Consider the following 144179-nt stretch of genomic DNA (forward strand, 5'->3'; position numbering starts at 1 on the left):
TCTCAGGCTCAGGGACTTCTAGGCACTACTCTAACGAACATAATTAACAATAAGAGTCATATGAAACCTGACAGAATTAGTCTCTCACACTCTGAAAAAAACTAGTTCATTAATCTCACTGTAACAGATATGTTTTCCCTCCTGTTTTTAGGCTTAGGATATGAAGTCTTACTCAGTAGGATTTGAAAATACAAAGAATCCTTAAGGTATGCAGCAAACTTAGGGAATTCTTGGCACCTGCCCCGCTAAGCATTCCCCCTCTCTGTAAGAGAATATTACTAACTGGAAAAGATCCTTTCATTCAGCTTTGCATTTCCTTGAAATATTTAGAATTTTAATTGACTTAGGCCATACTGGAATAATTCAAGAGACTAAGGAACTGAGCATGTAGCTGATTTAATTAAAACACACAAATTATACAGCATCGCAATCAGGTGAATACAAAGCGTGCTGTATAATTTGCGATTTACACATACGCATATGTCAAATCAAACACACCTCAATGGGAGAAAACAAAAGCAGAGCACGCTGTGGACTTATTCCCATTCAAATATTAGCTTACAACCACCAACTATTTTAGTATTAGAGCTACTAAAATATACAACATAGGAAAAAATTCTCCACTCCCACTGAAAATGTTTAAATAGTATTTCCTAAAACCTGCAAAGAAACACCTCCTCTCCCAAATCTCATGATGAAACTAAACAGAAAATCTTAACTGAAAGTTTAAAAACACGAGGACCTAAAATTAGAGGATCTTTACGCAACCCAGTCACACAATCTTAAGTATAAAAATCCGAACTATATCCCACTGCACTGCAGAAAACATGCAACAGTGTCACTTACAGTTGTTACACAGTTCTTGATTTGTTTCTGCTTAACAGCAGAAGAATAAACTAAAGAAGGCCAGAAAACAAGGCACAAAATGAGGTGACCAGGGATTTTTTTTTTCATTTAGAAATATACACCATTACTCTGGATTTCTCTTTATTTAAATACTCCTTTTGTATACTAGAGAAAGGTCAGGTTGTCCTTTGTTTACTTTTTGATACAGAGTATATGGTAACTTGCCTTTTCCATCAGAATTGTCAGCCTATATGAAAACAGCAGAGTAAGAATCTTAGCAGGGGGGTGCCTCACCAAATCCCCTTTCTGCAGCCAGGTGTAAGTGAGACTACACAGCTGCTTCAAGTTTAAAACAGATCCTGTCATTCTGCACGGAATTTCCCAGCCGTTTCCACGGCCTTATCAGTCCTCATCCGTGGAGCTGAGCCATTCAGCCAGGGGATGACAGGTTCTGAAAACAGAGAGACGATACTGTCATACCAATAATGACCCCATGAACAAAGTGCAAAATGGCTCTGGGTTGCAGTTTGAAGGGTGAGTGGGAACTGCTCAGTGCAATTTTATTCCTGGGCGGGGGGTGGGGGGGGGGGGGGGTTGCTTCTGCTTTTTTTTTCCTTTTTATGTTTTTTTTTTAACCAAGCTTAGCCATCACGTGATTGGCAAGACTAAACACGCTGCACGAGGGCTGCAGTATCACTGTGTTCTCTGGGCCGTCCTTCTCTAACCACCCTACTAATCAACACATTGGCATCAGATAAGGTTTTACTCAATGCGAGTACCAGTGGCAGATTTTCACTATGCAGTCAGATAACAGATGGGAAAAAGCAGCAGATGTGGAGCATGAATTGTTGCCACAGGAACACCTCTGCTGGGAGTTCTTTTTAACAACTGAGAGCCAAATTTAATATACTGGTATGAGCAAAGTCTCACTATATTTTTTCAGTGCAAGGTTACAGATAGCTTGCCAGTGCGTCATGGAACTTTATGAACTTAGATGGAAACAGAATGTCGTCATTGACTATCTTGCTTCTTCCTAATACAGACCTGATTCTGCCAAATGCTTGAAACCACATACAAAATTTGCCAGTGAATTTTTTGAGATCAGTCACATGATCACATGGAGTACTTTTTGCAAAATCATTTATCAGTTATTTTAGCTATATAGTGTATATATATACATATACACTGTATTATCCTTTTTCCATCTATAATCTCAAATATTTTCTTTAATTCAGAAAGGATGCCATTGATTAACTAAGACAGGAAATGTCAAACTGCTGCAAAAAGACCTGGGCCTCATTCTGCAGTAGATGAAAGCCGTTCTGATCAATAACAGGCTCCTGGGCTGTGCATCTGGAGAGCGCTCTGGCCATTAGAATTCTTGCTTATTACCAGGAAAAATGACAGGTCAGAAAAAAAACAAGTACACTAGTCGAGACTAAAAGTGACTTCACAAATTACAATGAAATAATGCTTGCAAGATTATTTTCTAACAGCCCCTAAAACAAACTGTAGATATTTAAGCCTCTAAATCCCCTTCCCTGCTTTCTTTTGGGGGGCCATTGTATTCTGTGAAGAGACATTTGAATGTTCAATTCAATAAAAAAACATACAGTGAAAACAGGAATAACGGCCACTGGTAAAGCCCCGCTTTTAACTACATTTCACTAAGATTACTTCATATTTCAAAGCCTGGACAAGGTTTTTGGTTTTTTGGTTTTTTGGGTTTTTTTTTTTTTAAGATTCTCTTCCTCATTATAATATATTTCAACGAGAAAATGTTTCTACTGTAACAGTTTGATCTCAAGCTCCTCTAATTTTAATGGGTTTGGATTCAGACCTGCAGGAACTGTATTCCAAAAGTCAACGTTTATGCTATGTAAACAAAAGTTTTTACATTAGTCATTTAAAGATTCATAAATTTACCATAATCAATCTGTTTATAAAGTATCAATAAAAGGATACTTTAAATATTTTTTCTTGTGAATGGATATTTTGGACACTATTTAACCATATCATAATCAATGTGATGACCAGGAAATTATGTTCCTTTTTATATAAATGTACTTTATGTAACAATAAAATTTAATTTCAAGGACAAACAAATTATGTTTCTTTAGGGAAAGAAACAGGCACTGAGACATAGCTAAATGTGGCAGAAGAGATGAAGTCTCTACGTAGACTTTTTCAAGAGAGCATTACACTTACTGAGTAATGGCAGATCTCTAATAACCAGGATATATGCAAATCAATAATTAAATGTTTTCATATGATTATCTGAAATCAATCTAATACAAATATTCAGAGCAAACCATTTTGCTGACACAGATGCAGAAAATATTCAAGAAACTTAAAGTCTGTTACACTTACTGCATACTAAGCAAAGAAGTTACCAAATTCCATCTCTGTATTAGAGATTCATAATTTTTGCCATCAAGTTTCCATTGTCCAAGTGTCTTTCTTTTCCATATATACCAAGAACAGCCATTTTAAAACCATATAAATTTCTTTCTCAGGCTAGTTACTTTGAATGTGAAATTTCTAATTGAAGAGGTGAAAGGCATCCAAGGTCAGCAGTTTAATTTATCAGATTGTAGTTTATAACTCTGCATAAATATGTTTGTCAGTTGACGGTATGTAAAAGTTACATTACTTATTATCCATTTCAATATTGCAAGCCATCTCCTGTGAAATGAGTTATTTTCTCATAGGTAGTTGCAGCTTGCACACAGACATTTTGATCAAGGGCACAGATCTGAATGGTATTGACTCCATAGAGCAGCAGGAGACAGACCCGGTTCTTCTTGCTGCCAGTGCTGTACTTCCAGGATGTCTGAAACAGGCATCAACTGTCACACTTTCTTGTGACATGCAATACTATCCACCTGCTAGTTTTATGTTGTGTCAGGTTCAGGTAAAATGACTTCAATCTATTTCTACCATCCAATGAAAAAAAAAAAGATTGTGAGCACTGTTACTAGGAGGCTGAAAATCTGCGTATTTACAAATAAAGGATTGATGCCAAAAATAAAAGCCTCTGTTTACTTATCACAAGCTTCTTTCTGGGCCTGAAATAGCTAAAGCTAGAAAATATCGGAATGAACATCTCAACAAACAAGAGAACATACCATTGAGGGTGATGTTAATACTTGAGGCCATTGAAAGGGTGGACAGCTATCAAAACAGTATATATATTTATATACCTATTCAAAGTTCAGTTTATTGTAGACAAACAGTACTGTACAAATCATGTTATCTCACTTGGGGGAGCTGACCCTCTGTCCCACTCACCAACAGTCCTTACGGGACCTTCTCACATGCGGAAACAGTCCATATAACTGAAATGGAGCCACAGCTCACCTGTTCAGCCCCTAGAAATGGTATAATCATAGCAATAAAGCAAAAATGCAATACAACAACAAGCCCTCTAACTCTACTGAAACTCATTACCATTTTTTTGCTCCTAAACATGCATCTAACTATAGCAAGCAAATTATAAGACTCCAAAGAACATCTTTACACAGAATTAAAGACATCTATAATATTTCTACATCGACCTGACTTCTGCATTTCAAGCATTAACATGCTGTTTTAATCTAAAACATATTGCTTAGACCACTGAAGACAAGGAAGATAAAAGGCCAATGAAGAAATAATAATAGAGGAGCACCTGACACAGAAGTGTCCTGGCTGATTAGAGCTAAGGGGAAAATACTGAAGGAGGTATTATCATTTACATAAATTAATGTCTATATAGATTATGTTCACATAAAATCAAAGATTTTTTTAATATATGATAGTTTAAGGAAATAGAAGTGATTCCATTTATTATGCTTTATAGGAAAAACTTAAAGGTCACTTAAAATGTATTTTCAGTAGCAACAGAATTTTAACAAGCTTGGTACGAAACTGGTTTATATACTAATATTCTGAGGGAAGTATTCAAGAGTCAGTTGTTTATTGACACTATACACTCCGCTTCATTCAGTACCTCAAAATATTGTATATTTTTCTTTGAAAACTTCAGTGCAGTTAGACTAATATAAACTGATCAATTAACCACCCAACATACTTTAATAATTCAAGGCTGGAGTTTATGGCCGCTTCTGTCATTCTGAAAACACACTGTAAATGCAATCTGTCAGTAGAGAAGAAGGAAAAAAGGAGTAGAGAAAGGGTAGGGTGATTCAGCAGGTCAGGCAAGGTGTTCTCCCCTTCAGCGTGCCTGAGGAACAGAAATTATGCATTGGCTGTGGAAGTCATATAAGAACTGGGAAGGTAGTAATTCATTCTGTAAGTCAACAGTATTCTTACATGCTTGCAAGCCAACAATCTATATGCCTGTAAAGCCATCCAATATGCATTTAATGCTGTATGAATAATCACAGCAATAATATTAATGGACAGCTTAAGGGGTACTACAGATTACGCTGAATATTCCGGTTCTCAGTACTTGACACTTTTTCCTAATTTTGCATCCTGTTTACTGATACATAAAATAAAATGACTTCAGTCTGGGATGTCAGTAAGTGCTAATCATGCTCCTCATCTCCTCATTTAAGCTGTGTCATTTCCAGTTAGGCACACTGTTTCAGTTGTATTTACTTACTAAAGACTGCAGCTTTTATTGTAGCAAAAAACTGTGATATTATGCATGAAATTGACTTTCAGCTTGAACAGAAAATTTCAGGCTGTAGTCACAGAACTGTGAGTTTGGTGTTTCTTTTTACACATAGTAATCACATCTTTGGCTGCCCATCTTCTTCTACGGGCAAGTGCCTAGTTCAAGTTCCTCTGCTAGCTAACAAAAGATACATTACAAAATATTATAACTACCAGTGCAATCTATAGACACATCATCAATGTACTCCTGAGAAACACAAAACTGTTCTAACTTGAAATTAATTTTATTGTAAACTTCAGGGTTTTGTTAAACCGTTGCCTGTACAAAAGGTTACTGAGTAGAATTGAATGACAAATTCAGTCACTTAAAAAAAAAAAAAAAAAAAAAAAAAAAAAAAAAAAGGCGGTGCAAGCTTTCTCATCGATATATGCATAGATAACATTTAACAGCATGACTTGAGCTGGTCTAATTCAGACCTAGAAAGAAAAAAAAAAAGCTGTCTGCTAAAAAGGCATCAATACGTGTCATTTCTGATGGAGAAATAATTATTAAGCCACTTAACTCATCAATATGCATGACAAGAGATTAGTATAGAACAGGGTCACTGTAGACATGCTGTGACATTTTGTATAATTTTTCTGGTTTCAAAATTCACAGCTATTTTCTACAAAGGGAGTAAATACTTGCAAAGCTTATTTAGAAGCCTTCAACCTTCTACTGTTTCCCATAAGCCTTCTCTGACATTTGACCTACCTCTCACAGGTCAGGACATTTTATCTGAGTTGGGCATAATTACAACTGACAGCAGCTCAAAGCTTTTTTTCCTTAGTTTTAGTTACAGAGAAAGAAGAACAGAGACAGCAGATTAGAGGATTGCTCAGCAATCCAATTTGTGGCCTATTAGAGTCTTGAGCAATATTTTACTTTTGCTGGACAGCCTCATTTGTAAGTTTATCTCATGGAAACTTTGGTCACAGGGAAAATCATGTGATAAGAAACTTCATAAACAGTTCTCAGAGAGTTACAGTCAGAAGTCACTTCCATGGAACCTGATTCATTACCAGGGAATTCAGTATCAAGGAACAATGCTGGTACTTTTTGCAAGTAGCCATTTTCTAATTTAATTCTAATAGCAAACCATGACACTTCTGAAGATTTTCATTACACCTTCTTGCTTCATAAGAGTTTCATCTCGCCTTCAGACAGGCTACTAGATACGGAGCCTGTAACTTAAAACTTAAAAAAGGATAATATAAATACAAATTCTCTGGCTTTATAGTCCAATTATCTCTTATGGCCAAAGCTTAGCCTTAGGATTAAGTATGGTCCAAATCAAAATAAATTCGTAAGACTCATAATGCACTAAACTAGCAGCATGGGCTGTAACATAGGCCCTGGCAGTTTCTTATCCCAGGATACATTTCTGCTTTTCTGAACAAATAAATTCCTTTTAGATAATTTTTTTTTTTTTAGGTATTTTCATTCCTCCTTATCAAAGTAGCTCAGTAACTTCTAATCCTTAATGTTTTTGTTCTTACAGACCCCTGCAAGATAGGAAAGTATTAGACTGAGATGTCTGAATAACAGCATAATCCACCTCTCAACAGCTATCCTGCATAAATTCCAAATACACGGTTTTCATGAAGAGGAAGCACTCACAAGCTGATTAGAGAAGATTCTGTTTAAACGGTACAGATGCGTAACCGCACCAAGGCTGCTCCAGCAGCATGGTCGAGGCTCGCACCGAGCTTGTGCAATCACAGCCGGGCAGCCACCCCACGTTTCCCTCCCCACTCTGTTGTAGTAACATAACTATCCTGCTTAGTGAACAGAAAAAGGAGATCCCAGCGTTTCGTAAGCCTTTCTCCACCCAGAGAACTCCCGTTATCTGCCAAGCCTGCCACCACTTCTGTCCTGCAAGTTAAAATCTCAGGAGGAATGAAAAACATCAAACAATCTCTTTTCTTAAGAAGGTCATATTGCATGAATAACTACCTAAGTGGTGCACAGAGGTCAAATATTTATTCCTACAGGTAACGGCATGCAAACGTTTGGCCATCAGTATACTCAAGCAGTGCTCCCGAATGCCATTACCAATCCCAGTCACTAGAGTGCAGAACACCGGCAGCACAAACTGGGAGTACAGCCCTGAAAGCCACAACAAACTTACAAATTGTGAGTGTCTGTGTCTTCAGCATTAGTCTACACTATGTGAAGTCTAACCTTCAGTTAATGTAGACTTCACACCTAAGTTGAGTTCAGAAAGGAGTGGGTTTTTTGTTTTGTTTTTAGTTTTGACTCTTTTTGGCTAAAATTCAGATAAAGCCCCAGGTTATCTGTGCAAGTAGCTTATAGCTTCTCTTTAAATGTTATGCTTATTCATTTCACCCACAAAGAACAATTAAAATTAGCCTGTTTATTAGTCACAGCAGGTTTTTTTTAGCTAAAAAACCTCTCCAATAAGCCACACAATTATTGACTAATGGCATAGTGAAACTAGAGTAAGACTACTTTGTAATGTTGTTATTCGTAGGAGGAAATGATACAGCTATAGTGTGAATTCAACAAAAGCAGATCACATTGCATCAGGCAGTAGAAGTAATTCAGCATTTTCAGTTACTCTTACACAGTTGTTCCAATTTTGGAAATTGCAGAGTTGTTCCTAATCCCAGTTTTCACAGGTACACTGTTTTAGTCTGAAGTGTGTAGAATGAAATATTATCATACCCAACTCTAGCATTGTAAAGCAGGTCTAAATAAAAAAGAATGAAGGAATTTCAGTTTGATATTAAAATATTTTTGTGTCCTAAAATAAAAAATATATTTAACACTGACTAATAAATGTATAGTACACTAATTTTAATATTAAAACTATAATTTTACTGGTATGTGCAGTTTTATGTTGCTTAATTCATTTACCATATAATTTCACCAAAGCCTTGATTAAAGTTGCTTGATAAGAAATATTGTCAATTAAGAAAAGAGGAAATGTTCACTGATAGCAGCGAAATAACTGTGACTGCAGTTGCAATGAAGAACTTCAAAAAAAAAAAAAAAAAAGCATCTCAAAAAAACAGAACAACTCATGATTTTGTAGTGGATGTCCCATTTACTGGATTATGATTATTCATATTATTACGTGCATCCAAAAACCACTATGTTCCTTTTCTGTGTATTCTATTTATGGGGGAGCCGAGGGAGTCAATATCACTATTAGCACTCTAGGATGTGAACGACTTACTAATTTTAAAAGAAACTCCTATTTTCCTTCCATCTCTCACCAGGAGGGAAATTACTTGCAGGTTTTTGTACCTATTGCATTACTGTAATAGATTTGCTGAGGAGTACGGCAGCTTGTTGCCATTCTGTTGAAGCACAGAGATGGAGTCCATAGCAAATTGACACCAAAATCCATCTCCACCTCCATCTCCAGGGCTGCACCCGCTGGGGCTAGTAATTCCCCTTCTCCAGGGGATGATAGGTGCTGATGATGATCATAGCCAAGACAGGTGTGCTAGCTAAGGTAGCTTAAGCTGTTTCCATGGAGATCTTCGAAAATCACAGTTAAAGCCTTAAGCATGGGCATATTACACACAGCAAAAATCAAAGGAGCCACCTAAGCTGGGAGGTAGGAAGAGCTAAGGATACTTGAGCAAGTGCTTAGACCCTGCTCTCCTAGCAGAGTTAAATTCCTGGCAACCAGCAGACAGAGCATTTACAGCACATGTGAGCCATGGCTTCTCCTCTACCACATACAGAACACAAATTTACAGCATAAGTCACCCCTCCCTAAGAAACTGCCTTAATACCTTCAGTTATTTGTAGGTTCCTCTTGTGAACCTGTTCTTACTTATAGAAACAAATACTCATTGAAGAAGAGCTTAGTACTGAGGTCTCCCAGAGGACTATCTACAACACCACAGCAGATTTCCTTTCCATACCCAAACTCACAGAAACAGGACTGGAGAAAATATTTGGCTCCCTGACTCCAGTTCCCTGCTAGTTCATCCACCGTATCTTAAAAAACTGGCCAATTTCCTTCTTAGCAGTGACTAGGATTTTACCCCCTCCTACAGAGAGGCAATACTTTGCCACTCTAACGGGTTAGAAACCCTCAGATTTCCAGCCTGTATTTATTCCTGTTATTTACACTCAGTTGTTCACTTGCCGACAACGTCTTTCAGCTTAAGCACTCCTTTTCCCTCTCTAGTATTCACTGCCCAACATATTTGTAGTCAGCAACCCAATGCCTTTTGTTAGATTAAACAAAGCAGTCTTTTAGGTGACAACAGGTGGGGTTAAAATAAGTTGGAATTGTTCCTCTTCCTCTTTTATTAAAAGCAAAGTAACAATTCCTGTTCTTTTTCCTGTTCCCACAGCTCCCCCTCCTGTTTGCATATACTCAGGCCACTGGGAAAAGACAACAGCACCTGAAGCAAATTCCCTTTCCATACCACAGTATGGAAGTCAGTGTGAAGCGCAGTCTGCCAATAGATGGTGAGTTTAATTACGCTGATATTCAATTAGGCTCATATACAAATGTGGAGTAAAGATATCGCACAAAATTCAGTCCTTTTTTTTCACCTGTGAAAGTGCAAGGCCAAATTCTGTTTTCACACCTGTGTAAATCCACTGTAATTTTACTGAGGGCCCAGTGATGTGGGTGAAAGTTTGCATAGGTATGAGAGCAGAATTCACCCCCTGACCCAGCTATGTAGGCTTTCACACCTCTCACAATTATCTCACATCTGTTCAAAAGAGAACTGACCTGTATGTGGGCGAAGGTCTCTGCAAGCTGACGTATTCCCCCAGGAGAATGTCATGTCATGCTGGCGTGAGACACAGAGATGCAGGGATGCTTTTACTGTGAGATCTGATGAAAACTGCTTTCTTTAAATTTAGCCTTTACTGTAAAAGCTAAATTTTCCAAGAACTTGCAAAACGTTTTAATGGTTTCAGTGTTTAGTGCTACAATTTCCAAAGTCACTTCTGCAGTTTGAATGACCATTTTCAAGTAAAATTAGTGAGAACTAGAAATTCCAAACAAATTGGTTAGAAAAATCTCAAGCTAATGTATTTGCTTAAATGTATGTTTTCAGTGCTGTAAATGTATGCTTTTAACCTGGTTGATATAAAGAGTTTCATTTTCAGTATCTGCCTCCAAAGCTTACAACAAATTTCTGGACCTGCAAGTAAATATGGAGTTACTTCATAGACTGTGATTTCATACTATTTAGATGCACCTGTAGATCACATAGTTACCCCCCGACAGAAAAATGCTCTACAAATAATCCCTATATGTACATACAAGCAGCTCTAGGGATGCAACAGCCTTTCCAAGCAATGGCTGTTCTGCAAATCAGGATCTAAATTTTTACGAACTTGAACATTCAAACCTAATATATTAATGAACAAATTATTTTGGGATCTTGATGTGCTAGAGAAAAAAAGAGAGAAAAAGGAACCAAACACGTAAGAGGGGAGTCTAACTTAGCTGCAGATCTCCTTAGTTTTACATACCTATGTCAGTCTCCATTTCTAAAATGCAGACAGGACTTCCTGCTCCAGTATTTCTGGAGCCAGCCTGGTTTCTGACAACTCATAGAGGATGCCAGCATCCAATTCAATAATATACATAGTAGAACATACGAGATTTTCCTTTGTGGAAATATCAGCAGTCCAAGACATCAGTAAAATGATACACACTGTATCCACATCACTGTACCTTTTATGTGCTGTGGGCCTACCTGTTAAAAACAAAATGGCACTGTTCTGTGCAAAATTATTCAAATCTATAAACACATGCCTGTTAATTTTTAGAAAAAACAGTGATCAGGAATATGACTACCGATGTCCTCCACTCCTATGGTTCCCCTCCCTCATCCACTGCCCACAGCTGCATTCAGCATCCTACTTACCAACGGCCACACATCCCCATCACAATCCCATCTTCATCCATCACAGTGTCTACAGCAAACTACCCTGCACTCTGACTGCCCCACATCTGCCTTTATCATGCACTAGGTCCTCACACATCTCCTTAAGTCTCAACACACTTCCCCTAATTCCACCTACTGCACCAAATGCACTTTTTCTCAGGAGACACTGCTACCCAACACACTGCTTGTCAGCAGAGAATTATGTAGTTTGTAAATCTTTTTAAACAGATGCTTTTCTCCCTGCACTGCTCTGTGGGATTTTTGCAGCCTTTTCATACATTACATGCATCTGCCAGTTCCCCTAATGAAACAGTGGCAGCCTTAGCAGTAAGGAGTAAAACCTAGCAAATAACGTCAGACAGGTTCGTGAAGTTGTATACATTACTGCACTACATGGTCCATGGCTTGCCACTGCTGGTTTGGGATCACAGCAACGTGTAGAAAACATGAGGTGCGGTCCAGAAAAAGCATCTCTCATGAGACAGTTCAGAAGGATGCCACAGAAAGGCAGGGTAGGAAGACCCTGTGAGGAAACTGGATAGCAGAAGAGCTTGGGTAGCTAAAAAGTAGAAAAGGTAGGCCCAAAGAAGTCCTGTATTTAGTAGTCTAAAGCAATCATACAGCTTCACATATATTACTCTCAGTACCTAGAAGATTCTCAGATTCTTCACATTCACCGCATTTGCAGATAGTACCTGTCATGTTTAGCTACGCAGCATAAAAGTATGTATGCACTAGTAGTCCCATTTAGCTTAGACAGATGTCTAATTGCTTAGACAGGAAGGGTTTGGGTCCCCTGTTGTTAGGGGACAACTATAGGATACGAGGACTAGTGGGACAACTGGGGGACAACTAGGACACAACAGATCCTACCTCAAGGCACAAAGTTCCTAATGGCATTGTGAGTCCAGGTATAACTCCTAAAGAAATCAGTGGGAACCAGGCACCTCAGCAACTGTAGACCTCAAACACTACATGTACATTTAGCTAAAATAAAGCAGAAATAAAAGTGATAAACTTATAAAACCAAATATTGGGATAGACAGCTCCAGGAATACTGTATTATTTCAAATACGAAATCCTTGTTTTACTTGTAATGCATCCAATTGAGAGGCAGAATACACAGAAATTAGGCCTCTGCAGTCTCACGTTAGTCTTCTATTTGGCAATAACCAAGTACAGAAATGTAAAAGCCGCTAAATATATTGTGCAGAAATACAGACTTCGTATTTATCTTTTTTTTTTATCTGAGCCATTTAATATACATTTATACTTAATCTAGTTGATATAAACACAAGAAATTCAAATGTTGCCAACCTCCCAGACTTTCTCGGCTTCCTTTGTGGGATATGCCATTTGCTAAAATAGACTTCTTGCTCAGGAAAAACCTTTGGCCTACTTACTTGATAATTCATCACTAGTTGAAAGATATCCTCCCCGGTTAATGGATACTAAGTACAAATGAATAAATTAATCTTTTTCATAAATAAATAGAGCATGCAAGCAGCAGTCATAGATCTAAATGTTAAAATATGGAAAGCTTTTTGTGGCCACAGTGCAATGCTTCTAGGTTAAGACTTGACTTCTTAAATCACCAAAGTTTACTATTTCAGACACAAAATCTGCTGATAAAGAGCAAATAAATAATATTTTACTTACCCAGGTTAAGTAAAGTTTGTGAAGCTGAAATAATACTAATTGCTTGTTCTCTCAAAAATAGGCTTTTGCAAAGACAAGGAAAGAAAAGGAATATAAAGTGGATGGAAGAGAATTTGTGATAATTACCAGTCACTAGTTACACATCCAGTCTCTAAAATATAATAGGTTAATGATGGTAACCTATATGAACATGATGCTGAAAATTTTTTCCTACACACATGTACACACTAAGAAACAATTTAACTCCTGCTTCCACATCAAGGTGGCACCACATTCTATTGCCTTGAAGATGCCCAGGGAACACTTGTGAGGCAGTGGAAGAAACAGTTCTCAACCTGGTAAAAGCTGTTTTACTTGATGTCATTCCAAGCAAAATTTGGACAGCCAGAAGGAAAGATTTGTTTCAGAGAGCCAAGAAAGCAGACCATCCCATCAGGGGAGCAGCATTTAAATGCTGCTGGCAGCTGTATGATCTCAGATTACTTGCACTGCCAGACTAAGGAGCTGCTGGATTTAAAACTATCATCTCCGTTGTCTCTATCCAACTTAGGAAGGGTTTGGCGGCATCGAGGGTTCAGTGGTTGCCAGTGGACCAGTGGCATGCATAATGCACACCAATCCAGCAGCGTGGAGGAGTAGGAAATAATCATTCTACCACCGAGAAATAAAAATTTATGGGTAGAGAAAAGTGAGGAAAAAATAAGTATTTTTATTTTCGCTGTTGTAGAGTGCCCAAGTAGGGAGTGGCAACTGGAAATCAGGAGAGAGAAATCACTGGCAACTTCTCTGACAGTGACATATGGACAGTTCAGCAATCTGCTGCTCGCAGAGACAGACACAGAATTGATGCGTGACTGGCATGAATGCTGCTGAGCTAACTGCGGCAGAGTAGCATAACATGCAGCAAGGGAAGAGTTATTGCAGGGTACTATTAACAAACTAGGAATCCAATATGGAAAAAACGCATTTAGTAACCTTTTCCTAACAGTGTAGAGGATGTAATCTGAGCCCATGTCAGCCATTTTAATAGCTTCCAGCATGGGCAACACTCACAGATCGTAGACTTAGAGACTCTAAGACCCGTTCTGATCATCTAATCTGCCTGCCTGCTAACACAAGCTATAGAATTCAACCTAACTAATGCCTTGTGGAACGGGAACATATGTAACCACATTAGCTCTTATTTCATAGGTGACTTGACATGCTGTAGGTGTTTGGGAAGCAAGGGGCAATAAGACAAACAGGAAGTGAAAACACAGTCATCACCGAACTCTTCAGTAATCACAGTGCCAGGACTTCCACAAAACATGGACAGTTTCATTGCTGACTACTATATGATTTCGAAGCATATGGTAAAAGTCATGGAAAACGATGCTCAAGTGCTTACAGTACACCTCATGGAGTCTCAGCAACAAAATACAAGGCCTCATCTGAAACCTACTAAAGCCAACGGGACACTTGGACTTCACAGGGATTTCTATTACATATATATAAAGCTGCACATAGGCATGGATACAAGAGATCGACTGTTTCCATGGAGAAATTATTTGGAAAGTGTTACTCTGGTGTAATGTCTGCAGGAGCTAGAATTTCTTATGTGAACAGAAGAGATACTTCAGAATCTATCAACTGAAGGGGCATAAAGATTAATTTTCCATAATGATGACTAGATAAAATACAGGCACTGGCTGAAAATCAAATGCCTTTCTTTACAGCAAGTAACTATTTACAACTTCAGAGTAACACCATTCACATGCAAAACTTCAGTATGAGTTACTATACATCACTGAGTAAAAGCCTTCACATCATTCATCCAGGAAATACAACACTTGAAGTCAATAGTAATAGTGAGTATTCTGTCACCACAACCTCTTCAAAAATACCAGCTCCAATGAATAACAATGTAAGGGGCTTCACAGAAATCCCACGCTGCAGGTGGTTTTTCTCCCCTTTTATTTTTCATTGTCTTTTCCTACTTTAAACAAACAATGAATTTGCACATGTTAATGCATCTGAATAGATAGATGTTTAAGATCTAAAAGCACAGATGGTACTGGAGGTAAGCCAACTTTAAGGCTTATTTCGTAGCTTGAAGACTTTTGTACAGCTGAGCTGCATTCAGAAGCCACCACTGGTCCCAGACAGCAAAAGATCCAGGATATTCACAAAGTTGGGAGAGATTTCTGTCTCTGGGTAGGCTGACTTAAGATCTATGCTGTAGTTTTGCCAGGTTTCCAGCATGTGGCTGGTATGCAGTGACACACCTGCTCTGACTGAACGGAAAGGAGGGTAATAGCATGAAATAGCTACTATTTTTAGTTTCTGCCTCACAATATTCTCTGAACATCATCTGTTTCTGGGGCAGAAACAGAAACTGACTGGAAGGAAAGATATGAAATTTAGAGGAAGGATATCCAAGTTAGTGAAAGTAAAAATAAACATGCAAAATGGCTTTACTATTTGACATTCACTGAACCTGGATATGCCAAATGTGAAATCATCATTAGGGGATGAAATGATTTCTCTCTCAAAAAGACTCTTTTATTCTCTTCATTTCATTTTCTGACACCTTTACAATGAAAGTCCTTAGCCAGCATCCTCAGCACATACCCACTCATCCTTAGAGGATGTGGAGCACAACCATTAAGCTAATGTGCAAAAGAACTAGAAAAGCTCTATTTCTGTTCCACCACCACCACCACCAATTTTCTGTGTAATAGTCTTTCTAGGGTTTCTTTGTCCTTCTGTAAAACGGATACAAACTTCAGTTCATTTTTAGCATCTGGGAGCTCACCTAAGATTCTTCCAGGTAGAGGACAGAAATGCAGAAAGAGATGATCTCTCTTCTAAAAAGAACATAATCTTAACTGATGAAGTATTAAAAAGAGGGGAAAAAAAGAAAAAAAACCTTTCACAGGATGCAGAAAGTTACGTAATTTGGCCAAGGTAACACAAGAAGTCTACGAAAACCTAGGAATCAAATCCAGATTGGTTTTCTGTAGGCCGGCTGGGGGCCTATGCCTTATTCACTAATAATAACACCTGCTTCACATACAGGCATATTGTTATGTTAAATGAATCTAAGTAACTGAGAGAAAAAGAGATGCAGAAATACAAAGCATGTTCAGGTCAGCCGTAAGCAAAGCCCTGGGACCTCTGTGTCACAGAGTCCCCACAGATTCCACGGATACTCAGAAAGCCCGACAGGGACCTCCATGTTCCAACACCACTTTCTGCATGGGACAAACCTGGCACTCCAGCTGCTGCTTCAGGCAACCAGCTTCACTACTGAAAAAGGACACCAATACAAAACAGAAACTTTGGTCTTCACTTCACAGTAATGAAACTGTATATGGGCCCACGAACCAGCCTTTATCTCTGACTTTTGTTTCAATTTCTTCAGTGTTACATGCTTAAATACACAGGATTTGTCCAAAAAAAATCAGGCAATAACAGTTTCCACTCACAACTCACAGGCCTCCATTTTTATAAGGTATTATTATAAAGCTACTATTTTAAATTAAATCAGGTTTTCTGTGATTCACCTCTTTGCTTCTCTCTGCATGGTCTCCACTCTTTTCTAAGCATCTTCTTTCTCTGTTGTCATGCACTAAGCTATTTCCTGCTTTGATCTAAGAAACAGCCAGCTAGTATTTCCCTGCTTCATCAACTCTCTACTGATTCCTAAGTGTCAATTAAATGTATTTTCAGCCTCTCTGTGTTTCTCAGATTGCCTGCCATTGTCATGTTTTGGGTTTTTTAAGTTTATAATCACTTTATTTTGGAAGACATTTTCACATTAAATACTTTCATATAAAATGCAATTCATTGCATTTCAGTGATGTTTAAAAAATCAAGTTTTCATACAGAAAAATGCTAAAAAATACCTGTAGCTAACTAATAGCTTCTTAAGTTAACCATATCTCATATCATTCATTTCTATCTCAAGTTGGTAAATTTGAGATAATCAAGCTGTTGAAATTTATGTTTTTACATCAACTGTACACAAAATAACTTGTAAATCAAAAGTAGAAAGACAATGGAATTCAACAGATGCATTTGCTATGTCACTATGGATCAGTTAAAAATGCAGATGTCTAATTAAGTAATTAGATTTAGCATTCAAATGCCACACAGGATTAACTTAATTACAAAATGGGTTTAAAAATCAATCCTGCAAAAGGTAAAATTTTATTGTGGGCCTGTTCAATATATTTTTCAAATATGGTAAATGAATATATAAATTAATTAAGATACCACTAAATGCAAATTAATGGAAAAATACTTTGTGTGATTTTTTTTTCAGAAACATATCCATACATCAAATTTATAGTCCATTACTTTGTCTAGTAGATAGTAATGAGGCTAATGCAGAATTTTTATTGTATCTGGAATAGGATATGAAGAACAACAAACAATGGTATATTAAATAAATGTAGCCTGCTCTAAAGAAAAGCAAAAATCCCAGCTGGGCAAGAAAATGTGACACATTTTTGTGATAATGACCTAGAGAATATGCACTGCAATGCTGATTAAAACAAGAAAGAGCTATTTCAAGCCATTTAATTCGGTCATAAACTGAAATCATAATTTGTCTCAAACGCAATAATCAGCAAGGAAATGAATGACTGATTTCACACAGGTATTTCAAAATGACTGAGGAAATCTTCAAACTCTGACTAACTGATCAAAAATTCTAACCCAAACTAGTCATTACAAAAACAGGCAGATGAAATCGATAAATTTGATTGAGTCTACGTTTTATTAACAGACACTGAAAAAGAGGTCAAAAACTGTTGAGAAAAAATCTACTTCACTCACTAAGCAATCAAGCGGCTCTCTACATCGTACCCCACCTGATCCAGCCTATCCAAAACCTGCTAGAAGTTAGAGGGAATACTTACACTGATCTCTGTGTGCTTTGGATCAAGCACTATCTGGTCACCTAACAATCATAAAAGAATTGGGTTTTTTTCTGTTTGAGTAAAAAGCACGGGCGTGAAAGATGCATGGATTTTGGTTTATTGTCTTAGGTTGTATCTAGAACAGGGGCTTGCTCAAGACCGTTTGATATGGCTCTGCAGAACTAGCTATTAAAACCACAACTGATTCCTAGACACGTTTTTTAAAATGTTGTCATGCAAGACCTGCTTCCCACCACTGACGCCTCCCAGAAGGAGGAATCCAGAGGCCACAGCACTTGGGACTCGCTCAGCAAGTGACTCTTCCCCCCTTCTCTTTCCCCACTCTCTTAAGCCTACACCTAGAAGTCCTCATCATTCATAAGGTTCATAGCATAAGGTATACAGAAGGAGAAACGTAGGTTTTTTTGATCAATGAATAAAGATCATTGAGACCTGAAGGCCTAATCAAATCATAGTTAAAGATTTTCAGTAACGTCACGGGGCACTAAATCTGACCTGGAAGAAGGAGGCTAAGGCAGGTGGATAGAGCTATGACTTTCCCATATTTGTAATACCACAGTCATCTCAAGGAAATTTAAGAACCCCAGAAATGACGGCTGAAGATCATCTAGTCCATTCCTTTGCTTGAAATGGGATTAATGCCAACTCTTGATCTGGTCAGACATGACTTTATCTAGGTGAGATCTCTAGGAAGGAGATTCCCAATCGCTTGGGCTACCTGTTCTAGCGCTGTCCTGGTAAAAATGTTTTTTCGAATGCCCAGCCTGAACCTTCCAAGCTGCAGCTGCTGTGCCTGGTTGTATCATCTGTCACTACCCAAAAGACTGTTGTGGACTGCTAGTAAGTCCCCTCTTAGCTTTCACTTTGACAAATTAAACAAGCTCAACTCCCTCAAACTCTCCTCACAGATCATGTGCTCAAGTCCCCTGGCCACTGCAGCCCCCCTCCACTAAACCCTCTCCAGTTTCACAGTATTCTTCTTAAATGGAGGAGACCAAAACTGGACATAATATTCCAGGTGCAGCCTAACCAGGGCACAGTAAAGGGGAATCATAGCTCCCTCCATCTGCTAGCCACACTTCTCCTAATGTAGCCCAGTATGTGGTTTGCCTTAGTCATAATGAAAGTATGCTGTTGTCCCATACTCAATGCAGTGTTTACTGTATGTAAACCCAACATCCTCATAGCCCCAAATAATCTCATTCCTCTAACCCTGACTAAACTTACCCAGGATAAATATTATTGGATGGTCCCTTAGAAGAGAATTGTATTTGAGGTATGTTTCTGGACAACATTCCTTCTTCCTTACCAGCTTTTCTATGTGTGGCATAAACAACTGTTAATAATCTTTAGCAGAACCAGATTTCTAAACTATTTGTACCAATACCAAAGATATTCAGACAGATAATAATTGTTGCTAACTCAAAATCTCTCAGCAGTACAATCAAAACATCAGTTCATGGAATTTTACTTGAATTTTATTTTTTGAGACAACATGCTGTTGGAAGAATTTTCAGAAAAAAAACTGAAACAGATTATGACTGTCATCCATTTCTGAGGATACTAAAGTAGTTCACTTCCATCTTTATGTTAACCTTTCATTATATACCTTATAGTTATTATTACTGTAGAAAGTCAAAATGAATCAAAATGATACATTTGAAACATCTTTCAACTAAATAATTCAAAAGGTATCGCAGTTGAAGAACATGTTGTGAGCTCACCAAGATAAGAGAGGAGTGGGAAGTTCTGCTTCCCTTTGATTCATAATGCAATTAATTTTCAGAATGTCACAAATTCTCTCCAAACAGAATGCCAGGTCCTGACCAGCTGGGCTGATTAGGACCACAGTATTTATTTCTGTAGCTTACTGTGTGATTTTACTATCGTTTGAGTGTCAGAGTGAAGCATCAGAAAAAACGATCAGTAAAGGTCATTCAAAACAAGTTAAATTAAAAAAAAAAAAAAACTGCACATTTCCAGCTGAGAATGTGCTTCTTCTATAGTCACATCAGCTGGATGTTTACCCTGAGTTCTGCTCGTAAACACACACGCACACACTCTCCTACCAACACAGAGCTTGCCACCTGCCAACACAAGAAATGCATATGACCACGAAAGGATCTGTTACTGTTAGGTACCTGATAAGTACTGCCAGACAAATACTGTAAATTTAGTTCATCGCATAGCTTTGCCAAATTTAAGATTTGCAAGAACCATTTACTGCTGAATTTAACAGCTAAAATGCTGATGGCCAGAACTAACGCCATAGTGTGTTAGGCCATTTTAATTTACCACCCAGGCACAGTCTGAGTGGCAGCAAATGCCAACACAGTTAAGATGCTAAAAGAAAACCTGTGCTGCTTATAACCAGCAAACACATGGCCCCCATGGGACACACACCCTGTGCCTGCAGCTAAGGCACTGGCACTTTCAGCATGAGGACACTTAGGCATCTTACCCACTGCTGTGAGGAGATGAGCTGGGGCTGAGACCTGCCCAGCTGCCCCTGCACCACCATTTAAGCAGCAAGATTAAACCCAGCTGTGAGATGCTTCATGCTGTTCTTTGTGGAGCACCACAGTGGGACTGGCCAGGCACAACCAGTCCCCACTGCTGCAGGAAACTGGGTCTGTGGAATAGTTCCTGACAAGGATTTGAGAGGAGGCCGAGCTGACCAATTTAAGCAATTTTTTCAGCACGAAATTAGATTAGCATAGAAAATGAATGCATATTATGTGGATTGCTGTTTAATGAGCCAACTTGAGCTGATGGGTGCCATTCATTTTAGACTTATGTGAACACTGGCTCCACACTGCTGCTTACCAGTACTTCTCCCTCCTGACTAATAACTATGATCTTGCTCTGATCAGCCCCACTGAACAAAATTTTATTATTCCTAGCAACAAACAGGATCTTTAAATTCCCCCAAACTGTAAATCTCCTTGAGTTTGTCAGGATTGCCTTGCCACCTAGCAAACTACATCAGCATCTTAAGCTGAAACCAGTATGTTGGGAAGCAAATAACAAATTCCTGCCTCTTGTTCCTCTTTCACCATTCCCTTCCCACTCATTCTTGTGCCCAGATTGTTCCAGTCCTCCAGCACTCATCAATTTTATTTGGTTCCTGCTGTAGAAATGCTACTCTAGGGAGACCCTAAGATGTAGGCTGTACATTCAGCTAACCTGAGCGGCTGCCACCCACTTTTAGAAGCACAGTCAGAGAGCAGAAACTGAGCAGCTCTTGGAGTAGCTGATACAAAACAGAGTAGCTGCATACTGTGAATTCTTTATCATAGATAATCCTACCATAGTAGACGATGGACTAAACACTCTACCTGTTTATATAGACTCACTGGATATGTTGCAATATATAGATCCAGATCATCTAAACTACTACCCTTTGTAGGGAACCGGTACTAAATGCAGTTTTGTCTCGACATTGCTGCTGCTGCTGCAGAGCCGCCACTGCCAAGGCGCGTCGGGCAATGCCGCACCGGCGCCCCCGGTAGCCGTCCGCGAGGTAAACAACCTCGTGCACCTGCACGGGGGAAAAAGGGCGCGAAAAGGGCAGAAGGCCGCCTCTAGGGGAACAGCACGCCTGGCACGAACCGCACGTACTCATTTGCCATCTGCGCATGAGCAGGAGACCCCCAGATGCCCCAGCCCGTTTCTGGAAGGTTCCGAGAGGGCGGACTGCGCATGACAGCTAATCTGCATGGGAAGTGAGGAAGCACCTCCCAGAGGCGGGGCAAGAACCTATAAAAACTGCAGACTGTGTGAATAGGGGGGTCTTGTTTGCGATGACTGAAGATCTCGAGCGGAGTCAGCGGAACATCATCAGACTCAGAGTGGCAGGTGAAGAAGACCCACCTACCACCAGACGGGAGCCCCCCCCACTGCTGAGACTCCCAAAGGAAGAGGACCAATGGGACACCGCTGGATCCACGGGTGGTGATATCTTTCTCTCTCTCTTTTCCCCTTTTTCTCTCTTTTTTTCCCTCTCTTTTGTTGAATCTGTTTGAAACATGTGATACAGGACTTGTCTATCTAGTTGATCCTGTTTGACCACATGCCTTATCTTTGTGTTAATAAATCTTAAAACTGGTTGGCTGGTGTCGTTTCACCTTAATTCAGTCCAAGGGCATCACAAACTTTGTAGTTGGTCCCAAGGGGAGGGAGGTCGTCCTGAACGACTCCTTTCGGGCCGCGACACCCTTGGCCTCCGCAATGGTCAATGGAAAAGAGATTAGAAGCATGGAAGAGCCACCAAAAAACCTACAATACTAAGCAGACAGCTATTTACCACTGTCACTGGAAAAAAATCAGCCTTAATGTTATTTCCAAGTACCTGTCTCTCTCTGGAGCTCTCCCAACTCAGTCATGTGAAGTCTAGCATCTTCTGAGGGTCAGCACTTCACTGAGCCATGGTCATGGTCACACATTTTTAATGGGGATGGCAAATGGCATGTGCTGTCTGTATGAAAGACAAATGGTAAGAGCATTTCCCTGAGGAGATAAATACAGTCCTCCTCAGCCTGGAATGGTTTAAAACTCATCCTCCCAATCTCATACTCTCACGCTCAAGGAAATTTCCCTGAACTCCAGGCTCTAAGTTATCCTGAATAAAAATACTTTCCACCTCTCCCACTGAAACAAGTTCAATTTGCAGTGAAGAACGTAAGAAATATCAAACAGAGAGGACCTAAGCACATGGTATGTGTATAGCATAACAGAGAGGGAATCTGAGTTCTGGTCCTTAAGTTCAAAAGCATACAAATGCCTAAGGGAGCTGGGAGCCAAACCTAGTTCTTCCTGCTCTGGCCCCAGTGTTTAATCCACTGGTTTATGCTTGCTTGTTCTTTTGACCCTGCAATTATTTCACTACTGGCTGCCTAACTTCAACAGGAGAACTGGAGTGTTCCTCTTCCCAGATGATCGTTAGTAGTTAGGGCTTTCTAACAGGAAACAGGACAACTGAGCTCAAATCTCTTCTGGCTAGGGTACGCTTAGAGACCAACCTTCCCTTTTCCTGGGTAAATGCTGTGATTACTAGGCTATTTTGCAAATGGCAGGCACCACGCTTTCCTCTAGCTGTATTTCTGAATTAACTCAGATCTGTCAGCACCTGTCTCACAACCTCAGCTAACAGTCACCAGATCAAACTCTTGGGGAGACTTGGACAAACAGGCATCCCGCCATGAAGAGGGGTGCCTCACTCTCCAGTCCAGGATGCATCTGAATATGGAGAGGAGCCTAAATATATGCTCATAGGGAGGTCTTATGCTGGCTGGCAAAGCACTTTCTATGTGTACTAATAATTAAGAGACAGGAAGACCACAGTGACTACTCTTCTTTGTGAGGACTACAGAAGACGACATGTGAGAGGTTGCAGCCAAATATCATTGGTTGGCCTGTCCTCTGAGCCAGTGGACACAATCCAGTTGTGCCCCAAAGACAGGACAGTTGCTTTTCTATGGTACTGAGCCCCGTCCAACACAACTGCACCTCAGTAGAGCTCAGCACTGTGTTTCTGCAGTCGTATCACTTCCATTTTAGTCCTGGCTTGCATCCCAAGAACCTGGGGCAGAGTTTGCTCACACCTGTCTGCAATGTACCTGATTTACTAACTAGCTGTTTAACAGTATACAATAATTTAGAACCGGAGGTGAAAGAAAGTCCGTTCCAGGGCCTAAAGAGACTACTTCACAGCTATTTTCCTTGCTTATGTGTAAATCACCTGGATACAGAAATAGGAGCATATTCTCTGTTTCCAAGAAGTCCTGAGCTTTAATCTATCCAAGGACAACATTAACTTTTGCACTGTTATTTACATGAATTTGCAGTCTATTAATTACTGCTGGGTCATCCGTAGAAAAAGCTGCCCTCTTCTTTTTAAGTAATGAGTGAGTACAGGAATTACTCGTGGGTTACTGAACACATCTCTAGTCATTAGTTCCCCATTCATTTCAACAGAAGTTGATTACATTAACAATCCAGCCATCACAAGACATTTGGAGATTTACTGGTCTTTTTTTTTCTATGAAAACATTTGCATCACAAAATAATGCAAGTATAATAATATGTATTCCGTTCCTGTAAAAGAAGACCTACTCCCAGAAGGTTATCTGAAGTGATGAAGAAAAAAGTTTTAATACCAACCTGTGAAAAGTGCAGAGAATTTTATGTACGTCTATATGCAATCTCCAAAAATAAAAAATGAAAGGAAAATTATAGTGATCTTAGTGCAAATGAACATATTAAGCAGAAATCAGTATCGGTTGACTGATTTGTTTCAGATACACCATAAGTTTTCACCTTTTTTGTATCTTCTTTCATCAAAAGATGGAAATGTAAATGTGTTTGTAGCATTTCACAAGTTCTGCTTTACTATATACTTTATTTACCAACTGTATCCACTTAAAGCTCATTTATTGATTTCTTATAGCAAGGCATAGATTATACCAACAAGTCTGTTTTGTGAATCTCTCAAGATAAGCTCGTACTCCTATACACTGTTCCATTCAAGAGCTTCTCCTCTATCATACTGGGGTTAACACAAGAGGTAATTTTCAGGACTGTGTATCACTAACTTCATTCTGCTGTCTTGATGTTGAAATAAATGAAGAACAAGCCCTGTGAAAGCATTAACCGGTTGGTAAAATAACTGATAAACTGCAGAAATCTGTTCTGTTCTTAGACCAGCTTCCCCATTCTCCGTAGTTTCTTCTCAGCTTGAATTGGACCACTTGCAGCACATACAGATTTTATTTTCCCAGAGCTCGCAGCATAAGTATTACCTTTTCAACACATCATATAAACAGTCATTAGAGCTAATCAAGCTACTTGTTGCAAACAACGTACCATCTGAATTTGGCACTTTCTCCCTGTTAATGCCTTGCCCAGGAATCAAAAGTGATCTTTATGGATTTACTCACTAATTATGATTTCTGTGCTAAAAAAATTGGAAAACATATGACTGACTTACTTTTTTTCTTTATGTCATCAGGGTTGTTGCAGCATTAGTACCCTTACCGTAAGATCACACTTTTTCTAAAGGTTAAATCATGACAAATTGAATTACTGCCTTTAGCGAAAATTTCCTACAAACACTGCATAAACTGAGTTTCCCTGATGCTTAATGTTTTAGATCTCTAAAAAATTGAAAGCAAGGCATGTAAAGGATGAACAAGCTCACTGCATATATTACAGGAAGCTGTAATAGTTGTAATCTAAAAATATATGATTTAATGAAAAGATGGAGTTTCTTAAGTGCCCTTAGCCATCACAGTTAAATTCTCTTAGAAGATCACTCAAGACTTGCACAGAAAGAACTGCAAATAGAATCTGACCCTTTGGTATGAAATCCAAATGCTGTATGCCACGGATATGAAGAACTTGTTAATATTTTGTGTTATGCTGTGGAATGAAAGCCGCAACACAGCTGCCTTTTCAGAAGCCGGGGGAGGGTAGGGAAGGGCTGTCCTGCTGTAGAGGGAGAAGTGCCGCAAGGCAGGCGAAAGGGTAATCATAGGCCATTCCTTTCTCCTCCAACTTATATGTGATATGCCATTAAGAGGTACAGTTATTTGTTAGATTGAATATTTTGTTAGCATGACCATCAATGGAATATTTAAAAGGATGATGCATAATGACTCACTACACTAAGATAGTTAAACACTTACCCAACATTTAACCTGTAGCCACACAGAAGCAAGCATTTGTCAAACCCGCTTTCCCACCAAAGTATCTTCAATTGTCCACAGTGATATAGCAGTCAGCTGTACACTGAAGATTTTGTATTTAAAAGTGGAGTAAAATCATGAGAATTTAACAGAGACACAAGAAATATTACTGTGAATGTATTACTCATTCACAAATTGTAATCAGTAATTAATCAGAAAATTAATTAATCAGTTAAAGCCTTCATGCTGAATTGACTACAGAGTGCCCTGGAACTTAGTTTGGCTCTCTGCGGGCCCTATCACTAACTCAAAAATACAAACATCCACAGAGGTTAGCGTTGTGCTAGTCACAGAACATACACATTGCATATGCATTTCACTACCACATTAACCTTGTTGTGACTGTGAGAGAGAATATCACTATGTCATGAATAAGAAATCGGATCAAAATATACAGCCATTTCTGTATAGCGTATTCCTGGGAAGTGCAGTTTGGAGTTGACATTACTTTAGCTTGCACACACCAAGGTGCAGAGGGTTTTTTTTTTTTTTTGTATTGTACAAGCTAGACTGATTTTATTCAACTCTCGGTGGCTATTCTTGGATTTGAAGAGAATATTTTAGCAGACTTACTTCCAAGTTGCATTCATATTTGCCCTACATAATTGCTATAGATTTTGTTGTTGTTGTTGTTGTTGCTGTTGCCGTTATTGCTGTGGCCAAGGTGAGGTTACAGAATCAGCGGCCCCTGAACACGACTTTTTCCAAAAGAATGCACTCAGTATGGCCATTAGGAAGATTTTTATCCACAGCTTCACTGCGCCCAACCTGTCTTTGAGAAAAATGAACTATAGGTTTAAATTCTTGGCCCCTAGGCAGCAGCAGCATCTGAATCTTGACAGTGCTGAATGAGAAACAAGAGGTCATACAACTTAGGAAGCCTATAAATACAAAGCTCCAGTTAAGAAAACACTTACCACGAAAGAGACTGTTTCAAACCAAAGAGAAGTAAACACAATTTAACATCAAGAGCACTATGAAGCTCAGCAGGGAAAATGATCAGAAAGACTTACTTTTCAGAAACCCTAGTATATAAGGGAGAACTTCTTGAGATACCTGAGTGGAGAAGCACACTGCAAAGCAGCATTTTAACACTTCATGAAACAAAAAAGAAAGGTGAGAATATAAGCAGATAATAGAAGGTAATCCTTACCAAATCTGTTAGTGTGAGGTGAACTGTCTCTACAAATAATACCCTGCCAAGTAAGGCTGAATAGTGTCTCTTTTCCATGATGTGTGGATGTGCATATATAGGACTTAAAACTCGGTTTTAAAAAATTAAGGTTGCTAAATGATAACATACTTTAGCAGCTCATTCACCATTTGTAAAGACTCATACTGAAGAAAATGGATAACTAGGGGTATCTTTCTAGTTTCTTACATTGGTGCTGCTGTTGATTTCTGAGCAGACAAAACTTATTCTTCCTACATATGAAAAGTTTTGCTTAATTTTAAAACAAACTCATGTCTGTGTTTACTTGCTGACAGAAGTGTCATTGTTCATTTCCATGCTGTAAAATATATGAATTTGACAGGTAAATACATTGTTAGAAGAGTCTCTCAGCAATGAGTTAGGTTTCTCTGGATATTTTAAAAAACATATTTCACCTCTTCATTTTTTGTTAACTGTCACAACTGTGGCAGAACATCTCTAGCTATAACAGGGACTGCTGTGCTGGGGTACCAACAGTATAGGCCAGCGTGGTTTTAAAATGCAGGTACCTGGATATTTTCAACAGTTTTCATTTAGGTAAAAATTTCACTAAAAGCTCAAGAGCATTATTCCATGAACTTCCATCTTGTAAGAGGCGTGAGTTTACAGTTCACAATACAGGAACATGTCATAGCTGAAATCTTCATACGTGTTCCTAAACTCAAGCATGATTTCTTGAATTAGCTAAAGAAACAATTATTTATCATTTATTTTTTTTTTAACGAAGATAAAATTTAGAAGCCCCATATGCATTTCTTTGCCTCAGTTTCCTCTCTCTTGTAAGCACACCTTAAACAAAGTTCAGAGTCCTATAGTAAAGTCCAGCCTACAATTGCTGCTCTGAATCATGTTTCTCTCCCTTCTCTCAATAGCCAGGGTCATTTTTCCTTAAGTTCTAAAACTTCTGTCCTTCCTGATACGAATATATTCCCTTCTTTCTGGTTTAAGCCTTAAATATCTGAGACTTCTTCCTCAGTTTCTCCCACCTTACATTTTCAAAGAGCAATACAGATGCTTAGATTTGTCTGTGCTGCCTCTGGGAAATTTTACTACTCTAGATACCAACACAATCACTGAAGTTGGAGAAAACTTATTTCCCTGGGCTTTATCCATGCCAAGAGGCTTACGATAAATAGGCTCTTCTGGATTTCATAATTAACCATTGTTCCTGCCCTGGGAATTTCATCAACATACATACACATTTATCTCTATCCCATACTTTCAGAAAACATATCTGGAATGAAGCTAGCCTCTTAAAGCTAGATTGCAAGTAGCACAAGACTAAACAAGTATGCTAAGTCATTATTTCATTAAAATAATACTGAAACCTCCTACGTTCATCTCTCAGACAAAAAGAAGACTTCAGGACGGACCCTAAAGTCTTGCACATTAAGAGTCCTGCTGCTGTAACCCACAGAACTACTTTGATTTATACCAGCTGAAGATCTTGCCCATAGTTTAACAGTTTAACAAATGAGGTAGAACAGGTCACCATATTGTTAAATTAAAGAAATGAGCAGAGCTGACCCAGCTAATGACAGGAAACTGAAATCCATATTCTCCTAGTAGCTTTGAAACAGCAGCAGAAAAAAAACTGTCAGTGGAAGTGTACTGCCTAGTAGCAATAGATCACCCCAACATGTTAGGCCAGCTTGCAGAAGGCGCTCATCAAAGAAAGCCCATTGGCTACCTGTGATACATCACCTCTGTATCCTTCCTATTGCAAATGTTCCTGACAACAACAGCAGATATTCAGTGTGGGATTTTTTTCTTTCTTCAATCAACTTCCATAACAAAAAAATTAATGTAATTTTCAAATAGCAATAATTTCTTAAATATTTACTACTCCTGCTTGGAAGACTAACTGTTTTTAGGCACAGCATCTGCATGTGAATTGTCTCATAATACAGATAATGGAAAGTGACTACTATATATATATATATACACACTACAAAAAGCTTGAAGAAATAATGAAAAAACATTTTCTTGAGAGGGAGGGTAATGTTAAACAAAAAGCTCATGATCTGTAATTCAAAAATAGTATGTTGTCTTTGCAAATTTGCCCTGCATTCCCTGCAGCCTTCAGGACAAGACTGGCAGCTTCCAGAACATCTGAACTGTGTAAGATAGAAAAATAGGGCTTGTTGTTCATAGGGAATAGCTGATTCCAGGCTAGTGGTTCTTCATTTTAACCCATTTATAGAGACATAGATTTGCAAAGGACAACAACAAAAGTTTTTTTGCCTCAAAGAGGAAATGCAGAGTTCTTATCAGTGCCGAATTGCACAGTCTTGTCTTAAACGACTTTGTCCCTGTCTTTACAGAAGAGGCTGGCAATCAACCCAGTCAGGAATCAATATCCCTAGAGACATTAGAGCAGAAGTATACATGGGAAAGAGTGGGCTACAAAAGTATTAGATTATCTACTTAAAGCAGATAAAGCTTCAGGACCAGATAATACCCATCAATAAACATTATCAGAAGTTTGCTAGGAAACTGGTGAACCTTTAATCTACAAAAGTTCAGTAGCTTGAAGAGAGATTGAAGAAGAACACAACTTCCTTGTTCTTAAACAGTGAAGAGACAACATACACAAGTAAGTAAGGCAGTTACGGAGATGAGATAATCTTGGGAAATATCTCAAAGGATAAGGTGCCATCTCAAAAAGCACAAGGCAACGGTTTAAGACAATCAAGAAAGGGGGATTCATGATTAACTCACGTTTGCAGGCTGGCGTTTTCCTTTTTTTTTTTTTTTTGTCATGATACACGGAGGAAAAAAAATAGACCTGCATTTTCAATAAACATGAAAATGTTTCAGTGCTAGAGAGATTAATTGCTGTGATAAAAAGTGATGCAGCAGCAGTCAGAGATAGGTAAACAGCCATTATTTGGATTAAGTTTGTAATCAAGGACAGTGGGATGAGATCTTTATGATCTATATCACTCTGAGCCATGCTAGTCTCAGAATACTGAAGAGGAACTGCAAGAGGTCTTGGGTTTCCACTGTCTGCACACAAGCTCTAGAGTTGCTGGGTTTATTTCTGAGAAAAAAAGCAAAACAAGATAGTTCTGATCTGGGGGCCATATTTTGGGGCTCAAAGCAAGGAATTCAGACTGCAAGTCCTTCTTTCACTAGCAAATGAGAAACAAAAGAAGGAAGCATGATGAATTTCCTTCTTCCCAAACCCATTTGGGCTCTTAGGGTGCTATAGGAAGAGACCTACCTCCCATGGTAGACAACGAAAGAGAGACTTGTTTATTTTTCCAGTTTAATCTGGTGTCAAAACTGATGGGATTCTGACAGACAGAATGTATAGTCCCCAAAGGCCTAATTTGCAGAAAGAAAGCAGTGATGAGCTGAGAACATGTTCTTTATTTGGATCTTACCTCCGTGTGTTTCTTTTGGAAGGTAAACCCAGGCAATCCACCTTGGCCTTGTCAAGGAAAAGCATAACTAGGTGAAATGAGATTTAGCTCTTTTGTAGGACAGAGTCAGTTTCTGGAAGACTGAGCTGGGAGGAGAGGAAGAAGGGAGAATGAAAAATGTGATGATCAAAACAAATGGAGAGGACTACAACCTAAACACAGTTTTTTGCATGTGATAGAGCAGATAGAGCAGAGACCAATGACACTGATGACTAGTGTTTTGGCAAAGGAGACAATTAAGCATGTCAAACTTTAAGCCTAATTTGTTTCAGATATTAATGCAAAGCACAGCATTAACTCATAATAGTAGAGTGGCTTGTGCTCAGGAGAGAAAACGTAAGCAAAAGTTTGAGATCAAAACTATTGCCAGTAAATTCAAAGTTATAGAGTGTTAGTAAGACCTGTTCCTTTCTGTCTTACCTTCAACATACTATTTGGGAAAAAGAAATTAGAGCAAAATGGAAAAACAGGTGCATCATGATTGAAATTGAACTCCAGAGTCTTGGCAATAGCTTAAAAATTTTAGCATGGATACTTGAAAAATTCATTCTAATTAAAAGGTCTCTAATATCAATAATAAACCACGTTTTGCTTCACAGATTAATCAGGAGAGACGCTCATTTCCAGATACTTTTTCTCAACATATTCTTTCCTGTATTATAGAACAGTAGACTCTACAACCTTTTCTGAGTACAGGTATTTTATTATCTCACTATTACATACATATAGTGAGAGAAAAAGATTAAGTGAAAGTAATGTATTTCTTTCAGTATTTCACATGATATTAAGCTCACTATTTAGAGTATATGGTCCCTATGCCTACTCCAAATGTAAATACCTTATTTCTATATGGAGCATACAACAGTATAGGAAATGTTATCACTTCAGAATGCATAATTGATCCATCTCCTGCACAATGAAATGGTAACTACGGTTTTCTACATTTTGCATTATTTAAATAATTATCATCTCACCAGCAGTATCAAAGGTCAAATACAAACATTTTTGTTCATTTTTAATGTTTTCTTGGGCAAATTCTAGTGATATCAGGACACATCACAGTAAATGGAAAAATTAACAAAAACATTACTAATACATTAGGTTTTAATACATACACAACTTTTGTTTTTGTAAAATTAGTATGTTTCACATTTCCAAGGTTGTAAGAGCTATAGCTTCACTGAACACTTCTTTTTGCTCTTTGATGTTGCAGAATCGCCAACTTTTTCTTTGAAATGCAGCCGCAGCGGATCCAAGTCACTCTCAATCGACATTAGTGATAACCCATTCAATCTCCTGTCCCACGGTTGACCTCAGTCTGGTTTTGATCAGAACTAATTTGGGTAAAAGACCATTCACCTTCACAGGCTGACAGGGAGTCAGGTAAATTGAAAGCTATTTATGTCAGCATTTCAATATTGTATGGATATTAGAAATGTCTACAAAGTAGATTGTATGCTATGTGATCTTTCAGTCCATGTGAAGTTGATTAGAGACTAATATTTAGACATAAAGCTAAACAAATTCATCAGCGTACAGGGACTCAAATTTTCTGAATATTCAGAGCTGTAAATTGACAGCAGCAGCAGCTTTCATCCAATGGTATCAAATATGTGCCCAATGCCTGTGAGAAATTCAAAGTGACTTTAGATAGCAATGTCCCACACTGCTTAACTCTGCTGTTAGGTGGCTGCGTATCTGGATGTGCATTTTAACCTGACCTTTCAAAACCACATTACACTTTCACAATTTAATCTGTAAAAATGGTCTTCACCTTTCCAGCGCTTGCTCAGTAGTATGAAGTAACTAAGTCTTGGATTTGACATTATCCAAATTTACCACCATTTCTCAGGTGCTAAATGTCTTTGTTGGGATAAAAGTCTGACAATATATGTCAATATATGACAAAAGAAACAATTTTGTTGCAAACAATTTTGTTCAGGAAAAGCTTAAGAACCCTAGTTCCACAAGATTGATATGGAAAACAGTAGTATACTGTGTAAAGTTGGGGGCATTCTATCCAGGCTGCAAATATTTGTTTCTCTAAAATGTTGACATAAATAGTTTTCAATTTACCTGACTGTTCGGAACAATATATTCCAGTATCAAAGGTCTAAAACTTAGCACATGAAAACAATGTGTTTTCAAAAGCACATCATGTAAAGTATTCAGTTTTCAATAAATCAGTTTTGTCATATAGGATATGGCGTTATACTAGTACTAAAATTTTTCCCCTCTGTATCATCCACCCATCTGATAGGAACTAGTTTTCAAAGACAAACAGAGCAAACCTCAGCCATCATTTATGGCCACATATCCCTACTGCCTTTAAATGGAGCTGCACAGCTGTAATGAATGGCAGAATTTTGCTAATTTAGGCTATACTGGCTTAGTGATTACAGGAAATTTTTTGCAATTGCAATTTTCAATATACATAATATACTTGGACTCTGTCATAGTCAATTCTGACTGATGAATGCAATATACATTGGGTTGCATATGTATACTGTAAGCAGGAACAATAGGCAGAAAAAAAACCCGAAAAATTCAGAAATGGAAACATCAGAAATGAGGTCTGGAAGAGACCTCAAAAGGTCATTTAATGACTATGCCAAGACAGAATCAACTACTCCTGTCTCATACTTGGGAGATTTATCTAGCCTTTTCTTAAAGATCTCCAACAGTGAAGACTTCATAGCTTCCCCAAGCAATATATTTCAGCACTTACTTCATCCTACTGTTAAGAGAGTATTCCTAATGTCTTATTTAAGTCATCCTTGTTTCAATTTAAGTCCTCTACTTCTCATCCCTCTCATTTCCAGTGACCAAATGGAGTGCTCTTGACTGACAATGCTGGTGACATCGGCAGGTAAGAAGCGGGCCCAGGAAGCGATACTGGTTTGGAACCAGACTGACTGTAAGACCTGTAGGCAGGAACATTCCATCTGTGAGGCAGGAGGCTGTTCTGTCAGTTCTCCTACAGGAAACAGAGCCTTGGGGTATGTAATTTGTTTACTGTGAGCACAGTTAGAGGGTGGAGTTGGTGCACTCACAGTAATACATTTGCAAGTTTGTGCTCTTCTGCCACCAAGAATCTTGAGAAGATATTTGTATGTTCATTTCTATCCCAATATTGTTAAAAATAAAAGAAGCGATATAAGTGCAAATGAAGTGATGTTTACACAAAGTTAGGGGATATATGTAAAAGAACATAGCAATTGGATGATATGGCTTTTAAAATTCATGTTTGATTCATGATGCTTCTTAGCTTTCTGACCATCTCTAATATCTATTGGCCACCTTGTTTTGCCAGGCCAAAGAAGTTATTACAGGAATTAAATGGCTAATAAGAACTCTTACTTGATTTTGGCAAAAAATAATGTTAATTCCATCTCTCATTTTTTGCATAGATAAGCTCACAACCTCCTGTAATACCTTCAGTCCTAACTTGATTAGTTAAAAGTCAAGCCTAGATAAGAATTAACACTTGCGAATTTTACTAAGTTTTAACTATTTTGACCTTCAAAACCACAGGTGTAGGGAACAAAGCTTCCTTCCTTTTTGCAGGAGTCTCTTATATGCCTGAATGCTTATCTCAACCCATTTCAATCTTTGAAAAGGTATCTTATCAGTATTCTATCACTTTCTTTAGAAGCTTTTCAGAAGAATCTAAATGCCTTAGATTTGCAAATATGTAATCCTACACATCTACCTTTTCTGTTGTGATGTTTCTTACCCTGTGATGGCCAAGGTCCTTGGCACAGCCACCTTAACTGAGGCTTGAAATGAATGTTTATTTAAGTGGGCCTACAAACAGGAAAGAAGAAAAGCTGAGATCAAACAGCAGGGAAACAGGTATCTTTGAAAGTTCTAGTATATAGAAAAGGTTATGATTCCTCCTCCACAAACTGAGCTAAGAAAGATTTACCAAGCATTATGATGATTACAGGAAACAGAAGGCATTCTGAAAGATAGCAGACAATTTCTTTCCCTTTGATTTTTCTCAGTTCCTAAACCGATTGATGCTGTGGGCCATCAACAAACCCTCAGAGCAAACAGGGCAGTCACCAGTCTTTAGAAGAAAGCTTTCTGGCCACCATATATTCGCCTAAATAAGTAGATCTTCAAAAGTTCTTTTATAATCCAAAATTACCAGAAATTTTATTTCAAAAGACTTACAGGCTCTCCATTTTTTGAGTTCTTAGCTCAATGCTCAGAGAGACTGGGAAAGCCGACTCACATACAAGCAACCTTGATAGACGCAGTGAAATTCAGTGCCTCGGAAAGCAGCAGTTTCCCAGATATCAATGAAAACAATATCCAGGAAATCATTTAAAATTCCTCACCCTTCTCCAAAGTATCAATAAATAAATGAGAGAAGCATTTCATTTCTGCCTGGCTAGAAGTTCTGGATATTCTGAAAGGCTGTTAAGCGGATAGCTCTGACACATGAAAAATGCATGCTAGCTGCTTTGTTCTTATGTCAGTTATTTAACACATATATAAATCAGCTTGCAAGATATAGAGTTTAATCTTTTCTGGTTTTATTGCTTTACCATTTCACTGTATTTATCTTGCATTTTGGGAAGATGAAACTTTGATTTAAAATTTAGCATCTGTGCGCCTGAGCATCGATACCGCATGCACAACTCAGACAATTATTCCAGTGAGGCTCGCATCATTAGACTTTAGAGGTATCATCCCAGCTATGGATCTATTTAACTGGTGATCTCTAGTGAATTCACACTGACTGAGTGTGCATATAGGATAGTAATGTCCTTTGGGCAAGGGCTGCTTCTCACTGTCTCTGCAATATCAAGCACAGTGTAGCCTCTATCCTGTTCAGAGCTTCTAGGTGCTATCACAGAGCACACCATTATTTATGTTCATCTGCTTTCTCTTTCAATAAGAAACAGTAGTTTATTCATCAAAGATACAATTGACTATGTTCTGCCTGCTTTATATTCACTTCTTTTCTTTACATACAAAATTAAAACTTAAAGATGGACAGGCCTTTCTGGGGCATGGAGGCCACTCTCCTCCTATGGCAAGCACCTGAGTCCTAGAGTCCCCTCAGAAAACAAACCAAACAAGAAAACCCTTTATGCTCCATCTTGACAGGAAGCAGGGATTTTTACTCTCACCATGCTGACTTCTCTTCTGGTTTTGTTCTCTCTTCCACGTTCACCCTTTCCTTTTATTACTACATACTGATGTCTCATCTCCTATCCCTCTTACTTACCTTCTTTCTTCTCCTAGCTCTTTCAGAATTTCCTATCTTCTTCTGTCAAACTCTTCAACCTCCACCACATCTCTAATATACAATTTTTTTTTTGTTCAGACACTCCCATACGCAGGATACTGATGCATCTTGTACATGTAAACAAAAACAAATGCTGGTGGAGCCATATATGCATATATTACATACACACAGGGAAGCTTTCTACAGACTCCAGTAAATACTGAATAGGGTTTACACTGCTTATATCCAAACAGAAATATACAAAACCACATTGCTTCTCATGTTTAAATTAGCTTACTCACATTCCCTGGTACATGCACTCTCATATCTCAAACAGCACGCAGACTGGATGGCAAGGACTGGAAGAAGCAGGATTATCAAAGCACAATACAGATAAGAGTAATGGATTAAATTCTGTCTTTACAAAAATGTACATTTTTAGTATTTCATCTGATTCCTTTATAGAGAATCAGTTTCTTTTCTTACAATGATCTGCTGTCAACAGCCTGACATTTTACCTCTGCTTGAAGGAGGTTTTACCAGTTAATGTCCTCCTCCCATCTGCATACTCCTTATTGCCTCCTGCATACAGAATGTGTATGTTCCTGTGCAGGTAAAAGTGCTTCCTCTAGAAATTACAGCTGGCAACTCAGAGCTTAAGTCCAGAAAGGAGCAGTAAGATCATCTGGTCTGGCATCCTGATCAGTTAGTCTGCTCTGCATATATAATGCTTGGGATGCAACAATCTGGTTTGAAAGACTGTATCACATAGGAAAATTTACAATTTTCATTCACAAGTTTCCTGCTATGGAGAATCTCCAAGTGTTAAAGTTTTCAGCCATTCTGTTTTCTGTTTTAATAACCATCAGCTTCTGTATCTCACTACATTTTTATCATACTATGAAACCATTTTGTTCTAACATTAACTTTTGCATTTCCTGACTTGTGAATGTGTAACCTTATACCTTTACTTTTCTCATGGTATTAGTTTTCAGTATTATCAGTCATTATGCATAATTATGTTACCTAGCATATGAAAGGACAATAAAGACTCTGTGTCTGTCTGACTTTGTGTCTGTGAGACACAAAGCACAAAAATGGTCCCTACTTCAAGTATGTATAGTCTCCGCAATCTAGCCTGTTTAAAAAAAGCTGATCTAGCTCTATAAACCCAAACGCCTAACTTCAGTGACTAATTTACAGACTCTGAATCCCAGTTTGGCAGAGATGCTCAACAACCTTGAACTGTAACCTCAATTTCAGACAGATCCTTCTCTCCATCATTTTCACCTAGCTGTCTGAGGCATCCCTTTGCCCAGGGAGTTGGCTACTGTGAATCCTTGTGTCAGATCCAGAATCCTCCCCATTCTCAGTAGAAGGATGCCTAGCATATGCCTAACACTGCCATGAATCCCACTCTTACGTGAATCCCACACCTAACTCTCAGGCATTATGTTGCTGAGCATCACATCTCCCCAGCCCCCTTTACATTTGGCCTTAAGTGGTTTTTCATAGAGATATATTTAGTACAGATGGCAAGTCATAAAACTGTTAGAGAGATTATTTATTTTAAAGTATTTCACCAGGAAAAACTCACTGAGATGACACAGTTCATTTCCAAGGCTATCCCGAGGCAAAATATGTTGGTAGAAAAGTCAACTAAATAACACATCCAAAAACAATTACAGACAGCTATGAGTTCTTTAGAGAAAAAGGCTTTAAAGGCTGTAAAACTAGGAGCTAAAGTCTCTTTGCATTAATAGCTGTTTACATATTCATATCCAGAGTAGCTGTCTAACATGCAGAGCCTATTATTTCATACTCATTAGCTCTATGCATTCAAAGGTATTTTTCAGTCTAATAAGGTACCAGTTACTTATTTTAATCACATTTTTGGATATTAAAAGTACAAGCTCAAATTCTGCTAAAATGAGCTATATTCACCCATAGAAGGGCTGCACTGGCTCCATATGCCAAGTAGAAGATACAATGTAATTCTTGTGTAGATTAGGCTAATAGTTACCAAAGGTCTTTTCCCCTGTCCTTGCAGTTTACATTCTTTGCCTCTTGTACCATGACACCTGAGAACCATTTCATGGTGAAAGCCACCACACATTCCATCTGGAGAAGAGCAGAAGGTGTGGTTCACAGGAGATGGATGAGCTTGAAGTAGCCTGCCCCAATCCTTCTCAGATATATCCTACTCCATCTCCAGCAACTTATCAGTTGTATCCTTGGCTCTGCCCCTAAGGAGTCCCTAGATTCCCTACATAGGGTCTTGCCATTACGTATGCAGGCAAGAGAGAGTTCCTCCCACGGACTCAGCACTACCTTCACTACAACTTCTTCGAGGTGGTTATCTGTACAGAGCGGTACAGGGAATACTTAAGACATCATAGCTTTACCTCTTAAAACCTTTTCCACCCCAGCTAAATCTGAATTTATCACTTCATGAAGAGCCACATGAAGTCTACAGAATAAGACAGCAGAAGCAGCAAGGTTATAAGTCAAGACAAGCATTCAGAAAAACTGGCACCAGGTACAGGCAAAGAGTACCTAATTTGAGGATAAGGACTGCTGTAAGAAAATGGACTTAGGCATACCTGGTTAGAATGAGCAGATCGGCCAAAGTATCAAAGGAAAGAGGAATCACATAATGATGCATATAACATTCATATATGATCATCAAAAATATGGGGGCTGGGGTGGGGAGAGCAGCAGGCAAGCTGATTATTTGCCTCATCCCTTCCAGCATGCTTTTGGACTGTACTCACCGGAGTGCCGGATAAAGACAGGCCACCTCACCCAACTTCCTGAGGCTTGCTCAGAGCCAAGCAACTTCCTTGTCTCCCTTCATGGTCTACTGAAAATAACAAGTACCTTTAAGACATGATTTATCTAGCCTATTTTAGGCATCTATTTCAGGATGACTGAATCACACCCTACAAGTGCTTATTTCTGCATTCTCTATGAGCCAAATATTTACAACAGAAGCATCTGCATTTGGTGAAATGAATTCAAGCCTTACAGTTTAGATAAACAAGACAAAGGATAAAGTGTTTCAGTATCATGAACAAAAACATGGCTTGCATTGGCATCTTACCATATGTGTCTGATTTTTATCTTTGGGGAAAGAGGGCTTATTACCAGAGGGGCTTGGGCTTTTCAACGTGTTATTGGATGACTGTTTGTTAAGTGGAGGTTAAGCAGGAAAAGAAAGGAAAAGAAACAGAAGCGTGGGACTAATGAATATAGGACAAGGACAGCAGTAAAGGAGCATGCTTGATTGACATGAGATGATCAGTGCATGGAGAGCATGGGGGCATGAAAAGTCAAAAACAACAACCAGTGAGTTTACAATAGAAAGCATCCAGCCAGAACTTTAAACAGCAGTCTGGTCACATAATCACTGCTTGATCAGCCGAGATTTGCCAGTCCCTAGCTTTCACAGATCATGGGTCTAAGAACATGATGAAATGGACTTGAAAAGCATTATGTAAATGTTCTGATATTTAACAGCAACATAGTCTGTATTTTGCAAGTCTGACAGCACTTTCTCTTTGTTTTGAGCTTTTCCTCCAAGACCAGGAGGAATTCAACTTACTTTTACTGAAAAAAGGGAGGCTCCCTGGCACCCCTTATGCAGCAGCTGAGCTCCTAACACAGTCATCAAGATCTGCAAAATTTCTGTTAAAGGCTCCAAGAATTAACAAAAGATCAGCTCTTTCTGAACCATCTTCCATGCCTGCCCTTATTTATTCCAGTTTGTAGGCCCTCAAGCTAGGGCCTCTCTGCAACTCTTTTATTATGCACGCCTGTGTGATTTAGGTGATTTGAAACTGTCACATGGGCCCTTCTCCTATGACAACTAGCAATTAATCTTGACATAAATAACTCTAGCTTAGTTCTTCTTAATTATGAATCACTTGAATTTGGTCCTGTCTCTCATCTGAATAGAAAGGAAATAACATTTCCAGTATTCGCTCGTAGTAGCAACAAAGGAAAAGTGCTATCCGAACAGAGACAAGAAAAAGATGACTTGCACACCTACTTCGTTTAGTACAGTCCTTGCCTTTGACTCTTTCCCATGTTGGGACTGCAGGCTATTTCTACACTGCATCTGGGTTATGAGGTCCCATGAGCAACAATGAAGACCCAAGTGCCTCATGTTCACTTTTCCCTTGAAGGCACACCAAGCCTATATACTGAGTCCAGAAACACTACAAATTCCATCTTCTCTTGTGATTAGCAATAAACCACTCCTAGGTCACCTCTGACCACACTCAGTGATCATGCTGCAAGGACAGATGGGATAAATAGACTTCTGGGACAGCTGAAAAATGCCTGCATCAGATAACAGGATGCCCTGAAGCACAGGGAGTAACTGTGTTTTCACAGCAGCAGTACTAGGAAAGCCACCAAGGGTTCTTCAAAAGGAAACAGCAAATAGCAAATCAAGCCTCCAGCAAAGTCTCCTGCCCAGAGCATAGATCTTGTCACCAAGTTCACAGAATGGAACAAGACAAGCTACAGCCACAACTACACACACAATCATTTTGGACTTTGTTAGAAAGATTGAAAAGTGTCTTGTTTTCATATTCAAACCTACAGAGCATGTGGCTCCAAGTCAACTTAAGAGAGACTCTCAAAGATGAGCTGAATGCCTCTCCCACCTGAGTTAAGGAGAACTCCTTGAACAGTCATAGCTTGGAACAAGTAGTCTGAGAATAGAAGAGAACTTCACACTCAGCGCTCAGTTACAACTACCACAACAACTGAGAATGTTTCTTTGATGCAAATATATTGTTTACTTCATTCGGCAATAAAGTTCTACAAAATAAATGAAGTTCTCAGAATCATTAAGTCTTTGTGATTTGGAAATATAATTCTGACTAAAGAAACATATTTAATTTTCATTTTAAAAAATTATGAAGGATTCTGTCAAAAATGATTTAAATTTCTTAGTGAGTTGGCTTTTTCTCCTTCTTTTTTTGTACAAAACACAGATCAAAGCCATTTATGCTCTCTTGGATAACAACACAGTTTTCATATAACCACACATCCTATATATATTCTTTATTTTTCAAATACACTGTGTCAAATCCTAAGAGAGATAAATGCCACAAAGGTAAAGTGATTTACATCAGCTGATATGGCAACTTAAACCATGTGGTGATTTAGCTTGTTTTACTTATTCTGAATTGCTTCAATTCATGCTATATTTTTAAAAAACGCAGGAAATGCCACTTCTCCTGAGAGCCTGTTTTGACTCTTCAGTACTGGTTTACCTATAGTGAAGAAGATTGTATCAGATATGCTACATCTGGATCACTGCAGACAAACTGAAAAATACTTGGACTTTTTATCTCTGTGATGTTTGACTAGGTTCTGTGTCACAACTTATACTTCTGCTATGCCTCCTATAAGAAGGCACAAAGGATAGCACACTGAAATACCAGAGGAACTGAATACAGCAGGTTTTCCCTCAAGAGTTTAAATATTAAAAAGTGGGATGAAATAAGAATATAACGGACGAGTACCTCCATGGTATAGATCAGTTTGCCTCCTTTCATTTTAGTGGTGCCCTTCCAGTCTGTATCAGCAGATGATTTAGCATTAGAGGGTCTGTCATGCTTTGAACTAATTATATTTTGGTATGAAAAGTTACATGGTTGACCATCAGCTACATTGACAGGCTTTCTGTATATCAACTGGAATAAGAAAGGTATTGTTGCCCCTTTGCTGAGACAATAGGAAAGCCTGGCAACTTATTTTCCCATTACGGTGATGCAACAGACTTTGAAAGAGTCTGTTCCAGAACACAAGGCAACCAATCTCGTTTTCATGTATTTCACCTAAATTGTTTCATAGGCATCTGTACCACACCAGCAGCTTAACTCATTCATGAGACAAGAGCAAACCTACTTGCAAAAGCTCTTCAACCACATGTCCTATGTAACACAACACCATTTTGTAACTTCTCCTTAAATCTCCTTAAATCTTCATCTTCCCCTCTATCCCTAACGGTTCAGATCCAAAGACCTCAGAAACTAGTGGCCACTTATTGTCCATTAGTTTCAGAGAGTTTTAAATAAGCCTGAGATCTCTATGAAGTAAGTCTTTTCCAACAGAAATATTTCACTCTATAGTAAAAATGTACAGCGTAAATTGCATCTCAGAAGTGGAAACTTTGCTTAACTTCAGCTTTCACTTCCCTCTCAGAAGGTATAAAAGAAGCAGAATCTTATCCATGATTCGTATTTATTTCCTGAACATTTGGATTTTATCTTTCCCTCTTTCCAAATGTCAAAGAGATGATTTGTATGGCTATTTTTAGCAGAATTACTTCTATGTCACTCCCTTCTTCTCAGACACTGAAGGATGATGCAGACTTAGTATCCTGATCATAGCTATGCATTATCTTCACAATTTGGTTATCAAATTAGGTTGATATATTTTGCTCTGATGAAAAGTTTCCACCATGATCTCAAAGTCATTTCCCAAATAACATGTTCTCCAAAGCAGCACCTCTTTGCAATAACTTTCAGTTTCGACAAATCAGCACTTTCCAATGAACAATCCCACAAAAATTCCTAGAAAGTTTACTGACAACTCAGTCTTCCCTCTCCCTTCCTTCTTCAAATGTAAATGAGCATTTCTGAGAATTTAGTGTAGAGTTTCAAGAAGACGGCTGCACTGGGAAGAATGATCTTTGACACCATCAAAGGCATCAAACTGCGTTACATTTCCCACTTACTCATCTTTGCAATCAAACTCATAATACTCTATGGGAACATCAAATTGTTTTCATCGCCCCACTTCTCTTTGGAATCTTAGCCTATACATTCAGGCAAGATAAAAATACATAGACGGATGAGGACATGTTCATTAGAAAAAAAATTCATGTAACTCCTTTCTTCTCCAGAACATACAATACAGTGTGCTGACTATCTGCAGATACATCCTAAAAGAAATATGAATACAGCACAATAGAGTGAGTTTGTTTTTTCGGTGCCAGTATGAAACTAGTTTACATGATGCAATGTTCCACCGAGAGAAGAACTGTGTCAGGAGGGTGTTAATGCCATTTACGTATCCATTTGGAACCTCTAATGAAAACTGTTTAGGAAACAAATGGCTAATTATGTTCTACATGCAAAATAATTAAACATTCAGAACATGATATTCAGCAAGGCTGGAGATTAGTAATTAAATACAATATTCAATTTTATCTAAAAGGACAGATTAAGCCATTCCACAGGAAAAAAAAAAAAGAAACTGTACATCACCCGTGAGGTAGAAAGTGGCTCAGCAAGGAATTTACCAGCAAAAATATTATGTCTGGAATAGCTCCAGAGATTCACGGTACTTGCACTTGTATTTTCTCATGTATACCACTTGATATTTATCAAGGTTGGATAATAATGCACTAGATGAAATTCACTCACTTAATATTCTGAGTTCCTAATCTTCAGAACCATGATCTACTATTTGACTCTAGCCCACCTGTCCTGAATGAAGCAAAATTATGCCAGAGCAGGGAAAAAAACCTCCTCTGTCTGCATTAGGACACATCTACATTGTGTAATGCAGTGCAACACAAAGATATGCCAACCAGCCGCACTGCATACTGAGAGCAGTGTAGCTGCACTGCAACATTACTCCCACCGAGATGAACTCTGCTAATGCACTGATACTCTTCTGAGGCTGGAGCCTCCTCTTCCAGCCTGCACTCACGTCTCTCCAGAGAGTACAGCGGAACAACCAAGCAGCCTGTACAGAAGCATCTATAACTGGCTGAGTCAGGAGCATCTCTGAATATAAGCAAAATATTGTTCCTGGTACTCAAGAGTCCCTACTTCCTAGTTCCTACAATCCTAAAGTTATTTTTATATAGCCCTGAAACCCTTCACAGGGCTCTCGGAAGTACAGACTAACGTTGGGATCCATTGACACGTCATGTGTAAGTTCTTACTACTTCGATTAGACAATTGACACAGCCAGTAGCCACTGTGGCTCTAAGATTATCAGCTCCTATGTGAAGTGACCTAACCATCACAACTGGGAAAACATGTCACACCAAAAGGGCATGGCTTACACGCTTCATTTAAAAGCTCAAAAAAGAGCCTCAGCATTTTGTACAAATTTCCTATTTCCAAATGCATTAATGAAAACATGTTTGCATACCATGAGGAGGGAGGTTTGTCTTTTTGGCCTGCATTTATACAAGAGACTAAGGCTTCCTCTGTATTTTGATACTGCTTAGCTGTCGCAGTGTGAATAATAATTATTAGAGTATAAATGTTCTCAAAGAAGGATAAGCAAAAGGAAACAGTTGTGGGCAATCTTCATCAGGAAACAATGGCTAGGCCAGCAACACGCTCTGCATTCTGCTGCAGCAGATGGCACAAGGACGCTGTTAATCAGCATTTGTTCTCCTTTGCCACTTCTAGCATTTCTTTGTAGAATAAACAGTGAGGAAGTAAAGTTCAGAATGGTACATAATTGTTTTTATCATTAATGGTGGTTAAATAAATAGCAACCTCTGAGATATGCAGTAGTAATTATTTTCTCTCCTCTCCTTTTCCTGTAAATTCATCTTTCAAATATGTTTATAAATTATGGACTTAGCAGATGGCTTCTTCAATGTGATTTCTGTTTTCTTTTGTAAACTTCTCAGAAGGATGTTTTCTAAACCTTTTGCCTTCCCAGGCTAGCTGGAAGAAACAGGTGTTTTATATTAAATTAAAAATGAAACACAATACAAGTAGTTAAACCATATAATCCTAAATGTTACTACTGGGAAAGGCCTTCGTTAGATCATCTATGCCAATGCTCTGCTGGTGAAGAACAGAATATTAGCACAATTTTTTAATCCAGTAACAAACCCGGAATGTATCCCAAGTAGGCAATGTTGTTACAAGCCCCATCATCTCCATATAAAACCTAGATAAAAGGTTTTTCTGAAGAGTTAAGGGAGAAAAAGCCTCAGGAAAGAGCAACCTGGTGAGGATGTTGTGTTACGCACCACAAAACAGCACAGTTCAGCTGATAGCCTGCGGGCTGGACTCCACAACGGGCAGTTTCCATTTGGTCTCCCAACTTTTCTAAGTGGCCACAACTGTTTAGACCATGAATGTCCAAGCCCAGCAAATCTGAGCCAGTGATATTGCATATTTTTGGGAAGGAGAGATTAGGGTTAGGCCTTTTCCTTAGCAAGCAAGATCCCAACACAGAGTTAAGAACTGTCATCAAACACAGAAGAGAGGTCACAAAGGCTATAATCCAAATCCCCCAGCTCCAGATGTTACGCTGCCTTGATGAGGACAATTCTTGCTGATTACAATCTATTTTCCTATATCTCTGTGATCCTTATATGCCCAGCTGAAAGCCACCAAGAACCTGGTTGTCAGCAGAAAACCTGGAAAGACCTTCCGAATAGCTTTTCTGCTCCCAGTGTCACTCATATGTAACAGAAAAGCAAATTTTCCTCAGTATTTCCTTTCCAGCTCCAGGAAACAGTGTATTAGCTATAAAAATGTGGGAAGTACTCACTGAACTGTTTGCTAGTTTTGGTAGACTGCAAAACAAGACATTGCTGAAAAGGGGAAGATACATCCCTAATCTCATAGTTGTAATGCATTTACACCTAAATTAAGCGTAACTGATCTTTGAGTAAAAATTGCACAAAAACATTTAAAGGGCCACAAGTGGAAATCACATCAAGTAGAGGGTGGGGAAACTATCAGCTGAGCTGTTTAGACCTGAAGTTAAAAGGGAGGGGAGGAGTGTTACAAATCCAGTATGTATACTTTAGTGGTATACCTGAAAGGTCTATTTTCTCCAGTTGATAAGTAATTTAAACACGCTGGTCAAACTTCTTCTTTTGAGAAATGTAAAACATTTCATAATCTTTGCAGTTAATAGAAGTCAGTGATCAGGCAGACAATCTAGGTTCTGTGAAAAGAGATCATGAAGAATGTGGCTTGCAGAAGTGTTGAAGGAAATGGACGTCATTTCTCCAGTATACTCACCGGGGTATGGGGCAGAAGGTAAAATTAAGCAATTTAGTGGAGTATTGTCTATTCTGTGTTTCTCCCAGACAAATGTTTGATAGCCTATGTTCAAGGCTGCACCAGGAAGAACACCAGAAAGACGCTTTGGCACTGCGATGCCATGACTGTTTTGACCAAAGGAACTCCCAATGTGATTTAATTCCTTTAAGCGACTCCCAGCTTTTAGCACCATTTTTAGGATTTGAGAACAGAGGAAGTGAGGGAAAGATAATCTGCCTCCTTAATACTGACTGAAAACCTAGAAACTAGGAAATGAAAACAAACAGTAACTTTCCAGGTTGAATGAAAAGCACACAAACAGTAGAAATGTGGTATTTCTGTACCTGTATTTGCTCTCTGGCCCAGATATCCAGCTTCTAACACTGTCCGTAAGGGGTGGGTATTAACAGAGGTTGTTAACAGAGGTTGTAAAGTCAAGGTCTGAATTAGATATGTCAAGTAATTCTGTTTTCATTTATCAATGTGACTAGTAGCAATCGAGGAATTTTGTTAAAAACTCCAATGATTTTTATCTTGACAGTGCCTCTTTAAAAACTAAATGGAATTCCTATTAATTATTTATCACCTTTAAAGTGCACTGAATAGCTTTGCTGAAAATTACCACGCTTTTATTCATAGAACACTGGCACATGTACAGATAGGCTCAAAATTCATTATTTATATACTGCTGGTTTTATTTATAGTTTATTCATATCAAGTTCAGTAATTAGTATCACGTACAATGATCCACCCATTCAGCTTTAGTGGAGTGAGCACATGGTGAAAAAAAATGCTAAACAGAAAGCTCTAGTAAGTTCAGAAATCAAACAACTCTTCATCCCATCAGTTACCCAAGAAATGGCTCTAGCAGGAACCGCAATGTTGATGGAAATAATACCGGTAGGTCTGCTTTGATCGTTCCTGGATTTTTAGTCAGCGTTTTAGTTCTTTAATCTTTAATTTTGGCATTTTAGTCAGCATTAGTTAGCCAGGCTTACCTACTTCTTTTAAAAGAGGGAGAACAGAGCAGAAAAGAAGCATGTATGAATTAGAATGGACCTAATCCTATACTCAAAATTCCTGACTTCTAAAGGTGCACAAGGATAGCAGCATGGGAACCTATGCATGAAGCTTTTTCTTCTAATCCATTCCAAAAATACAACCCTTCTCCACATCAGTGAAATGAATGGCCTCTCTGTTAAATAAGATTTTTGATGTTGTTAACATTCTGAAAAATTCCAAACAACTGATGCCCTATATTGGCAGGGAATACTGAAATTGGCCTGCAAAATACAAACCTTAAACATTCAGAGGTTTATAGAGAAAAAGCTTAAAGCTATAATCCTGTGGCCTTGTACCTAGCAAGACTCAATGCAGTCCACTTTCATCCCCATCATGTAACTAATGTACCTCGAATATTTCATGCATGTAATCTCGGATGAGTAAATAGCTTTCTGTGCATTGCATAATTTGCTCATAATCTCATTCCTCTTGTTCCATTTAAAGCTAAGTGCCACCATTTTAGAACTGGCCCCATACAAATGATCCAGTATAGTCAAGAAGGATTACATCTTACAATGCCCCCAGCCTCACAATTGCTGCCGCCCATCTTTACTGCCAGGATGAACCATTTATCTCAATGAAAACACCAAAACAAAGCCAGGCAACAGACCCTACTAAACATTTAGCGTTATGTAATTTTTAGTCACTAAGGGAGAGACAAGAGAGCAAGCAAGAAGCTAAGCTGTGACATATGAGGTGTGTTATGTTTTGGGAGGCTAACGAAACCGAGGGCTCAGCCATTAACCTTCAAGGAAGAAAAGCCAGGCCTAGTGCTTTAAAAATTACTGGGACCAATCTTTCACCCTGACAAGCATTAGTAATGAATAATTAAGCATTTAATATAATGTTGCTTTGGTGAAAAATGATAATTTTACAATTGATGGCCCCTAAACCTATTCAGTGTTATTATGGTGCAGTAAAAGCAGGGAGAGAGCCTCGATGAAATGCATGTTTTTCAGTGGCATTTTTTTTTCTTTTTCTTTTTTCCTGATGGCTGGACTGAAGCAGTAATAGTTATTAGGTTCAAAATCTTTTCAGAGCTAACAGTGGCCCTGCTGAGAGAATTTCATGAAAAATTTAAAAAGGAAAATTCAGCCTGGAACAGTCTCACGTCTCATGCTAGGTTGCCTGAGGTCGAACTGTGTTTTTCCCTCTAATATTCAGCTAATGTCAGGGAAATAAATCATTCAGCAGATGCAAATGCTGAAACCCTCCAAAATGAAACTTTTAACAACTTGACTTGGGAACCTATTTTGATTAAGTGATGCAGATATTTAAAACAATTTAACAGATGCTCTCTTGCTTAGCTTCCCATAATGAAATGTTTATTGCAAAAGAAATATTTGAGTAGAAATTTTTTTTTACTGTACTGTAACACATCTCTTTGCAGTTAAGAAAACTGAAGCAAGAACTAAGCTGCAGTGATTCCTCACTGCCATTTCTCTCTTCCCCAAAACCTGCTACTGTTAGCAAGAATTTTAACTACAGATTTTCACAAAAAATAAATCTTGGTGAGTTTCATTAAGAGAGAGTGGGTTTTGTCATCATATATCAGACCATCAGTTCAAATACAACTGCTCTAGAATCCACTATCTAATACCATAAGGAAGGGTTAAATAAATAATACTCACACCTTATACATCATAGATAAGAAGTGAAGAAAAAATGTCTTCAGTCTTTCTCTAGCAACAGTCTTTACACTTAGGTATGGCAGTTGCCAATGACATTCAGTATACATTTGGTTTGACTTGCTCATTAACAGTCATAGCCATTGTGAGTTTTCAATGTATCATGAATTATCCTTCAGAAATAAAAAGCTAAAAATATTATCTAACCATTTGTAACAGGATTTAGTCTGTTTTCCTCTTAAAGGAGCTGATTACTTTCCTAACCTTGGTAAAAATCAAATTACCTCCTATCTATGGTGAATCTTTCTTTCTGATTCTAAAAACTGCTGTGGCAGTAGGGTGTGAGGGCAGGCATGTGTGTTTGTGGAGGTACCAAACCCTTAGAAATAAGTACAAATCAAGAAATCAAGAAAGAATATACAGTTAAAAATATTCTCCAGCTAGAATGTAGGTTATAGCACTTGTGTAGAAATGGCCATTGCTTGGTTATAACAGCTTCTTTCCCCACGGTTTAAAAGCATCAACTACAAGAAAATCTAAGTAGATTACTACTGAAAGTCTGACATTGAATAGTTCATAAATGAATGAACAATCACAGGCTTCTAGAAAGACATGAACTACAGTGTCTTCCAGAAAGGCTTCTAGCTGTTAAGAAAAACAATCAAGTATCCAGAGTTGGAGCATTATGAGCCTCTGAAAGCTAACATTTTTCCTTTCTTTTGATAGTATATTTCTCACATTAGGAAAAAAAAAATGTGCAGGAGTGGGTTGTTCTTCTCCCAAACACTGCATTCTTGAAAAACAGACATAGTAACTCCACAGTGATTTTAAGGAGAATGTAACTACCCCTGTTCCACTTTACAGACTGAGAAACTGAGAGAAAGAGTTTGGGGTTAAGTTATCGACGGAGGCACAAACATGTTACTTCATCTCCCCTTAGTCTCAACTCCCCTGCTATCTGCTTTAAGCCTTCCTTTCTCATCAGACATCAGTTGTGTCATCTCTTACAAGTTTATTGCCATCATGATATCCATGTCACCTACATGCCTTGAAAAGGAGCATCTTAGGATTGATTCTTAGTGCATCGATTCAAAGCCTAATAATTTATGCTCTTAATTTAAGAGAACTAATACAATTTTTAATCTCACTTCAGAGAAGCTGACAAATCATTTCAGTCACTGCTACAAGACAACCAGTCATGACCAAGCTTCTTTCCCCCAAACCAAGAAATCAAACAGAATAGAACAGAGTGGAGCTAATAGCTGGAGTGTATTTTCCTGCGGTCTTCTCTTCAGGTTGGTTTTTGCATAGCTTGATTTTTTTTTTCTAATCATATATAATATCTCCTCTGACAAAATTCCATAACCTCTGATATACTAAAGTGGAAGAAGTTGCCCTTTTCTCTTTAACTGATTACAGTTACCAGATTGAAACCAGCCAATCAGCATATCACCTATTATTTGTAATTTCACTAGTTTAGAAACAATTTTGGTGATATTTGCCACTTCCTTTTATAAAAGATGAAAAAGAGTATTTTTAGAACTATTTACTGGAGCTTATTTCAAGCACCAGTTAAATCTGGGGCCTTGTTTTGGGTTTTTTCTTCTTAACAGGTTAGTTGCTTTGTTGTATTTCTACATTTCTTAATACAATGGATTAAAATATATACCTGCAAACAAACAATTGTGTTGATAAAAATAAAAGGTTATTTCCCAAACACTATTTTATTCCTTGATCCTGATCCCTTCCTTAAACAATCAGGAAATCTTGACCCCACAGTCATCAGTGGATATCTGGGGGTCAGACCTCACAGAGGCCCTTACCTCATCTGAATATATTTAAGGTGTCTATACACGGAAGGTGACAAGCACCTTGAAGCTCATTTTTTCTATTTTATGAGTTGTTCAGGTATGAGCCAGGCCTGTTCAAAAAGCTTTGTAGTCACATTAGCACAGTACTGAATCCAAGTCAATACACACTATTAAGCGACAAGATATATCAGCTTGGACACAGAATCATGATAAGATGTGTATACTGCTTCTGACTGGCTGAGCAAGACTCCCACAAAAGACTAGAGACACAGTGGCAGTAACTTCGGGGTCCTGCATCTCTCCAGATTCAGATACCCTAACACCTACTTTAAAAGTAGATATTCAGGAACACAGGAATAGTGTATTTCGCCAGAAATTGTGCAGTCTTTAGTGGGAATGGTATGCTTTATTTGACTCTCTGCTCTGGATCTCAGTTTAAAATGTCCATTGTGTCTTTCATATGAATTAACTAAGATCTTACATGCTAATTTTAGAATACAGCACATTTCAAGACGAGATTTATTGTGGGAAGTTATCTGTCTTCTGTAAGGGGCAAAGCTCTGTCAATAAGTACTGGATTTTCATCTCACTGAGTATGCCTCATGCACAGTGAGTGAACTACGAAAATCCCAGACAGAAAGGGAGCCCAAAACTGAAGACCTTACATAGTGTCTATCTTCCCTAATTAATAAATAATACTGAAAAGTACAGAAAACTTCAGGGAAGGAAGGAGAAAGTCTACTTTGTCTATACAGAGATGTTAACTGAGTCTTGATACTAAAAAGTAAGCATATAAATAACATTGTAACACATGCTGCATCTACAAAAAAACTTCCACATCACTTTTAACATGAGTTCTAGGGCTTGGGCTGATCAGGAATTTGGGGCCAGCATTCAGCAGCAGTCCTTGAATTCTGTATTTTGCTATGGACGCCAAAATAATACCCAGGCCTCAAGACCCAAGCACAAGCATCTCCCAGCTGTACTGTGACATCTGGAATGTTAGAACACAAAGACTGTTTTCAGAACTTTCCTCTCCAGAAACATCTTCATGAACTCTGACAAAGAAATGCAGTTCAGCATTCATTCTTATTAATCCATGGCATAAATCCACAGAGGATAACCAAAGAAAAAGAGGTTTTCAGAGTGCTTCGAGGAGGTACAGAATGATCTACAATATGTATACATCACCAGCAAGTTCAAAGAACAATATATAGGTGGAAAATTAGCATATGCAATAGGAAATAGGAAGAGAGATAATCTCATATAAATGCAATACAAAATCTGTTAGAACCAATTGCTTGAAGCTTAGGAAACCTGGTAGGTGATCTGCGAAGCTATTTTTCTTGATTCTCAGCAGTGACACCAACTGGGTAAGTTTAGTAGAGGACTGTGCATAGCAACTAGATATGAAATAGCTATTAACACTAGAAATGCCTATAGACATAAATGGGACCTCAGGACACTCCGAAGACAAAAAAAATCCCTGAATTTCAGCAACACAAGCCTTGGTGAGGGAAAGACACACCTCTGGCAGGGATCCACCTGGAAGGCAGAGTCAAAAGGGTCCAACAGGGCAGCAGCAATCCCTTAAAGTAGCTCACCTGGGATGAGCAAGGGTGATGACAGCTGAAGAAGACTTCCGATCCCTGTAGTCCCTTAGGATTTCATTGTTGACTTCTACCCAGTCAATGGGCAGAATGAATGGGCAGATTCAACTGAAAGGCTATTTCTGCACAAAACTCCTTGTTACTCTTATGACATGGGCTTCACATGCCACACTTCACTGTGCAAATTCAAAGAGCAGGTCTGTGTAGACATGGCTACTGAATGGGAGGATGCAGTTACAAGGGCCGAGGAATTTGACTGAGTACCCTTTCACCTCAGTCCAAACCACCACTCTCAGAACAGGTATCTGCATCATTGCTGGGAGAGAGAAGCCTGGTGTTCACAATGCACAAAACACTAAGGAATTTTTTTCTATTTATAAGTTGTGCCAAAAATTGTTGCCAGTACGCACCTTCCCACCTATTTACAGAAAGATCTACACTGTCATAAAGTCAGATCCAACACTGGATTATAAACATGACTGAGCTGCAGTCTGCCCCTCTTCCTTCTACTGCATTTGTAATATTTTTTTCCCCACTAAAGATTCACTTTTTTCTTCTCCCCCAAAAATCTGCTTTTGGAAATGCTAATGTACAAGACATGCAATTTAGCTAAAAGATAGGAGGTTAGACTAGTGGATAGAGCTTTGCACCTCAAAGACCTGCATTTTGGTTTTACTCAAACCACAACCTTATAGTGCAACCTTACCAACTAGTTTAATCTATTCCCTGTCAGTAAAATAAGACAAGACATTACATACCTTACATAAAGCTACCCTACATAAAGCTGTTATACAAATTCCAGAGGATTAAAGCCAGTAACAATCACATAGAGATTAGACACTTTGGTGAATACCAGCGTAACGGTATCTAAACAGGGAGATGTGGCTATTGGGTCCAATGAAGATATATAGCATAGGTCATTTGGGGCCTGTTTTATAAATACATATGTGTATAGACATGCATATATGAAAACAGTGAACTGTATGAGTAAACAGTATAAAACAGCAAATTCTAATATATAGCTCTAACACAAATTACATCTTTTCAATTGATTTCCTTTGTTAGGTTGACCATAATAGATCCAATACATGAACAAAAAGGATTCAAGGAACAGCCACTGAGGATACACCCAGTCTGCATGATCCACTGTGTTCACTGAAGCAAACCAGCAGTAGTCTGAGTGTCTTTTCATTTCATCCATCCAATTTTCACTATAGATTTTATCACATGTCTATACCTGTAGCAATAGGACCTGCTGGAATTTGCAGAAGTACTTGAGAAAGAGTTCCCTCCACCTTCACCCTCCAGGGGGGGACAAAAAAGAGAGTCCTTTGGTGGTCTAAGTATACGTCAAACTAGGTGCTTTGTAGAACGTGCTTAGATTTCACAGGACAAAAGATTTTGCCTCAATACAGGGACCATCCAACCCTGAAATCCCTGTGGATGAATCAATACCTTGAAGTGTAGCCATGACAACCATGGAGATCAAATAGGCTCAGCACACACGGTATTCACAGTATTGATTTTTCAGCACGGGACAATAGTGCTCTCAGTGCCTGAATATGGATGAGCAGCAGCTAGCTGAGGCAGACTCCTCCTGCAAAGATTGAAGTGATGCTGCCAAGGAGAGAGCAGTACTTCAAGGAATTTCACCGGGTGACCAGTCTCCGATCATTAAGACAGAGTGCAGCCTATGTGTCTATTGCTCGTAGCCCTGTGTTTCTGAATAGCTGGTTAGCCATGATCATGAACAAATTCCCTTTACTACTCCCTTTTGTTGTAAACAAATATCACTGAGATGCCACATACACTAATGACCAGGGTTTAGGACTACAACTCTCAACAGCTTAACTAAGAAGCTATTGCCCTTAAAAGCAGAATATAATAAAATGCCACCAGGAGTTCAGAACAACAGTGCGTCTGCTTAACACAAGCAACAGAAGTGTATCATTGCGGTGTTCTGCTCTATTCTATTCACCTTCTACAGAGGCTAGATTCAGACAATTCATGCCTGCAAAGTTCCCTAAAATAGTAAGTATGATTATGATTTCGAGGGATCTGGAATGCTTCGCTAATGCTGTCAACCACAACCACATCCAGTGATCATGACTTCTTGCAGTTATATTCAACTGGAACAACAGTCAATTCAAAGGTCTCAGAAAAAAGCACTCAGAAATCTGGAACACGTTTCCAGAAAGGGCCATGATGACTTAACATCGACATTTTCAGAGTTAGTATTTAATTTTAACAATTAAAAAAAAAAAACACAGCTGCAAAGCAGGAGAAAGAAAAGCTGGCTGAAAAAACTTCAAGATTTGAGAGGTTTGTTTTTTCACAACATTGTGACAGTTATCGGCTTCCATTGAAAAAACTCAGAATTTATTAAGGAGGAAACTTCAACCAGGATGCAGTAATTTTCAACTGTGCCCACTACAGTGCTCCATAGAAGCAAAGAAGTAAGTTCAGCGACCTCCCAGGCACTTTCTCAATGGCCTAAAATTCCTACCTAAACCTGTGCCAATACCTACCAGAGACAAGGTTTTATAACCATCATGCTGAAGGCACATATTGCCTGACCCAAAGCTGGCAATGGATGAGCATGCAGTTGTTTCAGGGCTCAAAGCCCACAGGCATAGGGCCAGGGGCTGTGCAGGGAGCCAAGCCTGTGGGCTTTTCCATGCTGCTTAGTGGGAGCAGTTCCTGGAATGGACAATCCCCAGAAACATACTTTGGTTTCTCCAAGAAAACGAGGTGATCCACTCCAAGTGTGATCTCAGGAGTGAGCCACCACACCCACAGTGCAGACAATCTGAGGACAGGAACTTAGGCCCAAAGCCAACTAGGGAGCTACGGTATTTGACATCAAAAATATACCTTTCACTAATCAAAGTTTGCAGCTGAACACTTCTGACTAAAAGTGTTCAAGCTTTGATCTGTCATGAATTTGACCTTTTCTGTAAGAATAAAAATATTCTATTCCACTCAAAAGAAAAATATATTTACATGTTTACTCCTTAATTTTAGAGCTACACAATCACTATGGCTACAGACACCATATTAAAAACCCAAATAAGATATTGTTAATAGCATATGGCAAAAATTCCTGTGGGACTAATATAGCAAGGAATTCCATCAGACTTATCACATCACTGCTCAAGGAAGACTCCATTTTGAAACTGTAGTTTTAGAGATCCACAAAACTTTTTTGCTATCTTTCACTCAGTCTGATTTTATCATTTGTTTTTTGTTACAGGCACCTATTTGTAGGAGTGTATCTTCAAAAAAGAGGCATCTAGAGGAGATTTGCAGAGCATGTTTGTAGTCATTTGCTGCTCATACCAATCATCAATATCTCTTTTCTCTCAAGAAATCTGCCACTGATAGTTACTACAAAGCAATTATAAATAAACAAATGAACTTTTAGTGAGTCAGCAAAAGTTAAAAAATTAGCTGTTTGTCCAGTTATGCTAAGGATATAGGAAATATTTACGCTGGCTATTTCCTCTCCAAACTTATGCTGTGTTGTTCTGTCGTGAGTCTGCAGCTGATCTTCACTGATGTTAATGTCAATACAGCTCCTTTTTTCCTATGGAGTTATGCCAGTTTGTAGCAAGAAGGAATCTGGCCAAGCTATTTTGTAGAAAAAAGCACTCAATTACCAATGACAAGGATTCCTAAAGTCAGATTTAGATAAAACTATAAATTTCATTTCAGCAAGTGCTTGTACTGTAGCACCTTAATTCTATGTAGGTGCTTAAAGAGCAGCAGGAACATCAATATTTGCTGTTTGTGACTAATAAAACTTCAGCTACATCTGCTGGCCCTCATTTAGCAGGCCACACAGGAGACATGCATCTTCCACTGTCTTTGCTCGGTCACTGCCAAACAAGGGACTGATATTTCCCAATCCTGCCTTATCTACTAACCTGAGCTCCTGCAGTACCATCCACTGGCATCCAAAAGAGCTGTAAGAATTGTGTCTGTTACCTTCTAGGAAACTATGAGAAGCATCTAAAGATACATATTTAAAGGAAAGTATGACCTGTTTGTTGGCTATTTACTGATGTTTCACAGCCCCAAGCTACATAGATAGTGACTATATTTTGTTAATATGGAATACAATCTGGGTAAACAATACTCAACAAATAAACATGTTCGTGTTATTATTAAGGGGAAAAAATCATGCACATCCAGCAGTAAAAATATTACTTGAGGCAAAAATATTTTGGAAAAGTATTTCCATATTCCACATCATGTAATAATGAACTATGATTGCACTCTTTAGTAAATGAACTTGCTCAGCTTTACCACATGCCTCATAATGCACCTGAGATAAGTGTTAATGGTGCATGACATTTATGCACCTGTTTCTCTTGCTGTTGATCTGTATTCCTTTATTGAAAATAATGTGGTCTTGTTTCTAATTGCATGCATCTGCCCACAGTTCAAAGACTCGAATTCTTTCTCATTAACAGATAACTGATTATTTAAAGAACCTGTCTGCAATTCATGGTTCTCTGTAACATTATGATCTCTGAATATGCCTACGTCAGAATACAAAGTTTTATTAAAAGATTTGCCTTTGTAATATACAGATATTACCTTCTATTTTCCATGTTGCACATTCTTCAAGAGTAGCAGACAAGAACTAACAGAAGAGGGTTGTTTACTTAAGCACTCTACCATTGAAAAATATTTATTGTAGGCAACAAGCCAGCTGCCACCAAGAAGAACAGGTCTCTGCAGGATATGGGCACCAATGCAACCATGACACCCAGCTGTGACTGTTGTGACCTGATAGAAACTGATACCAGTGATATCTGACAAAGTCTAGAGAGTTGCACAAGGGCAGAAGCGTCTGTATTCCTTCACCTGTTTTCAGCTGCTAAAACCGTAAGGGAGCTGTCTGCACTAAGAACCTGGTGAAGTAAAGGGAGGAAACGCTGACTTCTTAACAGATGGACTTCCCACAACTTCCAACAGAGGAGTTAACTAGAACAATAAAGTTTATTGCATTTTTCTAAAGCAATATGAACTCCTGTATTTTGTCTCTGAGAAAATAAACTTATGATTAGAAAATGCTCAAACTTGCACTCTGTTCTTTTATGTATTTCTTCATATACCATGCTCAAAGATTGTCTTCCCAATCCAAAGGCCAAACATGAGGGACAATATCACATTCCTGCTGAATTTAACCACCTATCTTGAAGAGACTATGTCTCTCCTTACATGTATCAATATGGTGAATGTTTTTGCAACAACAAGAGACCTGAGTCCAATCTTGTGAATCACTTCATGCTTCTTCTCCAGAATCGCTACCACTGTTTCCCAGCCTGTATTTGTCTGTTTGTTAAACCTTTCCTCTATGTAGTAGCTGGCACTTCTGATTAAGCAGCACCCTATTTTTCCTCACATATATATACTTCAGTTAGTCAAGATAATTTTAAGTGCCAATTTTACGCTTCAAATTGCTGAAAAATGTTTTACTGAAAACTTCCTAACAAATTCATAAAAGCAGGTATGAAGTCCTGCAAATTATTTACTGTTTATATAAAATATATATTCATAGTTTGAAGGAGTCAGAACCAAGTAAGTTTACACAAGACAGAATACAAAGCTAGAACTCAAAGTAATAACTATAACTAATGTAATTTCCAGGATACTGTGACAGCTGTAGAGCCCACTCTATACTTAAGAAGCTTCACTGCCTGTGATGGTCAGTGAAGGCTTCTAAGTCCTTTTATCAGTAAACCTAGATAAATCTATTAGTTTGGCAACTATATATTGTTGCAAGACAGAACCAGTAATAAAGTAGGAAAAAGAGAGGCTGACTTGTGGCACATGTTTGCAGATGGAAAATAAAGATCCATTTCTTAAAAGCATTTGAGTCATATGTTTCTACCCTGTGAGATAACAACCATTAGCCCAGAAAAAATTAGTGACTTGCAAACTAATTTGTTTAATTCAATTAGTCTACAAGAGGACTGACAAGGGCTAAATTCTATGCAGTGGTTACAAAAGGACTTTTGTGTGGAAGAATGATTAGCTGGCAACACTGAGGAAAAAGTTTTCATGGATTTATAAGTAAAACTCACCATTTGGTCTGTGGACCAGCAAGGTGCCTTGAGGATATTTTCTTAGCATCACCCAGCAGTGAAGATTTCTGTAACAACACAAGTACCTGTTACAAATGAGAAAGCATATAGAGCTTAGTGTAAGAAATGCTTCTTTAAATGATTCCCTCTGTTTATTACCTGCATTTAAAAGTTCTCTGACCCTTTTACTGGCTGCAAGGATGGAAGATGCATTTGCAAAAATAACTTACATATTTTCTAAACTGCACTGAACTTTCTCAGTTTGCCAACATGCATCACAATCTCTGAAAACTCAGGTCAGACTTCAGCCTGGATTTTTTAGTTTTAATCCAGTAAGACCTCTGTAAGGCCTGTGCTGTTTTGATACTCTGTGAACACACATTTTCAGTCTCTAATCAGAAAAATTTTGTTACAGAGGAAAATTGGAAATACTAAAATAAACAAAGAGAATCTTTGCAATTGGGAGCAGGTGTCCCAGCTATTTCATAAAATTTGCAGGCTCAAAAGATATTATTTGTTGTCACCCCAAATGTCAGAAACATAGTTACAGGAGGCATATATTTAGTAGAGGAGCCTAACCTTCCTGTTCCATCAGCCTTGGAGTTGCATACACTTCTGGCATATGCCAGTACAAAGTTAATTTAAGGAATACCAAATCTATGATAAGCAACTCAGTAGACGGAAAGCAGTAATAAGCCATCCGTTACAGCTTCAGAAAAACTGCTGAACCTTGGAAAATTATGAAAATTAAGTCTGATATCTTGAGTAATTTCAGTTTTACCAGTCACTGCTGGCTGTAACTCTCATCACAGCACAAAAAAATTGCAATGGCATGACAGGTAAGGTGAGAAAGGAATCTTAGATCTGCTTAGAAAATGATTTTAAGATTTATATATATATATATATATATATATATATAATACATACACACCCCCACAAGAAAGGCCTTTCTGACGGTGCCCTTTGCACACCTTCACTTACAAAACTGCCTGGGAGCAGAGAGGGCTAGCTGCTGAGGGTGACCAGGCACAGGCCATGCCCTCACCAACAGGCGCAGTCCCATGGGGCTGAACATGGTGGGCAGAGCCGGGGCTGGTAACGGGATCCATCGACAGCCCCAGCACAGCCAGCAATGAACTGGGTCTGGGGGCCATCCAGAGGCTCCGGCTAGGAGCAAAAGGAGATGGGCCAGAGATGGGGCTGCAACAAGGCATAGCTACCGTGTTGCAGGGCAGGGACTGACAGCCCCAGGCTGGGCTGGGTCCCAGGGGAGGCTGGGCAGGGACAGTAAGGCACAGTGGTGCCTTCAGGGCCTTGACAACAATAGCATTTCAGTTACTCAGTTAAATCACGTTCAGGTAGAAAAAACAGAAGTAGTCTAAGTCTCTTTGTACCCATTACCCCACGTTTAAATTTCATACAATAGCAAGCATTTTAAAGACCTGTCAGAATGTTTCTGATGTACTTTACAATGGAAAAAAGCATTTAAAATTATCTTATATTCTCTTGCAATTTTCTCTTGAGTTTTTGGAAAGCTAATTAATTTCCATCTGTCTCACACCTGGTGCTTGGCTAGAATGTCTGCTGAAAACTAAATCTGGTTTTACAACTCCATTTTCGGTAACCTTGGAAGGCAATTCACACATCGATGAGACTGAAAAGTAGCAAGGTAATGAAGAGAGGGTTTTTGAGTTAATGGGAACTTGGGCAGGTTGCGAGTCATGACTATCCCAATTTTTGTACTTGTCTTCCTGCACAAAATCCCTATTCAATCCCAGATGACAGTCTCAGGAGCAACAGTGTACGAGGTCTGTTACTCTGCTATAGACAGAAACTAAACTACTTTGATTCATTTTTGACAAAGGTAGGTTGTCTGCTATTCAATTTGTTATCATCTTCCTAGTGCTTAAAAAAGTTTGTTTGGTTATTTATTTCAAAGATTTTTTTTCTGAGAATTGAAATTCTGCTGTCTGATCTATAGTTCCCTGACTCTTCGTTTTCTTTTTTAAAAATAACATGCGGTATTTGTCTTTTTCAATCTTCTGTCAGGTATCCTTCACAACTACTAGGAACTACTATTATTTTCTGTTAACTATCTTAGGATGAAGCTTGTCAAGGAGTGGATATGAAAATATCTTATTTATATGTCCACACTGTGCCCCATTCTGGCCTGAGATCTCTCCACTTTTTTGGTAGCAATTGTACTACCCAGTTCCTCATAGTTCATCTTTTTCTTTCTTTCTGTGAAAACTAACAGGAAAAAAAACCATTAAATACTTTTTTTCAGAATCATCTATCATTAGTGACAAGGCCTAGATTTTCCTCAATATTCCTTTTGCTGATAATATAGCTATATAACTACTTCCTGTTACTCTTGATCACTCCTGCCAGTTGCACCTTATTTCATGTCTTTCTGATTTTACTCCTACATTGTTTTATGATTTGCTTTTACACATCCTTAATAATTTGACTTAGTTTATGCTTTCTGCATGCTTTTTATCCTATATTTGAAATCAGTGAAGAATTCAAGGTTTTTCCAAGTTAGTCACTTTCTACACTTTTTTACTTCTCTTTCTGCCACTAGTATTCTGAAAAGGTGAAAGTGTTTTTCCTCACTTTTCTTTCCATTAGATTTGTCTCTATGGGATCTCACTTAATTTTCTCAATTTACTTATGTCAGCCTGTTTTTTATTTTCCAGTTCTTCCCTTCATAAGGATCACAAATTTAAACCTATCTTAGTTCTTTTAGCCCAGATTGCCTTCTTCTTTCAGTAAGTTTCTTCTTTGCATTAAAAACTGTAGATTTTTCTCTCTGGACTAAGGAAAATGGAGAAAAATTCACATATTATCGAAACCCATTCTTTGTTAACTACCTATCTCTCTGTTGATACTCCTCAGCTTGAAATTTTCAAAGAAAGACTATGCAATAAGGAGGCTATGACATCAGCCCTTGAAATCAGTAGTTAAAGTAGTTACAAGTAAAAACACAGTATTTTTCATTTTAAAATATGCTGAGTAAGGTACTGTACCGTATCAGTATGTGTAATCCTTTGAATAGGCAGTCAAAACATCCATCAATTTATATACAGGCATCTATGTCCACAGCACAGTGTACATTACTGAAATTTTAAATTTACATTTACAGTTAATGGATGTTAACAACAAAGGCATTGGATGTTGACCCAGATTTTGGTCCAGGAGCTATGAATCAAATATGTGCAGCAGATGCCCCCTAGCCACACAGTCAAGAAGAACAAAGGGAGTCGCTAGGCTAAACATGACAGATGGCAGAAATAACAAATGGTAGAGTACTTGAACAGAAACACAAAATATCCCTAGGCCTGGCTTCTGCCATGACGTCTCCCAAGTCTGTTGTACCTGGACTTCAATCAACTGAATGGCACTCCCCTGATGTAGATATAGGATGCAGGAGTAAATGAGGCCCTGAGGTCACCCTGGGATATCTTCATAGGAGCGGAATACCCAGGGCAAGTGTTGGTCTGGTGAAGAAGTCCACATGGATTACAGAAATGCTCCTTATTTTTGAAAGCGTATTTTGGAAGTGACGTTGCCCTCTGACTTAAGAAATAAAAAGCACAACATAAGGTAAAAAGCTGGTTTCCATCCAAACTAAAATGGTAAAAATATGTAACAGCTTGGTTTTCAAGGGATGTCCATCTGTTAGTAAACTAGTGATCGTACCACATCCACAGTGACTTAACAAATTAACAACCAAAAAAATTGCCTCCCACATTCATGGCTCAATGAATATTTGAGGCTGTGTTTTTATTTACAGTGAGGCCACTTCAAGGGACTAAGTGTTATTTTTCTCTATTTTAAAATGTCTTTAAACTTCCAAAGTCTTCCAGAAAGATGTAAATGAAAAATGTTCTTACAGACAAAACCCCTCTGTTCCCCAGTTCTGGTGAGAATATAGTAAGCCAATTATTTTTTCTTGGTAAGAGAATTTTAGTCTGAATCCTGATCACAGTATTTAAAAATCAATGTACAAGCCTGTGGAGGTAAGAGTCTTCCATAAAAACATGATTGCTTTCAACTGGTGGCCTTGATTAACTGGCTGGATCATGAATGGAACAGCTGCATTTTTTCAGCTTCAGCAGATTGAAGATTTGGTCCTGTTTTGCTCATCATCTAAAAGTTGGGATGATTATGCAAATTAATCCAAGAAACCGAGATCCAGTTTTCTCATAACATGTCCTATACTACCAATCAGCAGTGGTAACAGCCTTCTAGTAGTTAGGTTAAAACACAAGACTTAAACTATTACAGAAATCTTCTTTTCCTTAAATTTCATTTTTTTATCTCCAAGACATGAATTTAGCCTAAGTTCCTAATGAAGAACAAATTAAATATTTTATAAGACATATCCTATCTCTAATCTAACATTCAGCTTGATCAATACAGTGTCATTCAGATTACAACAGAAGTCAGATATGTTACATTACCTGTGCCAACACTGCAGGTCTGAGCAGTATGCATGTGCACCACCACTTTCCAGCAGACAGTTTTATCTACTTAACCATAGCTCTTATTATAGTAGCTGAGGCTCTTGTTAAAAAAACACTATGGCATTGTTGCTGGATTTTCAAATGGTCATACCACATAGAACAAACAGTGACTGCCAAGGAGTTCGAGATGTTTACAAATACCTGGAATGAGCTAGGGGTGCCCAAGAGTCCAAACTGCACAAGGAAGAAAAAATCTAGGCTATATGGCTACAGCAGGCATACAGTTTACAAAAAAAACAAAATAATCCTTCTGCTTTATTCAGCATTTCTAAGCCTATCTGTAATAGTGTGTTCACTTCTTGGTTCCTAGGCTCAAGAATTGAAAATAGATCAGAAGACCATAGTAAGAATTCTCAGGGAATCGGATTGAAGGTGTGATGAAGACAGAAAAACATGGAAAGAGTTTTCAACAATGTAAAGGTCACCAGAAAGAAAAAGAAGAAAATAATCTTCCTACTCATACTGAATAGGACAAGACATAATGTGTTCAACCTGTAGGAAGGGTGATGCAAGTTAAACACGAGGAAAAGTTTCTAACACTAAAGAACAGATAGCCGGAAAGGTTGTGGAGCCTCCGTCACTGCAGGTCATCAGAACAGATCTGACAAACTTCTCCTAGTGAAGACACAAAACAGGCACAGTTGAACCTGTCTTGGAACAGGGATGCCCTGAAAGACATCTGAAGTTCCTTCCAGACTTTTAGTTTTGTACAATCATAAGTCTTACAGTGAACTCTAGACCCTGAAGAACCAGGAACGACTAGTTACCATACAGTTTCCCAAGGAAAAAGATCTCTACACCAATGTTAGGATATTTTTACCAATAAATCTCACTGGAGGGATATTAGGAGTTGAGTTTAGGCTTAGATTTTTTTTACGATCCAGAGCCATTTACAGAAAACAGAAGGACTGGATGTGGTAAAATGAGGTCAGGAAGCGCTGACCTCAAATGCTACTGAGGTACTATGCAACCATTCTGTAGTACAGGATATGCCAACATGATAATTGGGAGACGTATGATACTAACCAAACAATCCAACTGACTCAGGCATCCATAACAATATAATCATAGAAACTTTGGTTTCAGACAGAACTCCTTGAGTCCAACAAGGATTCTGGTTGCCTAGCAAACACGCCAAGGCAGCTTCAGTGCTCCCCATACCTAAGACAGCTAGATCTAAAGCTAACTTTGACATAGTATCTATGCTGAAAACATATTACCAGTTTCCATAAGCCATTCAGGTTTCATTCTGTTTTGCTACTCTAAAAATTTCAGATTAAAGAAATATGTCCAGATATTGGGGGTCCTTGATTTTTGCTGGATTTTAGCATCCTCTGCTGGTTCCACCAGAGCCATATTTAAGAATAACTAAGCTGAAGTCTCAGAAAATAGGATGTTTGCACTTGCTGTACTTCATGCAGCACAGCCCCTGCACCAATGCACCAAATGAGGAGATGCATGAGGCATGTACATGGCCGCTTGGCTGAAATGTCATGGCAAGAGTCTGTTCCCGCTGCTTCATGTTAGGAACACCGATTTCACAGGGCTGGTAATGAGGCAGCAACTTTTAACAAGCAAATAGTGAAAACAATAATAATTACTTATAATTACATTACTCGATATATTTTTCATTTGAATACCCCTTTATCGATGTATTTTAAAAACACATTAAGAATTTAACAGTTACCCTTCTATTACAATAGTCTTCCTCCAGAATGGTAATAATGATTTACTGTTTAAAATTAAGTTTGGTGCAATAACACTCTATTTGGAACAGCAGAACTATAATTCTGCTTTCACTGGCTACTTTGTAAACCAACCTCTTTACAAATTAAAATCCCCTAGGTGCCTGGCCCATGGATGTGAATGGAAATGCTGGACAGCTACGAAGTTTACTCTACAATACACATCCAGGAGGATCAACGTATGCTTTGACCTTCGAAAATACTTGACCACTTCTCATATCAAATGCTGAAAAAATGCAAAAATTATAATGATGCATGGATATATATAGCTTGTTGACCTTTCCTTGTGAAAGTCATTTCAGAGGCCTTCAGCTAAGCTTTATAACTAGGTATAGAATACTGTATATTACATACAATGCTCATCATAGGTTACAGGCAGCATAGGTTACAGGTAGCATAATTTTATTTTAGTATATAAACACACAGTGTGTTCTCCTCCAAGAAATGTAACCGATTACTTTCTGATGACAGGTGTTCACTGTCAGGGCCCTGAGGTGGGGCCTTACTGACCCTGCCCAGCCTCCCCCAGGCCTTCCCGGACCCCTGTGCAGGCCCAGGCCCCCATTTCAGAAGTGCCTGGGGCCATCGGTCCCTGCCCCATAATGCAACAGAGGTGCCAGTCTCCAGCCCCGCCACAGACCTGCCCTTGCCCCTGTCCGGCCATGGGCCCTGCCAACCCCAACCCATGGGTGATCGTCCAGCCCAGCTCCAGCCCCACAGCCCTGCCCAGCCATCGCAGGGCTGTCTCTGTCCCCAGTTACCCTCACTGGGCCTGATCTGGACCCCAAACCACACCTGACTGCCCGGCCTGGCCCCTTCCCCACAAACTTGCCTGATCATCTGGACTCTTAGTTGAAGCTGGCCACAATCTCTGCGTCTGCCTTGCTTGCCTCGCTCAGGTACTATAGGACAGGTCCCAGCTGCCTAGGTCCCTGCCGTGCCCCCCATGTTATGCTCCTCGACTCCCAGCCCTGAGGGAGCAGCCAGCCCTCGCTGCACCCTGACAGCAAGCTCAGCCCATCTCAAGCCGTTAAGCAGAGCACCATTGCACCTGCTCCGTGGCCATGCAGGGCCTTCCCCGTGAACCCTGCTGAGTGATCAACCTTGCCCTAGGTCCTGATCTCCCAAAGCACCAACTGCAACTCAACCCCAGGCTCCTGATTAAATTCCCTCTGGCCTGCCCAGCCTCTGGGGCCCATTAGGGGATCCCGAATCCTCCCACCCAGCCTCAGGTTTCTCATGCCATGTCCCTTCTCCAGTTACCCATCCCTGCTTTGGCTCTACACCCCCTGAAACAGCTCCCTGACACCCCACAGCAATTAAATCACACTACATCAAGTCCCTCCTGAACCCATCTCTGTAAGGTGTGAGGACAATCCTTGCTGGGAGGGAAGGATGCCATCAGGGTCCTGAGGGCACAAACAGCCCTTACCATCCCTGCCCAGCCTCCCCTGCGGCTTCCTTACACCCCTGCCCATGGGTCCAGGGGCCCATTTAAACTCAGGCAAGGACCAATGGCCCAGGTCCTGTATTGGAGGAGTACTGGTCTCCAACTCAGCCACATCTGTGCCTGGCCTCAGACACCATCAAGCCACATCCAAACCTGCGGACTGATTTCCAGGCCCTGACCAGGCCCTTTGACCTTGGCCCTTCCTCATCACCACAAACTTGCCTGATGATCTGGACTCCTGGCTGAAGCTGGTCACAATCTCTAGGTCTCCCCCTCAGATACTATGAGACAGGTGCTGGCAGGCAAGACCCCTGCCATGCCCCCCATGTTATCTTCCTTGACTCCCAGCTCCCGTCCCTGAGGGAGAGGCCAGACCTTACTGCACCCTGACCTTCACATACATTAAGATGTAATATTAGATTACGTTCTACTGTTCTCACTCTGGACATTTAATCTTGGCCATCTAAACCAACTCCACCCTCTCCAAGAGCCTGCCTGCATGGACAGGTTCAAACAGACACAGCCTCTACTGCCAGTGCCCTGAGCTGGACAGATGAGGTCCAGTGCAGAACCCATGCAGTCATGTTAGCATGCCACATGTCTGACAAACCTCCCCACAGGACCTGGAGATACAAGGTACAGGGCTGCATTAACGTGACTAATTGCCAATAGGAACAGGGACAGATCCCCTCTGCCCAGCTCAGAGTGTGAACTTCTGCTTTCCCTCCCTGTATAAGCATGCCCACAGGCTCTTTCCTATAGCCCCTGCCTTGCCCTCTCCCTCTGTCAGGGCCCTACAGAAGTAACTCAAGTCATTTTAAATAAAAACCTGTTACTCAGATGACCTTCACTAGTCATCATCCTGCTTTTAGAAGACCTTCCCTTTCCCAGAGTGCACACTTCCAGGTATAGGGACTGCCCATGGCTCCTTGGAGAGGCCCAGACACTGGCCTCTCAGCATGGCTGGCAAAATAGCCAAGGGAAATACTTTTGCACTGCATTTCCCCCTGCTCTGGGGCTACCTGAGCTGGGACAGGAGAGCTGGGTCTCAGGGTACCAAGCAGCTGGCAGAGGATAAAGCTCAGCCTTTCTTTGGTTTGCTTTGCTGCGCCAAGTTGAGCTTTTCTAACTATAGCAAAGGAGAGCCCACCTGGGAGCCAGAATGCAGAGCTCCTCAACATTTCATGATGTACTTTGCCACAGAAGTGTTGCTTTTTTAAATGTTAAACATACGGTGACCTTCTAAATGGTACCTATTTTTAGAGAAATGTTTTATGATATTAGTTTAATCTATGGAAACATGGTACTAGAAGCCACCTGCGTCATCATGTCCAGTCCCCTGCTATTACAGGCAACCACGTCACATCATCCTTTTAATAAACTGAAGTGCACTTGGACACCATGGTGATGAGCACTTCATAAATATGTGTATTTGTAGCCATGCCAGAAAATAAAAAGGTAAAAATATGCAGTTGATGAACAGGATGATTATGAGCCACAAAGGTGAATACAGCACAGCTTTAAGAGTATTACTTAAAATTCTTCTCAGGGCCTGGTAGAAACCTTTGCACCACCTCAAATAAGAGTTACATCAACTTGGGAAGGGGTAAATTTCAAACACAAGAATGATGAGAAGTATAGTAGCTACGCAAGGAAGACAATAAGAGAAGAACAGTGGGGAAAAAAAACGCTGTCAATATAGAAAACTTACTCTATTCTACCCAATGGCAATAGCTCAAGAGAACAAGCCCACAAGCATTTAAAGATTTATTCTTAATTAGTCAAGAAAATTTATAGGAGGGAAAAGATACCATTTTTTTTAATCCTTTCCCTTCCTTTATGCATTATCATAAAATCAGTCAGCTAACCAATAGCCTAACTTACTATCCTTAATCACAATAATTCTTTTTATTCAGTGTGTATCTCTAGTTTATATCCTTATACTTAGCTTTCCTACACTTAAGCTTAGCTTTAGAAGGCAACAACTCCTTTTTTTAATCAAGGAATTTTGGTTTTGTTTTATAACAGTTGTGATTTTTATTTCAGTTGGGTTTATCAGTTTCAACCTAAAATTGAAATCCTCTCCTATACAATATATCCTTGATTGAATCTACTTCCATTTAGGAGACACCCTCATTTAGTAGCCACACCTTTATCATGCAGGCTGCCAGGGAAAGGAATTAAATTTAACAAGAGACACCTTCTATTTACAGCCACAGGGAGAAATAATTAAATTTAATGGAAGCTGCAGCTCTAAATAAAGGCACAGAGAACCTCTACTTCTATCCTGCTGAAAATGAGGTTACAGGTTACATACAATGAGCAACATGCAAACCCTCTGCTACTCCATTATCTCCAATGGACTTACACCAGAGATATATTTGGTATACTTTTCATTCCAGACAGAGGAAGAGGGAGCAAAGAACTAATCGTTTTTATTCTTGCAAGCGCACAAAAGGAAGAATGGGAGCAAATGCTCTAACAGCATTACAACAGAATAGAAATAAATGCATTTCTTCTCCATTTGCTTTTTTAACAGTATGATACCTGGTTAGATAAATAAATGAAAGCCTGGGATAGTTGCAGATTTCCTGGTGAACCTCTAAGAGAAAAAAGAAAGACAATGAATTTTTTTTTTTATAGTAAATCTCCTGATTTCATCACCAGTGCAAAATTTCTATTGCAAACAAAGGAAGCAAAGTAAATTTGAGCTCTGTCAGATAGGATATGTTCTCCATTGTGTTATAAAGGGCTGGGATATATTCCCTTGGGAAATTAAACAGATCATGTTGGTGAATCTCCAATGGAAGATGCAATTAAAATTAGATTCTTTTTTTTGTTAAAGCCATCCCTACCTCTGCTTTAGTTGGCTGACTGCCAGAAGAAAGCCTTGAAGGTCAAGAAGCCTGTGCAGAGGAACTGTCAGTATGGTCACAATACATCAGTTCACATTTAAAGAACATTTGTATGTATGAAATAAAATGATTGAGGTAGAGCAAGGCAAAAATTTTCTATTCAAACTGCGATTTCATATTTTGTGAGAACAATCAGTTTAATTCAACGAAGAGTTCTTTTGAAAAGAAGAAAAGGCTGGCCAATAATTGTCATTGGCTCAGTCTTACCATGATGCCATGTGCAAACTGTTGTTCAGCGTCCTCACATCTGCACCACTCTTTCTTGACCACGTCCACCGGCTCTACAGCCTCTTCTATGTAGGCCATCCACAGACTTTTACAAAGTAGGACTTTCTCTCTCAAGAGCCCAAAGGTGTAGTTATAGCAGACAATTGCCTTTACTTTTTGTCAAGAAGTATCAGTAAAAGAAAGAAGCTGTCCAACAGCTGTAAAATCTCAAATGATTCCTGGACCTATCAGGCTGTCTGTGGCAAAAACCAACACTCTGGCCAGGGCACTAAGGTTTTGCTAACAGGCTTGATGGTCTTGAAAATGGGCCTGAACACAAGAATACTGGATCTAGAAATACACTCCTCTTAGCTAGAAGACTGGGACCAGCTCATGAGATGGACTTTGTGGCTATAGTTATAGGAACAAACTAAGCAGGACAAGGGTCCATTCTAGGCTGTCTTTTGGCAAGTGGGACCGCACAGCTTGGGTCCATATGACAAAACACTCTGTCCCTGCACCTGGAACACAGTAGTTTCATCCATATTGACTCTGGAAAGAGTCCCTAACCTACACTGTCCCCTGGTACATACCCAAGTATTATTTGGGAGTGTGCTATTTGGCAGAAGCCAAAACTGTGCCAAGGAGGAGCCTAACTTTTGCAGTCTGGATAGTCATAGCAGGGTAACGACTGTGTACTGGCTGAGTTTAGTGCTTTTGGTTGATTACAGCCTGTAACTCTAGCCATCAACAGGAAACTAAAGTCTGAGGGAAATGAGGGATAGATTAAATAAACAAATACATAGGGCCTAAACAGCCTAAAAGACCAACAGAGTAAACAATTACATACACAATGAAATTAACACAGATATGCCAGTATACCAAAAATTAATCAATGTGAACTTTCAGTATCAGGCTCAAAGCAGAAAATAAGCTCACAATCATGTGCCCTTAAGATGATTATCAAGAACTTGCTTCTGTGAGCATTCAACACTCAGTTTAAGAAAAGCAGAGGTTCTCAAGTAGTGCTAATCACAGCACAGGATCAGTCTTGAGCTGTATGTTCCTCTGATTGCACAGGTTTGCGACACATAAAGCATTCCTTGCATTTTAATTAAAGTTTTCCCTTTCTTTCAGGCCATTTTTATGCCATTGTCATGTATTTATACAATTAGGTCTCATTTATACACTTAGATCTAATTACTTAATTGTTGTAGCATATATGATGAAATAATCAAAATGTATAATTATGATGTGCAATTACATAATTACAATGTGTAATGACATTAGATGTAAATATCATAAAATGTTATGGGAAAAAATATTTTGTGGAATAAAAGTGCATTTTTTTAAGTTCAATTTCAGACAATTTTAGTTTTTAGAAAAAAACAGGCCAAATTATGAAATTATTCTTCAAAGCTGAGGAATTTTTTCTCATTGTTAACTCCCCATAGCAAAGCACTGCCCAGTTACAGCAGCAGAAATTAGGCTTAATATGAATGAAGAGGATAGGGAAATGTAGGAAAAAAATTATACAGTTGGGATAGCTGAAGCTGTTTTATTCTGTATTTTTAAAATGTCAGACTTCCCTTTCCAAGTGTCTTTTTGTATTCCAGAGAAAAACTGTCAATTTAACTAACATATATGAATATACTTAAGGCAGGACATCAAAATAATGTATTTCATACTGCTATACAAGATGAAACCAACAAACTATGTAAGTGATAATGAAGGACTGAATTCCAGCTTTGGTCTGAAACCTCATATCCCTCAGAAACCTCCTAAAATCACTGCTGGAACTGCCCAGGTTTGGGGATGGCCCCACTGCTCTGTGGGAAGTCTCTCTACTGCATTCTCAATGGCATATCTCAAAAAGCGCTGGGGAAGAAACAGCCCTGTCTCATTTGAAAGCCCTTTACTAATTAAAATTAGATTTAATTCCTTTTTTAAAAGGATTTAAAACCCACTAGAGATACAGGGGAGTGAGCCGAATTCCACTGTAGTTGTGGAAACTTTATTGCTGTTGGTAACATACAAGTTTACATTGCTGGCAAGTAGAGCAGCAATTATTTTACAAGTAAAACGAGTAACAGAGATTAGAATTTTTCTTTCCTTCAGAAAAAAAAAGATGTTGTTTTGACCAGCAATATTAGAATTTCCCAAGCACTTATTCTGGCAATTTTTCCACTCAGATTAAAAAGGAAAAATTATTTCTACCTGTCATTTCAAAATGATACTTCAGTTTATTTAAAATGCTATTCATTTTAAAGTATTGGTCCTGAAATCTTTTCATTTTCTGTTTTATGAAGTTTCATTTTCAGGCCTCTTCCCATTAACTATTTATTTTGCTAGAAAAAGGAAGGGAAAGGTAAAGAACACCATGATTAAAAGTGTGGAAAAGTTGTCATGATCAAAATATTAATGTCATAACTAGCTCTAAAAATGGGTATGTTGATTTCTACCATCAATATTTCAAGTAGAAGCACAGTATTTTTTTGAGAGAAAGGAAGAGGTGGTTTCTCTATAAGGGTTATAAAGAATCTCAAGCAGATGTAAGTGGGTAGGGAGAGAGGGATAAAAGGATCGATGCAGGCAGTTGGCCATGGGATGCTTACAGTCCTTGCCGGATTGCTGTACCTAAGCTCTAGACCTCCAGCCCCAAAACACAGGGAGGTTGTACCCAGCTGGGAGCAGAGCTGCCCGTGTCGCAGACACACTTTTCGTTCCCTCCCGTCTGGGTGGTCTCTGGGGAGGAGAGGGTGCACAGGTAATTAGGCTGGTGATTTGGACCTCAGATCATCTGTCAGTTCCAGTTGTTCCTGATGCAACAAACTTTCCTGTGACACACCAATACATGCAGTAACACCTACATGGAAGTGAAATCCCATCTGACCGTATATCATGCCTTGAACCTTAAGGTTTGAAATTTTATTATGAAAGAAGCAACTTCAGATGCTATTCTTATAAATCTTCCACTATGTACTTTTCTTTAAAAAGGTAAATCTCTTTCAAAGCAGGTTATAAAGTAACATAATTTCCTCTTATTATATCATGCTCAAGTAACAGCCCACTATACTTGAGCTCCCCAAAACATTCTTCTTCCCATCTGTGTAGTTCAAACTCTCCAATACCATCCCTGAAGGACGGGCTGAAATCCAAAGATAGTGCTGTAACAAGTAAAATGTGCACCTCAGGTTTAAAAGATGCTCTCTTTCATGCTACTAGTTCAAACTTGACTTTTCTGATGCTTTTTCTCCATTTTTCGTATGGCCGCACATACTCACAGCATCCCAGTATCAGAAAAAAAGAAACATAACACCCTCCCTCTTTAAATATAAATCTGAACAGTTTTCAGGGTTGAGATTATGCTGGCAGAATGGTTATACAATTGGGATCCTGACAAGAAATGCAAGGGAGCCAAATTTTCTCTTCTTTATTTGTTTTTTGGTTTTTTCCCATTTCCTGATATGCAAATCCTTACAAAAGAAGGGCATAAGGAAGAAATATTTATCTTGTGTTAATAATTCCCTTACAAATCCTAGAAACACTAGCAATAACAAAGCCATTCTGGCTCTTGACATTTAAATAGAAACTAACTTTTTATATCTGTCAACCTTGTCAAATAATAAAATGACTTTGTGTGTGTCATCTGATTGGAAATTTTCTCAAGGGGGAGGTTTGTATTTTATGTTAGATTAGATTATCCTGATAAGTCTCTCTCTCTCTTTTTTATTTTTTTGCCATTTATGATAACACTTGTTATAAAATGAAAATTAAAGTGAAAAATGGTCCTTGGCTAAGAAATTTATTGGCAAACATAATTACTAACTCAAATGTGATAAAGTCATATAAATCACCTGCTCATAAATCCTGTGCTGTAATCCTCTAAGATCTACCACAGGTCTTTATTGCATCCTTCCCATAAAATGGTACAGAGTTTCATCAGATGTGAGGTTTGCAGAATTCTAAAAAATACATCAGTACTGAAACACTGCATGTGAAAGGTGGTAGGGTATGTAAGAGTTAACTACACTGTGTATTTCACATTGTCCTTGGTTTACAATAAAGCCAATCATGCTCTGAATACTGTGGTGGAAAAGGATACATCTTTCATCCGATTAGCCATTATACAGATGCATGGGACCACGTGGACTGTGCCCTGGAAAGCAATCACACTGCTCCCAAAGAGATAAGATAATGCTGGAGGGTTTAGCTGGTCTCATGTTTATACTGTGAGTTCATATAGCTTGAGTTCTTGGGGCTGCTCTGTCCCGGTTTTCACGCCTGAGCTGAGCCAGCTGTCAAAAGCTAGAAAGTCTTTCAGTTTTACACGCTTTCCCACTGAGCACCTTTGAGGACAAGACTGACAACAGAGCTAAAGATGTTTATTTTCAAAGTTCGTTTGGTGAGGTGGAGTTGTTACACAAGTATCCCACCCAAGCTCTTAAGCTAGACCTAAAACACAAATCAGGAGGATCCACTATTCAGGAAACAAGGTGAAAGCTGAAAATGCATTTTCTGATTTATTTTGGTTTTTTAAGAACCATAAAAAAGCAAAAACAAAATCTGACCCTTGACTAACAGTCTTGCTTGGTGTGGAGTTTTTCCTGGTGTGGAGTCTGCTGTTTTTCCATTCTGAACAGTGCATCTCTCTGCTGTCACAAGGTGATCCAACTGCAGGCTAAAACTGCAAGAGAACCTTGTGTGTCTTACATCATTTCCAGCATTGTGCATCCATAGATGTGATCCACAGCAGCTTAAACCCAGCTAAATCAGGAATGCAGCAGCACTGTGCTTTACCTGCTGATCACTGGCTCATCTTACCAACTGCTCCATCTCACCAAAGCTACGAGGGTAATCAAGAAGTCAACTAGTTTGGAGGAGTTGATCCTGTCAAAAAACAACCCAGTAAAAGAAAGTTCTCATCACCTGTGGATGGGTGAAGGGAGAGCCAAAACAGGGAGCCCAGGAACGCAAGACCAACCCTGTCAATTTAAGCTGGCTATCACACAGCAGGGTAAGATAAGGAGACTACCAAGGCTCAAGGAAGACATGCAACATTTGAAGTCTCATGGCAGGGAGTTCTTTTTAAAGGCTTCAGTTCAGCATTTGACAGTACCAGCAGCCTGCAGAAACTGCAGGATTGGTCTTTTACTTAACATTTACAAACAACTATTGCACTCAGGAAAATGAATGGCTTGAATGCACATGCTTTCACACACCACCTGTCCATTCCCCTCTCACTTCTGTTATTTCCTCTCAGTCTGAAGATAGCTTGGTAATTGCTGTGCTGGGATGTAATATGACATGGCCACAGGGAACTAAGAAATGGGAGAGCGCTTGTGATTTCAGTAACTCCATCTTGTCTCTGGTGTAAGAGTTCATTGTTCTAACCTCTCAGTCACCTCTTAAACTATATGAAAGGGCAGTGGTAACCCTTTGCAGGCGCTGGCGTGGCAGACCTGTGATGTATAGCTACATAACACAGTCAGTCTTATCCAGTCAGCTGCTCCCTTTGCCAGGATTCACAACAGAAACAACTAAATGTGTCTATTAGCACTCATCAGACTAGCACTTAAGCTATACCCAGTGTGACCCAGACATTACAGAGCAGGATGACAGCTTTAGCATATGAAAAGAGCTTCTTTTTTAAGCTACCATCATCAGACCAAACAAATGGTACAAAACAGGAAGGCTTTTGCAATAAGATGAAGCAGCGAGATGGAAGAATCTAAAGCAGAAGATACTGTGGTATCAATAGGGGAATATCCACAATGTGATTCCTGGAAAGCTTTGTGATTCCTGGAAAGCAGCAAAATTTCTACAGAAACTGATAAGTGCATGCTTTGTAAGGAGGCATATTCTGTGTGGTAATGCTGTACCTGAAATTTATTTCCAAAAGAAAACACATTAACTTTTCTGCTTCATTGGTGATAATGACAAATTCTTACCTTATGTTACTCTCATAATAAAAACTTTTAATTAAAATACTGCCACTTCCATGATCTGAGGCTTCTTCTTCAATCCTACCAATGAATCAGCATTCAATATCAATAATATTTAGTCATTTTTAAGCTATTTGATCAGGAAGCAGCCCCAGTGTAGAGTATTTGTTTTGGAATGATGTTCTGTTAAAAGCACCCTTCAATCTATGTCAAGAACAAGATACTTCCATCTCAGAACATCTGCTTTATAAAAAAGCAGCAGCAAAGACAAAAATCAAATTAGCTCATTTACAGCAATGATAAGTTTATATAACTCAAAACTTTGTCAACCAGGGACAAAGCATTTTTTCAGTTGCATTAAACAGGAGTTATTTCATAGGCAGTGTCAAAGCACAAAAGGTACCCTGAGCACATGCTGGAAGTTGACCATTATATGACTACCACGTTAAATGCATGGCTACTTTTATTATTACCCAAAGTATTCCCTGACTCACAAAGTCTGGAATAGGAGATGGTACAATTCAGCACCTCTCAGAAATGCCTAACAAGCCACACAAGGGCTTAGCCCTTATGTGCACACTAAAGCCCACACTATCCTGGCCTGGAGATACAACAGCTAATCATTTATCTGTATCTATGTAAATTTAAACATATACTTACACATATAATACCTCTGCCCCATATAGAGTAGGCATATGTGCAAACTAGCAAAAACAACAAAAAAAAATCTAAGTTGTTCTGTTTCTGTGTGCATACTTTCTTTTTTCTTGCAAGCTGGATTTAATTTAAGATGGATATTAAAAAGCAAATCCTGCTTTTTTTACATCAAAATCAGGTAACTTTTTCGTGTATCTGTAACATATTAATTAAAAATTTGGATTCTATTTTTTTATTATACAGTTATTGTTCTTTTTCACCTGCAATAAAATTGACATTTAGCAGAGCTTTTTCTTTCTGCCTCCCTGTAAATGTCTGCTGGCATTCCAAAACCATTAACACAGCAGCATATTTCCTCTACTTTTATAGAGGACTGGAGACCTGAACAATCAGTATTACAATTTTATACTCCTGTTTGCTTTACCACTCGTGTGATAACCTGATTAACACAGTAAATGTCAATTTGTTCTTCTGATATATTATGGTTGTGCTCTTTAGGACAATTTTCACAGAGATGTTCAATTTTTATGTACACAGTTTTTAAAGGTTTGAGACACTATTCTTCAAAAACTGCATAAGAAATATTAACAGAAAATCTCAGCCCTGCCCCATTTATTTTTCAAGATTTTTCTGTGATACTTTTTGACTCACATGAATGAATTTATCTTCACAACACCCTTTTGAGTTCAGTGCTGCCATCCCCATTTTAGTCCATCACCACACAGAAGGTAGTAATTTTTCTTCTCTGGCAGCTTGGGAGAGTTGGGGGAGGTGTTTCTCTGCTGAGTAGGTTTCAGTTTCTGCTTAAAGCAGTTGGAGAGAAACCTGTATGTTAGACAGAAGGAAAGCCCAGTGAAATGTACCATACTTAACCTGCACTGTGTTGAAGCTAAGAGTGTGTGCTCCCTTCACTCTCTACCACCTCCCTGTTAGCCCACCCCTATATATCCTTCAGCTTTAACTATTTTTATAACCTACTATCTATGCTGCTCAAAACATGCTAGGTGTTCTTGGAGACAACCCTTCTCTTGAACAGCATAACGCAATAATAACTCTTTTGTACTAGAATGTAATTTCTCCTGCTTTTATAGCCCTATTAGTGTTCCCTCTGAGCACCTCTGCATTTAGTGCATTTCTTCTTAGCCCCGTGGCCTAGGGAGGGACCACTATCTCCATTGTACAGATGGGAAAACAAGGTACAAAAATACCTCTATAGCATATACTGAGTACAGGTCTGACAACACTTTTGCTAGTCCTTAGTCTCACTCTAATGTGGTTCAGTTGAAAACACTCTGCTGGGCCTCCCCACTGTCATATGCTCCACCTGTCTCAGCAGCAATACTGTGCCATCCTGAAATAGTTTTTAGAAGGATCCTGGTGTCACTCGTCTAAAGGGCATGTGGTCTTTATAGACAAGTTGATTTATGGTTACTCTTATAATGTAACAGTCCTTCAATAATCAGATTAAGCACAAGCAACTGATGAGACTCTGAGCAAAGCAGAGGAGCAAGTCAGATTTTAGTTCTCACACAAGTGTCTGTCTTCAAGAGGTTAATGCCCAGATCCTTAAAGGCAATGGTGCCTAATTCCCACTGATTTAAAGAGGAATTAGGTAGGCATTCATCTCCCTTGAAGGCTAAGAATAAAGCCCAATATCCAAGATAATGCCATAGACGTATGGCAGACAGGGAATTTAAAGTCTGCCTTCCAAGGCCTAGGTAAACCTCTTAACCAATGAACTATCCTATCTCAAGCCTGTAAAAGCCCCAAACAAGCGCCTTCTGGGATCTTCCTTGTACAGTTTTAATACTCAAACCTCCTATTTGCACTGGCCAAATTCTTTTTTTCCATTCTCCCCCAGCCAGTGATGCATCTGGCTGTGCACTGCACAGCAGCAGAACTGATGCATTCACAAGCTTTGGAACAACTGCCTTTTGAATTTCTCCTCACTAAATACGTTGCTCTGCCACTAAAATTTGAAAGTGTTGGTTTGGATTATAAACACCTCCTACACCTCTGCTGAGCAGACTGCCATTCTCCCTCCCAGACTACCTCTGCAAATACACCAGGAAAACTGCCAGTACAGAGAGTTTCCTCTCTCTCGTTGAGGAAACCCTATCCTTAAATTATGGTGCAGATGCAGTATTCATACAACCCAGCCCCCACAGCCAGTTAAAAATACTCATCAGGATAAATCGTATTCTTGGGGATTTTCCCTTATTTTCCAGAACCTTAGTAACTGTACATAAATAAACAAAGCTCCAACCATTTTGTTTCTGATAATTAATCTTCTGAATTGAGGATAAAATATGAGTGAGTAAAAACATTTCTATCAAAAAATGTTTCATGAAAAACATCCTTGTATCGCAGAACAAAATCAAGGGAAAGATTTGCCCTCTTTTCCATACCATTTCCCATTTACTTAATAGTGGAAAAACAAAGAAGACAAAAAGGATGGAGAGAAGAAAGATATTACAGAAAAATTCTACTGGCAATTTCCAGGGATTTTTTTTTCCAAATATCATCACATTTAGCATTAAAAATTATGTCTTCCAAAAAATGCAGACCTGTTTGGTCACATTCTCGTAATATCCCAGTTCTCATGTATTTTATTATCCCACTTGTCTGTCTGCCATTCATCTGGATTCACATTGCCAAGCCTCATGCAATGAACACGATAATAAAATCTGCTCCCTCCTACATGCCAGCATAGTCAGAGATGTCTTCTGTATGCATGTGATGCTAATGTCTCCCGTATCTTTTTTCTGCTCCACAACCAGCTCTGTCAGCTGGTGGCGTTAGCAGGGCAGCATGACCCACTGACCAAATGTGCCCGGGGAGGGGGGAGGTTGCAGAATAAGCACAGGACTGTGGCACTGTTCTGGAGCCCAGAACGTTTCACACAGCAAGGACCCCCGCACAAGGAGCCCAGCTGAATGGTGTACGGCCCAGGAGGGCTGTCACCTCCTCACCTCTGTCACCTCTGAGATACGGTGTACTGCCCAGGAGGGCCGTCACCTCCTCACCTTGTCACCTGTGAGATACAAACCTCTTTGGACAACCACTGCCGCACATGCAGCTGATAATCCCCTATTAAACTAGCCAGGGGAAACTGCAGTCCATGCTACAGCCCAATAATATGACACTTCCACAGGCAAGCGGCCTAATGTCTGACACACAGCTATGGAAGAAAGTGTAACAGCAGGCAACATAAAGTAAGAATTACTGATACTGGCTCTAAATTTAACATATGATAAAGAAAAATACAATTAGCAACTGGTATCAATTCTCCAGACCTTAAGAATTGCTATGAGGTTTTTTGGAATCGCCACTTCCAGCTATTTCTTCTATTCATTGTGGCTATGTTCATTCATTCATATTATAGCACCATCCCTCACACAAGACTGTCCCATTTGTCTCCACAGAAAGTAAACTTCCTCAGTATAAACATATATATGCCTATTGTATAGCATAATCGATGAATACCTAGCATAATACAGTACATACAGCCATGTGTCATGAGAAATACAGGCTCAACTCTTGGAATTTCACTTACTGATTGACAATTAAGATAAACTTTTAATTACTGATTCAGGTATTGAGAAAAACAAGAAGACAAACAATTAGACAAACACGTAGGGAAACACCTTTCTTCCCCCTCCCTCAAGCTAGCGTCAGTCCAACACCATCCAACTCACCTTGTTTTCACCGCATTATGCTCAGTCCCACCCAACTCCTTTGGTGAGGCGACAGGCAGTGCAGAAGGTTGGGATCAGTGTGATGGTTTCTTTCTGCTGCTGCTCACTTCTTACTGCTCTTCTGCTCCAGCATGGGTCTCCCAGGGGTGTCCCTGCTCCAGTGTGGGTCACCCCAGGCCATGGTCCCTCCGTGGTGTCCCTGCTCTGGCATGGGTGTCCCTGCTCTGGCATGGGTCTCCCCGGGCGATGGTCTCCCAGGGGTGTCCCTGCTCCGGTGTGGGTCACCCCGGGCTGCGGTCCCTTCGCCGCGTCCCTGCTCTAGCACGGACCGCCTCCTTCCACGAGTGCGTCCCCTGGCGTGTCCCCAACAATGTCCCCTTCCACGTGTCTCTCCCTTTTCTCCAAAGGCTTCACTTCACATTTCTTCTCACACTTGTGTGTCCTCCTGTGCCTCCTCAGGCACCTCCCCACGCCTACCAGCTGCCCTACAGGGCCGCGCTGCTGGGCTGCTGTTCGGGCAGGCGGCTGCTCCCACCTGCCCCAGAACCGGCTGGAACCGACTGCGACCGGCGGGGGACGGTTCCTGGCCTCCTCCCATGGCGGGAGGCCCTGCAGCACCCGCTGACCAAAACGGTGCTGTTTGTGCCCGAGGCGCTGTGTGATGTGACTAAATAGCCTCCTTACAGGGAGCAGCTCTTGCATTTCCGTATAACGTGCTGCATTCAAAGAAAGACCGGGTCACCTTTCGCTCCTTGCTTATACCTCACCTGGGACACCTGGCTCCTGGCAGTATTTTGGCCTCTAAATATAATCCCTGGTCAGATCATAAAGATTCTGCCCTGCTATTATATACTGTGTTTTTCTATAGGTTGTGTTCATTTAGGGTGGAATCCAGCTCTCCTGACACCCAGGGTAAGGCTGCTGGTGGCAGTAGTGCACGCTGGCCGAGGTCAGCACGACAATGAACACGCTCAAGTGCTCTGCTGCTCTGCCCTTTATTTTTGAAGGCTATTTTTCTATTAATCTGAAAAAAAAAATCAGGAATTGTACTCTAGTTAAGCAAACAATCCACTACTTAGTCCCTTCAAAATTTATGTGTTTGAAATATTTACATGTAGAAAAACATTTATTAAAAAGATACATATTGAAATGAGAACTAGATAGCTCATTCTAGTAAAATGTCTGCTAAAAGCCACATAAATGTTTTGGATATTAAGGTCAAATATACAGAATGACCTGGCTTTGGTTTAGGAGCTTTTGAGGCTGGCACTCCGGACCTGGCGGCCATCTCCACCTAGGCTCAGGCCTCCTGAAAAGACAGGTCCTAAGCATCATCCGTCCCAATTATGGCCTCAATGTATTATAGCCGTTGGCTAGAGATGGACACACGATTTTCCTTAATCCTAGATTGTAACTCCTCTGTAAAATGAAAGATTTCTTTTTCAGAGTTTACCATCACTGGAAAAACATATTCGTGTCTATCTGAAATAGGCTTTTTATTTCTTCAGTCTAATTACATGACTTGCACAAAAAAATGAGAAAAAAATGGAGAGAGATCTCTGTTTGCTTTAAATCTTTCACAAGTGAATTTGAACAAGGTCAAATTGCACGCTGTAAAGAGAGACTGTAGTATTCCTTCTGAAATAAATATCCTTGGACTGTGTTCTGCAACCAAGAGCTACTTTTAAGAGCCACTTACTGATAATGTGTGTGTTCAAATGAACAAAGAACTTTGTAGAAAGCATGAACATGGGCATAGTAGTATTAATAACTAGCGTTACATTTATGATACTAATAATGAATGGAAAGCATAGGCGGGGAGAAGAATAAAGAAAACTTAGCTACTATATCTTAGGCTATGGTTCCCAGAAGCTAAAACCTCTGACAGTTATTTTTAATGAAGCTTTTATTTTACCAGTTAATACCATAGTAAAAAGAATAGATTAATTTCTACATGAGGTATAATTGCATCCAAGCATTTGAAGGACAAACAGTAGAAACCAGTCAAATTAGCAAAGGTAAGCCAAAGAAAACATGATGAGAATTAAAAGAACCTAGTTAGAGAAAAGAAATCAAATTGAATAACAAAAATCAAATTAAATATCAAATATCAAGTCCCTTCAGACTACAGAATGGTTCAGCAGAAGTTTTGTCCTGAGATTCAACTGAAACAGGACTGACTGAAACAGCTGATACCGTATTTTGTAAACAAACTTGAATTGGCAATAGTAGGAGCAAGATGCTTCAAAAAGTCCTTTCCATCTATCAGAAATAGCATTTCTTTTAACTAGAAGACCTGTTTGGTATTCATAGCTCCTCTGAATATAGTTCAGCAGCTCTTCTGACAGGCTGAGAATGTGAATTGAACATCTGTTGTATTCAAGTACACATATGCTATATTTTACAACAGTTCACTAAATAGGACCGGAGCACAGGCCCCATTGCAGCAATGCTGTCATACAAACATTGAAATGTTAGCATGGTCCCGCTTCTGAGAGCACCCACCAGGTATCGTTCTCCCAGACAATGCCTGGGCGTGGACTGGGGAACAGCATAAGCCAAGGACTGCTTCAGATGGCCGGTATTGATACAGCCATCCTGTTTTGGGAGGGGAGAATATTTAGATATAAGCATACAAGCTGTGCCACACCGTTACCCTCTAGACCAAAATATTGTTCCTGGTCCATTTTATTTACTGGCACACATGTAGCCATAGAGTCATTTTCAGAGAAATAAGCCAACAGAGGTAAATCAGTGCACTTTTGTTGAAGTCCACTGAAAATCAGCCTTGAAATCCATGGAACCTTTTTGATTTACAAGGGAGGCATCAGGAAGAAACATCCTGAGGAGCAATAGCACAAAAGAAACACTCATAGAAAAAGAGCACATTTTATTAACAGAAAGCTTAAGCTTTACTACTCGGTGGCTCAGAAATTTGCTAAAAACGGGTGGTACGTCTCTTTCAGGAATCACTTAGCTGATTTTTCATTCCTTAATGCTGAGGTTTAATTCTGTGTAGTGCTTTCTGAAAAGACAGAACTTTAGCCTGTGCTTTAGTGAACAAGTTGAGTTAGTGGAAGAAGGGGATTATAACAGTTACATTCAGTTAACTTTCTGTAGAAGGCAGGGCGAATACCAGCTGCTCCAGGAGAGACTATAGGAAACGATGGTTCATTTGGATTGTAAAAACAGATTCTAATGGACCATTTCCAGACCAGTCTGTCATAAAATTGGCTCTAGATTTATACACAAAATTCCCCAAGCAACTCCACTAACACAATAGCACCTTTGAGCCAATAGTTTAACACAGCTCACAAAGCAGCCCACAGGACAATCTGAATAGCCCAGCTAAAGAGTAGGAATGGTTGTTTCCTAAGTAGAGAATAGGGCTTTGTGTCATGAGACCTAAACTTTATTCCTAGTTCTGCCACTGACTGACTGTATAACCCTGGACAAAGCATTTACTTTTCCTGCATTGATCCATTGATCAAATGGGAGTACAGTTCTTACCTACTGTGACAGCTATGGATAAAAACTTTTGTATAATACCTAAATATTACCAACACCAAAACAAAACAAACCATTTACATATTAACTTTAGGCTAGGTCAGGACATTTTCATTTAAACTCACATGATGAGCCTCTGTGAATAAGAATTGCATTTACTTTAGGATAAATCAAGACCACAGCTCTCAATACTCCAAAACTCTTGAGAAAGAATTTGGACCAGGATTCAGATCTAACCTTTGCTGGTCCTTGTTTACATTAAAGATAGGACTCAAATGACAAATAACACAAGATTTCAGGCATTTCTTTAATGTGTATTAACCAAAAGCTAAATGGCTGCCAACAGAAGCTCTCTGAATTTCCCTCCCGTTCCCTGCTAAGTCTTCATTTTGTCACTTTATAGTATTTGTAGGTCAAAAAGGCTCTCCATCTCTACCTTAAGTACTGGCTAAAGCAATTTTCTTCAAGAGTTTTAGAGTATTAGACCCAAGTGCATTTCTGAAAAGTCTCAAATGGAGCAGATAGAAGGGCCAGCAATGGACATAAAAGGAAATCATCTCAACTTGCTACCTGGCAAAAAGGAGTGATTTTTGTGGCTGTTGATTTCACAAATCATTAAACATAACAGCAAACATAAAATTAATGTTTCCTGCCCAGTTTTGAAATGTAGAAGCACAGGGGAAAGTTGCAATGTTCCCCTATGTGAGTGGTCATTAGGTTGAGCAATACATGGAGGGCTACTGCATAATTGCTCTTGCAGTGTCATCCTCAAATAGCAGATGCAGCTGGTTATAGCTCCAGGGGCAGAAACCACAAATACTGCAGTTGCAGTCAAAGGTTTCATCTGTGTCCAGATTATTCATTCCTTTTTCGGGAGAAAACGTCAGTGATTCAGCTTCAATAAAGCTGCGCAATGCTGATATCAAAGGAGGCAGCATTTGCTTTCTCTAAACTGCTGACAGAAAATCTCTCTTTACCCCACTCCTCCATCTGCATTGCTGGACCATTCCTAAGTTGGTACAAATGGCTGTGGCACAGGCAGGACCTCGAGCTGCTTATTTCAGCTGTTACTTCACCTAGGATGTAGCCTGTTACGCTGCCTGCCCAGGAGCTGTTTTTACACTGTAATTTTCCCAAGAGCTTTCTTTGTGTGCCATCTACACCAGTACTACAGTACAACTGTTCCAACAGAGATCTTGTTTACACTATGCTTTAATAAGACAGATAATGTATTGAAGAACTGGCCCTGAATTCAGCAGCCCACATTCAAGAATGCCTTGTCCTACCATGGTAGGGCACCATATTACTGCAGTAAAGCTTTAAGTTTTATGCCTGACCCTGGCCTTAGTTCCTTGCCCACCAATCTAGGAATCTGCTATGATTCTTTCATTTGCAGCTTCAGGAGATGTTCATTATGTTGATCCAAAGCAGCAATCTTGATGCATGAATTATTTCTAAGACCCTCAGCTCCAATGCTTTGACAAAAACAGGTGGCTGACACAGAAACCAGAACAATATTAAAAGATGAAAACTCAGAATATCAGAATTCGGACTCCTTTAGAAACATTTTTAATGAGTTTGATGTTGAGCCCTGTCTTTGCCACTCTTTGTTAGTATATAATCATTTCTTCACATGCTTGACCCATGCTTGAAGAAGGGTCAGACAAATGAAGACCATGACGTTGGTTTTAAGAAAGAAGCTGCTTTTTCCTGAAGAACAAATAAGAGTGTCACACACTGCTGAGTAATTCATTTCTCCAGCATCTTACACTCATACCAGATCAATCAGTAATGCACAAACAAAAATAAATTCAAAATCTCTTTACCCTTCATAGTTTCATTTTTCTTGGCAGTCTTCCAAAGTTACATTTCCTGGTCTTGTATCAATGATCTACAGACAAGGATGGTTTTGGCAGACTGAATTAAAGAAAACAGTGTATGCTGACAATCAAACTTGAAATAATGGAAAAATATCAATACTTGAGGCTTGCTTTTAATATCAGATCAGACCTGTGTTACAGCACTGAAATCCAAAATCATCACAGTCAGGAATAGAATGTAAATTCACTGCTATAACATCGTTTCATGAACTCTAGCACTTCTGTTACATTGGTGCTTTAAGAGATAGCAAAATACTGTATGTGATATTTCAGTAGTTAAGGGTATATTTTACAGAAAGATGCTCAGCTGCTATGGTGATTGCACCAGAGGAAGTACTTTTGTATTTCATTTGCGCTTAAAAAGAAAAAAGCACACAAAGGGACATGTACTGGAAGGTACTTGAGTTAGTCATTGTACAAGCTTATCCTGAAAGCACCGAATACTCTCAAGCTTGAATCACAACAGTGAAAGGGGGCAGATTTTCCGGAGCTTTTGATTCAGAATTTGTTACTCAGCTTTTATGCAAGACTTGACTGGAAAAAACTGCTTCTGGGACTGATACAGACAAATGCTGAGTTTTGCAGAGAACCCATGACTTTCATGGATATTTGTATTAATGTCAGTGACGACTTCTCGTGTGAGGCACTCTGAGGATCTCTTTCGATATAAACTATCAATTCCTAGTGGGAGCGCAAATGCCAAGGTCCTTTCACAATACAGTCCACTGATTTCCCAGGATTTGGCCCAGTAAAAACAGACTGAGAAATGATTAAGCTCTATCTCAAAATGCACATTTTCCTTTATTACTTCCACTAAGTTATTTGATGGTATGAGAGGTATACCGTGACTGGTCCAGTCCATTCAAATAAAATCGATACTGCTTCCAGTAAGAGTACTGCAGGCAGGGGGTAGCAGACACTGCAGGCCATTACACCTCTTCTCACAACTGGGCAGAAGGCAGGAAGGAATAAGCAGTCCTCTGAATATGGCATGCTAAGCCAGCATTTTAAGAGGCCTCACTAGCTTTTTTCTTCCTGCAGTAGCAGTCAGGCCAGTGCCCCTTGCCCCTGGCAGATTACAACCTGGCGAGTTGTACACTAGCGACTAGCCTCCATAACTAATTCAGCCAGCAATGAGTTTGGTTGGTTTGCACTGCATAATCATGCAGGCTGTTATACAGCACTACTAATATAAGAGCTAATGAAGCAGCAGTTGCTTTGCTCACGTTATTCCCCATACATTTCTTTTGGTGGCTGCCTAACTTAAAAAGGGAGGCCCTGATGGCACAGAACATGCGGGATTCCCAAGGCCCATATATCAGGGCACTGCCTGGCTTATACAGGCTGCACACTTCTTTAACTGTTGCTATACCATGATGTAAAATGCACAATTACTTCTAACATTTTTAGGACAACATCACCTTTACAGTACAGCTCAGATTTCAGGCACAGCATGTAAGTGTAGGTTGATTTATATGTTTTTTTCCACCAAGTAGCAAACAACTTGATTTGTATATTAATCAGTCTTTCCCAAGAAGTTGTTGAGATGCAACTGAACAATTCACTACTGCATAACAGAGTAATGAAGGACTGAAGGCCTCTTTTCTAAAAGAAAATTGCAGCTAGGACCTGAGGAATTGGATATAAATTTAAAACATATTTTGATAACTTGAAGGCAGATTAGGTTTTCTTCACAAATACTGGCTCACCAAATAGGCATGTGAATACTTTAGGGTAAGCATGCAGCGTGGCACATGGAAAGTATGAGCTACAAGTACAGCTTCCACTGTCAAATACAAGGGAGTATACGTGTGCCTCTCCGGTGTGGTTGTTGGAACAGGGAGCCTTGTGCCTGCAGACTTGCAGCCACTTGGACAGTTTCTGTATGTGCTTAGGGCACTGAAAATGTGCCGAGGAAAAGAAAGAACGGCGAGTGAGTTCACAAGGATGAGACAAACGATGTTATGAGCAATACTCATGTGTGCCAGGAAAAATACTTGCAGCCTGAAGGAGGTACAGGGTGGTGTAATTTGCAGACCAAAGCAGAGAGCATACCACACAAAGCAAAGAGGGAAAAGCAGAAGAGCAAAGCAAGGCATCCGTCTCTTATGTGCTGTCTCACAAAGAATTATCTGTATGCATCTTTACATGAGCATTGGTTTCACCTTTGAATTTGGCCCTCCACTTCTGCGACTGTGGAAGAGAGGATGATTCTTAGACCTGAAGACCAGGAGGTGCATTTCTCCCTGTAATCAACACAATAACCCCTTATTTAGTAATTCCCACATCATTCCCAATAATTTGAGAATGGACTTGACTTGGGGCATTTTTGGCTAATACTAGATTTACCAGACAAAATCTCATTCAACCCCCCTAAAAGGCTAACTATCTTAGAGGTAGTAGCCATATGAAACCTTTAATTATCTATCTAGCAAAGAAGACCCCACACACATATCAGCCCCTTTCCACCAGTTTCCTCTTTCGCTTTTATGACTGCATGCAGATAACCCATGTGTTAGGCAGGAGTCTATTAATCCCGTACATCCAGATGTGGCTTCTTATCTCGTCACAAAATCTTTTACGCCAGCTGCTTCTTGAGGATTAAGTAACTTTTTAATGATAGCTTTCTGTTACTGTTACTGTGGCTGGAAAAACAGCAACAAGTCTAAAATACCAGAGCTGGGACTTGAGTAAGCATTCAGTGCCACATAGTGCCACACAGGATATTCAGGAAGATTTGCCAGGAAATGGTTCAAGCTGTGCCTAGTAACAGCCCATAAATACAAAATGGTCATAATGACCCCGTACTGAGCCGAGGTGAAGAGCATAGCAGGAGTCACCCCTTCCTTCACTGTCTTCAAAAATCAATTTGAAGTAGAACATAAGAGGAATAGGAGTTAGACACATCAGCAGCTCCTGTGTGTACAGAGTGAAATTATTCTGACCTCATGTGATGTGCAGTTACTTAAATATTTCTCATGTATAGCAATATTCTAATGAATATTTCTAATGTAGTTACATACAGGAAAACAATTTTTTCAGTATTCAGATCAGATCCAAAACATTCAAGTGATCAAATTTTGAGTAATCCATGATAGCAAAGAAACAAATAGCAAAAGAGGTCTAAAAGGGAAAGAGAAGGGTGATATAATCATAGTAGGGTCAAAATAATTTCCAAGTCAAAAGTATTACCTGTCAAAGTTTGACTAAAAGCTAGATGGTACATACAGACTATCTAGAGTATAAAAAAAATAAAAATATCATTAAATGTTTGGGGCGTAAAATATGGTATGAATGATATCATATGAATTAGTGTTACGAAGTAAAGAAAAACGAAGACTGTTTTTCAAGAGTGAAAACTCCATTCTTCAAAACTTTTCACTCTTGAAAAGTTTACAACTGTTTCTCATCATTACTGACTAACCTCCAGTGTCACAGAATTTTATGGGTTTCTTGTTTTTGTTTTCTTAACTTTTCTAAAGACACTTCAGAATATAATGAGAGGAGGAAAATGAGTAGGAAGCCTGCCTATTAGCTCTATCCTAAAGGTGAAACTAGAAGTTTTGTGTTATTAGCATCTTGCTGAAAATGCGGGGATATAAGAAGTATCATTTGTGATTCATTTGCATGTTAATAGTCATATAAAGAAAGGCAGGGTCGTATCAACATGATGGGGGAAGTACTTGGAGAGAAAACTACCAGATGAAAAAGAAAAATCTACCAGATGAAAATAACACTAGAGTGAAGGGCAGTGAGGCCCATCCCTTATACAGACATAAATGAACTGGAGAGGTGAATGCTTTTTGATATGTTTTGAAGAGTTTACCAGGAGATTTAGAATCCTTTGTTTTCAAGCATTTGCTTCTTGCTATGATTTATATTTGCTGCCATGTTTCTGCGAGGTTTGGATGCTCGTTTATAATTTTATGTCTGATTTTAAGACTTGGGGGGGGGGGGTTACCTCCAAATATTTAGTTTAAAAACAAAGCGTTTATGAACTGATCCGTAAGGCACTCTGCTGAACCTTCTGAAAACGTGTAATTAATGTAAAGGCTTGTCTGTACCGTACGAGCTCAGTATTTCAGAGAGACACTTCCACCTCATTTTGTTGTACTCAACCAGGTAGCTGGGAAGCATTCCCCTTGCTTCCGCATTTGAAATGTGTTCATAAATTTAACAATCTTGTCAGTGTTTCGTTATGCCATCCCTAGTAGCTTGCAGGTATTTCTAGGCTCCATTATGCTGATTAGCAAACAGTATTTTCCAGTGAACATTTGCTTAACTGGATTGACCAGTGCAAACAATGTCAGATTGTTATTGACAATGTATCTGCCGCACATGGTGGCTACTACCGCCTTAGTAGGAGCCTGCACAAATCATCTGCAAAATCATTTAACCTTGGCTCCCCTATTCCTTCTATTTTCAGAAGTACATGCCCCGAACCCTAACCCCTCCTGTCACCTCCATTCAGGACTCAGAGATCACTGGCTGGTGCAGCTGGGGCTCTGCCCTCTCTTGGCAAAGCGAACCTCCCCTCTGCCTCTGCCCTCTACCCTCGCTGTCCTGGTGCGCAGCACGGTGACCAATGTGACATTGCAGGCAGCCACACACACGCCACAGTGCTGTGCTGCCCATATAAAATACATACTGTGAAATATGGCATGCCTTCCGTTAGGGCTGCTGTGTTTGTTTTGCCAAGTGATGCACATTTGCGGCATTAATCAAGTATTGCGAGGCAGTAACCCTAACCTTCTGGGAAATCATGCAAGAAATAGCACTTTTTCTCATCTTGAACTTTGTGTTGTAATAATGCTTTTCGCATTTACCACAGAAACTTTAGAACCAGCTGGGAGAAGATTTTAAGATGTTTGTCCTGTCAGAGTGAATTTCTTCAGTGAGTTTATAACCAGGGCTGCACGAGGCTATTATAAGCAATATAAGCTTAGCTTTGAGTGGCACCTGAAATTTGATACAATATTTTTTACTCAACATCTTACAGATTTTCTATAAACAGCATATTATTTCTCTTTTCTGCTAGATTAAGAAGATTTAAATTAAACATTTGTAAAAAGGCTACCAGATTTGGCTGCATATTATGACAAATCAGGCATAAACAATGTCCATAATTTCTGAGATGTTTCATAGTTCAAAACAGATACAAGTATTCTTGCAGTTTTGGATTTAAATTGTGGTGCTGCTGTCCAGATGGAGATCTAAACCTTCTCCTCAGCTTTAAATAAAAAACAAAGTAACTGTTTCTGAAGGTAGTAAGTTAGCTTATTCAGTCTTTTTCCCATTAACTGATCAATGAAAGGTTTTGCTTGGTAGGAGATGGACTTCTTGCAAGAGCTGTATTTCTGCCCAGCACTGTCTCTATGGAGAAACACTGGCATCTAGCTGTCGGAGCAGCTAACCGCTCAAAGCTCTTCTGGCAGGGCCGTGCTACACATCCTCCAGGGATCACGCAAAATTACATGCTGACATAATTCAACAGCTTCCAGTTAGTCACAAAACAAAACAAAACAAAAAGATACTAACATTAAGTCTTTATCTACCAAACCACAGTTTTCAGATTCACTTCATTTCAATTCTCCATTCCTGACCTCTAAGGAAGTTTCAAGTTAGAATCAAAAGTCTGAATGTGGATTTGGTCTCTAGGGTGGGAAAGCACTCTAGGAGTAGTAGGAACCCGGGGAATTTAAGTCTGTAACTATCAGTGGGCACAGGAAAACAAAAACAGGGATGGTTATACATATATAGCGCACTTTGCCCAGTCATTTTTACTTTCTATACCCTACTATTGCACAAAACAAGGCCAAGGTTTAATGGGATAGGGGATGATACTCTGTAGCCTTTCCTGGCTTTCCTTATGTACAACTGCTTTTTTCCTCCTTGCTCAGTTCTGTTATTGCACTTTCCTGTCCAGGTCTCACATTTTGCTCATGGAAGCTGAAACTGCATTTCCTGGCAGAACCACGTTTGTCAGGCTGTCATACTGAGGTTGCTGGGATGAGGGACATTTCAAAACATTTAGGAATGATGCATAAATTGTCTTGTGAAATAACATCGTATTGATACATAACATTCTGATATATAAATTCTTATGAAGTAAGAACAATGCAAGCACTTTTGCTTGAGAACAGACTTAAAAATTTGCTTTTAAATGTACCCTAGATTGGAAACTCAGCAGATATGTTGTCACAAGAGCCTTTGAGGAATTCTGAATGGTAAAATGAAAAATTGCACAGAAAATGGTGAGTTCCTATAAAACACAGCTTTATATAATATATAAAAAGTCTTTTAAAATCTTTCTTTGATTTTTCTTCCTCTCTCACACAAAGCAATCACACAACAGAATTTACTGAAGGAGCTTTTTACAATCCTTCATAAGCAGAGAAGGAAATTAAGTATTATAATGTTGTTCTGTGAACTGATTGTCCTCTATCACCTGGAAAAATGTGCTCAGTTCTGGTCATCTAATTTCATTAGATACAGGACAATTTTATAGGAGCTACAGAGACGATGGAAGTTTTTATAGAAGTTGGGAATATTCAGAGAAATCACCCTTACAAAGCAGTAAATTCTCTCTCACATCCATGCTCAAACTGAAGGTTAAATACTACATCAGGCAACAGCATTCTTAAACCTGCTTGCACAGTTGGAACTCATAAAAGGCAGAAACTACAAACATAAATTTTTAGAGAGGAGCTGAAATAGGTCAGGTAGTGTAGAGGAATACATAATAATGACCACTTCATACAGGCAAATCCGGGACTCATTTCCCATCATCCAACATTAAATAGAAATCAATGAAATCGAGATGCAAGAAACAGATAAAAGGATTATTTCACCTGAAGTACTATTACTCTGCAGGATACAGCCTTGAATACAGTGCGGATGCACTTTACACAGAGTAGGGGGGAAGACATTATGCTTCAAAGCATAGACCAAGCACTAACTAACCCTATGAGCAACTACTTAGAGAATTCTAGTGCTTTCAGCTGAACTGTCTGGTACCAAACACTGTTGAAACAGGACACCACCTCTCAGGTTGGATGCAGTATAGCAATTCCTACATTCCTAAAATTCCTGTTTAGTCAGTGCAAATTAGATCTAACTGAATGTTCCTGCTGGTCTTACAGAAATAAGGGTAGAGCTTGAAGTCTAAATTAGATGGAACATAATTACTGGTAGTTTGGCTGCAGTATATTTTGCAATGACTGTATTTAAAAATTGGTTATGTCACTAAATATGTCTAAGCTCAAAGCAAAGTTCTACTAATTAGTGAAACTTCTGCTACCTCAGAAGAACACATGCAGCTCAAATGGTCAGTACAGACACCATTGCAGAAATCAGCGGAATAGTTTATCTGTGCAGCCTCTACCAAAAAAGACACACCAATGTCTCTATAATATTCTATGCAGTGTTCAAAATGAAACTTGATAACTATTTGTATTATCTATCTTCAAATATGTATACAGAATTTAAAAGCTTCCTCTACAAACAAGCCCATCACTTCAAGCCACCAGAAATGAGACTCATGAATGAGTGAATGACATGATATTATACCAAGAAGGACTAAAACATGGATCATATCAACACCTGTATCTACTCTCTGTATCACTCAGAAATTGAGGAATATGAGAAAATGAGAAAGTGCTAGAAAGACAAATATAAAATATTTAATTACATTGAGTACAAAATTCTTTCCATTTTTGCCAAGCTTAAGGAATGTCAGACATGTGGATTAAATCTTAGGTAATATAGACTACACCTAGAATATGTATAGAATTAGACTAGCTGCATTACAGTTCCCACTAGGATTTAGGGAAACAGTCTTCAGACTAGTACTACATCCATACACTTGCTTGGTTTTTTTTCAGTTATTCAGCTGGCAAATAAGTCAATAAATAATGCTAGAGATGAATCCTGCATTCCCTCCTTGCAGGGAGGTTGACTTATATAATAATACCCGTTAACATGAATATTAACCACGTGGGACAAGAAATTCTCCCTGTCTTACTTAATACTCATTATCTGAGTATTTCTTGTATTCTTTCAAGTCTTACTGTAGGTCTTTATAGTAGGTGTTGTACAAATGTCCTCCTTTTCTGGTTCTCATAATGGAATGGAGGCATTTCTTTTACTCATACATTTAGACCTAATATTAGAGACAGAATAATTTCATCACAGTTCATTGTTAAACTTCATCATCTATCTCCAAAGCATATATAACTTGAGACCAAATACAAAAAGGTGACATAAAACCAAAGGAACATGTTATATAACTATCAAAACAACAAACACTTGCGTGCATTTAACACATGAAAAAAAGGGGAGCCTGAATATATTTTGTGGGCTCTGCACCCACAACGCCCTCCGGGTGCTCCCTGGAGAGCTGCTGTCCTGCTTCCCAGTGCCCCTCCATAACCCTCCTGGGAGCTGCTGCTGTTCCTGCCTGCTGCTTGCGGGCTGCAAGAGCCACAAGAAAGAGAAGGAGAGGGAGAAAGAGGAGACAGAGAAAGAGAAGGAGACAGAGCAAGAGCAAGAGAAATTGCAAGAGAAAGAGAAAGGGGAAGAGAAGAAAAGGAGATTAAAGAAATGTAGGGAAAATAAAGGGGGAGGACAAGAAAAGGAAACCAAAGAAATGGTGAGAAAATCCAGAGAAAGCACAGAAATGGACATGAGAAAAGCAAGGGAAAGAAAAAAGAGGGGTGAGAAAAGGGCAGGGGGGGGAGAAAGGAGGAAGGAAAGAAAGTGAAAAGAAAGCAGGGGTGATAAAAAGGGGGAGAAAGAAGGGGGAAGCAAGAGACGGGGAGAAAAAAATTGGGAGGGGAAGGGGGAAAAAGGAGAAAAAAGGAGGGAGGAAAACAAGCAGAAAAGGAGGACAAATGTACAGAAAGAAGTGGGAGGAAAGGGGGAGAGGAAAGGGGGAAACAAAGAGGAGAAAAGGGAGGAGAAAAGAGAGGGAAAAAATGGGGGAGAAGAAAAGTGGAAGAAAAACAAGGGAGACTAATGGTGCTGAAAAGGGGGGAGAAAAAGGGGAGGGGAAGAAAGGAAAAAGGGGGAGAAAAAAACAAAGGGGAGAAAGGGGAGAGTAAAAAGGGGAAAGAGAAAAGGGGAGTAGAGAGAAAGGGCAAAGAAAAAGGGTAGAAAATGGCAGAGGGGAAAGGGGGGAAAAGAAAAGGGAAAAAGAAAAGAGGGGGGAAAAGTGGGAAGGGGAAAAAGAAGAAGGGGGGAGAAAGAACAGGGGACAAAAGAGGAAGATCAAGGGAGGAAAATGAGCAAAGAGGAAGGTGGGGAAAAAAGGGGATAAGAAAATGGGGGGAACCAGAGGGAAAGAGAGGCAGAAAATGGGAGCAGAAAGAGAGGAAAAAGGGGGAGAAAAAACAAGGGAGCTAAAATGGGGGGGAACACGCAGGCAGAAACACGTGGTGAGAAACAAGTGGGAGAAAAGAAAGGGGGAGGAGAGAAGGGGGAGATAACTAAAGGGGTGATTAAAGAGGGGCAGATTAGAAAGGAGGCGGTAAGAAAGGGGGAGATAAGAAAGGGAAGATGTAAGAGAAGGGGAAGGAAAAAGGAGGATAAAAAAAGAGGGGGAAAACAACGAGGGGAAAAGCCCCGGGGAAGAAAAAACGGGGGGAGAAAAGTAGGGGGTAGAAGAAGGGGGAAGAAATCAAGAGGCAGAAAACCGAAGAGAAGGAAAGAAAGGGGAAGAAGAAAGGGGAAGCAAAGGAAAGGAAGGAAAGGAAAGAAAGGAAAGAACAAAAGAAATAAGAAAGGAAAGGGAAAAGAAGGAGGGAAGGGAAAAGAAGGAGGGAAGAGAAAAGAAGGGAAGGGAAAAGAGGGGAAGGGAAAAGAAGGGAAGGGAAAAAGAGGCAGGCAGTAGGTGGAAGAAAGGAAGTGAGAGGAATAGGATGGGAGAGAAAAAGGTGGAGAAAAGGAGGAGAAAACAGGGGGAGGAAAAAGGTGAAAGAAAAAGGAAATAAAAGGAGGAAAAAAGCGAGAGATAAAGAGGTGAGAGAAAAAAGGGAGGGAAAATGGGGGAGAAAAAGGGGGGAGGGAAGAGAAGGAGGAGGAAAAAGGGTGGGAGAAGAAAGACAGAGGAAAGAAAGGTGGAGAAAAGGCGAGAAAAGGGGGAAGAAAAAGGGGGGGAGAGGAGGAAGAAAGAATTGTGAGAAAAACATGGGAGAAAAAAAGTGGGAAGAAAAACACGGGAAGCAAAATGAGGGGAGGAAAAGGAGCGGAGGAAAAGAATGGGGAAGAAATGAGAGGGGAAGAAAGGAAAGGAGGAAGAAAGGGGAAAAAAGAAAAACAAGGAAGAAAAGGAAAGACAAAAGGGAAGAACAGAAAGGAAAGGAAAAAAACCCTTTGGCAGCATCCTTAGCAGCTTGTAGCAACGGGAACGCTGCTGGGACGGGCAGTGTGCTTTTACCTGTGGGAACTTGTCTGTGGTGAGCACTGAGCTGCCCATCCAGGGCCCCCGGGAGCCCTGGTCCAGGAGCAGGGGGACTTTGGATTGACTCCTTGTAAGAGCCAGTTGTTAACGTCTCAAACATTGTCGCAAGACAAGTTTTTGTAAGCAAGTTCTGCATGGCGGTGGCAGGCGCGGTCAAGCGGGCGTGTGCCCAGTGCTGGGGGGTTGTTGTGGCTGGGGTGGATGTGGTGGGATCCAAGGGTGGCGACTGTCTCTTTCTGCATCTTTTGCTCCTTTTTACATTTGCATTTACGTTTAGGTTCAGGTTGCCTCCAAGTTAATGTTGTTTCTAGGTCCGTGTTAATGAATAAAGTGTGTAACTGATCGTTTGGTGTTGTTTCACCTTAATTTAGCCAAAGGGAATCATGAAACCTGGATCTCTACGACCCTGGGTCGTAACAAGGCTGAGAGAAAGACCATGGCTGCAGGTTTCACAGGCATTTGGACTGGCACTGCCATGCAGGCTGCACACATGGCTACTTCCATTTTGGTATCTGCAGGCAAGCGTTTACGGGAGCCTGCCTCATCTCCTGCGCAGCCTGCCTTTGGGTCTCTCTGCAGAATCCTGGGACAGCCCTGAGTCAAGGTCAGGGATTGACCTGCCCGAAAGTCGGTGTCCGCAGGCATTTGGGTATGCCGGGGCACCGCCAGGAATTTTTGAAGGCACCACAAGTGGATGCCGGTCCTGGTGTTTAGGCAGCAGACTCTTTCCCTAAGCTCTTTCCTGACCGTGACTGGAGCCGAGATTCCCCCTTCCCATGGGGATGCCACCTTTTGGCACCTGGAGGGCAGGTCTCTAATCTCAGCTGACCACTACTGTGACAGAGTGCAGAGGAAGTGTGAAAGCTGGGAGTTGGGGCACCGTCTGGGCCCCGCTGAGACCTCCTGCTTGCTGCCTCCAAAGCTCGAGTCCTCCTGTCCCAACAACAGCAGGGGAGGCTGCAGCTGTGTGGGGAGCCCTATGTGTTGGGGGTTTTCCTCGACACAGAGCCAGCTGCTGAAGCCGGCAGCTCCTCCGCCACCAAGCCCATGTGCTCCCTTCTCCCACGCAGCATGCGCCCCGCCCCGGGAGCCACCACCAGCACACGCAGAGGCAGCTCCGCGTCTCTGAGCACGTCTTCTAGACTCTCTCCATGGCAGGAGCCGGCGCTGGCCATGTGGGGCCCAGGCCCGGAGAGCAAAGGGGCCATGGCGGGAGCCAGCAGTGGTGCCCGGCCCCACCAGCTGCGCTGCCACACCGCAGACAGGACAATCGTGCGGCGCTGGAGATGCTGGGGTGCCGGGCAGAGTCCCCTTTGCGCCCACGGCCCCGGCCCACACCCCGGCGCTGCCCCACACCGCGGCTGGCGCATCACAATGTGCCACAGTGGCATCTCAGGGACCCCGGCCACGGCCACCAGCGTGTCCCCATTGCAGCACTGTGCCATTGTAGCGCAGCACGGGCAGAGGCAGCTCTCAGCCCGGTGGTACTGCTCAGCAAAGGGACACGCGTGCCGCTTCGCGCAGGTCTGTCCAGCCACAGCGGCATGGGACAGGTGAACTGCTGCTGCGCCCAGGGCGCTCCCGCTCCCGGCACCCAGATGCAGCCTGGGACCCCCAGCCGTGGGGGTCCCGGCGCCCGCCTCGGGCTCTGGGGCAGGGCAGCCTCCCAGTCCCCGGTGCCGCTCGGCGCCTTCGTGTCGCGCAGGAGCCCCCAGCTGCTCCTCAGTGACCGTGTGCAGGTGACCCGGCACCAGCGGAAGAGGGACAGGCACCTGCTGCTGTTCCCCGACACCCTCACCGTTGCCAGGTTCAGGTAAGAAGAGCAGCCACAGCCGTCCTTGCCCCCGCCCCGCCGCCTCTGCCACCCGTCCCCGGGCACCGCTGCTCCCCAGAGCTGCTCCCGCCGGAGCACAAAGTGCCTCCTTGGCGCTGCTCTTTCCACTGCTTCCTCTCTCAGCAGCATCCCTCCACCACCAATAGCAATACCGCCAAACACTGCTGGTCAAAACCTCCAGTACCCACTCGCCTGGAAGGAGCCCTTCCTCCTCTGCTCACTGCCTCTCCCGGGCTGGATGCCCTTTGCTCCTGACGACAACTTGTGGTCCAAAGCACCTGCAGTCCCCTGTGTGGGTGCACCTGCTCTGTGGGGAGGGACACCCTTTCCTTTAATGCGCGGAGGCCTGAGAGGAAAGGGGCAGGCTCCGTGTGTTGCCACCCTCTTCGGCAACCCTTAAAAAGCACCTGCCCACATCGCTTTGCAGCAGCGCCTTGTCCAAAGTGCCCTGTGTGCCTGAGGTGATGGAGGCTGCTTTCTGCCACCCGAGCCCCGCACTGGCTGCCACAAGGCTCTGCGCCCAGGACGTGGCTCTCCCCGGGAGGCCTGCTGGGGCTGCCCCCACCACGCAGCCTCCAAGGCGCTCCCTGCTCTTCGTCCCAGCAGATGTGGCTCCACCTTCCTGCTCAAGCACCGGGTGCCTCTCAGGGAGCTCTGGGTGCTGTGCGGGAAGGACGAGGCAGCATCCGGGCGGGAAGATGAGGAGGAGGTTTTCAGCCTCAAATGCGCCAACAGCCTTGTCCTCGTGTGGCCCCGCTGGCCTCTGCATGGTCACCTTCCGGTGAGTGTTGGGGACACGTGCAGGGCTGGGGGGGTGCAGGGCACTGTGCTCACCTACTGTCCTCTGTGGGCTTGCTGGGGCTCAGCTCAGGCTGTGGGCAGAGAAAGCAGCGGCCCCGCTTGGGCTTCAGACGCAACCCCAGGCGTGCACAAGCCACGCGCCGCCGCCACGTCCCTGCAGCTCTGCTCAGCCCAGCGATGCTGCGGGGGGACACCGAGCGGGGGCTCCGGTGCCTGGCGGTGTGGAGTGGTGCCCAGCGGGCCAGAGGTGTCCGGGGCCTGTGCCTCTCCGCAGCAGGAGGAGCAGCGGGCTCTGAGGCTGCTTCTGCTTCTCGCTGCAGGTCGCGGGAGCTGCAGGAGCGCTGGCTGAGCACCATGCTCAGGTGAGCCCTGCCAGGGAGCTCAGCCTGCCTGCGGCGGCGTCAAGGCTGCGGGCGGTGGAGAGCTGCCGGGGCAGCTGCCCGCAGCAGAGCAGCACTGGAGGTGGGGGAAAGGGAGGGAAGGGACACCCCCTGCGCAGGGCAGCTCCCACGCCGAGCAGTGGCAGCTGCTTCGCCCGGGGGTGGCCAACAGCCACCAGCGCCCTGGAGCCGGCACCGCAGCTCCTTGCGTGCGTGGATGGGGAGCCTGAGCTGCCGCTGCCCGTTTCCCCACGGAAGAGGCCCGGAGGCGGCAGGGTCAGGCGCTGCAGAGCGGTGCTGCCAGCCAGCGCTGCAGGAAGGTCTCCTGTGCCAGAGTGGCGTGGGGGCGCGGGGCTGGTGTCAGGGGAGCCAGCAGAGGGGCTGGCTGTGACCGAGCTCTGCCTTCGTCCCTGCCCTGTGCCCAGGCCAACCGGAGGAGCCCAGGAGACCCGGGTCACCCGACTCACCTCCCTTCGGCACCTCATCACGGCCATCAGCTTCGACGGTCCCGTAAGTGTGCCGGCGGTTCCCGCTGCGCCGCGAGTGCTGTGGGGCTTTGGGAAGCAGCACCCGCGAGCAGCTGCTCACGGGGCCTCTCTGCTCTCTTGCCCAGTTGGCATCGCTGACCACACAGACCGTCAAAGCCTGGATTTTGGCGGAGGTGAGCAGGGGCTGCCTCTGCCCTGGCCCTTGCTGGGGGCTGGCGGGAGGCATCAGGGTTTCGGGAGGGGACGTGGCAGGGCCCCAAGCCCTGCAGACACCGGCCGCTGCTGCATGGGGCTGCCTGGGAGGAGCTGCCAAGTGCGGGGGGCAGCGCGCCTGGGAGGGCGGCCTGTGCAGCAGCAGCCTTTGCCACCAGCTGCCCGTCGGGCAGAGCGGCAGGGCCATTTGCGCACCCCAATGTCTCCTCCGCAGGCATCTGACGCCCTCGGCTGTTCCCTGCGGCCGCTCACACTTGTCTGCAGGGCTGGAGCATCTCACTGGCGGCCCTTGCTGCTGCGGGGCGGCTCCGTAACCAGCACCCGTTTCTTTCAGGCTGGCAGTGAGCACTGCCCCGGCTCAGTGCCATCCACTGCTGAAGAGGCATTTGGCCACTCGAGTGGTGAGTTTGCAAGAGAAGCTGAGGAGCTGCCTTCTCGCCTAGCGCTCGACAGCGGCTGCCAAGCGGGGGCCCCTCCGGCCCCTCTGGCCAGCCCTGGGGCAGGGGCACACTCAGACTGCGCAGCCCAAACTGCTGCCGCCACAAGCTGCCCAAGTGACACATCTGCCTTGCAGGGATCCCAGAAACCTTTGCCATGCTCCAAACCTCTGCACGTGTGCAACAGCCCGTGGCTATTGCCATGCCCTGTGTGTTGCCCCGGTCTGGGAGGAAACAGTCACGAGAAGGTGCAAAAAGCAGCAAAGCTGGTGTGCTCAGAAGGATGGTCCCAGCTTTACAGCTGAGGTGCTTCTGCCCTCAGCAAGCCCTTGGTTGTCTCTCCATTTGCCCCGCTGTGGCGGAGTCGCTGTTTCCACACCCAGCTCTGCTCTTCCTTGGGCATCACCCGGAGAACAAGGAAAGAACAAAAAGGAAAGGAAAAAGCCCCTTGGCAGCATCCTGATGCCCTTGTAGCAATGGGAACGCTGCCGGGACGGGCAGTGTGCTTTCACCTGTGGGAACTGGTCCGTGGTGAGCACTGAGCTCCCCATCCAGGGCCCCAGGGAGCCTTGGACCAGGAGCAGGGGGACTTTGGGGTTACGCCCGTGTAACTTCACTATGGTAAAGCACTTTTCTGCAGCACTATTGGACGGCTCCTTGTCTCTCTCTCAAACCCTCAGGCGCTACGTGTCTTCCACCGACTTCTAGACGGTGCTGTAGGTCCAGCAGGGCTGTTTGGATGCCCTGGCGTGCACACTGCTGCAGCAGCAGGGCAAGGCACTGAGCGGCGGGAGCGCTGCTGGTGCTGTCATGGGAGAGGGCACGGGAGATTTGGGGAAGCAACGCCTCTCTGTGAGGGAGGCGAGGGCCACCCCCCGAGAGCAGCAGTGCCCAGCGAGGGGGAGAGAGACATTGCCATCTGGGACTAAGACAAGGAAGAGGCTGGTAGCGTGGCCCTTTGCTCGGAGGCGAGCCTTGGCCAACGGGGACAGCCCAGGGCAGCCGGCCCCCGGCCTCGAGCGGCCTCTCTTTGGCCAGCCTCTGGCTACTCCTTGCGGCGAAGAGGAGGCCCTGCCCCAGGCAGTCCAGGTAAGGCAGCCTGGCCGTGCAGCTCATGCCGAGCCAGGGATTTCTCTATTTCCCTGAAAAAAGTGCTCCAGAGGGTGGCTTGGGAAACAGCCAGGTTACTCCCAGTGCCATCTACCTGTTTGGAGAAGCAGTCAAACCAAGGCAAAGCAGAGCGCACCTGCCAGGCAAAAACGTGCTTGTGTCCCCAAACTAGTGCTCCCCTGCTAAACGGCCTTGCTGCACCCCAGGAACTCTTCTGCCACCCCTGCCTGCTTGTCCCTGCAGGATCTGCCGGGCCACCACAGCCCAGAGCCAGAGGCTGCATGCAGCCCGCGAACCTTTGAGATGCGACAGCCCAGAGGGAGAAGCCCCAGCGGGAGAAGGCGATACATAACATGCATCTCTGCCCCTCCACTGCCTCATTTGAAAAAGCGTATCAGTGTGCTGCAGAGGAGCTCCTCAGAGCCAGCCCTGTCCTTCCAGGAGCACTCTGAAGGCAGCAGGCGGCACCACACGGGCACCAGCCGTGCAGGCAGTGTTGCAGTTCAGCAGCAACAGCTGATCTTGGAGAAGGAGGCCCTGGCAAAACCACCTGCCATGCAGCCTGCACCACTCTCAGCATATGATATGGAACATGTTGTTTCTTTTCAGTTTATATTGGTTCAGTTTCCCTACCTCTAAAATGTGGAAGTTGTGACTCTTGCTTTCTTTACTGAAGCAGTGGAAACCCGTCTTTATTCCCTATTATCCTGCTTGAAGCATTTGATAAGTGTGTGCAAGTATTAGGAAAAAACTAAGCATTCCTTGTTTCCTTCATTTTTTCAACATAGCATTTATGTGAATACTTTCACTTCACAGTCAACATAAACATGATAAAGGTTTGTTACAGATATGTATGTGCTATGGCTCCATTGAAGGAATCCTGTACTTTTCTAATACAGATTTTGTTGTATGTCTGCATAAGAAGGAGAACAGAATGATGCTGTATATCCGTTTTCCCCTCGTGTTCTTCTATCAGCTGTTGCAGGTAATTTTATTCATGTTCCCTGGACTACATTCTTTTTTTCCTGGTTGGAGAACCAACTTTAAACCTCAAAACATTAAAGCATTGGAAGGAAAAGAAAATGGTATGAAAATGTATTCTAAAACCCTTTTAAATTTCAATTCCAGGCTTAGATGTAGCTTTTCCATATTTAATCAAAAGCATTCAGGTGTCTGCTTTCAAAGAATTTAACAGAGAACTGCATGTCTGCTATCAGCAAGTTGCAGTCCTTCGAAGTCCTTTGTGCATTGACCTTTACAAATCAGAGTGTTGTGGAATTGGAGACTGCTCAAAGCAGGTTCCGACTTCTTGAAACATGGTCTGAATTCTCAAAGTATTTAAAATCATTCTAACTGCAAGTTAGTGAGCACAGTTACTCCCCATTATTTCTGAAATGAACATTTCTTTTCTTCTTTTCAAGTATGATTGAATATAACCAGTTGGAAGGATATTAACAAAGGAGGCACCACGAAGTAAAATTTGTAAATAAACAGCATTATCTTGCCATAATTTGGGGAGTGTTAGTAAAAAATCGATAGAACATTATAGCCTAGAAAGTGTAGAGAGCATATCAAGAAGATAAGGAGAAGAGAGGTGTTGGAATAATTTATTTTGAAACAATAAAAGGAAACTGTATTAAGAAGATCATGATCAGAAAATAATGTCAGTTACAACATCATTCAGCTTTTTATTTTGTATGACCCCGTCTTTTACAAAGTGAATACTATGCAAGCCTTAGCATAAAAATACCCTCCAATTAAAACATTTGCAGAAGCAGTGCAGATGCAATGCAGATGCAATTAATCTGAAAGCATGCCTGTATATTGTAAAGACTCAGTTTAGGTGCCCCAAAATACACATCTAGTGCCATTTGAGATAGCTTATGATTTTTAAGGCACCCCCATGGGACTAGAAGATATGACACACAAACTTCTGGGACAACAGTTGGAGTCCAGACAGGATAACCTACAAGAAGCCTGGAGCCAGGCATTTTGAATGGCACTGGTGCAAGTGAGTCAAGGCTTAAGTCACATATCAAATACTTAAAAGTAATTATCAGCTGAAGTTTCTCAATCAGGCAGTAAGGAAACAATTCTGTGTACATAAATGAATAACAAGGCATTATAAAGAAGGTTATAATTAAAGATGCTACTGCATCAAGTTTGAAAGCCTAATTATGATTCTGAAATTATTTCCTGATGAATGTGTGACATCCATTCCACCACAAATTAGTCTAAAATTTTCAGCTAAACCACCTCTGTTGATTTGTAAACCTGGGACTGAAGACTCTTATCAGAAGATTTACAGCATTAAGCACTAAGTAGCATATCTTAGCTATTGCAGTCTAGGGCCTTGAGGATATTCTTCCCCTGGAAAGCAGGTGCAAGCCAGTGTGTACTGCAGTTTGTCAAAAGCGCTATAACAGGCACCTGAGTGAGAATAAGGTGCTTGGATGATAACAGACAATTTTACATATGGTAAATACAATTCACAGGTAACAAAAGTAAATGTATGTCCCTTAAGACCTCCATGGCAAGTTCTAGAGAAAGAACTGGTTTTCGTTGCTTTCTCTGGAATCCAGCACAAGTTCAAAAGCTAATGGTACCTCATGGAGTGGAATAAAAAGAATGGTGCATGTAACATGTAACCGTGCATTAAACTGCATGTTCTAGAAGATGGAGAAAGTCATTGTTGACATCCATTACTAGGTAAACATCAGTGTATGGCATGAAGTCAGAACTGAATTCCAGCAAAGACAATGCAGGTAATTTTAAGCCCTTTAAATTTCCCAAGAGTCAGCTGAGGGTTTTCATCCATGAAATCAGATCTGCTGTTTCCAACCAGCTGCAGCTGAATATTTGGTCCTTGCAAGTATGGGATATTGTCTTCTTTTTTCATATTAGCTGCACAAAGGAGAGCCATTCTACATGGTCCAATGAGCTCCATAGCAAATCTTTATCTAATTGAAGGCCACAAGGCTCAAGGTGTCACATACCTTGGTCACTAAAGGTAAAGAGAAGCCTGAGCAGTAGGTTTTCGATGGAACCTGAGAGTGGCATTCCAGGGGTCCCACTGTCCTGCTGGGGGACAGGGCTGGACATCACACTGAAAACCTAGGTGACCCTTTGACATTGGCATTGGTCTCTGCCTGTTTTTTTCCTCCCACAGCTGGAGATTTCAGTTACCAAAAGGTCTAGCAACAGCACATCTCTCCTAGAGGGAGCATGGCTGCAGCATGGACTGCCCAGTTGAATAGCTCGGGTTGGACACAACTCAGCAAAGACTGATCACCCTCCCTTTGTATTACATATCATGGCATGCATATAAATGACAAGTCAAGATCTATATCTTGAAATGTTAAAATAGATATGTGACCAGACTGGAGAAGAAACAGGACGTAGTCAGAACATTCGATTTTTTGTTGCTGAAGAACCTTGAAAAACTCCTTTGCAACACTTCCTTGCAAACTAAAGGAGATGTGACAGTCTTAAAAATATTCACCCGTGATTCTATGCCCACTTCTTCTTCGCTTCTTATCTACAGTTGACTCACAGCCTGTGCTGAAATGTTTTTCTTTTGTCTTTCTGAATGATTGTTTGAGATTACTTCATTGTACTGCTGCTCTCTGATTTGGAGGTAACCTTCCATGTAAGTCTAAGTCATAAACCTTGAATATTTCCAGGGTAGCTGGGACCAACTGATGTTGAACCTAATGAAGTTTAGACTAACATGCAGCTGTCAAACAGACCCAAAGAGGGAAGGGATTAGAAAAGATCAGTGTTAGGGATAAACGAGCAGTAATAATACAGAGCTGAAACAAATTCAGTTCAAGATAAACTGACTCCAGGAAATTACTCATCTAGGTGGACACCTCTACATACATCCCACTGGAATCAAGGGAAGACATCTATGGAACACTGTGCAGCAACATCAACAATTAGTGATAACAACAATTATAGAAAGTTACCATGCTGGGGGAAAATGGCTGTGGACCTTAGTATCTATTATAGCTATGGAGCTTAAATTTGATTCAGATGAATGAAGCTGTATAAATGTTGTTGTAATGTACTACAGAAGATAAACTGGTTTATAACTGCAGGTCAAAAAAGATGGTTTCTCTCCACTTACTCGGAAAGAATGAAAGACTTTTTTTAACAAAAAGCTCAATCCATGAAAATGGTTTATAGGCCAAAAGAAGCATAGAACTCTGCTGCAACTGTGACAACTCCTAGCTTCTTTAAGTATTGTGTCACATAGTTCTTTGTTGAAGCACTAAGCAAGCATGTTACTGAAAAGAATACAACTGATGCTTAAAAGTACACTCAAATCAACAATGCTTGTTAAACTTTCACGTAGACTTAGGATTCACACCCCCACAACACAGGTGAAATGGTGGTGTAACACAAGAAGAGACAGAATAGATATGGATACAGAACTGGGCCTTTTTCTAATGGTAGCACAGAAATGAAGCTCGAGGACCTGTTTCATTGTCCCCAAAGGCAGCTTGTGCATCTTAGTTGGTTTCAGTGTGCTCTGGATGAAGCAAAAGCTGAGGATATCACAGGCACGTGCCTCATAGGCAACACTGAAGTCAGGCTCCAAATCATAACAGTGCAGATGTCTATAATGGAAAAATATGAGAGAACCTGTAATCTAATAAAAGGTGTAACTGCATAAACAATCTGAAAGGTTAAAAAAAAATAGTAGTTAACCTGAAAGAAAAAAACAAAACTTTTCTAGGAAAGAGGTCAGTTACAGCAGTTTACCTAGACGTATAGTTGAGTCCCCATCACTTGGAGTTCTTACGTCAAAACTAGATGCCTTCGTTAAAGATTAAATTATTCCTATTCTAGATGAATTCTGTCACTTACATATTTGGAGGAGTAATTCCACTCTATCAGGAATGATCTGGTGTCTTGTGCTTTTCTGATATTCAAAGATAATCATAATGCTCCTTTTTGACCTTAAACTTTTTGATTTGCTTCAGATGCAGCAATTCTTTTTACTTATTCTACCAATTTTTGTTCCATTCTATTATGTATAACACAGGAGATACATAGAATTTCAGAAAGCTCTCAAATGTTAAAAATCTTACTCACATAGAAATGTAACCCACTGTTCTTACATAATACAGGGAGAAACTGCAGCAGACCACACAACACATGAAGTCACATCACTGAAAAGCATGCTATAGAAAGATATTTCAATTAAAGGGTTCGATAGATGCCAGGAATGAGCGTACCTAATTGTAACTGCAGAGAGAAAACACAGATGGGAAAGTATTCACACACACACAAGACAGTAAGGTGTATTTGCCTAAACCAAAACCTTACAGTTGGGTGTAAGAAAAGTTACAGCAAACATTCAAATGTCAAATGCATTTCAGCTCTTTGCACAAATTGGAAATTCTGGCAGTTTAGATTATATTAGCAAATTATTTTTACTGTGTCAAATGCAGGCAAGGCATTTCTTACTAAGGCTTCACAGGTTTATTACATTACTTGAACAGTATGATCTTATTATATACTTGCTTGCTGGAATCCAACTAGGCTCAAAGTCATTCCACCCAAGAAAAGACATAGGTAAGAGAAAAACATAGCCCAGGAGTGTGTGGGGGCAAAAGTTAAACTGCAGAATGTGCAAATCTGAGGTAAATCCCATCCAATTAGGATTAAAACATGCATTTAACAAACATTCATCTATGTTCAATAAAGGACTGATTAAGTGCCTACTGAAGAATATGAAATTCTCCCACAAACTATGATGCAAGCTGGTGCCTATAATGTCTTCTTAGCTGGAGTTTGCACACTAGCCTGAATTCTTCAGTCACCCGTGCTGCCTGCATGTTGTCTGCACACACCAGCTTGAGTCAGGACCCAAAAATTTTACCAGGAGGGGAAACTTGAGCATGCAGAGCAGAAGGAGACACTAGCTTGAGCACGAGCTCTGTCCTCAAAGACAGCTGACTTGGTAGCCTCACCCATTCATGCATGCCTGCAGGCACACCCTGTATGTCCCAACCTACGTCATCCACATTTGGAGTTCCACCACAAAAATGAGCTAGGTGTGCTATGGATACACTGGGCAAGAAGGATCTACTTTAGACATAAGCACAGTTTGTGGAGTATCTGAAAAGTCCAGTGTTGTTCCTGCCATAAACAAGTGTGGATGGGTACTGGCTCAAGCACTGACTTATAATTGTCCACCCTGTCTAATCATTAAGAAGCTCCCTGGCGTGACTTTGGCCTATGACAGCTTGCACAGTCTCAGGTAACAGGGCACAGTTCAGGGAATAGCACAGTGCTCCTATTCGTACAGAAGCTTGACAGGATGATTCTCACCTCTGTTTCAGCCAATATTGCGTATGGAAAATACCACTCTTAAGAGACAGGCTTTGATCTCCAGCCAGGCCATTAGCCATTCTGCCTCTGCAAAGTCCCACTGATGCAGGCTTAGCATACTTACTACTCAAGTTATATTTTGCAGGCATTGCAAAGAGTGCACCAGACATGAAGTTACCTTGGATGGGATTCACTGTAACTAAGCTTCGTTACCTACAATGTTGAACCTATATTGCAGCTACTTGTCTGAACTGCAAATACTGTCAGTGGATAGAAACAGGCATTTCCAGGACAAAATACATCTGGTCTATCATAGACATATCCTTTAGGATGAGATGAACCACATCCTAAAGTACCTATTTCTTTCAATAGGCTATAAAGGGAATTTAAACAACTAGCTCCAGTGTAGACAACTGAGTTACGGATGACGGCATTTACTCAGATGAATCCTACCCCTGCTACCAAAGACATGTTTTAATCTGTTACAGTGAAAACATTGATGTTGACACATTCCTGGTTACAGTGCTAAAGCAGCCAAATGTTGATTTACAAGGATGAATAAAATAAATGGCAACAGCTCAGAAACAGCTGCTACTTTCCCCTGGCTAAAGGATATATTATTTTCTGTTGTATTTTAAAGACCTCAACTATGCCTATATATGATACACTGAGGTAAAACCCTTTGGAGTTATTACATTCTATCAGGTAACTAATATGTCTTTAAAAATATTCTGAATGTATTTACAGGCTAGAGAGTAACAATCTGTCAAGTAAATCATGTTTCTAAAGTCTTTAATACAGTACATACATTTGGTAGGATTTCTTTTTCCCCTAGGAAAAAGCAGTGGCACTCATGATTACATCACGTTAGAAAAATTGCCTCTCCAGCTACTTGGCTGCATTAAACAAATGAAACTGCTGTACATTATGTAAACACTTTTAAAAATGTCACTGGAAATTAAATAAGTTTTGTCAACCTCTTGAGAAAGATTCCTGCAGGTATTTCTCAACATAAAGCATTAGAGCTGGCTGGAGAATCAGAACTTTCTCACAGCTTGCAAAGTTTGATTTCTTCCTGCACTGGAATGAGCTGAATGAAATGGAATAGTGTAAAAAAAAAATCGCTTACAGAGCATGTATCTGCTCAGCTTTCTATCCCTCCAAGGATCTTCCACTCCCTGCAAGAGCCAGCTGCACTCCACCAAAATCTTCTTTTGCCAGAATGCAACACCAAATAAAAGGCTTTGACAAAACAGCAAATTTCATCAACAAGAAATATCTGAGCCAGCCCAACACAGGGTATGACTTGAAAATAACAGAGCATTCAATATAGACCCAGAAGATAGAAATTCTTGTATCCTCTGTCCATAAACTTATATTTAGGTTATATATCCATGTACTTTCTTGAGCAGCTACTTGTGATATCCTCACCATCCTCATGACTGTTGGATCTCCACTTTATGCCAGAGTTTATCACTCTCCACTTCTGCCAATGTAACCGGACACCAGATCAGCAAAATTGAAGCAGCTTTTTGATTATGTTCAGAGTTTTGGGTACTGAGGGGGGGATGGAGAGGCAGAGGGAAAGAAAGATATTTTGTGGTGCTGTTTTTTTTAAATCTAGATCATTATAATGAACTAGTGTGCAGTGCAGCCTTGCAGGCAGTACCAGTAGTACTGCTGGGGAGGCAGCATTGAAGGGCAGGAAATTCTTGTACCAGCTTTGCCAGAGAAGAAATTTTAATGTAGAACTAAGCACCCTTCTGCAATACTGGTTTGGAACAAATAACAGTCCTTGTACCTATGTTTTTCTGCTTAGGAAGTGCAACTAATTATCTATTTTCAAATACTGGTAAATCTGGGTATTAATAATCCCTAATTAATCAGAAAATTCTTTTGAAGGGATCTTTAAAAACATTTTTTAAAGTAGCTTTAGCTATTCTTGGGATAATTGTTTTTAAAATTGAAGTTGCTATCTCTCTGGAATTTCATAATTTCACCCTTAAACCAAGCATCCAGACATTCAGAGCACTCCAAAGACCTACAAATTCTCTCCGTGCAAGCTGCTTTCCAGGCTAATTTAAATTATGACTTTTTCCTCTTAGGAAAACTTCTAAAATGGGAATCTTGTCAGTTGATTGGCAATTGGCATTAAGCCAGGATATAATTCCCTGGTATGCACCATTAAACCTCACAGTGAGGATTAATTAGTACTGCAAAGCACTTTGAAAATCAAATGTGCTGTATACTAAATAATTATTATTTTTATTATTCTAACATTGTAAGAAAATTAGCAAGTGACTAAGAGACCGTTTACAAGACCTCCCACTGAAAATTGCATTAAGTGGCCTATTTCTGAAAGATCATCCAAATAAGAATTGCCCACCTCTCTATATAGATGAATCTATATCTGTAAAGTTTCATGATGGATCAGCACTGGTAGTACAGATAGGTTGGGATGTGTGATCAGTGAAGAAAAATTTGCAAAGTAATTCACAAGGCATTGCTAAGAAAGTTTGTTTGCGTATTATCTGCTATAGCCAGGTATACAGATATATAGGGAAACATGATTTGTGGAAATCTGTGGAAAATAGGCTGCAGAATTCCCTTTGATTTGTCACCTGTCTTTAATAACCTAAATCAGGAACTGCTTCCCGATACATCTCCTTCCGGGAGCTGCGTATCGATTATGTGGGTAAACCACTTCACTTAAGCACCTACAGTGAGGTGGAGTGACATACGCCTTCCAAACATCCACGGAGATAAATGCAACCATTTGCACCTCAGAGCTATGGTATCATGCTCTCTACAAAGGCAGAAATGTGTGTCTGCATCATTTGTGCTCGGCTCTCACTTTAAAGGCTTTTTTCATACTTGTGCGAGCTAGGGACCATCTTTTTTGTAAGTGAAAACAGGATTTGGAAGGTAATTATCAAAAGAGTTTTGCATACATTCCTTCAACGAATCCATTGATCATTTCCTTGCTCGGCAAAAAGAGAGGCAGAAGGCTACGCATTTGCAAACTCTGTGTAATAAATGGCAGTGAGCCATGGATAAATCTATGCCGTGGGGCACAGGAGAATCTTGCACACAATCTGCATGAAAAATGCGGGTTTGAGGCTCTAATTCAAATTGATATTGTCCCATAAATTTTTTATTGACATCCTTACAACTGTGTCACTACGCTCAAAAAAAGCTACAGAACAGCCTAATCTGCCTTTCCAACATATAATCTAAAGTTTAGCTCCAGCAAGGACTAGTGTTTTCTCAGTAAATGGGCTTGCACAAAGATATGTTCTGTTTCGGGTTTTTTTTGAGATAGCCTCTGTTTTTTAACAGGCCAGATGCTTTCTAAGGTATCTGTTGTGGATTATTGGGGACAGCAATGTCATCTAGGTATTTTTAGAAGCCATTAGTCAGTTCCTCATGAAACAGGAGTTGCTTGTGCAACAGAGGAGTCTGTGGTGAAAGATGGGAAGCACATCCAGCCACTTCTGGGGAAGGAAAGGTTGGGTACTATCCATCAAATGTCACACAGAATGTTGCTCCGGACCCATGACACCGCATGAAATTTGTTAGTGGTAATGTAAGGCACGGAGCATGGAAAAGATCAAATGGAATGACATTTATACATTATTTACCTTGGGTTTGAGGAGTAGCATGAAGACTTCTGCTCTTTAGAGACTTATGCTGTTAGTCCAGGTTAAATCCATGTGAAAAATGCATACAATCTCTGGCTAATATTTTTCCTGCCCTTGAAAGCTTCTTGAGAAATGACAAAATTACTCACAGCTGACTTTATTTTGAACTCAGCGTAGAGAAGTTAATGCACATCTACTTTTGTCATCAGAAAAGTAATTTCTAAAATAATTTGGATTAGAAGAAACCTTTGGTTGGTCATTAATATATTCACTGCCTCCACACTGTCAGTGTTAATTAAACTAACTATTCCAAAAAGAAGATTCCTAACCTTGCCCATCTCCTCCCTCCTCATTAAATAGCTTGTTACAATTAATTTTTATCAATGTTTTACGTACTATTTAGCCTACATATTCTCTCTGTAGTTTAAGAACATTTCTTCTTCAACCCTCATTTGCTAATGGGAATAATTGATCCTTGTCCTCTTCCGAGCATTTTCTCATGCATTTGTGACAGCTATGTTTCCTCCTTGGTTATTTATATAATTTGAGGTTCAAGGAGCACAACTAGTAGAATACCCTGACAGGGAAAATTAAGTCAAACTTTGTGGAAATCCTAATTAAAAGCTCAGTTCTGCAAGGTGGCTGCATGACTTCTACAACAGTAAAAGTGCTCTCAGCTCTCTTTCCACTGGTCTCTCAGATTTGAAAATGTTCTGCATTTGGGATAGATTTTTCACAGGTTAGACCCAAATTTATGTCTAGAAAATTTTTGGCATCTCACGAAACCAGACTGATAAATTCAGAAAAGTGAATAATACCTGTAATGTTCTATATCATTAATCCTGAAATAAAATACAATGCCCTTAGTCTTTATTAAAGCTAGATTATTGTTTTGTTTACAAAGTTTTTGATAAAAATTCTTTCACAGAAAATGACCTTTTTTTCCTCTTCTTTGGATAAAATTAATTCTGGAAAAAGCAAATTTGCATATAAAGTTGTGTAACAAGAATTTGCATTTTTAAACAATCTTCAATTTTAAGAAAATGTCAAAATAGCATTTTAATAAAAAACTTAAGCAAAATAAAATTTTAGTTTGAAATTTTAAAAGATTAATCCAAAATTAATGTTTTGTTCAAATTTTAAGAAATTTTAAAGCAGTTTGAAAATTCTCTGGAAAATCATTTTTCAATTTTAGTGTGTGTCAAAAAACAAAGTGTGCAGACACTCATTTTCTGAAAGAAAAGGTTGTTGACTAGACACATTTGATGTCACTATATTCAGAACAACCCATACCTTTAAGTTAGGGCACTCCAAAATAGCATTCAAGTTCTTAAAAATGAGGAATGGGAGATGCATGTTGCCTATGTCATATATACAGATGAATTCAAAAGCCAGTCTTCAAGCTGCTGTTCTAAAACAGATTAATTTATGGTATAATTTGCATCTTTATCTCATGTTCTGGACCACTCCATCATTCTGCAGCTCTATTATTTTTTACAATTATTAACAAATAGTTGGACTACAGTAACTCAGCCCATGTCACCAAGTCTTGTATGTGTCCTGTGACTGTGACAATTCACAGTTGCTTATTAACAGTAGCTATTTGATTATTCAGTGTTGATTTAAACAGTTCAAATTTACATTGTAACACAATATATGACAGGGACTGCACCTCAGGCAAGTGTGTTAATTAGCAGCAGAGGGGAATTAAGCATGCTAACGTGACCACAAGCAATGACCACACTCACTGATTAAAACCACGCTGTCTCTTGGCATGTCTCAGAAATCATAGTTACATAATAATTTGGACTGGAAGATTTTCTGGTCCAACCCCGTGCTCAAAAATGGCTTTGACATTAAAATAACATCTGTCCCAAAAAATAATGGTGGCAGCGGAGAGAGCAACTTCATAAAATGCATCAATCCATGGCATAGTATCCCAAGAGTAGGGGAGGAGCCTGAAAAGTGCTCTCTCTCCACTTTTTGACAACGTATTGGCAGAAAGGGAGTGGTGGAGTCAAGCCAGGCTGCCAAAAGGACTGCCTTCCCTTTGATGGGACTTTACTCACCATCAAACCCCTCCGTGACAGCCTGCCCTTCAGCTGACAAAACGGACAGGCAGGCTCAGGGGCAGCTTTCTGTGTAAATAATTTCTGCATGTCTCAAAATACTATGTTCAATACATTCCCCTCCATACAGGAAAGTGAAAAATAAATTGTATGAAATACTTTAAATTTATAAAATTATTTTGAAAAGTTGTGTTAAATGCTACTAATACTTTAAACAATACCAACACTATCCTTCCTTTTTTATTATAATAGCACTATACCTTCAAGACCATTATCACTTTGGCTTTTTATATATATATATATATATATATATATATATATATATGCGTAAATATATATATATAGCCATGCATATATACTTCAGACCCAGGAGCCAATGAAATGATTCCAGCTGAAAATATAAGGTGCCAGTTTATGATAAAAAAGAGCATCAAGCAGGTTTTAAACAATGAACAAAAATTTAGGCTCTTTGGACTGCATCTTCTTTCCTATCACTGGGCATATAAATGAGGTGCATAAAATGGGAGCTTAGTTATTGAGGGTCTCTCTGTAATCATCAGAATTAAAATGGAGACATACAGAGGATGGTTTAATTCACCTAAGGTGTGAATTACTCTCTAAAGCTATTTGTCTCTCTCCACAGACTCTACATTTCTTATTTAGCTGAGGCACCTATGAACCTAGTATTAGGTGGTATTGCATTGCAGGGACTTGTACGTCTTTCCCTGAATTTGTATTGCTCTTGACTACCAGTTTTTATCATAAGACAAGCTAGATAGTAATGCCAGTAATGTAACAGGCACGAAAATGAACAGATTTCACATGCACACACAAATAATGAATTTAAGGTATTCTCCCGAAAGAGGACATGTTTTCTTTAAAATTGCACAAACATTCTCCCATTTTCCAAACCTTTCAGCTTCACTAGGATTAAATTTAGTTTTTCTTTTAGTGCCTATTACAAAGCCCACAGCAGCACTTCTCCAGCAGCCTCCAGGTTCTTCACTGTGACGTGGGAGCTCTCCTGTAAGACTCATTACCATTGCCTTGACAGCAAAGCATCCCAAACTGCAGAACCAAATTTACACCGTCCCCCTCACCCCATACCCCAACCCAGTTTCACTAACCGAGTTAACTTTTTCCAACTGTTGTTGATAGTGTAGATTTCCTGATGGATTTATGTAGCTAAAATACCAGAGAAAGAGAGAAAATTCAAGTCTTCCCTGGGACCCTCACTTTCCTCCCTGAATTTTCCTACCTGAACAAAATAGAAGGCATGTGTGCAGAAGCTAGCAGCAGGAAATAACGCAGTGGTAAATCAGTGCAAAGAAAGGATTGAATTGATTCCTTATAGGCATGAGGGGTTGGGAGAGCCCCTCATAACCCCCGAGCTCCCATCACACCTCTGGCTTTCAGCATTGGATACTGTACTCCAGATGTACTCTAGACACCGACTGAAAGCCTGGGCTTCATCCTTAGCTGGCAGAAATCAAGAGAGCTGAATTGATTTACATCAGGTAAGAACCTGTTATTTTTCCTTATTAAGTAATCTCTGATGTACTCTGTGTTATGCAATGGTTACCATGGTATGTATGCTTTTGTATTGAGTACTGCCATGAATAACTAACAAAGTAATTTCATAAGACACAAATTATTACTAAACCCAGGCTACAATAATTCATGAATTACAAAGCTTTTTAATTTAATATACATATTTTATGTATTTGAGGATGAAAAGCCTCCTTTCAGGCTGACTCTGTTTTGATTTACACTCTTAAGTCCATGACTAAGAAATGTTCTTTCATGCATAGAGGGAGAGAGATCATCACTATATAACGTTATCATTATATATATATATATACATGCAGAAAATAGATTATTTCTTTTTACATTTCATAAATGCTTCCCCGTGCACAATTTTAAATATTTAAGATCAAAACAGAAAATTATTAATTGAAAAAAAAGAAGAGGCAGTGGTTATGGCAGTTTGAGATACAATGTCTATTCAAAATTATTATGACCTTGTGCAAGAGGTACATAATTGCCTTCACAATTTTACTGGTTGCTACTGCTAAGGACCTAAAAATAATAGCTTCAAACCAGTCCATATTCATCACTGGCTATTCAACAAAATTGTATGGCTATAATTACTGTTAGGGATGTAATAAAATCTTCTGCCATGAGAAAGTTTCTACTTCTAACCAGTGTTTAATAAGTATTTTTAAAAGTATTTAAAAGTATTGAAGTTGCAGGGGTTTATTTATATCAATACAAAAACATTTTCAAACACTTCTACATTAAATATCACCAAAGTTTTTTGAAGCAAAGACCTGACATAGAATGAGAGTTTTGTCAAGACAGAATGTAAATGGTCATCTCATTTTTAAATGTCAATTTAAAAGGAAAATTTTTACTGCAGGTTTCCTCCTATATAAAATGATATTTTTAAGGGGGAGGAGGGGGGCTTCCTATGAGAGTAAGAACTAGACATAGTTTTGCGATCTCCCCTGAATAACAGGTACATACTGCCTGACACCAGGCACTGCCAGAGAGCAAGCTGGAGCTGAGGGTGCCAACCCATGACACTTGGCAGATTCAGCTCCAGCCAAAGGTTATTAGTCCTAGCTCATCTTTCCACCTACTGCAGCTGAATCCAGTGCAGTACTATGCAGAGCTCATCCACAGGATGGACTGAGAATTCATAGTGGAGGTACTAACAGTAGTTTCCTGGTAAGAGGTTCAGTAGGAGTAGAAACTTGTGCTTCTGGGACAGACAGTCTTTGCCAACCCAAAGATCTGAATCATGAGCCTCCAAAGCTTGAAATACAAACTGCAACATTTGGACATAAAGAGTAGGAACTAGAGCTACAAAGTCAGACACACAAGATACATCTACGATAGAAAATCAAGCATGTCTGAGATCACTCCCTGGCCCCAGCCAGTGGTCATGGTCTGACGTGGTTAGCATCACTGAATTTGCCGTTTCTGAAACAGGGTGACTGCATGCAAGCCGCCAAATGGGAATGGGCCCGTGCCTGTGCTAATTCCCAGACTATGCGCAGGAATGGGTGCTGGTTGACACAGGCTGAAACCGTGCCAGGGACTCCTTGACCTGCTTCAGTCCAGGTGATCGAGTGCCACTGTCCGAGTGTGCTCCTGACACCGTTAAAGCTGCCAGTGTCAATGCGGTCAGAGGGGTACACAAATATCATTTGATGATCAGTGGTTACAGTTGCAAGCCCTCTGTCCCCCTGGCCAGCCTAAAGCATTTCTTCTCCTCAGCTGTCTGCAGTGACAGTGTTGACTTCTCCCCTGCCCACCTCTAGACTGCACAAGGGGAGTCACGAGTGCACCGCAGAGCTCTCGTACAAGAAATCACTCGCAAGAGCCTCGTAGTTCCCTGTGCTTTACATCCTGCCTTTCTACATCCCTCTTCTCCTCTCTGTTTCTGATCAGTAGAAAATGAACCCAGACACAAGCCAAAACATTTTGACATCCAGAAAGACACCGCTTCACCAATGAGCTGTACAAGCACATCGCTCTGCAGGGCGCTGCAGGATGAGCTACAGATTGCTATGCAGCAGGGCTACAGCTTGACGGAAGCAACCCTAAGCACTCCAGAGACATAGCTTCAATGGGCTGAGCCCCCACTTCTTTTCATAGCCTCTCCCAGCACCCAAGAGCTTTATACAATGCCACCAGACTTTTTCCTGAGCCTTCAGAAGTAACAAGGATTTTCTTTCTTCCTCAGTGCAGAGCTCTACATTCATATCAGATTTTCACCATGATTTATGGTTTCTGTGAGAGCAATAAAAAATATCTTTCTTCACAGAATGTGACACACATGCATTTCTTGTAAAGCAGATTAACAGTTTGGTTTATGGCCACTGTTTTTAAGCTCTCCATTCACAATTACACTATTTTGATAATTTCCTCTCCTCCCTCTTCCTATGGATTATAATAACTTCAGACATCACATCCCGTTGTCAAAAAGAAAAAGGGAACATTATGTATCAAGTTTTGAGGAAATAAAATTATTATTGTGACAGAGGTTTCAATAATTTCATTTTTTATCTCAATTATGGCAATTGTATCATGCCAACGTTTTACATCCTGCTAAAATGACAATGTATGATACAACCTGTAAATTGGAAAAAGAAACATTCAAGGGTTTCAGTGTGTAAATCTGGATACTACTAATTCAGATGTAAACATGCATACAAATGTCCAGGTAGTCTGCAGTTTCTCAAATTGTTAGCTCTCTGGAACAGGGACAGTGTCTTTGCTGTGCTTTGTACACAGCATAATGGGACTCTGACACTAACTGCAGCACTCCCACAATGTAAATACAACTCAGAGTTAAAATTATGATGGTGATGTGCTTTGTTTTTTGAATAAACAATTAGAATGAGCTCTGTTCTTTACTTGACAAAGGATAATGTTTCATTTGATGCATCACTGTATATAATTAGTGTCCAGGATCCTGGTGTTTCTGGTGATAGGAAGAAAGTCTTTGGTATTTAAACAATACCAAATATCATAAATGCAACATAAACATAAAACGTAAGAGGAAAGGGAGTCAGACTGGCCCCTTGAATTAATACAAAAATTAAGGCATATGCTTTCAAAGGTAGTTAGTTATGTAATTTTCATTGAAAACAATGGAAACAGAGCGTCTAAGGATCTTTAGAAACCTGGGTCTAAATTAAAAGTCCAGTGATCTTGCTATCAGCTGAAATAGTAGCTTTGCAACTTCAGCTGAAGTGACTGAGGCTTATTCATTACAGTCCAAAAGCCCTGGTCCAGGCAATGCTGCTGCCAAGCTACTGCGGTGTCCAGCAAGCTCAGGATTAGAGATAGGAAGCCCCTGGATCTTGACATCAAATACCCTAACAAGGGGATGTGCACAAAATGCAGTGCTCTGCTCCGTGTTGTGCCATTGCACAGCAGGGAACAAGCTGTGCAGAGCTGGAGAAATCAGCTACTGACAACCCTGGCTTTCAGACTGGCCTGTCAGCCCAAGCAGCAGACACAGCTAATGCAAGGAGGGGACAACCAGCAAGAGTCTTGACAAGGACCTAGCCAAGCTCACTGCAGGGTGAAGATCGGCCCACAAAGCACTTAGTGCAGAGAGGCCACACTGCTTTCTACCGTAGCACTGCAACAACAGAAAGCACCTCACCTCCTAAGTCCTGGTTTGCAATGCAGCTGCGTCTTGTGACCAACCATTTTTGCAACTGAATTACACAAAAATTCTATGCATGAGCTGTTATATGACAAAGAGTACATGTCGGTGACAAAGTTGGACTGAGGAGTGGGTTTGCTGGCATCTAATAAGGACTAAAGTCCAACTGAAGCTTTTCCCAAAGCAGGAGTATTATAGCATCTCTTTATGTTGTCCAATAAATACAAGATCCTACTGCATTCTTTGTCTCAGCACTACAGTCTCTGAGATAGGTTTTCTTTCCAACTACCAATTTTTTACAAAATTTATAGGAATTTAATGTCTTTGAACCATTCTAATTTGCTTGAAATTAGCCATTGAGTTAGAAGCAGAGATACAGAGGGACAAACATGGAGACAGCATGATCACATAAGCTTTGTTTCCATAGAAAATGAGGCTAAAAAGCATAATAATTCCTATGAAGTTGCCTTTTTGTATAAATAATTGCATTTTTCCTGGTGTATATATTTGCATTATTATTGTTTAATATAATCCACTATCTATCCTCACAGCATGAGTTATTGCCAGGATGTTTAAAAGGGAAGAGCAAAAACCTGAGCTTCTATGCAATTAATAAAATATACTTCAAATATTTTTAAGTATATTGATTTTGCCTTTCAAATTGCAAAGTGGAATTTAGGAGATTACCTCTATTAATTTGAATTTGGAAATAAGAAAAATGTCTCATGATTTCCTCCCCATATAAACTCCATTATAACCACGAATTTTTGAGATGTGTTGTTATGTATGATGAATTCTTCTGTCCACTATCTACTTAGGAAATGTTATGCAAGTCTCCAAACAAAGGCTGACTGATTTAACAGGCTAGTAAACTTTACAAGGCAAAATCATTTTAAAAATAACAAGTGACAGATATAATTTGATATTATTTCTCAGTAACCTAGTTAACTACATAGTATCTTTCTTAGCAGCCTAGTTAACAATCTCCATTCATTTCACTATACATGTTAAAACTAAACAAGTGAAAAACAACCTAATTAAAAAGCTCATGCTTCTTTTAAGCTTGCTGAGTTCTTAGCTTTTGATGCTGCTTGAATTCCCACAAACCAAAGTTGAAAAGGAAAGTCAATTGTCATATAAATAGCCTAAAAGGTCATTACTTTTGAAGGTAGATGAATGTAGGTTATAAATACTAACAATATTTAGATAAAAGATTAAGAATTCCCTTTTCTCAGATCATATATATATATATATAAAGCAAACAGTATGTCCATAACATAACTATTCACAACAATAATGTTCCCCTGAAATCTTATCCAACAAGTTTAATGAAAATGTATCTACATCTAGCCAAATTAGCATTATTTGCAAATTAGCAAATCAGCAAACACAGAAAATTCTCTTCTGCATTCTTGCTTTGAAAAGGATGAAATAGCACTTTAGGCAAAGGGGCTTTTTGCTCATGCAAAATAAATGAACAGCAATGGATCAGGCATTAAACTAATTTAATACCCTGACTGTCAGCAGCACTTTCCTATAATGACAATGAAACAATATCAGACTCTGCTCAGTGCTGCTATCCAAAGCAGCCCGGTCTTCTTGGCCTTGATTCTACGATGTTGCTATTTCTAATGGGTTTTATAAAGTTACTGTCACCATAGCATCTAAATATCATCTAGGGAAACTCTCAAGTGGCAGTAATGCTCCCTCTCACATGTAGTTCAGTCTTGTTCTCGCCCTTTCCCTGGGTAAGAATTGTGTTCACATCATAGCACTTTGGTAGACATGTAGCTTTGCAGGGCTGGCTGCTGTGCTATACTGCCTAAGTGTTTATATTGAAGAAGGGCAGTCAACTTCTACATGGAATAGAAAGTGGTAAGGGTTGGAATGGTCATTAGTTACATACCTGTCATCAAAACCCCCATTAACTTCACCAAGAATTACTATTTTTGTACTTAAAACGATGTTTTACAAAGGACTAGTCACATGTATGGAAAATGCAAAACAACTATTTACTTTCTCATTTTCAAATGGCATAGATTTTCTGCTTTTTGTCACAGTCCTTCTGTATGACGGGAGGGAAAGAGTTTTTCCCTTTAAAACACATTTCTCTTTAGATTCTGAGTTTATGACAGTCCAACTTCTAAACACTATACGACAAAGGGGTTTTTTTTCTGTTCCCAGGCAAAGTCTTACAGAAAAATTCATCAAAATGACACAGTATTTCCTTTTCCCTTGTAGTTTAAGCAAGCCTGGTACTTTTCCTCTTATCTTATGCTGTGGGAGGGAAGGCTTTTGATCCCATTAACGTTTCCCTTCCTTTGGGCATTTTTAGCAGGTGAAGAACTGACAGTAACTGTGAGCCATCAGGCACCTTGAAGGTGGTATTTGACAGGCGAAGAATTAAAGGCTCATCCAGAAATTCTTATGTAGGCAAAATTCCCATGTAATGCACCAGCAATTTAGCCTGAATGTGGAGAACTATCCAGGTGACCAAGAGTCTTATCAAAAGCCCAGTACAGTCAGTGGGAACATCACTAGTGATCTGAATCAGGTTTGAGCCATGTCCTCACAGCCATAAATGGAAGTGAGATACAGAAAGCACAAGTCACATGAGGACATACACGCTGCAGTGCTGAATACTGCATCATCTCACCTTTGGGTGTCTTTAGGAAGGCTACCAACCTAGGAGGATTTCTCCAGCTCTCCAGCTGCTGTATTTTAGGCATACCAAATATGCTTGGAGAATAAGACAATTGGCATGACTGTGCAGACCAGTGATCAGGGCACTCCTCTGGCCTAAATTTCACTCCCTAACCTAATAGATATATAAGAATTTTGTGTAGTGGTTGAAATTAAGAGTGAACCATTTTTGATAGACTGTACAAACATCAAGCTCACTGGTGTAAGACAGGAAGAAATACCCTGGGTTTGGGACTGGATGAGATTTCACTGGCACAGCTCTGCTGAGAGCAGATACCCAGATGCCTATGCAATTTTACTGCTTTGGCACCTAAAGCAGCTGAGGGGCTCTGAGGAGATAATTTGTAATTTTGGACCTATTTGACTACAGTCCCAAAGTGATTTGGTTAGAGTTGGATGTAAAGTGGGCAACTGACCCAAAGTCTTCCAAGATTTAGGTCAATGCCCATGCAATCAGGCTATTCACAGAATGGTTGAGGTTGGAAGGGACCTCTGGAGATCATCTAGTCCAACCTCCCCACTCAAGCAGGGCCACCTAGAGCATGTTGCACAGAATCGCATCCAGGCGGGTTTTGAATATCTCCAGAGAAGGAGACTCCGCAACCTCTCTGGGCAACCTGCTCCATTGCTCTGTCACCCTCACCATAAAGACATTTTTCCTCACATTCAGCTGGAACTGCCTGTGTTTCAGTTTGTGCCCGTTGCCTCTCGTCCTATTGCTGGGCACCGCTGAGAAGAGTCTGGCCTCATCCTCTTTACACCCTCTCTTCAGATATTTATAAACATTGGTAAGATCCCCCCTCAGTCCTCTCTTCTCCAGGCTGAAAAGTCCTAGCTCTCTCAGCCTTTCCTCATATAAGAGATGCTCCAGTCCCTTAATCATCTTAGTAGCCCTTTGCTGGATTTGTTCCAGTAGCTCCATGTCTCTCTTGTATTGGGGAGCCCACAACTGGACACAGTACTCCAGATGTGGCCTCACCAGGGCAGAGTAGAGGGGAAGGATCACCTCCCTCGATCTGCTGGCAACACGCTTCCTAATGCAGCCCAGGATACCATTGCCCTTCTTGGCCACAAGGGCACATCGCTGGATCATGGTTAACTTGGTGTCCACCAGGACTCCCAGGTCCTTCTCTGCAGAGCTGCTTTCCAGCAGGTCAGCCCCCAGCCTGTACTGGAGCATGGGGTTATTCCTCCCTAGGTGCAGGACCCTGCACTTGCCTTTGCTGAAATTCAGGAGGCTCCCTTCTGCCCAGCTCTCCAGCCTGTTGAGGTCCCTCTGAACGGCAGCACAGCCCTCTGATGTATCAGCCATTCCTCCCAGTTTTGTATCATCAGCAAACTTGCTGAGGGTGCACTCTGTCCCTTCATGCAGGTCACTGATGAATAAGTTGAATGAGACTGGTCCCAGTACTGACCCCTGGGGGACACCACTAGCTACAGGTCTCCAACTAGACTTTGCGCCACTGATCACAGCCCTCTGAGCTCTGCCATTCAGCCAGTTCCCAATCCACCTCACTGTCCGCTCACCTAGCCTGCACTTCCTGAGCTCGCCTATGAGGATGTTATGGGAGACAGTGTCAAAAGCCTTGCTGAAGTCAAGGTAGACAACATCCACTGCTCTCCCCTCATCTATGCAGCCAGTCATTCCATCAAGGAAGGCTATCAGGTTGGTTAAGCATGATTTCTCCTTTGTGAATCCATGCTGACTACTGCTGATCACCTTCTTGTCCTTCACATGCTTGGAATGGCATCCAGGATGAGCTGCTTCATCATCTTTCCAGGGATCAAGGTGAGCCTGACTGGCCTGTAGTTCAGTCTATCATTTACTGAGCAGATTTTGGGGGAAGAAAGGTGAAACTCCTCAAGGTCTGTACATTTACTGACTTGACACAAGCAGCATTAGCACTGGAATTTTCTTTATGTGGAGGTCAATATTAACAGTTTTCTCCCAGAAGACCCATTTTTCAGAGCCAGGAAAGCACTTCTTGAGATTGTAAACCCCACTGAAGCATGGCTGTAATAGGCATCGCATGTCTAGGGCCATCTGCCACCATGGTTCAGATGGTATTTTCTTTACAACAGAAGCCTCTACAAGGATTTCAGTGAGACTCTGAACCCTTGCATTGCCAAGAAGTAGCATAACTGTGGTCAAGGACTGATCCCTATCACTGCTGCATCTCCTTAGGAGGTCCATATGCGCTACTCGTTCCTGTGAGAATTCATTTGGAGCCGACTGTCAGCAAGCAAAGCTGTGATATCATTTGTTGCAGTGTTAAAGTGTTATCTGTACACGCCACTTTGTAACCACACAGAGCAGGGAATTTAGTTCTTGAACAGCCTGCAACTCCCTTTACAGGTGACAAGTGGGGAGAAGGAAAAACAAAGTGGCATTCTTTCAAATTCTCCATGCCACTGGATACCATATCTTTGTGATGTCCACCTCCTGGCTGCAAACATTGTCTGATTATAAGAGGCTGACGATATCACAGGAGGAATACAGCAGTGAAAGAAGCCAGATCTGGCACACCTTATGTGTATAATGTACACTAGATGTGTAAACATTTCTCTCTAAGCAAAGAGATGCAAACCAGTATTTAGGCAGTGAGGATGAAAAGGCAATAATGGCCAAAAAACAAGCCACAACATGAATCAACAACCTGACATGACAGTTACACCTGCAGGGCCAACCCTAAGCAAATGTTGCATCTAACTGGAGTTAACACTCATTTTTATCTCTAGCATAAGGGAAATGGACTTAAAAGGACTGGCAAAGCAACTGTACCAGAATTGCCAAATTTGCACTGGGGGCTAACACCCACTCCTCCCACCTCCCTCCGAGACAGAAAGATTTATTTTAGTTAATGGAGACCTGCTCAAAGTTCAGTGATGCCCACGAGAAAAGGCCTGGTTTGGATTTACCACTATTCAGAACAGAAACTTTTTTTCTTTTAGGTTGCAAATCCAGTGCTACAGCCCGAGACCAGTCTCTCTGTTAGTGTAAACTGGCGTAGTTTAACTACAGAGCTATCCCAAACTGCAGCTGGGCACTGGCACAGAGTGTGTCTGAACCAAGGATCTGCACCACGTCAGCCGGCCTTGGGTGAGGCTAAGAGTGTCAGGCTTCCCCGGGAACGCTGCATCCTGCTGGATGCCTTCAACAAAGCGGAAATTATCCTGGACTTGCATGTGCTTTGTAGCCGACGTCATGTCAGAGGAGAATAAGTACAGCACTCAGTATGTGTAATTTATTAAGAGGCCATTCTGGCAGATTAAACAAAGGGTATCCATGTCAAGTAAAAGTACTCCCAACAAAAATCTGGCCTGTAGGTCTCTTCAAAGAACTAATAAGAGAATATTTTTACCATCTAGTGGTTTCTGGGAACTTGATAGTAGTAAGAACATTTGCTTAGCTATGTTACAGTCAGTAACTTGTCCATGTAGCCTCTCTCTCCCTCTCGCTGTATGCATGTGTATGCATGTACATGTACCCACACACTTCTACCTCTGTGTATATTGTAGGGAACGGCGATCGGAAGATCTCGCGATGGCACGGAAAGAGGAAGGAAGAGGAAGGATATGACGTAGGGACAGCAGTATGCTTGTAGGTATATAAGCGAATACATACGTACAATAAACGCCATTTGCAGCATCCTCATATTGGTGTCAGTGCTCATTGGCCCGGAGGCAGGGGGAGCCTCCGTGCCGTCTCAGGCGAACGGGAGATTGTCGCATCAGAAGGCGACAAGTGGTGACCCCGACGTGATAGCTGAGACGGCGGACCGCAGGCGGTCGAGAGGATCCGGATCATGGACACGGTAGTTAAGGTTGTACGCGTGGGTGCCCGGGAATGGGGGCTCTCTATGAGAGCGGATGCAGTTGCGAACTGCGTCGGGCGGCTCCTGAAAGATGGAGCGATAGTTAGACCAGGGGACATTTTTTCCCCTTCTAACTGGGAGAAGTGCACTCGAGCACTTGCTCAGAGAGCTATGGCCACTAAGAAGGCCGCAGAGCTTAAGACGTGGGGAGACATAACGATCATTTTAGAAAGGACTAGGGAGGAGCTTGAGACCTGGCAGGCTGCCCGCGCGGCGCTACACATGTCCGCGGAAATGGCGACACAGACAGCAGCTAACGCAGAGGAGCGAACGGAGGCGATAGAGGGAGAGACGATAGTAGGGGATGAAGTGAAAACGGAGAGTGTGGAAACAGACATAAAGGAGGAGGCGGTTAATCAAGAACCAGAGCGGGGAGAGGGGGAGGCAAAAACTCCAGAGGCTTACCCAATAACGCCCTCTTCTCCGCCTCCGCCGCGGTATCCGTGGAAAGAGATGAGGGCGATGGAAGGGGGAGAACTAGGAGACCTTTGTGGAGACCGAGATATGAAAAAGCCAGAGGCGGGTAGAGGAAAAGAAAACAATGTGAAAGTGGAGGAGGCAGAAGAAAAGGAAAGACCGATTATAGTGGATGATCCCCGAGATTGGCTACCGGGGGCCATGATTCGGGTGCAGTGGGAGGACGAAAGAAGAGAAGAAGCAGGGGAAAGACCAGAAGCAGGGGAAAGACCGAGGGTGCCGCACCCGGGAAAAGATGGCGCTGGCCGAGAGAGGAGTGGGCGTCGACCAGCATTGCGGGAGGAGGAGACTGAAGACTCAGGCACAGACTCTGACTCCTTAGAAGGAATAACAACGAAGATGCAGCAACTAGGGCGGAGTTCCCCGTGCAGTCAGAGGCGGGAGGAAAAAAAAGGGAGGAAAGTTACAAGAGATATGGAGCAGATGTTTATGCTGCTTACAGCTCTGGAAGAAGAAATAGCTAAACAAAGAGGGCTATTAGAGGCAACAGCTAAACAAAGAGGGCTATCAGAGGCAACAGCTAAACAAAGAGGGCTATCAGAGACAGCAGGTTCCGCCCAAGCGGGAGGGGGAAAAGAAATTCCCCTAACAGACTGGAAACTGATAGCGACGGAATGTGCCCTGAGTGGCCTCAAGTTTCGTGCGCCAATAGGGGCCTTCCCAGTACGAGTTGCCCCGGGGGGGGGGGGGGGCAGTGGAATGGATGCCCCTCGACCCAAAGACGGTACAACAGCTATTGAAAGCAGTGCAAGAACAGGGCCTGCGACACCCGGTGACACAGACGTTGCTGGACGCGGCGCACGCGGGAGGCCTAATACCGTGGGATTGTCGCGCCCTCGCGCGACTGGTTTTATCGCCCACGATGGTCCTTATGTGGAAAGAAGCGTGGACCTCGCGCTTGCAGCAGGCGTTGATGGCCGCACAGGCAGACCCGCAGAACCCACTGGGCCAATCCACCCTAACGCGGTTAAGAGGAAATGATGCAGCCATGGCTACACCCCAGCAGCAGGCAGCGGGCCTGAGACCTCGGGAGATACTGGTGGCAACAGAAGCATCTCGAAAGGCCTTTGATGATATTGGGCCACTGGTGCAGCAGGCAGACCCATGGACGACTGTGAAGCAGAGAGTGGGAGAGCCATTTGACAAGTTTTGTGACAGGCTACAGGCAGCAGTAGAACTTGCATCTTTACCAGACGCTGCAAAAGGAGCGGTGATGTTGGAATGTATCAAACAACAGGGCAACGAGTTGACAAAAGAAATCCTAAGAACAGCGCCTAAGGGAGCAAGTCTAGGGCAGACGATCAAGTACGTATTAGAACACCGGGACAAGACCACAGCCCTACAGATTGCTGCAGCAGTTATGGCAATGCCGGAGGTTAGAGCTAGAGGAGGTCCAAAAGGAGGCCCATGCTTTGGCTGCGGGCAAATGGGCCATTTGAGAGCACAGTGCACGAATAAGGGAAGTTACGCGCGCCCAACAGGGGGTATGGGGAGCCTTACATGCTGGGCCTGTGGAAAACCAGGACACAGAGCACGAGATTGTCGGCGGTCGGGAAACGAGAAGTGGGGAGGGCAACTAGGGGGCCACCCCTCCCCGGTGAGCCGGCCTCAAGTAGCCCCCGTCAACAACAACACACCGCTGATGGACAGCTCCAGCGACCAAACTCCGAAGGGAAACCCCGCGTGGCCCTGGTCTTAGGGTATGAGAAGAGACCCCGAGTGAAAGCGCATCTGATAGGCCCACCAGGGGCGGATCCTCCTAGCATCCCCTTAATAATGATGCTAGATACGGGGGCAGATGTTACATGTGTGCCCTCGTGGTTGTGGCCATTGAGTTGGCCAGCAAAAGTGGCAAGCTCGTTAGATGGAGTGGGAGGCAGGGCGGAGGCTATGATTTCTGAAACCGATATCACAATTGTATTGGAGGACCTGGATAGGCCTGCTCAGATCATCCGTGTGCGGCTGTACATAACTGCCATAGGGGAACCATTGTTAGGGCGAGATGCCTTATTGCAAAGCGGCTTTCACCTGACAAATTTAGGGTAAGGGCCACTGCCTACCTCCTCGGGGCTCATTTCGCTGTCCCGCTGACATGGTGCTCCAATGAGCCTGTGTGGGTAGAGCAGTGGCCATTGACAGGGGACAAATTGGCGGCTGCCCGACAAATAGTAAGTAGAGAACTAGAGCAGGGACACCTGGAGGAAAGCCACAGTCCCTGGAACACTCCTATATTTGTGATACACAAAAAGGACAAGTCTAAATTTCGATTACTGCACGACCTACGAGCGGTAAATCAGCAGATGGAAGCGATGGGTGCCCTCCAGCCGGGGTTGCCACTACCATCAGCAATACCAAAGAATTGGCCAGTGGTGGTGATGGATATCCAAGATTGCTTTTTCTCTATACCATTAGCCCCTCAGGACAAAGCTCGATTTGCCTTCACACTGCCCTCAGAGAATCTGCAGGAGCCAGCAGCGCGATATCAATGGACAGTCCTCCCGCAGGGCATGAAAAATTCACCTACGATTTGTCAGGCGGCAGTAGCTAAGGTATTGCAGCCAGTAAGAGCACAGCTCCCGCGCGCGCTTATCATCCATTACATGGACGACCTCCTAATAGCTGCAGAGACCCAGCAAGAAACCAATCAGGCAGAACAGGCAGTAATGAACTGCCTAAATGAAGCGGGATTATACGTCCAGAAAGCGAAAACGCAAAGGGGAGAATCTGTCGACTATCTGGGAACCACCATCCTCCCCAGAGCTGTGGTCCCACAGCCGATAAAGCTCAATAGAGAGATACGGACGTTGCATGATGTACAGCAATGAGTTGGAGCTCTCCAATGGCTGCGAGGGCTGATAGGTATTCCCAAGGAGTGGATGGAGCCACTGTTCGAGTTGCTGAAGGGCCACAAACCATGGGAACCGAGGCAGATGACACCGAACGCGTTAGAAGCCCTCCGAAAAATAGAAGATCTCATGGCAAAGGGCGGAGTAACGAGATACGACCCGGCCAGACCTATCAATCTGTACGTGGCAGTTACAAGAACAGGAGCCATAGGTGTTCTAGGACAAGGGGTGCCGGAGCGTCCGGAAGTCGTATGGTGGATAGTGTCGAACCAAATAAGTACGGCATACGTCACAATCGTAACAGCGTTGGCACAGATGATACAGAAGGGACGAACCGCCACCGTTCGGCACTTCGCGAAGGAGCCTGAGTCCATTTACCTGCCGGTAAAAAGGAGTCAATGGGACAGCGTGGTCCAGAAACAAGATAGTATAGCAATAGCTTTAGAAGGATTCCCAGGAACAATCAGATTATCGCCTGTGCTGGAGATGTATACGTACCTCTCCGTCCTTCGGCCCCATCTGAAAGCCCGAGTGCTACAGCGACCTGCACCAGGGCGCACAGTGTTCACCGACGCGTCATCGGTGACCAGGGCAGCGGTCGTTGTGTGGCAAGATCAGAAGGCCCAATGGCACCGAGTGAAGATCAGCGAGCCGAACAGTAGCGTACAGCATCTAGAGGCCCGAGCTGTGGCGCAGGCATTGAAAATGTGGCCAGAAGAGCATTTGAATGTAGTGACAGACTCCATGTTCGTCTTTAAATTGTTACACAACATGTCATATCCCGGATGGGCCGGATCGCCCATTGCGCTAATGCTAGAAGAAGCCCTACAACAACGGCGGGCCACTGCCTCTGTTATTCATGTTCGGAGTCATGAGGCAATCCAAGGAGTGTACCAAGAAGGCAACAATAAAGCAGATCAAGCGGCCAAAGGTGTGTGGACAGTCGCAGAAGCAAGGCAGGTGCACGACCTTCTCCATGTTGGTGCAAAAGCACTGGCAAAAAGCTGCAACATCCCCCTCACCACGGCTCGTGAAGTGGTTGCGGCTTGCCCGTATTGCCAAAAAACCCCCCTGTGGGGCGCTGGCATCAACCCCAGGGGGCTGAAAGGAAACCAAATATGGCAAACGGACTTCACAATGTGCCAGCGACTTCGACCACGGCCCTGGCTGGCTGTCACAGTGGACACACACAGCGGTATCATCGTTGCGACCCAACATAAACGAGTCACAGCGCGGGCGGCACAGTTGCATTGGCACACGGCAGTGGCCTGGCTGGGTGCCCCAGAAACTATTAAAACAGACAACGGCACGTGTTTCACAGCGCAAAGCACGAGAGAATGGGCCGTACGGTGGGGAATTAAGCTAGTGCACGGTATTGCCTATAATAGCACAGGTCAAGCCATTGTCGAGCGAGCAAACCGCACTTTGAAGCAAAGGATCGAGATTCTTGGGGAGGGGGAAGGATATACACAAAGAATCCCCGCGCACAAACAATCAGAAATAATTATGCGAGCCTTATTCGGTCTGAATCAGTTCATCAGGGGGGAGGAGAACAAGACGCCAGCGGAAAAGCATTGGGCGGTCCGAGCGATGCACGAGGGACCAGATGTAAAGGTTCGAATCCCGGAAAAAGGGGAATGGGAAGAGGGGTGGCAACTGGTAACCCAAGGACGAGGGTATGCAGCGGTCAGGCAGGGAGAAATGGTAAGATGGGTCCCTATGAAGTGGGTGCGCCCAGACCTCAGGGCAAGGACAAGACAGGAAGCAGAGAGTCAGGTGAATTAATGAATGTCTGAGTCTTATTGCAGGGGAGGACCACCCTGAAAAGCCGATGATCCCTTCTAGCAGCAAAGACAACAGACAGGAGAAGAAGAACAGATGAGAAAAGGCGCGTGAAACCACAAGAAGAACGCGTAACCAGAAAACCCGAGAAGATGGCAGGGGGAGCAACCCAAGTAGCTCTCCTCGTAGCGATGCTGGGACTGGGACTCCAAGGGGTGAAAGGCGAACCAATGTTAGCGAAATGGGGTAGTAACAATCTATGGCTCACCTGGCAAACCGGACAGGAAATAAGCAATTTTGCCTGACGTTGGCGGGTGCGGGGCAGCTTTTAAGACATGCTTAATAGGGGTCCCATTGAATTTGACCATAGACCTACCAAAGCTGAGAGAGCATTGCACAAACACAAGCAATATTAGTAACTGCTAGAACACGCTGAATGCATCATTGCCCTGGGACCCGCGAGAGCTTGACCTTCTGGGTTCGGTAGTGGTAATTGGCTTGGGCTAGGACCATGGGCCAGGCAATTACTAATAGAAGAGTTGCACTTGCTGCTGATGCTCGTGCTAGGCATATTAGCATGTAGACTAGTGTTTAGATGCTTGGTAAGACAACTGCTAGAAAAGGGGTGGTCCCACCCACACCCACACTATGAACGCTTAACCCGCGACACGGCAATTTAAAGCAAATAGCATAGTCAAAGCATGGGGAGGGGGAGATGTAGGGAACGGCGATCGGAAGATCTCGCGATGGCACGGAAAGAGGAAGGAAGAGGAAGGATATGACGTAGGGATAGCAGTATGCTTGTAGGTATATAAGCGAATACATACGTACAATAAACGCCATTTGCAGCATCCTCATATTGGTGTCAGTGCTCATTGGCCCGGAGGCAGGGGGAGCCTCCGTGCCGTCTCAGGCGAACGGGAGATTGTCGCATCGGAAGGCGACAGTATATCCATGTAAACTCCCCGCACCCATTTGTCTCTTTGCTGGTGAATACCAGGGTGAAAGGAGCAAGACTATTCTCAGTTTTGCTGCCGTTCCCAACAGAGGGGGCTACCACCAAAGTAGTAAATTGTGTTAATGGCAGGCTGCTCCTGCTGGAGAGAGATGCAAGGGTCAGGGAGTAACACAGGGAAGAAGAGGTGCTTTTCTGTCTTCTTATGAGGCTTTGCGGGGAAGAAGATGGAGAAAGTTTGTATCTGTCCAGCTGCTAGAAGGGGTAGTGGCCTTCAGCCTGTCACCTCCTTCCTCTGACTGACAGGCGTAAATAAACATTAAACCTCAAAACAGTGTCCAGAGACAGTACCCAGTATTTCATCAACCCTATCACTTCCAAGCTACTTTGGGCAGATCTTGTAACACGGGCCCTCCTTTTGCCACATCCAAACTCCCCCCTTTTCTGATTTAGCTCCCTGCTCTACATCCCTTGATTTCACATATACACGTGGTATCAACTTTACTGCTCTGACAAGAAGGTGTCTGGTTAGTTTTCAAGCTCGGCTGAAATGGTTAAAAAAAGAGCCACTTTTTTTTTTTTTTTTTTAATTGATGACTTCCAGTGGTCTTATGGGAGCAGCAGAAGCTTTTCAGGAGGAAGTGCCTTCTGGGAGTTGTGGAGGCTTTTCAAGAGGACGCACCCCCTGGGAGTGGCGGAGGCTTTTCAAGAAGCAGCATTGTGATCATCCAAAAAGCTGCCTGTTGCAAAGTCCGCAGTATTTCCTTGGGCCATGAGTTGACACAGTTTTATCACAGATTCCACAAGCTGGCCAACAAATTGCTCATTTACTTGAGCTATACTATCGAACTGATCCATGGATGAATGTGGCTGCCCTGACGAAACTTGTTTCTGGGACTCACTTGCATTGCCATACTTGTTAGAGCTCCGATGGGTTTCACTGGAACTATCATCCAAATTGCAGCCTGCTTCACATAATATCTCCTGTATGAGGCCGAAGAGTTTATTTCTTATGTCTCCCTTTCCAAAATTCAGTTGTTCTTGGAGGTCATTTTTTGTTCCTGAATATGCTGCAAGGGATTTTGAGCTTTGGCATGTTCCAGCCTTCTCTAAGTGAGAATCTCGATGAACAAACCCAAAGGAAGTGCTGCCAGACTCAGAGGAGTCTTTGTTACCTTTTGTCTGCTGCAATAAATGCTGTTTTATCAGCATTAATGCAGTCATGATGAGGTCTTTTGCATATTTATCCATTGAGCAATGTTTTTCTGAATACTTGTTTGATGATGAGTGAGACGTACTGGCTCCTCTGTCCTTACCCTTACCTAGGTTATGCATTTCACCCTTCACTGCTGCAATTCGCATGCCTTGAGATTTGAAGTCTGATTGGGACCTAGCTTTAAGGGCTGTAAATGCTAGGCTTTGACCTCTGGCATGCCCTTTATCATCTGATAACTCCCTAAGCAGGCGTCTCACCATTGCTTCCAAAATTTCAGTAGCCTTCAGGCTTCCTACATTGAACAGATTCTTCTTCAGTGTGGAAACAAATTCAGTGTCTTTCATCAGCACCCCAGTGACACTGTGCAGATTTTTCATGGTCGAGTCTATCAGATCTGATATGACTTCCTTGGTATGTTCCAGGAGAACTTTCTTGAGAAATACACAGGCTGGCATTCTTTTACCTTCTTTCTTTTGTACTTGCATGGTTTCCAGCAAAGAGAACACCATGTCTGACGCAATAGACAGCATTGCAGAAACGGTTAGAGCCTTGCTTCCAGAAGTACCATCATCTTGCCCTGACTTTATTCCTTGATGACTCACTTGTTTTTCTCCTCGCTTGCCACTGTTTTGATTAGCCATCTTACCTCAGAAGAGTGAAGTTTCCTTGGAATCTGGGTTGTCTTTGCTCTTATTAGCCTTCTCTAGCTACAACCTTGGGGATGGTGGCTTAGTATTTGGGTTGTGTGCTTGCTTCAGCAGCTTCACTCACCTTTGGCAACGCAATTCTGCTCACAGAAACTTGATGAATCTTCCCACGGTTAATTGGTGTATGCACTTGCTGGCTCTGCTTGCAGATTTATCTCTGACTTTGCTGACACTTGCACAGACAAAGGATGGACTTTATTTACGCAGTATGAGACTTTATATTGCTGTTATTTCCTGCTTAGCCACCGGAGCACGTTAGCGAAGTCCCTCTGGCATGGCTTAGGGACTGGTCACTACCTTTAGGCTTCCAGTGACCATGTGAACAGCCCAGGATAGGCTGGAAACAATCGCCTGTTTCAGAGGGTCCTTCTTGAACCGGTGCACAACATGAAGTTCACCAGCTGAACCTTGTTTGAAAGGACAGACCACTCCTTCAGCCCTTGAATTACCTTGCCGCCTTTAGTAGGGTTATATGTATGTATCTTATCTTGCCTCCTTTATGACAATCACCTCTTTGCTCTGCCTGATTCTCTCGGTGAAGTTTGTTTCAAGGTTCAGAGATGTTCCTGCACTGGCTAGCAGCTTTTTTTTTGCTGGTCAGTGTTTGGCTTCTTTGCTCAAGCTGGTGACATTAGCAGACCATCACTTCACGTTCCTCGTCCTTCTGCCCGGCTGGGTGGTGGATGTCCCCTTCGCACACACCTGCCAGGCTGGGGCTGCCCAGCTGCCTCAGACTCCTTCTCAGACTGAGAGCAGAGTCTTTAACAGGACCATGAGGAATCAGTTTCCTGCTGCTGGTTGAGCTGCTGCCAGTGCTGATGTTGCTTCCTCTCTCATGTGTCCATGCTCCCTGAGTGGCAGGCGTTGTTCTGCTGTGCCAGCTTGCAGTTCCTGTAGCGGCGGTGACATCACAGAGCTATATCCAGCGATGTCACCTATAGTCAGCAATGCACCACAGCACCCGGCTCAGCTCCCTATATGCTGATAAATGTATCCCAGGCTTTCAATTAGCTGGCCCTGGTGAGAGAGGAATGTCTTTGTCTCCCACATTAGCAAACATGAGCAAGGGGGCAATGCTGCATGCTCTGTCCCCCCTCACTGGGACCAGCCTGTCGGGGAGGCCCCTGCCCCGTGGCCTTGCTGCCACCCGGCTCCCGGCCCTGCCCACGGCAGCAGCCCTGCCTACGGCAGCAGCTCTGCCTGTGCTCTTATACGTAGTTGCAGTGGAGACTGGTTGTGTTTCTGCCCAGCTGAGCTTCATGCCATCTGCTAGTCATCTGGTTGAATGCTGCTCCAGTTACAGGTCCCGAGAAATTTCGTCTCTTGTAGCAATTATATTCATAGTGTGGCTAAAACTGGTCTAACATGACAAGTCAGAAGATTGTGTAGAGCATAATTTTGTGTCAGCCGTGTCATGCTTTGGAGCTGCTCATTGTGTGACTCTTTAATAAAACTGTCAGTTTTCCGAATGGTCTCTAAATAGCTCATTCCCAGCACAAATTTCTGTTTTTGTCTTTTCCACTTCCTTTCCTGGTTTAACCTAAGTTTGTCCATGAATTGTTCATTCAGCTCTGAGTGTACTTCTGTGTCAACATGCTAAGGGAGTTTATTTTCATTTTTCATTTGTATCTAAGTATACTGATATTTCAAAAATACTGCTTAATTGCTGTACTGTTGTTATATTCTCTTCCTCTCTCCATGTATAACAGTACCTGAGGTTGCACTGTGAAGTTGAGAATAAACAGAATAAAAATAAACTAATTGGAGATATTTTCTTTTAAAATAGAACTCACAGTGTCAAAAATCTACTGAGTTAAACTTTGCTGACATGCACATATTATATATGTTTTGCACAAGCTATTTTTTTCTAGATAAAATACTTAATTTTGACCCTTTTTGCTAAACACAACTTATTAACACTGCATTTCAAATTAATAGTAATTCTTGAGATGTATACCAATCATGAAAGCAAATTCTTTTAAGTCATTTGAAATATCAAGGGACATAGGGGAAGAAAAGTTTGGGTTCTTGAAATGGAAAAATCATTTCCCTTAGTGTACAGGTTAATGAAATGAGGTTAAGATTAAAAGGTGTGCCACACTCTTACTGTCTAAGTGTAAAATGTTTTTGATATCCGCTTGTATTCCAAAGAGGAATATTTTACAAAAGTGAGGGAATGCTAACAAACAATTTTTAGGAAAATCACCAGTGCTAGAGTTAGTGTTTGATTCCTATAAATTTTGAATTTAATCTTTCAAGTTGAAAACTTGAAAAGCTAGAATATTTAAAATTTTATTACATCCCCCTTTTTGAAACATTTCTCTTGCCCATGTCAATTGTTGCTTACTTAAATCCTTCAAACAGCCCATACTTGCAGCAGATAAAAGAAGAGATATCACAGAGTCATCTTCCTTCACCAGTTTATTTTAAGATTAAAATGCTTCCCACCTATTTGGGAAGAACTCAAAGGTACCAGAAGAGATGGCTTTAGAAAAACTGAGGTAACTTAATTACTGGTTCCATGAGGAGGAAATTTGTGCTTTTAATATTCAACAAAACAAAACCCAATCCTTTATAAATAGCATGCTTTCTCACCAAAAGCTTTCTCTATATTCCATGCCATTTGCTGTCATACTATGTCTGTCTTCTTACTTTTTAAGCCTGCAAACTGTGGTGCTAGAAACATCAACTTCTGTAGTTAAAAAGTGTCCCACACATTTTGGGTGCTAATTTAGAATATGAACATTATAGGTTGTATTGCGTAGCTTCATCCATATTATCTGTCATAAAAACATTCAGAAAGGCTTGCGGTCACTTTCTTAGAACAGATAGAAGCAAAATGTATTTACTAGCATTATCCAATTGGATTCTTATTGAATGATGACCATAATATAAGATCTTTAAGAAAATGTTAACATGATACAGAGAAAAACAAATGGGATTTCCACAAGCAATAATTAGTTAGACTATTGCTACAGGACTAGTTCTTAGAAACTAGATAAGACCTGTATTGAGTTTACCAATCAGAAGGACTAACAAACATACATATACAACATCTGGAAATTATACAGTGTTTTAAAGGTAATGTCTCATCATGAAGTCTCCAAAGACTTATATTAAGCATCTCACCATATGCTATCATGCCTCCCCCTCTTCCAAGGCTCTTAGGGATATTGAAACTCAATTTTAATGATGTTTACAATGTGCACTTTTCACTGAAGCAAAGCTGTCTAAAATTTCCCAGTTTGATCAGGAAGCTTACTCTGAATGCATCTATTTAACTTAATATACTCAGGATGTATGCTTTCTTTTTTCAAATAATTAACTTCTAATTCTCCCTCTCTCCCAGGAAACAGACCTAAAAGAGATGAGTGATATTTAGGGTACTTACTAGTAATGGCAAATATTTTGAAATGATCATGTTAGTTTTAATTATATCAAAAATTCCCAATAAAACAACTGGCTTGTCTTCAAATTGCACATACAAACATAATTTCACTTATGGTGCCCTTATGAAAGGAACACACAGCTGTGGGCCCAAAGACTGGAAGGAAAAGTTTTTTAGTTAGAAAACTAAACATTCAGAAAAGGCTTTTTTGATCTAATGATATGGGGAGCAAATGGTCCCTGGAAGCTGAGGCAGATCGAGAGGTCTCCTTTGGCTTTCCTATCCACTTGCAGCCAAATGGACTGGGTCCTGCCTGTGTCCAGCTAAACTCTGAAGAAGTGGGTTACATGCTGCCTCCCCAAGACAGGCACGCACAACGATGGCATAGCTGTCTTGGGCAGTGGTGCACTCTACAATGCCAGCCCGCTGTGCACACCACACTCCCAAGCCACCCACCCGGTGCCCAGCTCAGGATCACACCAGCACATGCTACAGAAGGTGCCAAGTGCAATGCACACCACTAGGCACAGCTTTACAGCTGCTGCTTAGTCGCTACTGCTGCCCCTGAGAAGGAAATCAGGACCCCAGAGGAACCCAGAGATGATCTAACTTTGACACTATCTCCAAGCTTCAGTCAGGCTGCATAGAGACAGAATCACAGAATGACTGAGGTTGGAAGGGACCTCTGGAGATCATCTAGTCCAACCTCCCCACTCAAGCAGGGCCACCTAGAGCATGTTGCACAGAATCGCGTCCAGGCGGGTTTTGAATATCTCCAGAGAAGGAGACTCCGCAACCTCTCTGGGCAACCTGCTCCATTGCTCTGTCACCCTCACCATAAAGACATTTTTCCTCACATTCAGCTGGAACTGCCTGTGTTTCAGTTTGTGCCCGTTGCCTCTCGTCCTATTGCTGGGCACCGCTGAGAAGAGTCTGGCCTCATCCTCTTTACACCCTCTCTTCAGATATTTATAAACATTGGTAAGATCCCCCCTCAGTCCTCTCTTCTCCAGGCTGAAAAGTCCTAGCTCTCTCAGCCTTTCCTCATATAAGAGATGCTCCAGTCCCTTAATCATCTTAGTAGCCCTTTGCTGGATTTGTTCCAGTAGCTCCATGTCTCTCTTGTATTGGGGAGCCCACAACTGGACACAGTACTCCAGATGTGGCCTCACCAGGGCAGAGTAGAGGGGAAGGATCACCTCCCTCGATCTGCTGGCAACACGCTTCCTAATGCAGCCCAGGATACCATTGCCCTTCTTGGCCACAAGGGCACATCGCTGGATCATGGTTAACTTGGTGTCCACCAGGACTCCCAGGTCCTTCTCTGCAGAGCTGCTTTCCAGCAGGTCAGCCCCCAGCCTGTACTGGAGCATGGGGTTATTCCTCCCTAGGTGCAGGACCCTGCACTTGCCTTTGCTGAAATTCAGGAGGCTCCCTTCTGCCCAGCTCTCCAGCCTGTTGAGGTCCCTCTGAACGGCAGCACAGCCCTCTGATGTATCAGCCATTCCTCCCAGTTTTGTATCATCAGCAAACTTGCTGAGGGTGCACTCTGTCCCTTCATGCAGGTCACTGATGAATAAGTTGAATGAGACTGGTCCCAGTACTGACCCCTGGGGGACACCACTAGCTACAGGTCTCCAACTAGACTTTGCGCCACTGATCACAGCCCTCTGAGCTCTGCCATTCAGCCAGTTCCCAATCCACCTCACTGTCCGCTCACCTAGCCTGCACTTCCTGAGCTCGCCTATGAGGATGTTATGGGAGACAGTGTCAAAAGCCTTGCTGAAGTCAAGGTAGACAACATCCACTGCTCTCCCCTCATCTATGCAGCCAGTCATTCCATCAAGGAAGGCTATCAGGTTGGTTAAGCATGATTTCTCCTTTGTGAATCCATGCTGACTACTGCTGATCACCTTCTTGTCCTTCACATGCTTGGAATGGCATCCAGGATGAGCTGCTTCATCATCTTTCCAGGGATCAAGGTGAGCCTGACTGGCCTGTAGTTCAGTCTATCATTTACTGAGCAGATTTTGGGGGAAGAAAGGTGAAACTCCTCAAGGTCTGTACATTTACTGACTTGACACAAGCAGCATTAGCACTGGAATTTTCTTTATGTGGAGGTCAATATTAACAGTTTTCTCCCAGAAGACCCATTTTTCAGAGCCAGGAAAGCACTTCTTGAGATTGTAAACCCCACTGAAGCATGGCTGTAATAGGCATCGCATGTCTAGGGCCATCTGCCACCATGGTTCAGATGGTATTTTCTTTACAACAGAAGCCTCTACAAGGATTTCAGTGAGACTCTGAACCCTTGCATTGCCAAGAAGTAGCATAACTGTGGTCAAGGACTGATCCCTATCACTGCTGCATCTCCTTAGGAGGTCCATATGCGCTACTCGTTCCTGTGAGAATTCATTTGGAGCCGACTGTCAGCAAGCAAAGCTGTGATATCATTTGTTGCAGTGTTAAAGTGTTATCTGTACACGCCACTTTGTAACCACACAGAGCAGGGAATTTAGTTCTTGAACAGCCTGCAACTCCCTTTACAGGTGACAAGTGGGGAGAAGGAAAAACAAAGTGGCATTCTTTCAAATTCTCCATGCCACTGGATACCATATCTTTGTGATGTCCACCTCCTGGCTGCAAACATTGTCTGATTATAAGAGGCTGACGATATCACAGGAGGAATACAGCAGTGAAAGAAGCCAGATCTGGCACACCTTATGTGTATAATGTACACTAGATGTGTAAACATTTCTCTCTAAGCAAAGAGATGCAAACCAGTATTTAGGCAGTGAGGATGAAAAGGCAATAATGGCCAAAAAACAAGCCACAACATGAATCAACAACCTGACATGACAGTTACACCTGCAGGGCCAACCCTAAGCAAATGTTGCATCTAACTGGAGTTAACACTCATTTTTATCTCTAGCATAAGGGAAATGGACTTAAAAGGACTGGCAAAGCAACTGTACCAGAATTGCCAAATTTGCACTGGGGGCTAACACCCACTCCTCCCACCTCCCTCCGAGACAGAAAGATTTATTTTTGTTAATGGAGACCTGCTCAAAGTTCAGTGATGCCCACGAGAAAAGGCCTGGTTTGGATTTACCACTATTCAGAACAGAAACTTTTTTTCTTTTAGGTTGCAAATCCAGTGCTACAGCCCGAGACCAGTCTCTCTGTTAGTGTAAACTGGCGTAGTTTAACTACAGAGCTATCCCAAACTGCAGCTGGGCACTGGCACAGAGTGTGTCTGAACCAAGGATCTGCACCACGTCAGCCGGCCTTGGGTGAGGCTAAGAGTGTCAGGCTTCCCCGGGAACGCTGCATCCTGCTGGATGCCTTCAACAAAGCGGAAATTATCCTGGACTTGCATGTGCTTTGTAGCCGACGTCATGTCAGAGGAGAATAAGTACAGCACTCAGTATGTGTAATTTATTAAGAGGCCATTCTGGCAGATTAAACAAAGGGTATCCATGTCAAGTAAAAGTACTCCCAACAAAAATCTGGCCTGTAGGTCTCTTCAAAGAACTAATAAGAGAATATTTTTACCATCTAGTGGTTTCTGGGAACTTGATAGTAGTAAGAACATTTGCTTAGCTATGTTACAGTCAGTAACTTGTCCATGTAGCCTCTCTCTCCCTCTCGCTGTATGCATGTGTATGCATGTACATGTACCCACACACTTCTGCCTCTGTGTATATCCATATAAACTCCCTGCACCCATTTGTCTCTTTGCTGGTGAATACCAGGGTGAAAGGAGCAAGACTATTCTCAGTTTTGCTGCCGTTCCCAACAGAGGGGGCTACCACCAAAGTAGTAAATTGTGTTAATGGCAGGCTGCTCCTGCTGGAGAGAGATGCAAGGGTCAGGGAGTAACACAGGGAAGAAGAGGTGCTTTCCTGTCTTCTTATGAGGCTTTGCGGGGAAGAAGATGGAGAAAGTTTGTATCTGTCCAGCTGCTAGAAGGGGTAGTGGCCTTCAGCCTGTCACCTCCTTCCTCTGACTGACAGGCGTAAATAAACATTAAACCTCAAAACAGTGTCCAGAGACAGTACCCAGTATTTCATCAACCCTATCACTTCCAAGCTACTTTGGGCAGATCTTGTAACACGGGCCCTCCTTTTGCCACATCCAAACTCCCCCCTTTTCTGATTTAGCTCCCTGCTCTACATCCCTTGATTTCACATATACACGTGGTATCAACTTTACTGCTCTGACAAGAAGGTGTCTGGTTAGTTTTCAAGCTCAGCTGAAATGGTTAAAAAAAGAGCCACTTTTTTTTTTTTTTTTTTTTTTTTTTTAATTGATGACTTCCAGTGGTCTTATGGGAGCAGCAGAAGCTTTTCAGGAGGAAGTGCCTTCTGGGAGTTGTGGAGGCTTTTCAAGAGGACGCACCCCCTGGGAGTGGCAGAGGCTTTTCAAGAAGCAGCATTGTGATCATCCAAAAAGCTGCCTGTTGCTAAGTCCGCGGCATTTCCTTGGGCCATGAGTTGACACAGTTTTATCACAGATTCCACAAGCTGGCCAACAAATTGCTCATTTACTTGAGCTATACTATCGAACTGATCCATGGATGAATGCGGCTGCCCTGACGAAACTTGTTTCTGGGACTCACTTGCATTGCCATACTTGTTAGAGCTCCGATGGGTTTCACTGGAACTATCATCCAAATTGCAGCCTGCTTCACATAATATCTCCTGTATGAGGCCGAAGAGTTTATTTCTTATGTCTCCCTTTCCAAAATTCAGTTGTTCTTGGAGGTCATTTTTTGTTCCTGAATATGCTGCAAGGGATTTTGAGCTTTGGCATGTTCCAGCCTTCTCTAAGTGAGAATCTCGATGAACAAACCCAAAGGAAGTGCTGCCAGACTCAGAGGAGTCTTTGTTACCTTTTGTCTGCTGCAATAAATGCTGTTTTATCAGCATTAATGCAGTCATGATGAGGTCTTTTGCATATTTATCCATTGAGCAATGTTTTTCTGAATACTTGTTTGATGATGAGTGAGACGTACTGGCTCCTCTGTCCTTACCCTTACCTAGGTTATGCATTTCACCCTTCACTGCTGCAATTCGCATGCCTTGAGATTTGAAGTCTGATTGGGACCTAGCTTTAAGGGCTGTAAATGCTAGGCTTTGACCTCTGGCATGCCCTTTATCATCTGATAACTCCCTAAGCAGGCGTCTCACCATTGCTTCCAAAATTTCAGTAGCCTTCAGGCTTCCTACATTGAACAGATTCTTCTTCAGTGTGGAAACAAATTCAGTGTCTTTCATCAGCACCCCAGTGACACTGTGCAGATTTTTCATGGTCGAGTCTATCAGATCTGATATGACTTCCTTGGTATGTTCCAGGAGAACTTTCTTGAGAAATACACAGGCTGGCATTCTTTTACCTTCTTTCTTTTGTACTTGCATGGTTTCCAGCGAAGAGAACACCTTGTCTGACGCAATAGACAGCATTGCAGAAACGGTTAGAGCCTTGCTTCCAGAAGTACCATCATCTTGCCCTGACTTTATTCCTTGATGACTCACTTGTTTTTCTCCTCGCTTGCCACTGTTTTGATTAGCCATCTTACCTCAGAAGAGTGAAGTTTCCTTGGAATCTGGGTTGTCTTTGCTCTTATTAGCCTTCTCTAGCTACAACCTTGGGGATGGTGGCTTAGTATTTGGGTTGTGTGCTTGCTTCAGCAGCTTCACTCACCTTTGGCAACGCAATTCTGCTCACAGAAACTTGATGAATCTTCCCACGGTTAATTGGTGTATGCACTTGCTGGCTCTGCTTGCAGATTTATCTCTGACTTTGCTGACACTTGCACAGACAAAGGATGGACTTTATTTACGCAGTATGAGACTTTATATTGCTGTTATTTCCTGCTTAGCCACCGGAGCACGTTAGCGAAGTCCCTCTGGCATGGCTTAGGGACTGGTCACTACCTTTAGGCTTCCAGTGACCATGTGAACAGCCCAGGATAGGCTGGAAACAATCGCCTGTTTCAGAGGGTCCTTCTTGAACCGGTGCACAACATGAAGTTCACCAGCTGAACCTTGTTTGAAAGGACAGACCACTCCTTCAGCCCTTGAATTACCTTGCCGCCTTTAGTAGGGTTATATGTATGTATCTTATCTTGCCTCCTTTATGACAATCACCTCTTTGCTCTGCCTGATTCTCTCAGTGAAGTTTGTTTCAAGGTTCAGAGATGTTCCTGCACTGGCTAGCAGCTTTTTTTTTGCTGGTCAGTGTTTGGCTTCTTTGCTCAAGCTGGTGACATTAGCAGACCATCACTTCACGTTCCTCGTCCTTCTGCCCGGCTGGGTGGTGGATGTCCCCTTCGCACACACCTGCCAGGCTGGGGCTGCCCAGCTGCCTCAGACTCCTTCTCAGACTGAGAGCAGAGTCTTTAACAGGACCATGAGGAATCAGTTTCCTGCGGCTGGTTGAGCTGCTGCCAGTGCTGATGTTGCTTCCTCTCTCATGTGTCCATGCTCCCTGAGTGGCAGGCGTTGTTCTGCTGTGCCAGCTTGCAGTTCCTGTAGCGGCGGTGACATCACAGAGCTATATCCAGCGATGTCACCTATAGTCAGCAATGCATTGCAAAGCCTTAACCTGGCTCGGCTCTATGATCTCCTTGTACTCTGATAAACGTGTCCCGGGCTTTCAATTAGCTGGCCTTGGTGAAAGAGGAATGTCTTTGTTTCCCATATAACCAAATGTGTGGCAAGGAGCCAATGACATTTGATCAGGGAAAAAATTGCATGTAGTTATATAGAAACATTTTCTTACAGTTTGTCAAGCTCTTTCCAAAGGAGCAGCAGCGATCACAGATGGGAAACCTTCCTCTACATAGAAACATCATGGAGAAGCTCATAAAACATCAGTGTCATCAGTGATTCTCAACAGAATGCCTAACACCTCCAGAGCTGAAATTTATCCACAACTCTTTCTTCCCCTCTTTTTCCATCCCCCTTCGCTTGGGGACTGCATGTCAGGTCAGGTGCTTGTCCTTGGTCTTTGCACATGCAGGGTGCCTGCTGTTCTTTACATTATCCCTTCTGCCCTCCAGCAAACCCTGTTGCTTGCATCCTGCAGGAAACCAACAGGAGAGCATCTGACACTGTTTGCAATCTGTTAGTGCAGTCGAATACAGCCATAAACCAACCTGGCCAGGCCCACTGCGGGGTCCATTTCCTGCCTAGCTTTAGCACAGTTAAAGCACAAGTGTCAAATGACTATAGCTCTGATCCAAACCGCATACAGCTATTGGAAGGGGTGTGGGGGAACATATTTCAGGCAACAGAAGAGCAGCCCAGTCTCTCCTTTCTCTTCCCTGGACCCTGCCAGGGAAGTCCCTGTGGCCCATGGGATGAGCATACTCATGGGGATGCCTGGGCAGAGTGTCCCAGTCCAGCTGACCCCTGCATCCCTGATCCTGCTCTGGTAACTGAACCTGGGTTGGGGTCATGGTTACATTTAGAGCAGAGTCACTGTCAGATCCAGCCCAGTTCCTGTCCCTGAGGACAAGCGTACCTATACTGGGAGCAGACAGGGTCTTGGGAGCCAGTTCCAGCATGCCTGATCCAGCCGAGCCCAGTATCTGCAGTGCTGGTGTGGCCATGCCCTAGCCACCAGTACTGGAGCAGCAGTGTGGGGCTGAACCAGGCGCACACTCAGAGCAGGCCAGATCACTCTGTCCCCCCAGGAAAGAGGGTGAGGGGGGCCACACTGTGGCCACTCCTCCAGATCAGACCCTGGAGGGGTGCCCGGAGGCTCCCAGCTCCTTCATAGTGTCTCCTGCGGTCAGGGCCAGTCCCCAGTGCCCCTGGGAGGGCAGTTCCTGGACACCTGCCAGGAGATTGCACAGGCACACTGTGCATGCTATTGACAGTATTTGCATATGCACTGCCTGCACTATTTACAGTATTTACCATTCAGTTTCAAATAAGGAATTAAAGGAGGGTATTGAGTGAAGGAGATGAGAGAGGGGGCAAAGAATCAAATGCTTTCTAGGAAGGTGAGGTTGAAATTTTTGTACATTTTGTTCCTCCCGAAGACTCAGTTTTTCCTGTACAAATCAGAGCCCTGCTACCTGACTCCATAAAGTTTGAAAGGCTTTCTTAAGTTAACAACATGCTTTTGCAACTGCTTATTTCTCTTTGTAACTGGATTTCTCAAATTCTATGGAGAAGTTTGCAGAGAACTTGGCCTTAGACTGTCTCTACTGTGTCTCTACTGGTTTCATGGCAATTACAGTTTAGGCCTCAATCTGTGGTGGGCTACTCGTTCTCAAAAGAACCTGAATATGTGCTCTTAAATTTGCATTTTATTCAAATAAACCAATTCCACCCAGAAGAGCTGATTTACACCTCAGTCTTCACAAAGGCTAGATTGTTCTTGACCCAGTTACCCATTACGCCAGGAGTTTCCCTCACAATGTTCCAAAGGTTTGGTAAATAATTCTAACACATTGGACACATTTGCAAAAGGATCGGTCCCTTCCCCACATGGGAAATTTTGAATCTGCCATTTTCGGAATCCTCACAGCCCGACTGGATCCTGCCAACTATGCCAGATGTTAGGGACTGTCAAATCCAGTAGCACGACAGACGTGAGGCTGCCACAACTCCATACCCTCAGCTCCAAACAGTAATGAGGCTAAGCATGTATTCCCACTAAGCATAAAGAAACACATGCAACACATAGAGCTGGCCACACAGATCAACAGATACAAACCCTCAGCATTCACACAAACACAAATAGCGCTAATGGCCTCATCCTGCTCCCCTCTCTGGATGAAGGTCCATTAGTGCGAAGCATATATATGTACAGTGTGGATTCCTCCAGCAACTGGCCTTA

Source organism: Dromaius novaehollandiae, chromosome 3 (genome assembly GCF_036370855.1).
Source record: "Dromaius novaehollandiae isolate bDroNov1 chromosome 3, bDroNov1.hap1, whole genome shotgun sequence".
Taxonomy (NCBI): Eukaryota; Metazoa; Chordata; class Aves; order Casuariiformes; family Dromaiidae; genus Dromaius; species Dromaius novaehollandiae.